The sequence below is a fragment of the Micrasema longulum genome, unplaced genomic scaffold (genome assembly GCF_059751315.1).
Source record: "Micrasema longulum isolate JH-2025_06_02 unplaced genomic scaffold, ASM5975131v1 h1tg002383l, whole genome shotgun sequence".
Taxonomy (NCBI): Eukaryota; Metazoa; Arthropoda; class Insecta; order Trichoptera; family Brachycentridae; genus Micrasema; species Micrasema longulum.
The window spans coordinates 1-129,490 of NW_028279533.1; the positions used below are offsets into that span (position 1 = coordinate 1).

General features: G+C 34.0%; 7 protein-coding genes and 1 long non-coding RNA gene across 9 annotated transcripts; 4 read left to right on the forward strand and 4 right to left on the reverse strand.

Moving 5' to 3' along the window:
* Positions 1-27,409: 27,409 nt before the first annotated feature.
* Cdc50 (cell cycle control protein 50A) lies at positions 27,410-42,765 on the reverse strand. The gene is made up of 9 exons (XM_088240216.1): positions 42,565-42,765; positions 42,282-42,415; positions 40,120-40,322; positions 37,692-37,831; positions 37,130-37,255; positions 32,351-32,436; positions 31,102-31,237; positions 29,520-29,685; positions 27,410-28,665 (listed from the first exon to the last, which is right to left on the reverse strand). Exons 1-9 carry the CDS (start codon positions 42,617-42,619, stop codon positions 28,620-28,622), a joined length of 1,092 nt encoding a protein of 363 aa, XP_088096342.1. The 5' UTR covers positions 42,620-42,765; the 3' UTR covers positions 27,410-28,619.
* A 3,173-nt stretch (positions 42,766-45,938) lies between these two features.
* Positions 45,939-47,152, forward strand: Uch (Ubiquitin carboxyl-terminal hydrolase). Its single transcript, XM_088240220.1, has one exon. The coding sequence runs from the start codon at positions 46,102-46,104 to the stop codon at positions 46,792-46,794; it is 693 nt and encodes a 230-aa protein (XP_088096346.1). The 5' UTR covers positions 45,939-46,101; the 3' UTR covers positions 46,795-47,152.
* A 2,549-nt stretch (positions 47,153-49,701) lies between these two features.
* Positions 49,702-60,831, forward strand: LOC148272307 (5'-AMP-activated protein kinase catalytic subunit alpha-2-like). 2 transcript variants are annotated; one of them, XM_088240218.1, is made up of 6 exons: positions 49,702-50,358; positions 53,015-53,323; positions 54,425-54,620; positions 55,912-56,050; positions 57,730-57,849; positions 59,505-60,831. In XM_088240218.1, exons 1-6 carry the CDS (start codon positions 49,804-49,806, stop codon positions 59,746-59,748), a joined length of 1,563 nt encoding a protein of 520 aa, XP_088096344.1. In that variant the 5' UTR covers positions 49,702-49,803; the 3' UTR covers positions 59,749-60,831. The 2 variants fall into 2 exon arrangements, with proteins under 2 accessions (XP_088096344.1, XP_088096345.1); XM_088240219.1 differs by having other exon boundaries at positions 49,711-50,358; positions 53,015-53,314.
* A 998-nt stretch (positions 60,832-61,829) lies between these two features.
* On the reverse strand, positions 61,830-86,998 carry LOC148272308 (putative ATP-dependent RNA helicase kurz). The gene is made up of 17 exons (XM_088240217.1): positions 86,806-86,998; positions 85,243-85,425; positions 84,931-85,135; positions 83,483-83,971; positions 80,446-80,661; positions 77,835-78,076; positions 76,660-76,806; positions 75,740-76,196; positions 74,899-75,115; positions 72,943-73,171; positions 71,557-71,706; positions 70,518-70,658; positions 69,551-69,644; positions 66,856-67,098; positions 65,246-65,470; positions 63,838-64,182; positions 61,830-62,190 (listed from the first exon to the last, which is right to left on the reverse strand). Exons 1-17 carry the CDS (start codon positions 86,878-86,880, stop codon positions 62,108-62,110), a joined length of 3,741 nt encoding a protein of 1,246 aa, XP_088096343.1. The 5' UTR covers positions 86,881-86,998; the 3' UTR covers positions 61,830-62,107.
* A 1,089-nt stretch (positions 86,999-88,087) lies between these two features.
* Positions 88,088-99,626, forward strand: LOC148272309 (uncharacterized). Its single transcript, XM_088240223.1, has 7 exons — positions 88,088-88,365; positions 92,337-92,820; positions 94,582-94,734; positions 95,906-96,110; positions 97,572-97,658; positions 98,295-98,444; positions 99,261-99,626. The coding sequence occupies exons 1-7, from the start codon at positions 88,231-88,233 to the stop codon at positions 99,484-99,486; spliced, it is 1,440 nt and encodes a 479-aa protein (XP_088096349.1). The 5' UTR covers positions 88,088-88,230; the 3' UTR covers positions 99,487-99,626.
* Positions 99,627-104,031: 4,405 nt separating this feature from the next.
* Positions 104,032-117,455, reverse strand: LOC148272310 (uncharacterized). Its single transcript, XM_088240215.1, has 6 exons — positions 116,989-117,455; positions 114,946-115,567; positions 110,976-111,174; positions 109,294-109,380; positions 107,307-107,456; positions 104,032-105,075 (listed from the first exon to the last, which is right to left on the reverse strand). The coding sequence occupies exons 1-6, from the start codon at positions 117,124-117,126 to the stop codon at positions 104,931-104,933; spliced, it is 1,341 nt and encodes a 446-aa protein (XP_088096341.1). The 5' UTR covers positions 117,127-117,455; the 3' UTR covers positions 104,032-104,930.
* A 3,864-nt stretch (positions 117,456-121,319) lies between these two features.
* Pfdn1 (prefoldin subunit 1) lies at positions 121,320-122,144 on the reverse strand. Its single transcript, XM_088240214.1, has one exon. It carries the CDS (start codon positions 121,969-121,971, stop codon positions 121,597-121,599), a length of 375 nt encoding a protein of 124 aa, XP_088096340.1. The 5' UTR covers positions 121,972-122,144; the 3' UTR covers positions 121,320-121,596.
* Positions 122,145-126,087: 3,943 nt separating this feature from the next.
* LOC148272312 (uncharacterized) lies at positions 126,088-128,025 on the forward strand. Its single transcript, XR_015824876.1, has 3 exons — positions 126,088-126,136; positions 127,817-127,875; positions 127,945-128,025. It is a non-coding gene; the product is annotated as an uncharacterized LOC148272312 (long non-coding RNA).
* Positions 128,026-129,490: the final 1,465 nt, after the last annotated feature.

Consider the following 129,490-nt stretch of genomic DNA (forward strand, 5'->3'; position numbering starts at 1 on the left):
TGTCGATTGTTTGAATTTAGATTAATAGCAATAAAATTTGGTCGTAATTAGGTACGTGTCAGTTATTTCATAATGTATAACACAAACCTTGTTTGTTTATTGTAAATTACAGAAAATATTTCTACTCAGATGAAGAACCTCTTTAGAAAGAGAATATGAAAGCCTATGACTGGTGAATTGACTGGTTTAAATCATCGCTTTGCACTGGATGTAACATTTGACATTCTACTTAATTAATTTCTTTTAAGTGGTTTTTTTTTATTTTTATTTATTTATTTACACTCTTTATCAAAATACAATTACATGTTCACTTTGCCCAGCTAACAAGGGTACATACCCCGTTCCAAGCTAGGCAATTACATTTTAATATATTATAATAGTTAACAAATTAATATAGAGCACAGACAAACAAAATATAAACTTATTCGGATACACATTTTGATTCATATACATACAGACATACACATATATACACACATATATATAAATATACACATATATACACATGTACATACACACACGTACATACACCCATGCGCATACACATACATACATTCATAAAAACATAGACAATTTATTTATGCGAAACTTCATGGTTGTCATCTATAAATATATTTTTTTTAAATTATTTCTTATTTTTTATATTTTATTTTTGACATCCAGTAAGGTTCTCCAATCCGTGGCATGCATCAACTTTTCTGACTCCCTACGACCAATGTCATGAAAGAGCGAGGTCAACACCTTCCGTAACTTGACAACACTCCCGTCTTTCCACGATTCTGGCAAAAGGTTATGGACCTTTTTGCCTACGTTATAGTGTTGTCTCGATGCCAGAACAGTGTTGACCCCTTCACTTAGTATCAGATCCCTATTAGAGTATCTTGTATTATGGTTGTGGTTGACGCTCGGGTAAATGTCTCTATTTATGTGTGTAACCACTACCGTTCTCAATATATACTGTTGAATAATATTCAGTACTCTGAATTCTTTGAAGAGCAAGTCACTTGGATAACGAAATGTTTTTTTTTAAATGACTCGGATTAAAGATTTCTGTGTAATTGCTACAGGTTATATAATATTAAATTTTGTGTACATTAATTAATATGTACATCTATTTAAATTACTATGAACTGAATTTTTCGCAACATAAGGAAAACATTTTTGAGAAGGGAATACGGAAGTCTAGACATTTACAGGGCGTATGACCTGTCGTTGGCTAGCTCCCTCCGTATATTCGTAAATCTTAATGTAACATCTGTAAAACAACTTTATGTAAAAACTCTGTTATAGTAAAATGGACATGCATACAATTTGGAAATTGCCTTCCTAAGAAAAATCCCTAAAAGAGGCGATGCGGTTGAATAACACGATTGCTCTACCTACCGACATAACCATTGGTAGGTTGGTTCTGCATCGTGGTAGGTAGAACAACCTATGTAGCCTTTGTCGAGGATAAACGAGTTACCAATTTAGTATTTGCATGTTGGTGTAGTGAGTGTCCTGACGAAAAGACGAGTACGTCTCAAAACCGGTAGACATAAAAAATAGGTAAGTGGTTATATGCTAATATTTACGAACAATAATAAGATATCTTATTATTTTATGCATATTTACATATTTATATGCAACTTTAGAACAGGTGTTTTTGTTTATTGAAGCTGCTGGGATTATTTTCTTGTAATTTTACATGTCAATTTATTTATTTATTTATTATCATATTATATTACATACAAAAAATTACAATTTATACCAGTTGCTTTGACTACCCAACTAGGGTTATTTACCCCGTTCTAAGACAGTAAAAAAAACAGTAAGCAATAAATAGAAACAGTTATAAAGATAGTGAACAAAGTTAAAAACAAAGTAAAAAATAGAATAAAAACATGGTAAAAATTTAGTAAAAACATAGTAAAAATGTAGTTAAAAATGAAGCAAAAACATAGTAAAAATAAAGTAATAATAATTATAAATATTATTAAATACAACTTATACAGCGCCATTTTCGTAATATAATACGTCAAGGGCGCTTTACAAAGTGGTTATATGAAGATTTACATTTAATTTTAACTTTTTAATTTAAGAAAAATAATGTACTTTGTCACCACATGCTAAGAATTTATTCAAATGATTAAAAGAACAAGTGGGTTTTAAGTTTCTTCCGAAACATCACTTCACTCTCACAGTTTCGGACGTCTGCTGGGAGAGCATTCCATGGCGTAGGGCCTGCGACCGCAAATGCGCGTACGCCGAATTTAGTGCGGTGTTTGCGTAGAGGTATAATAACTTTTCCTTTCGACGTTGACGTAGCTGATCTAAGCGTAAGACGTCTGTCAGCTAGTTCATCTGGAATGCAGAGTTACCTAAGATATTCTGGAGCAGAGTTGTGCAGTGACTTATACATAAGCCAACAGAGTTGGTATTCCACCATCTGTGGTAAACGTAGCCAGTGCAATTCCCAAAGTAGTGGAGTATTATACGAAGTGTAAACATAGTAAAAAATGTAGTGAAAAAATAGTAAAAAACGTTATGAATATAAATATATATATAAATATTTTAAAACTCAGTAAAATACGAAGTAAAAACAGAATACATAGTAAGAAACGTATTTAAAGTCATAGTAAAAAAATAAATGTATGTGTATGGCAAAAAGCATATTAAAAAACATAGCAAAATACCAAGTAGAAAGAGAAAAAAAAACATAGTAAAAATTATTTTTTAAAATGTGTAAGTAAAACATTTTATTTTTTTTAATAAAAAATATAAAAACCAATTAAAAAGTCATGAGGATCTTAAAAAAATAAATCAGTTAAAAACTAAATTATTTATTAATTTATTTTATTTTTGTATTGGAAGTATGTACTTTAATTTTTGAGTCAATAAATGTCGTGTTCCAGCACGGAACTGAACTGAAAAGTTTGCAGAATACAGAAGTTAAAATCTTACATACAAATAATAAAGGGTTAAAAGTAAATAATATGGAAACATTTCACATTAGGAAAGCTTTAAAAAATAATGTTCCTTTGATCAATAATCAAACAAACTTCCAATATAGTCTTTTATACGATGTTCCACTGTAATGGTCACCCTATAAAACCTATTAATCTTACCCCCTCCCTCCATCCCCTCTAGTTTTTTAATTAATTCTCAAACAACAGATTATTTTTTTTATAATTTGATCAGTGCATGTTTGTCCTAATCAGTGCATGTACTTATTAAAATGCATGTCGTGTTGGTTTTATATTTGTGTGCAAAAACTATGGTGAAGGTGTATAGTGGGTTTTGCATGTTAGTTTAATTGGTTTTCTGACGAAGAGACGGGTACGTCTCGAAACCGGTAGACATAGAAAAGTCGGTTAGTGGTTATTTACAAATATTTTTTAACTTTTATGAAAGGTTTGGTTTGCTTTTCGTTTTGTAGGATTTTGAATTTGTGAACAATTCCGATGCTACGTCGCCATAGACGAACGGATCGTCATATTTTTTATAGTGATTGTTAGAGGACCGGCGATCGACACAAGCTACTTTCTATCTCGAAAAAAAAAAATTATCGGAAAAATTATTATCGATAAACGTAAAGATTCATTAATAACCTAACTAAGTTAATGATAATGATAAAATTATAAATAAACTTATCAATGAAACTTCTTGGTTTAGTTTTACTTTTTATTATTTTGACCAACGAGCGCTTTCGCCTAAGTAGGCATCTTCAAGACTAAGTTCTAACGAAGTTCTCTTTAATACAATGCTAGCCAAGCTGCGGGTGAAAAAGCTAATCTGTGTAATAAAAGTCAAAATTTAATTGTAGCAACAGAAACGAACAAAATATCTTCCCGATATTTAGGATCGTGATTCTTTCTTTATCGACTTTTAAATATATACAAGGGGACGATATAAAGTTTAACGATAGATTCAAGGATTTCACATTACCCAAAAAGTAGTACTGTCACTTTACATACACGTTTCATTCTTTAATTAAGGTCAAAATTGTACTAATGTTTAATACACGGTGTTTCAGGGCCTGACCGCGAAACTTCAGAGGAACATTCCTCATGGTAAGCTTTAAAGAAAATCCTTATCATTTTTTTCCAAAAAGTCATTTAAATTATTTTTTTTTTAATTATCTCAAATTGGAGTAAATCTTTCATTTCTCAGACTAGCATCCTTTCCGCAAACCCCTACTCCTCCCCGAAAAAAAACTATTAAAACGTATTTGACCAACGAAGCGATGCGCACCAGACGCGGACAAGGAAAGCGGCTGGGTAGGAGAGGGGTAAGGGTTTGTGGAGGGACTGCTTGTCCGATAATTTAAGGATTGTCTACATTCAAAATGTCATCTCAATCTCAAAGATTACAATTTATTTTTTATTTTTTAAAAACGACTTTTTGTAAAAATTTTATTGGGATTTTTTTAAAGCTTACCATGAGGAATATTCCTCTGAAGTTTTGCGGTCTGGCCCTGAAAAACCGTGTATATGAGAAGGAAATAACAGTTGGTCGTTTTCAGCTATATGCTAATTAAATCGGCCCATTCGCTTTGCGATCTTATTCCCAGTTAACAGGTAACTATTTGCACCTGCTATAAATGCATTATTTGTGAGTAAAATATTGGATTGACAACAATCTGTGGCCACTGACAGGGGTGTTTTTTTTGTTGCGATAGAATTTTTATTGGTGCAATGCTGCCGTCATAGGAAAGAAGGAGGTTTCAACGTGAAACAAAAAATGAAGAGAATGTATTTCACTCATTCATTATTCCATGTCCGCTCCCTAGTTGGAGCATATGGTGTCCACAAAGATCCTCCGAGCATCTCTGTCGGCTGCCAGCTCCTGTGCAACCTTCCACGTCAGTTCTGACATGAATTCCGACAAACAGTCAGCAGTGGACGTCCAGGACGTCGAGAACCTGATGCCTCGTAAAGTAGGCAAGCGTGATTAAGGCTCTCAGGAGGCATGCGCAGCACATGGCCAAGCCAACCGTATCGCCTCCGCTTGATGACAGTTGTCACCGGAGTTTGCTGCGTCCGTTCTCTTATTACTTAATTCCTCACAAAGTCAAACCACCGCACACTCAATTTTCTTCTGAGATACATCGGTGTCATCGGTGGAGAGAATCGTCTCAAAACTCAGAATTTCGCTGCTTTAAGCCCTAGTGAGGTGCCACGATTCGCATCCGTAGAGAAGAACAGGTGTTATGCATGCGTTATATAGGCAGCATTTAGTTTTCACTGAGTAAATATCCGATCTCCAGACAGCCTTCATAATATTGAATGTGGCGCCTGCTTTTCTAGCCGCACTCCCAGCTCTTTTTAAAGGTTCCATTTTCCGTAACATATACTCCCAGGTATTTGAATTATTGTAATTAGCGTAAACCTTTTTATTTGATTTATTTATTTATTCAGATATTTAGAACATTACAGAAAAAAGACCCGATTCATTCTAAATACAATAATAGATCACAAATTACAGTAGATAGTTATGTTATTAAAATAATATAACAAAATGAAAAAAGCAAAATTAAAAGTTAGAAAGTGCTTTCCTAAGGGAAGGCCCGCTATCGTGAAATATGTCGGCATCCGAGGCGATGCGATTAAGTAGCAAGATTACTCTACTAACCGGCATAACCATTGGCAGGTTGGTTCTGCATCGTGGTAGGCAAAACAATCGATGCTGTCTTTGTCGAAGATGGTTATAAGGTACGAACAGACCTACATCCATCAGAATTTCTGAGTTGTGTATGCGACCACCAATCACCTGGAAAAATTGAACACCCAAATGAACGTCCCTCCTCCTCCATAATGACTGATAGCCTAGCATCCCCAGTAAAAAGTCGGTTAGGAAGAGCCAAGAATAATATCCACACTCTTTCAGGTACAGATAGCGCAGAAATCTTTTCTGCACTCTCTCCACCATTAAAGAGTATCGAGCCTCATGTGGCGACCAAATAATGGAACTAAACTCCAAGCGACTTCTTACCAAGGAATTATACAATGTCCTCATAATCTGAGTGTCAGAAAAGACATTGGCATTTCTAAGAACAAAACCAAGCATTTTAAGGGAGTCATTACATAGATTAACTATATGAAGATTAAAAGATAACTGAGCATCAAACAACACCCCGAGATCTCTGGACGTTAAAGCCCTTTCAAGCCTCACTCCGTCTATGAGATAACGATAGTATATTGTTTTTGGCGCTCTTGTGTATGCCATTACAAAACATTTGGAGACATTGAAGAATAATTGGTTTTGTTTGCTCCATTGAATTTTATTTTGAATGTCACACTGAAGTTTAATACAATCCGAAGAAGTAAGTATTTAACAAAACATTTTTAGATCGTCAGCGAATAAGAGAAAATTACAAAATTTTATGACTTTACCAATATCATTTATGAAGATTAGAAATAACATTGGTCCCAAACCTTATTTTAAAACGCACGAGAAAAGAACAAAAACATAACATAAACTATACATTTGTGTTTATTATTCTTAAAAAACACAAAAAAACAAAGTTATTTCTCTGTAATATATTACATAACTAGCGAACCCGACAGACGTTGTCCTGCCCAAACGTTAGCTTGCCTGCTATTACCTTGGAAAAAGACTTTTCATTGATCAGTAGGTACCTAGGTTCATGTTTGTGATTAAATTCCAAAACTAAAAATTGTTGATATTCTGATATTGGATTTAAGTAGGTACTTGTTTATGGTTGAATTCCAAAACGTAAAATAAATATTTTTTTCAAATATGGCATTCTTTTTGCAAACGTCAAACTCCGGTCTTCTCACCAACAGAGGGGTGTACTTATTTAAGAATACGATTTTTAAAAATGTATTGAATTTAATATTATTTCAGTCTTACCAAAAATCCAGTAAAAATAAATAAATGGGTAGAAATTATAAGGAATTTAAGGAAAGAATCTGATTGAGATCCACAAAAAACAAATGCTGTTTGTAAACATTCAAAAACAAACTTTTTTTATACACGAAAAACAACATCTTTTTTTAAATGCATTCTCCTCGAATGCAACCCTAGTAGATCGATGAATAAAACATTTATGCTGCTTATTTCTCATTTACTTATTAGATTGAAGATTTTACGAAGATATCTACGAACACGCATAGCGCAAAGATCTTTATTTCTCTGAAAACCGCTCGTAAATCGGTTAAGCCGTTTAGGAGAAGTTTGGTGACATCACACGTACACAGGAATTATATATATAAAGATAATGTTCCACAAAGTTAGTGTTTCAAATATTTTTTTTTAATATGTAAATATAATAACAACTATTATATAATATCAAATAAAAGCATTTGTAGTATTATCGAAAGCCGATGAAATCCACCCACGAATGACCAAGTCCATTTAATTAGTTATTTTATGTTATAGGGGGAGTCTCTTTAAAATGACAGAAAATATAAATAGGTATAATTTTTTTCAAAATCAACCTGTCGATTAAATTAAGTGCTGGCGCGTTCACAAAACTCACACAAACGCATTTTGAATGTACAGGTTGTTGATTTAAAAAAGGTAATAATAATCTTCTTCTCCTCGAATTACGAGTATGTATGTATGTCACCGCCAAATAATGAAATCAGACACTCAATTAGACGGCTAGGCTGCTCAATAAACCCGGCATTCAATTGAATGGCTAACAAACGCATAATCAAAATGTTGAAAGCAACGTTTAACGGAAGGGTTAAACGTAGCTTAGCCTTTTCATTCTTTCAAAAAATTAATACAACAATAATAATTGTTAAACTTTAATCGGTTTGTATTTTTTTGTGTCAACCTCAGAACGATTAAAAATTTTAATGAATCGTAAATAAAGGAAAAATTGCTCGGTGGTGTAAATTTTTTGTCACTTTAATGCGTAGATATGCGCATCGAATATATTTTTTTATATATTTATTCTGCTTGTGTAAGAAGATGTTTTTTGTTTATATATTGCTGTGCTATATTTAGTTATCAAAGTGCTAAACTTGCTTTGTTTCTTTGTTGTTCTCAATATGTGTTATTTTTTAAACGTTAATATTATTTATGTCCCGAATTGAGTTGTTGTAACTCCTGGGAATGTAATTCAACGTAAAATAGTTGTAAAATACTTTGTGTTATATGATTTATAAATCAAAATAAAATAAAAAATATATATTATGAGATAATCGGTTTTTGAGGTGTGCAAAGGGTCTAACTAAATTAATTTTTAAATATTTTCACATAGATTAACTATCTAAGTTTAATGTTTTATTATTTGAAAACATTCATTTATTTCATTTATGAACCCTAATAAAACCATAAAATGTGGATCTCAAAATTGGAGATTTAGTTTATCTCACTGTTGCTTTAGGCTGGCGGTATGTGTACCGTGACGTACGCTTCCTCTTGTGACACATCGACGTACCTACCTAAAACTTGAAGACGGGAGATCGGTAGTGTATCTTCGTAATCACGAGGAGAATTCATCTTTAACTATACCGTCATGGTGCAGGTGTGTCGTCCTTAGTTCCCCATAACAATCGCGGACCTGGTGTTTCTCGTTGCGTACTCTATTATTTATTTATTGTTTTTAAAACCAACACAGTCACAGTTATAAACAATACATAAAGAATAACAACAAATACCAAGACCAATTACGGGTTTCAGATAGGAACAAAAATATAAAAAAACAAAACGTACAGTTCGCTAGGGGTGAAAGGAAGTGGGATGGGAAATATACATATACATACAGAAACACATCCATATACATACAGAAACACATCAACATATATACATATATATGCATACATATACACATATGAACATGCCTGTATATATACACATACATACACACATGAACATATACGCATTCACTAATGCACATACAAACGCGTACATATATGTAATTAATAATAAAATAATTACCCAGATTCTGTTGTTGAAGAGATGTTGAAAAAAGATGATTGAGTCTACTATTACACCTGGGTATTACAATGAAAGCATCCACCCCTTTCCCGAAACTGTTAATAAAGACTTGTATCTTTCTTCAGTTTTGCATATCAATATAATTATTTTTTTTGAACTAATTAAGCGAAAACGAAACTTTAAAAGCTTTCATTGTACCCCTCACTGCAGTATTGTCAATTCGTGATCAATCAAATACACGTGGTCAGCACAATCACCTTTTTCTAATTTCCCAGTATGACAGTGGAGGAATACAGTGTTAGTTCCAAATTGAGACCGCCGCCGCACGCTCCAGATCCCGCCTCGAAAAGGAAGAAGAACGTAGTAATACAAACAAATCAAACAACGACACAAAACCCAAATACATATAGGAAACATAAGAATAATTTGCCCTATACAACATGAACTCAAGCAACAAAAGAAAAACAATGCGTATCAATACCAAATCACAGAGGAGCATCAAATTATCAAGACACCACTGGCAAAATCCTAACACAGATCCTAACATGATCCCTATCGAACTCAGGTGAAATTCCCTTCTCGTCATAATACTGAATTCCTCACAAAAAACATTATTCTAATACCAACACTAGAAACAATCCTATGCAAAGACCTTAATCGTCCTAACTTTATCTCAGATCTTAGAGCAGACGAATCGGGTCATAGAGCATGGTCGGCGCTTGGTTCTCTCGAGTTAGTCTACTATTTAGATTTGTAATTTACCACTTCCCTTCTATGGGACAAGAACAACACAGACGGACAAGAGTTCAGTTCAGACAACCGATGCTTTATGCAAGAATGTATCCTTTTATCTTAAACTGATTTAGTACTCATGGTAGGCCTTTACCCAGTTCCTCCCATTTTTCCACCCATTCGCTTACAAAATAAAAAAATGCTGGGTATTCTAAATTTCATTAGTGATAATAGATCAGCAGAATCAACATATGATCAAGATGCGCTGCAGTTGGAGCATCAATGCTGTGCTTTATGCACCACTCCGTAGAGCGGCGCATTTGTTTTCTGTTTTTAAAATCTGTTTTTTGTAACCTGCTCCTTAAGAAAGATAGGCAGTACCTAAGATACGGCGTGTAAAATAAGGATTGTACGTAGGCAAAAGCCGACTGAGATTCTTAAACTGGTTCAACAGGATTTGTACTTTAAAAACTCCTTAAAGCAATGCATTGCAACAATATTCCGAGAATGTAAACTGCATACGAACAGCGCCATTATGGTGGCTACAACAGTCGGAGAATATATTATTAAATGTAACCAGGTGCTCCGCCCTTGGTTCAACTAGTTATAAGATACAAGTAGGTAATAGTGATAGAAATAACTTTGTGCCATTTTACTTCATTTCATTGTACCGGGTATTAACTAGCATTAAGCATTTGATCCGGGCAGATTGTCGAAATCCGGCGCTCTTCAAACACTAGATTCGGGAATCGTGCTTTTGCCGTTGTCGGCTCCCTCTGTTAAGGCTCCGATTACAGTGAAAAGTTAACATAGCTATCTTCAAATGTCCATAAAAAAAAAACGATAATTGTTAACGAAAATAAGTATCTTTGAATGAACATTTAAAGTATCTTCGTCGATAACCTATAATTGAATATGTTTAACATTTCCCTCACTAAGCATCCAAAAATTAGACATGATCCGAACGGGGGGACCAAACGACCCCAGCGCCTACTTGTATATGGCGTCAGGAGAATAAAACGTTGGAAGTGTTTATGACAGTGCAATAATTTATTAATGTTTTCGCGTATATTTTACTCATTCGTGTATCTTCTTCATTTTTGTTAGTTTGTCAAATGCTTATGTACATAAAGTGAAATTGACCCTTGTATTATTTACGCCTTTTTTTTGTTTTACTATTAAAAAAAAAACAACTATTTCAAAATTTAAAAACAAAAACAGGAAAATGCTTATTTCTATTAATTTAACGATTGCAAAAAATATACGGCAAATAGCTTTAATAATACTTGAGTTATCGAATTAAAATCGGTATATGGGGGATTCGAATCCCCCTTTCGGTCCGGCTAGGTTAAAAGAATAAATGTAGGTATGCATATTATTCTTCAATTGTATCTACAAAGTAAAATTATTTTTTCTGTATGAAAAGCCAGAATATGCATACATTTTTTTATTTTAAGCATGTTTAACAAATTACAACAGGGATGGATAATACCTTAGAAAAGGAATATGGAAGTCTAGGCATTTACAGGACTTATGACCTGTCATTAGCTGGTTTAAGTGGCCACTTTACACACTGTGTAACATTCACCATTTTGCTTATGTTTGAACATCCACATTTCCTCTTTGTTGATTTTAGAGAAGTTAAAGAGCTGAAACCTTTATTGTTGCGAAGATATTCATCTGACTGAATACTAGGCAACGCCTGAAAACAATTTTCCAATTTTTAAACTTCTTCCTGGACCAGTTGGTTTTACTACAATATTTGAGTTTGTCCAAATGTTTGTAGACAAAAGACTGGATTTCACCCCCTCGGGAGTCATTAAGATTAACAAATTACAGCTAGACTTCCATATTCCCTTTCTAAGGTATTCTCCATCCCTGTTGTAATTTGTTATCTTAATGACTCCCGAGGAGATGAAATCCAGTCTTTCGTCTACCAACATTTGGACAAACTCAAATATTGCTAAGCATGTTCCATTATAGGTTACCGACGAAGATACTTTAAATGTGCATGCAAATATTTTTCGTACACAAATTTCGGTTTTTCTTTATTAGACAGTAGAAGATAGCTCTGTTAACTTTCCACTGTAAACGAGGCCCTGGAACCAATTGCTTTCAAACTTACAAATTAATCATCGACAGTCAGTTCAGATTCCAACTAAAATCTCACTTCTTTAGATTATCATACCCTCAATTTTAAATCAGAAAATATAATATGTCACGTTTGCTTAGTTTGAATGTAAGTTTACGTATACGTTAAGCGCCCTTGAGGTGATTTTTCACAAATATGGCACTATATAAATCAGCCAAAGACTAGTAAATAATTGCTTTGCGCGCAGCGATGTAACATCGTGTTACCACAAGCAAAAGACGTAATATTCTAAAGTTCAGACATTTGAAAAAGTAAAAAACATGTAGACATCATTTCCTATCCACACTTCTTTGATATACCAAATAGAGACATAATGTTTAATAATTCCTTTTCCATAATTTATAATTTTTGTTTCTGACCCAAAATAATATTTGTCATGATATACTCGTATAGGCGGCCTCCGTGGTGTAGTGGTCAAGACGCTTGACTCACGCACGGAAGGTTCCGGGTTCGATTCCCGGTGAGAACACAAAATTTAAAATGTGATTTATCTCAAGCCTGGTTGTTCTGTAATGTAATTCACCACTGTAATTGGGCCTCCTGGCCTGTTGTGGTGCAAAAAAAAAAAAAAAATGAAATGAAAATGAAAAAGGTCAGTGTCAACTAATTACTCTTCCCAACTCGACACAGGACTTTTAGTCCCATGGAGTTGGGACTTATGTCTCAAAAAATGTGTAATCAACTACTTATAAGTAAATAAATAAATAGAATAAAAATAAACATATAATTTAGCCCGGTTATATATAGCAAAATAAATTTAAAAACATAAAAAGTTTTTGCAAGATTTAGGAGACGGTTTTGAATAACTTTACGCGGTATCAGAGTTTTTTACAGCTCTGGGGTGACGCTCTGGGGTATGTTTCTATGTATAGTTTATTTTGACATCAATATGCAATCAATTTCTTTTCATGTTCCCAACCGTGTCACCAGAAGTCAAAATCTCCTTTTTTTTTAATCTTCTAAGAGCAACTTTGGTTTTTATGCCCCAATGTCCAGAATGTGTAGATTATAATGTGTAGATTATATATTAGTGTATTATAGTCAATTCATCACACGACTTAGAATTCTTTGGGATAGATCTTCCGGCTTTTCGTAGATCTCTTCGCGACTAAACAGTGTGGGTTGAAGTTGTATTGGCATGGTTTAGCTCAAAGTTTTAGGTCTTTCGTTTTTTTTAAATATATTGTATACAATTATTATTATATTGTTTTGCCCTTGTTTGTCTTCGCTAAATAGTTTTATGTTCTTTTTGTTCAGTTTCAGGCATTTATGTTTCTTCATGTAACTGTTGTAATTGGCTTAGGTCGGATATATATAATAAATAAATAACTATTTTTTCGTTTTTAGTGTAAGTTTGCTTCTATCTTTATATATATAATTCCTCTATACGTGTGATGTCACTGAACTCCTGCTAAACGGCTTAACTGATTTACGTGCGGTTTTCAGAGAAATATATATCTTTGCGATGCGCGTGTTCGTATATATAAAAATCTTCAATCTAATATGTAAAAAGGAAATAAGGGCTATAAATGTTTTATTCATCGATCCACCAGGGTTGCATTCGAGGAGAATGCATTTACAAAAAGATGTTGTTTTTTGTGTATAAAAAAAGTTTGTTTTTGAATGTTTACAAACAGCATTTGTTTTTTGTGGATCTTAATCAGATTCTTTCCTTAAATTCCTTATAATTTCTACCCATTTATTTATTTTTACTGGATTTTTGGTAATACTGAAATAATATTAAATTCAATACATTTTTAAAAATCGTATTCTTAAATAAGTACACCCCTCTGTTGGTGAGAAGACGGGAGTTTGAAGTTTGCAAAAAGAATGCCATGTTTGAAAAAATATTTATTTTACGTTTTGGAGTTCAACCATAAACAAGTACCTAGGTACCTTCTTAAATTCAATATTTGAATATTAATAATTTTTAGTTTTGGAATTTAATCACAAACAAGTACCTGGGTACCTACTTATCAATCAAAGGTCTTTTTCCAAGCTAATAGCATGCAAGCCAACGTTCGGAAAGGCAACGTCTGTCGGATCCGCTAGTAGCCTAATATATTAAATCTTGTATCGTATGTAGACTAGTGTGACATCACAGTCCCACCCAAGAGTTAACATAAGTTGTGTCCCTTTTTTTCAAATGAAGAGAACCAGAGGATACAAAAAAGAATTAGTAATAACCGACCGAAGTTTTGGCAAATTGGCCGAAACTTGGCCGAAACTTTCGCTCGGTTTGAAACCTGCGGTCGGGATGTATCGAATTACGTTCGGACTAACTGATTTTGTGATTTGTTAACTATGTTTAGTAGTTCAAGATCTTTCATATTTGAATTTTTGCAATTCCTTTCTAGTTAATAAGTTAATTCCTTTCTAGTTAATGTTCCTATAGCATACGTTGAAGAACTGTTACATTTAAGTTATATGTATAACTTAACAACGAAAAAAAAACGAAAAAATGAACAAAATTTACTGGTTTGATTTATGCCTTTTATTTCATTGTGTATTTTATTTAAAACTTATTTTAGTGAACTCGTATGGTTTAACAATAAAAACGCCTAATTTTGGGCGTTTTTTAACTCGATTTCAATCAAAGCCATGTAAAAATTATAGTATTATATATCTGTACCTTAAAGGTGAAAGGCTGGAAGTCACATTTTTTTCTAAATTGAGTTATGAATGTCATTTTGTTCATATATTCAGAGCTTTAGCTATTTAAACATTGGAGTATACCACCAGCTTGTTCTAAAACATCAGTAGTGGAGTAATAATACTCTGCTGGTATTAAAGCAGTGAGACATCTCTTTGCTTTTCCCAGGTAGGGCCGGTTTTAGCACTACCAGCGCCCTGGGCGGGATTTCTACGGCGCCCCCTATCTTCCACCCCTTTAAACTCATACGAAAAAAGACAAGGTTTATAACGAAAAAAACATTTATTTAAAAAATACTAATAAAATTTTACTTTTCTTGCCTTTCTATTAACGAACTCTTTTATTTATATATTTAAGGTTATGTTTTCCGCAATTTCGTTTTCGATTGACAAAGATGCCAAGTTTGTCAATCTAGATTGAGATATTGTCAATCGTAGATAATTTTTTATCAGTTTAAGTTTAGAAAAACTGCTTTCCCAACTAGCAACCGTTCCAGGTAGGTATAGTGATCAAAATTCGCAACGCTATCCATAAATTTGGATACAGTTCTTGTAAGTTACGATCTTTGATCAAATTCAAAACAATGACTGGATTAACCACATTCTGATCAGGCAAAAATGATTTCAGACTAACGAGTTCATCACACAACATACAACCATCTATATCGGATTAAGAATCTACCTTTTCATTTGGAAATTACTATAGAGTTTGAGAAGGTCTGGTTTTTCTGGAATCTTTTTTATATTGAACAGAAAAGACCAAGATTTCTAGTGAATAAAGGTAGTGTACAAAAGGCTGTAGAAAAATTCAACTTCAAATTTCTTTTTTGGAGAAGTTATAGGCTCATCGTGGGCCACTATAACGAGTTTGTCGCTAGATTTGGATAGAAGGATCTAGGTGTCTTCCATGATAGTAAATTACTTTTTGACGCCCATGTTGACAGCATCATAAAAAAGTCTTCGCGTGCGCTTGGCTTTGTTATGCGTAGCTCTACGTCGTTCACTATGGCAAAGACACTTAAAATCCTTTACTGTACATTAGTGCGAAGCAACTTAGAATATGCATCACAAATATGGAATCCTATGTACAATGTGCAGATATCACGCATTGAAAATATTCAAAAAAAATTCGTAAAGTTCATGTGTTTCCGGTTGAAACTTGAGTTTAAATCTGACCAGTATATTCATATATGTAAAAAACATCATCTACTGCCTCTGCAAAAACGTCGCGAAATAGCGGATATAATTTATTTACTTAAAATTGCTTCTGGTTCAATTGACTGTCCTGAACTACTTTGCAAACTTTCTATCAATGTTCCTTCCAAAGTTTTAAGAAATAACCCTCTTCTTCACATACCTCTTGTTTCATCTAATTATAGGCAAAATTCGTATTTATGGCGAACTTTTAATAATTTTAATGTAATAAATAAATCATTTAACATAGATTTATTTGAAAATAATCTTAATAACGTGCGGCGTTTGCTTTCGAAATAACTCGTAGTATTTTTTTTCTTTTCTTTTAAATTTACATTTAATTACTATTCATTTTATGTTCGAGAATCTTTTTTAACTTACTGTGATGCTACTTGTGAAAACCTGTAATTGGCTTATTTGTTATTTGTTTTGTTATATAAATATGATATAATTATAGCTGTTGGTTATCCAAATAAATAAAAATAAAAAAAATAAAAAATAAAATTTGGGAAATTTACGAGTAAGTTGGACTCGCTCGATAAGCGAGAGGATAAAATGGGGCGCCTGCAGCGCCCCTTTATATCTGGCGCCATGGGCCGTCGCCCAACCGCGCGCTACCCTAACGCCGCTACTGTTCCCAGGGATGCCATTATTAATCTTTTCTACCCCGTAGAGTGATTAATTTAGTTTTATTTAATTCAGTCTTTAACTTAACCAAACTTGGTGTCGAGGACTCATGGATCAAATGTCTGAGGTTTAAATCCCCGTTCTAACACAACTCGATCCCTATTTTCTTATAGAGAGTTATTTACAACTCGTTGAAAATGGCCCCGAAATTAAAATGATTGGGTAAATCGAGAGAACGCAAATAATTATTAATAAAAAATGTGGATTTTATTTGCGTGCGACTACAATTTGCTTCCTACATAACCACAATGATTAAACGTCAAATAAATACGAACGCGCGAAACCAAACATGATGATTTTATTTATGTATTTACACTATTTATCAAAATACAATTCCATGTTTACTTTGCCCAGCCAACAAGGGTACATACCCCGTTCCAAGCTGGGCAATTACATTTGAATATATTATAATAGTTAACAAATTAATATAGAGCACAGACAAACAAAATATAAACTTATTCGTATACACATTTTGATACATATACATACAGACATACACATATATACACACATATATTTATATATATATACACATATATACACAATACATGTACATACACACACACGTACACACATCCATGCGCATACACATACATACATTCATAAAAACATAGACAATTTATTTATGTGAAACTTCATGGTTGTCATCTATAAATATATATATTTTTTTTAATATTCCTTATTTTTTATATTTTATTTTCGACATCCAGTAAGAATCTCCAACCCGTGGCATGCATCAACTTTTCTGACTCCCTACGACCAATGTCATGAAAGAGCGAGGTCAACCCCTTCCGTAACTTGACAACACTTCCGTCTTTCCACGATTCTGGCAAAAGGTCTCGATGCCAGAACAGTGTTGGCCCCTTCACTTAGTATCAGATCCCTATTATAGTTGTGGTTAACGCTAGGGTAAATGTCTCTATTCAAGTGTGTAACCACTACCGTTCTCAATATATACTGTTGAATTCAGTACTCTGAATTCTTTGAAGAGCCAGTCACTTGGATAACGAAATGTTTTTTTTAAAACGAAATGATTGTCAACAATGTTTGTTGTATGTCCAAATGTTTGCAGACAGGCTGATTCTGATGGCTGATCGAAATTTGTTACAACAGAGTAGAAAAACGCTTTTGAGAAGGGAATATAGAAGTCTAGGCATTTACAGAGCTTATGACCTGTCATTGACTGGTTTAAGTGACCGCTTTACACACTGTGTAACATTCACCATTCTACCTATGTAAAACAGCCAATGACAGGTCATAAGCCCTGTAAATGCTTAGACTTCCATATTCCCTTCTCAAAAGTGTTTTCCCTCTCTGTTGCAATTTTCATTTAGAACATCATTGTGACCATAAGCAGTAACCCAAAATAATTAATTAGGTTGAATTGACCAAGCGGTATTAGTTTTTTAAGCAGTTTTATACTTTGTTTGACTTTAATCATGAGTGTGGCCATATGCGAAGCAAAGTGTAGTCGCATGCAAAAAATAAAAATCTCCAAATCAACAACTTCTAGGGGGTAAAGAAAATTCAGAATACCACCCTAGATGGTTTATTCACAGTGCAATAAATGCGACTTGTAAAATTTGTTTTATAACTAATATTTTTCAATTAATGCACCAGCATGTTCCAGCAATTTCATGTGCCAGCAGTTCGTACGAACTATGCCCAGAACTTTCCAATAATACGTTTAGCTCGTGAATATAATTTAAACTTTCCTTCATTGCTCCGTTTGATTGTCACAAATTAACATTTATAATGCGCGTTTTAAAACAAACTTTTTTTTCTTATACGTTTCTATAATAAAATCTTATTTTATCTCTAATTCTTCATGTTTATTTTATATATTTTGATAATTTTGACACTTGTGCAATAATAATTACACACATGTCCACCCTCATTCCAAAACAACACCCACTCACCTTCCCTCTCACACACTTACACTAACACAAATACACTAGCATGTATTGTATGAGTATTTAATGTATTTCTGTGGATATCTGTCATTGTTTATTTATTATATTTTTTTACATGTATTACTGTTGATATCCTAATAAATAAAATAAAATAAGATGCATTTTGATATCATCCTATCTTTTCACAATCTTTTTGATTGCATACAATATTTCTTTACTGCAAATTGTATAAAAATGTAAAAGGGTATGTTGGAAAATAAATCAAGAATGAACCAATAGGCGTAAATAAATAAACAAATCATTTTAAAAATATTTATTTAAACATTTAAATAACAAAATGTATTCATACATATTTTATTAATCACATAATAATATAACCAAGCAAACGGGTGTGTCACATCCCTTACAACTGAAATAATATATTTATTTTAGAATAAAATAAAATTAAGCAATCGTACATAAATATTTAGTTACTGTTTCGCTAAGGTTTTAAAAATAATATTGTCAAGTAAATGCAAAAATTACGATTTCGCTGTTCCCGCATGAAACGAGTTTACGAAGAACATATTTAAAATGCTGTATCTTCAATTGACAAGAATTGTTTTGAAATCCAGTGGAGACAAGTTCGTCTCATAGTGCTGGTGAGCGCGATCACCTAATACGCTTGAGGTCTCAGGTTCGACTCCCGCCAGAGTCGACATAAAACATTTGCTCCAAAGGAAGTTCTGCACTGCTATAATATATCATTTCTCTGCGTCCGGGCGGATTAAGAATACAGTTCCGTGTGTGAAATAGAACCAGAATCCTGGACGGGTCCTTTCCGCAATATGTCCACCTCTTAAGGCCCTGGGATCGATTTCTGGGAAGGTCGACATGAAACATTGATTAGTAAGGTGGTACTATGTATTTCATGTTCCCCACTGGCACTTGAAGCGTAAGACTGATCACCTTACCATCGTGCCCAATGCACCATTCGGTGTGGACAAGTATGACGATGAAGATACACAATGTTAACGAGAATTTCAGATATGCAGTGGTTTGACTTGGTGAGGAATGAAAAATAAACAGACGCAGCAAACTCCTGTGGCAGCTGTCGATACAATTGGCTGGGCCATATACCATGGATGCCTCCTGAGAGCCTTAATCACGCTTGCTTACTTTACAAGGCATCAGGTAAAGCCTTAAAATATTTTAAATGATTTAAAAATTACATGCTGGATAAATTTTTATATAAAATGTCATGTAATAGTCAAAGTTTATATTAGTTCTTAAGATGTTATAAGAATACATAAATAACGAATTCTAAGACTGATCTTCGACTCACCTTAGAAAAAAAATTAAACTACATTTGAAAAATAGTTCATACCTATTTAAATATTATGAAAATAACTCCATGGTTTAAGAAAAACAATATAGTTTAAAGTACTGGTTGGGCGCAGTGCGCCTTATCAACAGATGTTATGTTGAGCAAACTCAACACAGGGCTCTTGGCCTTATAGAGTTCGGGATACGTGATTTTTTTGTAATATGTATCTTATGGTCACATCGTCCTCATCGATTACTTGCAAAAAAAAAGAAGTAATAACCGGCGAGTACTACACATAATTACTTGATCGATTGATGGTAAAAATCACCGAAGTCCGGCATCATTTGCAACATAAAAAATTCCTCTTCCATCACGATAATGCTCCGGCACATTCATCCATGAAAGCAAGGCTAAATTGAATGAATGGCTTCCTAATCCACCTTATTCTCCGGATATGGCCCCGTGCAACTTCTACTTTTCCCATTAAAAAAGATGGCTTCGTGAAAAGCGATTTGCATCGAATACGTATGTTCAATTGGAAACGAAGGGCTATTTTGAAAAGTTACCGGAATCTTATTATGCGAAGGAATCAAAAGGCTGAAAAATCACTAGAATTGTTATATCGAACTAAAATGGGACTATGTTGAAGAATGAAATTATTTTTTCCCAAAAACTTGTGTTGTTTATTGTTACTCACTTATTTTATCGGCCCACCTAGTACATAATGATTTTAATAGCAAAACAAATTAAACTTAGAACCTAATAAAATTATTTTCTCTATAAAATAGTTAACTCTATCATATCACATTTAGATATATTATAAGCATTTAGTATTTTTGACAATAAGCTCAATATTACAAATTACAATCTAAATATGAAAACAAAAATAAATAAAAATGAATTTACAAAAAAACATTTTACTTCCTCATTAACTAAAAAGCCCTATACATAAAGGGAATACAATATGTCTTGCAGCTACAAAGAGCAAAGACGATTAAAATTGTAACATATTTATGTTTAAAAATTATTTCATTACATAAAAATTGTAAGGATTTATGTTATAATTTTACGATGTTGCTTTTACAAAGTCAAATATAAAAAGCCTTTTTTTATTCATAACATATCGTCTATGTAAGTTGAATACCGCGGACGAACCATTTTCGACGATGAACTAACGATTTTGTAAAAAAAATAATTAAATGCAGTTTATTTTGTGTTGTTGATTTAAATCAGAAAAAATATTTTTACTATCCTGTGCGTCTATGTTTATTGCAGCAGTTAAACTGGCAATTATGTATGGCTTATTTGGAAGGCGAGAGTTCACATTTTGCCAAATCTCCCCCTCCAATCCCAGATCTATAAAGAGCCTGTAAAAGGCGAGAGTTTACATTTTGATAAATCTCCCCCTCCAAGCCCAGATCCGTAAAGTATAGGGCTATTAGGTAGGGGGCGAGCTCTTTAATATCCTCAGGTTTAACCGGTGGTCCCCCGAGGATGAGGCTCCTTTTATGATATAAAGCATCACATTCACATAGAATGTGCATAGGTGTTTCCTCATCTGCACTGCAGAACCTACACCTAGAAGTTTCGGAAAGGTTCATTCTAGCGCGGTGTTTTAGGTCAAAGGCAAACCTTTGCGAGAATCCTTTTATCAGTTCGTAAGCAGCCTATTGATCAATTTAAAAAATTCAAGTAAACCAATCAATGCGGCTTGTCCAATTCAATTGTAAATGCTAAAAAAACATATTTAGATTTTTTGGCTCATATGCGATATTGAACTTACATGGACGATTCGGAATTATGTTTTTGCACTAAGATGCGGTTGATAATAATTACGTTGTTTCTCTTTTTAAATCGAGGAAAATTATTTAATTTTCTCAAAGGAAAACACATTATTTATAAATTTTTAACTTTGTTGCCTGGACAGACATTCCTAAAGAATTTCATTGTCTTCATTGAGATACTGTAGGTAACTACAAATAATTTAAGTTTTAAACAGGTCAGTAAGACTATAATAAGTCTGACAATGTCTGGAAAGCAATGAAACCGTTAACTGATAATCATATAAAACTAATTTTTATACAATTCAACGTATTTTTTTTTAAGAAACTAGAAACATTCATTTTAATTTCTTATATTACTACCAAATAATTAATAAAAATACATAATTAATAATATATTATAAGTTGTAAGTACTGAAATATGTTACACAAACTATGTGAAAAATTAATTTGATAAATAATTATATCGTCAGTAAAAAACGCTAAATGACCGATGCCCCATAAGGCGAATTTTTCAGGAGTCAATTAATTTTTTTTAAATTAAAAATGAGTGTGACGATATGGAGCGTTTTAATAAATGGGTATTTGAATATAGTTTTCCTGTCACTCTTTCGCAGAAGTACGTCAGAAGACGGTAGATAAAACTAGGTAAGATTAGGGGTTTTTGAATGGTCCTAGCTCTTATAAAAGACAATTTATCAATAATAAAAAAACAACGGGGCACATCAATGGAGGATATGTGTGTAAAAAAATACCGCTCTATTCCCATAATCCAGAGGGTCCTACGGGAATACATTTGTATGAAGAAAAGTCAAACCGTGCATTCTTGTGACAATTCATAAAATTAAGTTCTATTTTGTGTGATATAAATCCATAGATTTTATGAACGTCGTACAAGAGTGTTTTTTAAGTATGTAAATGTGGAAATTTACATTCAATATTGGTGGGTCTGAGAAAAGTTATTAATACAACATTTTGGCTATAGTGGCGCGTCAGGCACTTAACCTTTTTACTGACGATATTTAAGGCAAAAAGCTAGATAATCACTACTACATACTGCGTAAGCTTTTAATTGAATAGTATTTTAGAAATTATTAACTAAAACATCAAATGGCTGAGGGTCGGATGAATTGAAAAAGTTTAAAAAACGAAGTCAAAAAATTGTTACATTTTTGTCAATATGAACAAGCAGCTTGGGTTAAAAGACAAAACAACTTATTGTGCCCATTTTAAGGAACTGTAAAATTTATTTAACTTTTTTAAGAAAACACTGTAAAACTCATTCTTTACCCTGGCGTTTAACAAATACACATTGCCTTACCAGCCGCATCTCATTTTTAGTGAGTATTGCAATGCCATTCGTAATAAGGAAGTTCAGTGGTTTTTTTTTCCAATATAGTATCGAGCAAAAATATTTTAATGTACCGTATTATCAGTGCTATGATTTTTAAAGTTTTGAGATTTTTAAATTACTCCGCCTGCGACGTCACAAGTTTTCTACGGCGAGTTGTCCTGATTGGTGGGTTGGCTTCCCGGTGACCGGAAATGTATCACAACACTCTGTCACCGGTTGATTTCAGAGAACTAGCGACGTCGTTCGAAGCAGTTCATTTAAATTATTTTTTAATGCATTTTTGAAAAACTTCTCGGTCATTTAAATGCTCTAATTTTTGCCGCACATAAGAAAACATTTTTATGTGCAATTTCCCATTGCACTGAACTTCCTCATTGCAATTAAAGATATAGCAAATCACAATACGCATGATAACAGTAGTGTGAGAAATTTATTTACTTGTCTGAGTAACGAAGCATTGCCATAGATACAACATATTTCTTATGTGCTTAAAAATTGTTAAAAAAGTATTTTAAAGTATGTTTAATATGACATTACTAATTATTTACATAACACGCTCACAGACGCTTTTTAATTGGATCCACTCATATGGACACATCATATTTTTGATATATTTTACTTCCGATTGAACCGTAGTTAATGATTTGAAATAAATCTTATTTGACTTTCGTTGCTGCGGTTTTTTTATAGGGACACAATATCTCCTCCTACCATACGATTACTACAGTTTCCCATAGACTATGGGCCACTTTTCACTACCATGTTTTTTAGACTGACCATCATTTCCTAAATAACCAGCATAACCGCGAACATGTTAATAAATAATTGCAAGTGTATTTATAAATGAACGGATATTGTGGATATTGTCGGTGAGACTGCAATACCGTATAACAATCAATTTAATGTTTAAGAAGGGGAACCCAAAAACCATTCTGTTAATATAGTATTTACGATTTTAACCAACCAGAAATACCGCTGGAGTATCAGAAAAACTATCATGATTTTGAGTAAAAATAGCAATAATTTAAAACTAACAGATCCTTAGTCATAATTAATTTATTGCAGAAAAAAAATTTTGTAAAAAAAAAAAAAACAGGTACGCGGTATTGCAATCTCACTGACTATGTGAGGGTATTAAAAGCAAACTTAGAAATCTCCATTGGGGGAGTTACTGAGATACTTGCGAAAAACTTTGAAATAAGAATTGTGAGATTTCTAATTGAACGTAATTATGCAGAAAGCAGCCAGTCCACAATTTCGGAAAAATGAGATATTGATGTTATCGGGTATAGTAAAGTCGATTCTGTGTTCTGCTAAAAACAGCCAGACCGCTTTCATATAAAAAAAACTGTATTATTCACCTCCGGAAAAAGGTGTCGATCACAAAAACAGCATTTCTCAATTTGCAGAAAACACCCACAAAACTAGAAAAATCGTATTTACTTTTTAAAATCTTTTAAACTGGTCAAATACACAATAAGATTCTTGTTTGTAATATTTAAAAAAACTTATGTATGTTTATCGTTTGTTTAAGTCAAAAACATTCAAACTTTTGTGTAGATTTTATAATTCACTCCTTTCACAAAATGGCTATTATCTCAGTTTCACTTTTCTATGGCTGGCTGCTTTCTGTATAACTACGTTCAATTATGCTTCACCAACTCAATGGAGAATGCTAAGTTTGCGGTGTCAAGTAGTATAATTGAAATCTGTTTTTGCAAGATTTAGAGACGGTTTTGAATTACGCTATTATTTGGGTGGGTAGGTTTTTATGTATAGTTTATTTTGGCATCAATTACTCATTTTCCGTTTTTGGTGGAGATATCTAAATTTGCTTCTAATACCCTTGTGTGTCTGTTCTGTTCTTCAAAGTTGTTATGAAATTAAAGAATTTTCTCATAACAAACAAAATCACATCTTATCACAATAAGATCCATTAGAGAATGAAGGCTATCACCTAGAAACTAAAATGCTTTAAATTACAAAATGGCTATGTATTGTAACAGGGCTATTAACGTGACAATGACGTGGACGTGCAATACGTCGAGTGACAAGAAATAAAACTGAAATGTACAATCGAAGGCGATTTGTATCCAGCCAAAACGTTATGACTGATCTTCGGGTCAGCCGGAATGAATGAAAAAATACACCATTCAATGTGGCATATGCTTCTTCAACCAAATTGTCGATTGGCTCTTTTACAATACAGACCCGTTTTGTAATTTGGCAAGTCGACATGTATTCCGGCTAAAATGGCGATTCGGCTGCGACATGTCTAATCAATTATACAACATTGGTCTTAAGGTATTTTAAATTTAATGCTTTTAAATGTCAAAGTGATTTCATTTTGCAATGAAAACAGTGAATTCAAAATCCTAGATTTTTAAATTGTTTTTAGATATTAATTTGATCATTTGGTCGTTTCATCTTTTTTATTACAAAAGAATTCATAAAAATATAACATTAGGAATGAAAGAAAAGCGTATTATATATTAATAAAGCTATATCTTAAATGTTTACACTATGAAATTAGTAAATTATTTCACTAAACTACAGAATTCGAATACTGAAAATATTTAAAATGTTACAACAATTGATAAATATTTTCAAAGAAAATGGTAACTTTTTATATGCATCTAATTTAACATGAGAAATAAGGCATTTCACAGTACTTAAATATATAAAACGATGGAATATTAAAAAAATAATGAAATGAAGCCTCATTTGGCAGCCATCTTAAGTTATTATTTGCATAAAAACCATGTCACATATTTGATTTGTGTTTGTTACATGTTTGGCCATTGAGAAAAAAACGACAAATTTAATTCAATACTTATCTATATGCAAGCCTGTATCCTGATACTCAAGTGTCTAGTCAAATAAGGAAATATAAAGACGACAACTTTTCAAGCAAAAACAACTGTCCCATAAAATCGAAATGAGTTATTTTTACATTTCGGATTTGTTGGTACTAAAAAATAAATGAATTATTTTCTATAACATTATTTCTAAAAACATTTGTACGGCGTCCTCTGCTGGCCAACTTTTTTATCTGTGGAGCTTGTATATAGATTGGTATTGGTTTAACCTACAAATTAGTACTAAACTATTTCATTGCCTTAGTTGAAAAAAGAACTAAGAAAAAATATCATTGTTTTTAGAAAAAGACTAATGACTAAAAAATATATTGTATATCCGATAAAATAAAGTCATAATTAAAAAAAACTGATTTTTAGTTAAGTGTACAGAATAAATTATTTAAAAAACTGTTATTTGCTAAAAAAATTCCATAATTAAAACTTTATAATTTACCCACTTGATGGCTGTATGGCGCACTAAATCTAAGTAATAATTCGCTACCCACTAAAGAGACGCCCTTTCGCACTACTGCAAACAAAAGCGTTCCAAATTTTTGGTTTATCAACAAACGTGTAATGGACAGTTTCGGTTTGGGCTTGCAATTCTCGACCGAGTACCTACGGCCAGTTGCATCGCTGTAAACTGTAGCTAACTTTGTGATTGATAATCATAGAATGGTTTCTATCCGTACGAGCGACTCTATAAGCAGGTGGCATATTATTACACTAAACACTAAAATTGATTTAAACACCGCCTCTCGCAAGCAGTGTCATATTTGAACTATTTTATTAATGACAATCGTGATTTTCTTTTAAAAATGTTAATACAAATTTTTAGAACAAAAATTTCAAATATATATGTATGAAAAGAAAAACAAAAATCAATGAAAAATACACCGTTTGAAGACATGTATTTAAATTTAGTTTTTCAGGTCTCCGGAAATTATTTTTTGAGTTATGACTCTGTTTTAGTATGGTTTATTATTTAGCTGGGTTAATGAAACTATAAATAAAATATTAATTACCGGATAACCTACAAATTTCAAAAGAAAATGTTGTGAAATAAATTGTTATAAAAGAGATAATTGGTATTTTTCACTCGTGCTTTTCCCCACTAAGACTGAATTCAATATTAAATTATTTATTGGTGCCATGTGTAAATTAATTAAATAAACAAACGCTAATTTATTAATGGTTTATTTTTAATATAAACCATTTGTTAATATCTGACATATTATGTTTCCTCAAAACCATTAAAATGCATAAGTTTATTTTGCAATTTGGCAAACTGGAATTCGTAACATTGGTGATAAAAAAATCCTTTATTTTAAGTACTTTGGTGTATCAATATATCTATAATCTGTTTTGAAAATTTTTGTACTTACAAAATACTATTTTCACATCAATGCGATATTGAATGGAGAAATCATACTATACATGTGAATGTCTATTTTACTAATTTTACTAAAAAAAATTGCACCACAAAAGGCCAGGAGGCCCAATTACAAGCACAGAACACCCGGGCTTGAGAAAAATCACTTCTTTTATTTGTGTTCTCACCGAGAACTAAACCTGTTACCTTTCCCTGCGTGAGACTTGTATTTCAAATCAAATCATTTGTTTTGCCAAATAGCCACAATATAAAAAAAATATCTAATTATGTGGTTAGTAAGTGTTGTATTCCCAATTAAAGAAATAATTAAATATCTGGTTTAAAATTTCATGCTTCCTAATAATTCGAGTCTACGTTTAAAATGGCTTAAAGCCAAATATTTCCTCCAAGTAAATACTCCAGTGTAAGTGAAAATATACATTCAAACCATATTATATTGATATTCAACAATAAACAGTAGTCTTGTTAAATGATTTTTTATGTTTCGTTAAATTTGTTAAAATACAGGCATACTTTCCAAAAATGACTGGCTATATTAAATTTATTTGTAATGTTAATGTGTGAGATCTTTGGTGATGTGTAAAAGTAATCCTCAAAACACAATATAAAATATATTTCAGTTGAAAGATGGCTGAATATGTAAATTTTTTAGGGATATTGACTTTTTTTTTTCAAATATGACCTTATTTTCAAATATGACCCAGAATTTGTAAAAAAAAGCAACTTTAGCTCAACTATTCATCAATATTTATTTTATTCCCTTCAAAGTTATTACCATTAGAGTCAATACATATATGCCAACGTTTCTTCGAATCGAATTGAATAGCTTTCAGCTTCTTATGTGAATTTTCTTTTATCACCTCGGTGTTTATTTTTTATTACAAATTCCGGGTTATATTTAAAAGTAACAGTATATCAACGGTGGCCAATCAGTCAATCGTAGCTATTAGGGCTGTCAATCGCGACAAGCCAAAGAAAAAATGTCAAGGTTACGGAAAAACAAAGACTTTTTAACTATTTAGTTATATCGCATAAGTAACAAAATGGATTTTTTGATTGAATGTATGGTAAAGTTGAAAAATACAGTACTCAGTGTGAAATAACCCAGTACCTACCCTTGAGGAGTATTTGCGATATTTCATAGTCTCTGTACTGGATCCTGAAGCGTATGACAAATCAGTGTTCGCCTTACTTTCAGATGATCAAAATATGTTGAATTTGTTATTCCAATGCATTGCTCTATGCACTATTGGATGCAAATAGAGGTATGATGACTGGTAGATCGCATCGACATTGGACTGCGGGATCTGATCTAGTCGGCCCACCCTGATATACAACGCTGGATTGTGCAGCATTTTATGTAAACACTCTATGGTGGAAAAAAAATCCTTGATAAACAAATGTTCAATGCATCTTCTGACACTAGGAACTAGACTTGTAAATTAAATTCCTGATTTTTCAGAGCCCATCAAACCTTTTAATTGCTCTCTTCAAAATTTATGAAAAGTGACATAAAATTATGTGTTGCGATCTTTCAACAGATTTGACAGTAATAAATGTCAAAATTTGCAGACCCCAAGACGGCCATTTTGTTTCCAGTGGCCAGGCGTTAAGTCTGGGCGGTGTTGATTTTAGCAATACACACAATTTTGTCAACGACCAGTAACATGACAGATAGAAGTAATTATTGAAGACATTTGGTTTAAGAGTAGGGAGTTCTTGGGTTGACGTTTATCATCTCGGTGGTACTGGAACAAATTATAAAAAATTCAATTAGTCCAAATAATATAAGGGCAAAGATTAAACCTTTATACACTAAGTAACAATAATAATGAAAGGATAACGGCATGACAGTATTACATGACAGTATGGTAGTATGACAGTACAGCAATATGACATTGTATGTGCATGACAGCGTAACTATAACATAAGGCATGACAAAGTGACAATATAACAGAGTGTCTGGTATGATGGTGTGACAATATAACAGTGTTACAATGTGACGATATAACGATATAATATTGTGACCGTATGATGGTATTACAGCATGACAGTATAAGAATGTGGTTGTATGACAATTTGACAGAATAAGAAAGTTACAGTGTCACAGATGACAGTATAACAGTGTGATAGGATGATAGTATAACAGTGTTACAGTATGATAGAACAACAGTGTGACAGTATGACATTGCGACGGTATAACTGTAAAAACTATAACGCAATTTCTAAAATCAAATCGTCCCTTATGTAAAATAATTTGTAATAACCTGTTAGTATAATTTTTTGTAATAACTTTTAGAATATTAACAGAATTGAATTTTGCTAACCAATTAAAAAAAAAATTGAAAACATTTTTTTTTCTTTATTTATGCATGTTGCGTTCACATATAATTGATGAACAATATCTAAACATAACAAATTGTGATTATTATACCAATGTCTTATGTATTGTTTGTGAACCATGAAAAAATAAAATAAATAACAGTGTGATGGTATAACAGTGTGACGGTATAACAGTATGGCTGTATAACAGTGTTACGGTATAACAGTGTGACAGTATAACAGTGTGGAGTGACAGTATGTCCACAATAGCAAAACTCACCTTTTACTGCACTTCACGTGAATAATCAGCAAGGCTATTCCAAGAACAAGGCAAATACACCCGACCACAATATAGGCTACTCCCAAGAATGGATTCTTTCCGCCCAGAAGAGAAGTTGTGGATATAATCAATGACTTAGTTCCATCAAACGCAGTTACACTGTATGCTGAAACAAAATGTTCTTGTTATGTTATGTTTATAAGTTGTAAAAATACACATTTTATAAACTAGTGTGACATATCCTTCTACGTCAGTGGTTACCAACTTGGGGTTAATTACCCCCTTAGACAGCGGTTTCCAACCTTCAAGCTGGTATGCCTCCCTAAAAGGAAAAAAAACTGTACCCAAGCATGTATTTCTTTATCTAAAAGGGATTGAATACTCATGGTAGTCCTTTTTTTTTATTTAAATTTTTTGTTTTTTTTACAATATACATAAGAGGTGTATCGGACATCGCCGCTCGTATGGCAAAAAAGGCGGAATGCGGCGGCAAGTGCCGATCATTTTAAAAAATCATCAAATCTAGCGGCCCTTGTTGGGGCTCATAGACGGAGGTGGATTCTGCACGAGAAAAAATGTTCGACTGAGCGCCGAGAAATCATTAGACCCCGATAGCAGCTGAAGCTTTGCAAATCGTCACTAGGGCTACACGTGGCGCTTCAATCAGAGCGGCCGGCACCAGTGTTTTTTCGTGCTTATTTTGGCTAGTAGTCTCGATTTCGTAATCTAATAAGCTGCCCCTTTAATGAAGACGGTTAATTGTGTCACTTGCGGGGGCAGACGCTAGAATATCGAGACTTTAACCATAAATATGTATAGGATTATGAGGTACTAGGCCTCACTAAATTCCACTAAAACGTGTGTCACCTTTTTAACCAGTATGTAGGATCTTTTCCCGTGTTATTTATGTATTAATTGGGACACGGGGATGATGCCTACATACTTCATTTTTATGTAAAATGTATACCGAGGGTATTATTTGACTTTAAAGTACTGATGTAAAAATAAAATATAAAAATGTCCAGCCAATGAGAGAGCATTCTACGAGTTAATCCGGGGCAGCCCAACCCCCTCTCGCTCTCCCCTACGGCTTAGGTATGCTGTCCCGCACCCTGTCCGACAGCGACACGGTGCAAATAATTTAATAGAACCTGTGTGGCATAAAAACCAAAGTTGCTCGTAGAAGATTTTATAAATAGCAGATTTTGACTTCTGGTGACACGGTTGGGAACATAAAAAGAAATTGATTGCAACAGAGATGGGACATCACTTAAAGCATTAAGTATTTTGAAAATGCATATAAGGTCCATCTCAGTTCTACGTAGCCTTATGAATATTTCATTTATTCGTGATCGAAAATCTCTCGTGTAATAACTACACAGCACCGTAACGCGCGGATGTCTTTGGCACAGTAAAGGAAGAGGTTAACATTAATTTGTTAACGGACGTGGCGATAAGGATATGATATCATAATGATGATTCTCTGAAATTCTTTAAAAAACAATATTCAACATAAAAACATTGAAACTGTTAACAGCCTTATGAAATTAAAAAGATTAATATTAGTTGAAAATGAACCTACAGTAATTGACATGAAGGGTATATCGTCCACTAACCAACCCCGCTGTAAACATAGGTTGGGTATGATCTACTCTCCTGTACAGCTTACGGAATGTTGGCAATGCTGCTGTTCTCATCCACACAATGAGATCTTCATTCTGCAAAAGATAAGATTACATACTCATTAGAGACATCAATATTTGAGTCCCAGTCATTAAAGGGAAAAGGGTTCGAACTGCCAGTAGGATCGCAGTGAGTCACATCTTGCTGAAGGGTGTAATTCTATAAAACCCTGTGAACGCCCAGTTGCATTCCACCGGTAACACTACTGACTAGTCCATCTCGCTAGCGTCTACATCGCGAACCCTGGGCAATGGGATCACACTCATAACTGTGTGATCACAGTAGATAACGAGAGGATGAAAGGCGAGTTTCTGGCGCCTCTAAACCAGAACCAACCAGCTAATGGAAGGTAACACTGACAGAAAAATCCACCAAAGAAGGCAGCGGGAAAACACTCTGGTCATATTTTCCCAGGAATCACTATGGCGAGTGCATCTAATAATCTGTTGTCCTGGCTGTGGAATATAAGAGTAGCGCAGGACCGAGATGTTTTAACTATAGTGATTGCCAACGTCAGGAGGACCTGACAAGGCACCGCAAGAAGAAGAAGTCATCAAAGAACCACTTTAACAATGGCATGTGTCCTATTGTGGAGGTGTGCAGTGGGATTTGCTTGTTAATGTAAATAGTGTCCTGAGACATAGATACAGTTTAGATAATATGGATATGGATTGAGATTTCAACTGTAGCGTCAGTATAAAATCAACAGTTCACCGCGTTTGCCTTTGGAACACTGAGCTATTGAATTTGTATCTGTTCTCTCCGCCAAATGGCGTGCGTGGAGTTTCTCGCGGCTGGCCAACTGCGCCAATTGGTGGAGCCAGCAGTGAACCTGTTAAATATTTTTTTTATAAAAATAAATATTTATTCTCAATGAGTTGTAAATAACTCACTATTAGAAAATGGAAATCATGTTGGGGTAGTGTAGGGTATATAAGTTAAGTATGTAAGTTTATTTCAATAGAAAATAAACATTTGCATTCCTATGATTTAACCCAAATACTTCAATTCTGGGGCCGTAAATAACTCACAAAAAAATGGAGATCAAGTTGGGGTAGTTCGGACCTCGGGCCTCTGATCCGTGAGTTCGCAACACTAGCCACCGACAAACCCATTCAAGTTAAAAACAGCATGTGATAATATCTTACTTGGAATCCATTATTTTCCTGATTATGAGGATCCAACTGCCATATTTCTTTCTTCCAAGAAGTGGGTTTGCTAAAGTTTTCAAACGCTAAAATGAGAAAAACAATAATTTTACAATAATAAAAAAATAAAAAATCCCAGAAAAAATTGGAATCCTATTGAATAAATTTACTGACTTCAAAACTGCAATGAGAAGGCTCAGCCCTATGGGAAATTGGATACAAAAAATGATTTCTTATGCGCGGTAAAAATTAGACCATAAAATTGAAGGGGAAAGTCTCTTGAAAATGCATGAAAAATATTTTAGCAAATATAATAATAAAAATTTTTTTTTTTAAACACTGAACTTCCTCATTGTGAGAATATTATCAGATGTCAGATCCATTGCGATCGGTTCTATATACATATGCTGAACATAATAATATTTTATTTCCATTGCTAGATAAGCCAAGACTTCTATGAAATTAAACTCTTCTCTAATAGGAGGTGACCTAAACGCCAAAAATGTGTGGTGGGGAAGTGCAGGAGAAGTCCAGAAGTTGCAGACTTCCTTTCCAAAATAGATTTGTAGATATTAAATGAACATATCGAGGCTTTACTGACAGAATGCACTAAATCATTAAAACAAGTTGAGGGATAATTGCATTTAAAGCTGTTCCGGACGCGTAAAATCGAATAAATTAAAATAATACATTAATTAGAAAGGATCCCCGGTAAATGTATAGAACTGATGGCTGGGCTCTCAATAAAGATAAAATGGTCACTTTCGAGCCTGGCCTCAGTATTACCGGGGAAAAATAGCTAGGTTAAAATGAATAAAATGTACAAAAATATATTATGTAAATGTCATGTTGCGCGCGTCGCGGCTGCCGACGAAATGGCCCGTACGGGCATCGAGCGCCCGTATTTACGCCACCTGCGGCCGGCGGCATGTAGCGAGTGGCGGGGAAAGATTACCCCCACCACTCCGAGGCAGCCGGCGCGGGTGGGATGGCCGACTCACGGAGCCCGACGCGCACCGCTTTATAAGGCGGTCAATTGGAGATATTAAATCAGTTGAGTTCCTAACTCTGAACAGTTCACACGTGTTTTATTCCGTTCTCCGTCCTGTTCGCCTTCCTGCACTTCGCTCTTCGCTCCGCTCTGCCTGCTGACTGCCTTCGCCTCTCTGCACCACTTGGACCGGGTGGAAAGTCCTTTTCAGGGCTATTGAGGTTGACTTGCGGTCGGCGCAGCTGTGCTCCTACCTTCCGACTTTGTCTTTGGCTCTGTCTGGGAGGGCGGCTTCCCACTTACGCCGGGAAGCTTGACTGCGGCAGACGCGGGTGACGAACCGGCGAAACTTTCATCGTGGTAACGCGTACGTTACATTTGGTCCTTCGGAGCTAAGGATCGTCGCCAGTGGTCTCCAGTCTACAACACACCTACAGCATGCCGGTCAACAGATCGCCTGTGTCGACGCGTTCGGGAACGCGTCGAGACGCCGGCACGGAGCACGAAGAGGAGCTTCAGGAGCCCCAACCGGGGTCTGTACGAGCACATCAGGAGGAGCCCCAGCCAGGGCCTTCACACGACTGCCAGGAGGAGCCTCATCAAGGACTTCTGGAGGAACAAAAGGACTCGGACGAGGGATCCGCACCCTCGGAGCGGTCCATCTCATCGGCGACATTTCGCCGACAGATGGAGGAACGCGAGGCGCATCACGAGAGGCAGGTGAGCAGCCTCAACGAGATCATCGCCGCGCTGAAGGCCGCCAACGCGAGAGAGGACGCCAGACGAGACATGGCAACCCCCCTCACGCCCACCATCGAGAGGGACCTCACATCGCACGGGACGTCGGAACCGGCTCACAAGCCGCTGCCGCTGACGTCAGACGCGTCTAGGACCGACGCAGCCCTCAGTACGAGGGAGGCTGCCGCCGCACGCCACGCCGCACGCTACGCCGCTGATCCGGAGGATACCGGAGCGGCGTACATCCAGCAGCCGAGCCACTACGACAGCAGCCGGGCGAGAGACGGGGCCGCTTGGAAGCGCCCTGTCACCGACGCGGAAGCAGCCTTCAGCACAAGGGAGGCCGCCGCCGCACGCCACACCACACGCTACGCCGCTGATCCGGAGGACACCGGAGCGGCGTACATCCATCCACCGAGCCACTACGACAGCGGCCGGGTGAGAGACGGGGCCGCATGGAAGCGCCCTGTCGCCGACACGGAAGCAGCCTTCAGAGCAAGGGAGGCCGCCACCGCACGCTACGCCGCTGATCCGGAGGACACCGGAGCGGCGTACACACTTCCGCCGAGCCACTACGACAGCGGCCGGGTGAGAGACGGGGTGCCACGGAGGCACCCGGTCGCAGAGGCGGACTCCAGGACGAAGGAGGCCGCCAACACACGCTACGCCGCTGATCCGGAGGACACCGGAGCGGCGTACACATTTCCGCCGAGCCACTACGACAGCGGCCGGGTGAGAGACGGGGTGCCACGGAGGCACCCGGTCGCAGAGACGGACTCCAGGATGAAGGAGCCCGCCAACACACGCTACGCCGCTGAGCCGGCCTACGCCGGAGCGACAAACGCACATTTACAAGGCCGCTACAATGAGCGGCATCGGGACAATGAGGCGCCACCCGCACACAGCCGAAGGGAGGACGCCGACGTACGCTACGCCGCCGGGCCAGGCGAGCCCGTAGCGGCACGTACTATACCACTGGGGGCTACGAGTTTCGTGACCCGGTGAGCGCGTGGGTACAAGAGGGGCTACCCACGGAATACATGCCGCCGGGTGCCACCGGCGAGCCTGTGACGAAATACAGACAGCCGCCGGAGTGGCACACGTTCATGGCGAGGCAAACCGGCGCTAGGGATCTACCGCAATTCTCCGGCGACCCGCTAGAATGGCGAATATTTAAGGCGCAATTTGATCAATCGACACAGATGTGCTCCCTTACAAACGCGGAGAACATTCTCCGTCTGCAACGAGCCCTCACAGGACGGGCCAAGGCCACAGTGTCGTCTTTGCTGGTAGATCCCCGAAATGTGCCGGACATTGTGAAGATGTTAGAGGCTCGTGAGATCTGTAAAACGAGCCCTCCACGCAACCCTCAACGAGCAGGCTCCAAGAGAGGAGACCCTCAAAACCATATTGGCTGAAGCAGAGTACACCGTGAACAATCACCCGCTCACGCATGTGTCAACCAAGCCCAACGACGAAGCACCGCTGACCCCGAACCACTTCTTGCTCGGGTCAGCCAATACACAGCCAACTCTGGCATATTATAACAAAAAGGAAGAAGGGGCCTGCCTTCATAAGCAATGGAGGATCGCCCAGAAAATGGCCGACATGTTTTGGCGCCGATGGCTGAGGGAGTATCTTCCCACCTTGGCGCACAGGAAGAAATGGCGCGAGCCCGCGCCTCCAATACAGGTCGGGGACCTCGCGCTCATCATGGACCCAAATCTGCCGCGGAATTCTTGGCCTCGCGGCAGAGTCACCCGTGCAGAACCAGCGGCTGACGGACAAGTACGAGTCGTCGAGGTGCGGACCACCAACGGCACCTACACCAGACCAGCGGTGAAGATCGCCGTACTAATGAAGGAAGAGGAACAACGCGCCCAGCAGGAAAATAGTACAGACTAGCTGCACGGGGGGAGTGTTCCGGACGCGTAAAATCGAATAAATTAAAATAATACATTAATTAGAAAGGATCCCCGGTAAATGTATAGAACTGATGGCTGGGCTCTCAATAAAGATAAAATGGTCACTTTCGAGCCTGGCCTCAGTATTACCGGGGAAAAATAGCTAGGTTAAAATGAATAAAATGTACAAAAATATATTATGTAAATGTCATGTTGCGCGCGTCGCGGCTGCCGACGAAATGGCCCGTACGGGCATCGAGCGCCCGTATTTACGCCACCTGCGGCCGGCGGCATGTAGCGAGTGGCGGGGAAAGATTACCCCCACCACTCCGAGGCAGCCGGCGCGGGTGGGATGGCCGACTCACGGAGCCCGACGCGCACCGCTTTATAAGGCGGTCAATTGGAGATATTAAATCAGTTGAGTTCCTAACTCTGAACAGTTCACACGTGTTTTATTCCGTTCTCCGTCCTGTTCGCCTTCCTGCACTTCGCTCTTCGCTCCGCTCTGCCTGCTGACTGCCTTCGCCTCTCTGCACCACTTGGACCGGGTGGAAAGTCCTTTTCAGGGCTATTGAGGTTGACTTGCGGTCGGCGCAGCTGTGCTCCTACCTTCCGACTTTGTCTTTGGCTCTGTCTGGGAGGGCGGCTTCCCACTTACGCCGGGAAGCTTGACTGCGGCAGACGCGGGTGACGAACCGGCGAAACTTTCATCGTGGTAACGCGTACGTTACAAAAGCTTTTTAATTCTTTCAACGCATTATTTCTCCTACAATTTTTTTTTTCAATAATATATAAAAAACATTTTTAAATATAGGTGCAAGATGCTGATTGCAAATTTTATGCTATGCCTAGAATAAGAATTACTCTTTCAAAGCTTTTAAAAAAAAAAAAAATTGTGGGAGAAATAATGCGTTGAAAGAATAAAAAAGCTTCAAATGCGGAAACCAATAAATACCAAAACTAGTATATTTACAATACAAAAAAAACAAATTGGGTAAAATTTTCGAAAACAATAAAATCTAAACTCAAGGAGCACAGAACAGCCGAGCAGTATTTTTCCATAGTTTGCACCCCTATTGATCTAGATGAAAAAAATTGGAAAATTAATAGACATCTTATCTATTCACATGTTCAAATTACACATACCTTTATCCAATGACACAGAAGACGTGGGATTCCTAAATTTGATGTGCTTATCAGAAGGCCAGGCGATTCCTGTGTTCAAAAGTGGCACTAATCGCTCAGTCTCATTGGAGAATATTCCCAGTTCATCTAAAATAAATAAAAAATTGTAAAACCCCTTAATAATATTAGGTGTTCACGTAAGTTCAAAAGATAATTTTTAATAATCTTTACAAGAAATTGTGTTTGCTTTTGTTACATATAAATATGCGAAGTATAAAAAAATTGAGTTTGAACATTTTAACACCAAGTACATAATTTTTATTTTTGGCTTAATTTAATAGTCTATTAACAAATTAACTTTTTCACAATATTTTCTTTTGACATTAGTAGTATGGGCGGTAATGAATATTTAAAAACCTAACCTAACCTAACTGAATAAATACTGAATGAATGAAGTTACTGTCTCTTGTCAAATTAGTTTCTCATTCAGAAGTTTCACATGATAGTAACCATCGAGTCTAAACAGTACAGGATTCTGCTTCTACTTTACTCACATGCGGGACAAATCAATTATTTTACTTACCACTAAATAATGAGTTGGCTATAGCCCCACACGGCGCGATGGGCTTTCTGTGATTGTTAGCATCGGGCTCCGAGTAAGCGAAGGGCTCACAGTCCGTGGAAGGAGTCAGAGAGAGCTGTCCGAGCAGCTGGCTGTCATCTCTAAAACATTGAGAAATGTAAGTAAAGATCATATTTGTGTTTACACATAAATTTGTATAAAACAATTTAATTAAGAGGCAGTTTGATTACTACTAAGATGCTTCACTACACTAATTATATTATAAAATATTGAAAGAAAAAGAGAATAATAAAATGAGAAAGTAAAAAAATAATAAAGGCCTGTGGAAAAAACTAGTCAACTAGTCCCAATTCTTCTTTACTTTGACACGAGTCTTCATCAAGTAATGCCTCCAATTCTGCATCTTCGAAAGTCTTCTCTCTTCCACTGCTATGACTGTCTTTGACGTGAAAATCACAGTTTTTGAAGCATTCGCCCTCATCATAAGTATTTGAGAGCATTCGATGAGCCTCAGCTGCAGATTTCTTCATATTGAAGAACAAAATTAAAACCTCCCTCAAATTATGAGAATTTGGCTCGTAAACTGACAGTTTCAATGGAGAATAACTTTATGATGCAGACTCAAATCGACTATTGTTTCTATGAGGTTATGTTGACAGACGCCCAAGTTTATTGCATGACATGTATGATCTATTTATTTTGACCACTAAAGCCATCTACAGAAAAATGCCGGAATTAAAGTTGTACACCTAATATGTATGGTTATTAAACCTAGTAACTCTGTACGGTCAACTAATCCTGCAATAATATTATTGTAAAGCAGTAGTGGCCCGCACCTGGAGTTGTGTAGAGAAAAAAATAAGAATAAAGGTTTTAACATAGGCATGGTTAGGTTATTTCTTTAACTCTTCCGTTTGTTAATTTTTGTGAAGTAAAATATTTGATTACCGAGATACATAGCTTCTAACTATCATGAAAGTGCATTATTAACCATGATCGCGTGGAATTAGAACTGTCAGTAGGGTGGCAGTGAGTAACATCTTACTGGAGGGTGTGATTCTATAAAACCCTGCGAACGCCCAGTTGCATTCCACCGGCAACACTACTGACTAGTCCAACTCGTTAATGTCCACGTCCCAAACCCTGGGCAATGGGATCACACTTATAACCGTGTGATCACAGCAGATAACGAGAAGATGAAAGGTAAGTTTCTGACACCTCCAAACCAGAACCAACCAGATAAGGGAAGGTAGCCCTTAATAGCCCGACATAAAAATCTACCAGAAATCACTCCGGTCATATTTTCCCAAGAATCACGATTGCAAACCATAATAGGAAAATATCACATACTACGAATACCGATAAAAATATGTGAAATGGATTTGGAAAAATTATTGTATTTTCAAAATCAATATGGATATTATGGAAAAACATTCTTATTCATAATTTTAAAAATTAATTTGTTAAAAAATATGCCTTCACTAAAACGCGCCATGTTCGTATACAATGTTTGGCATTTTTTCTTACTATTTGTATGGGCCGTTATTGTCGCATGGTTTTTGCGAGGGATTTTGGCGTTGTAAATTATATATTTGCTGTGCATCTGGGTACTATACAGGATTCATAATAACCTTTTCTTCCAGACATAATACACAAATATAGTTGTAAAATCAATAATATATGTAAATAAATGCAGATGAAATAATATACGACGGTCACTTCATACGACGTTTGTACTGGAATGACAAAACGTCAAAATTTAATGTGAATCATGACTTCAAAATTATAAATTCAAAAATTATTTTTTATGTTACTAATAAGTACCAGATATTTTATTTTTTTTACTCGAAAGTATTTCATACCCTTAGTAATTAAAAATTGTAAAAAAAACCTGATATCTCCCTATTGAAAAATGAATAATATATTATTGATTTATTTGGTGTTTATTTTGTAGAACTCCATATTTAAACTTATAATATAAGAAATCAAACACTGATTTGAGTCTACTGAACACATTATTTTATTTTTACAAATACAAAAACAAAAATTTTTGTGACAATTGTTTCGCCTTGTTAGGGCATTTTCAAACTAATGAGAAGATTAGATGGATGAATGTCCTTATATAGTTATATAATTCAAGGTACTCGAGTAAAAAAAAACAATCTTTTGATAGCATGTACATTAATCATAATTGAGGGAAAAACCAATAGTTAAAGGCAAGACTAAGAGTTTAATAGGTAATGGGGAATTTAGGTATTTATATTTGAATTTTGGAAAAAATATAACAAAGTATTTATTGACATACATGTATGTATTGTGAGATAATTAATGAAGCTTTATAGTGTTTTTATATTTGTAAAAATAAAATAAAGTGTTCAGTAGACTCAAATCAGTGTTTGATTTTTTTGTATTATAAATAATATATTACCTTGACTTGACGTAACGACGGTGGTTCTGATAATAGTTTGAGAGTCCATAGTAAATATATACATCTCTCTTGAATTCCTGCGTCAAGTTGAATGATATTCTGCATTTGCATTCTTGCGACGCATTTTGTGAGATCACTTCCGCACATGTTAAGTTGAACTCTGTAGAGTTACAGTGTGTGTAATCAATTACATGCTCTTTTACCTGCAAAAATAATAACAATCCAACTATTATTGCTTCATGCCTTTTATCAGGTATACAATGAATATAAGATTGTCTACATGTTCGTAGACAAGTACTGGATAATAAGCCCTGTTCTTATTCTTAAAGATAGGGGTCAGTGCTGAAAATGTATTATTTATGCTTTATTAAGTTAGTTCGTAACATCTTAAGAACTAATATAAACTTTTAATAACATTACTGTTTTTTTATAAAAATTTTTCAAGAACATATTTTTTCAAATTGTTTTATTTTTTATTTTTACAATAAACATAAGTGATAAAACAGAGTATTCAAAAAATAAAGCATAATTACATAGCAATGAAATACATATTAATAGTAAACAAAAAATCCCACAAAGACATGGCCTGTTCGTGGGTATACAAGAAAATGTTAATGAATTTTTGCTCCTATAATAAATAATGGACAGTTATAATATTTTGTGTAACATAAGAAAGAAAAAATAAAATATTCTGTAAAAGATTATATAATTTTTTTATAGTAATTTTAAATGTTTAAATGCTTTCTATTTATTTTATTTCTTCGGGCAACTCATTGTAAAGCTTCAATCCACTGTACAGCTTTAATCCCTTGTACAATGAGTTTTGAAACTCTGTTTTTCTCCTCATTGATAATCTTATCTTTTTTTATCCCTAGTTTCATATGTATGACATTGTTAGTTAAATTTGATTATATTTTTTGTTTGATTTATCCCCTTAATTATTTTATGTATAAAAATTGCTACATTATATTTTATATGTTGCTTTACTGTGAGCAAGCAAATATTCTTGTGGATTATTTCTACATTAGAGTACATATTTCTTTTGGGTATTATCCTCATCGCCATATTTTGAAGAATTTGTGTATTTTTAATTTCCCCTTCATTAGATAAAAAAAGAATGGAAGAACAGTAATTCTGCCTTCCATTTCCAGTTCGAACTTCCACTTAACCAGCCAATAACAGGTCATAAGTCCTGGAAATGCCTAGACTTTATTAGCCCCTTTAACACCCCAGTAGGGAGGTGAAAAAGCCATTGAAAAAAGAAGAACTAATATAAACTATATTAGAATTTATATCAAAATTCATACATAGAGAACGTACATATTTCTACAAATTGATTTGTAATATTTCAAGGCTTTCTGTTTCTTTTATTTTTTCAGGTTACTCGTGTCTTTATGTTAAGTAGTATTTTGTGTTTGTGGGGGGGGGTATGGAGTGAGTTACTGTGTAGCTCCGAAACCAGTCGGTAATTAAATAAATAATACTCAGTTAAAAACAAAGTGTCTCCATTTAAATTTTAATGAGGATCTTCAGCCCTGCGGGAAATTTGGTATAATAAATGTTTTCTTGCACGAGGTAAAAATTGGAGCATTAAATTGTACAGCAAAGTTTCCTGAAAATGTATGAAAAATAAAACATTTTAATAAAACTACTTTGAACAACGTCACTGGTTCATATGAATCAACCAATAATAATTGAGCTATGGGAAATTTTAGGTTTGCTTGCCATTGCATTGATGGACCAATGGCAAAACTGATCGAGAATAAGCGGAAGAGAACCTCTGACGTCACACGCAGTTATTTCAAAAATCGAAGCGCTGGTAATACAATTAAAGAAAAAAAAATTGGCTCAGTTTAATAGTTTATTACAAATAATAAAAAAAACACTGAACTTCTACATTATAAAACGTTTTTTGTTTTGTAAAAAAATTATGATTGTAAAATTCGCAACATTGCGATAATAGACAAGAAACAAGTACGCAAAAAGAGTAAAATAAATAAATATAGGTATTTTAAAGGTGCGTTTCGGATGATTAATAGTTATAGGCTTGCCTGTCCACTAACACACAAGACAAAAGACAGTGAAGACCTCGCCTACAAAAATAGTTCTTAGACTATTGATTTTTCCGGGAAGAAATAAAGGTGTGTATAAAAAGAACCTACCTCGTCTGAAAAGTACAGTAATCCAATCCCAACCGGAATAAAAGCAATCCCGATGACGAAAAACGTAGGCAAAACCGTTCCAGCTGTTAATATTGGTTGCCAGGCGGGTAATCTCTGCTGTTTAAATGCTGAATCTAAAAACCCAAAAATAAACGTTACGATAGCCAAATAACTATTAAAACAGTTGACCTTCTTTATTTTCCGCAAGGTGTGATCGATACTGTACGAAATGTCACTTTAGTAAACAAGGATCGAAATAGGGTATGAAAGTGCACAATGTTACCTGAGGGGCGTTTTGATTTAAGAGACGCGTCCACTACATCGTTTGGCGATGCCATAGCGACGAACTGTTAAAAATGTACAAGGTAAATGAAAATAATATAGATGAGACAATATCAATCATTCAACGAATTGCGAAGAATGCAGAAATTTGACGCAGAGATAATATATCTTATAATATCTGACGTTAAGGTAAGCATAGACCACAAATACTAATTACTGAATACTGCCATAGACACCATTAAAATTACAGATGATAATATTCTAATGGGAAGGTGTTAGAATATCCAGTTAGAATTTGACAGGGATACTAAAATTAAATCGTCAAAACGAATGAAAGGTTTTACCTAAATCTTAAATAATTCCAACGTGAAAATTTATAAAATAATATTTGTTTTGTAAATAAAATTAACCAATCACCTTTTAATTGAATGATAAATGGCATACCTAGATACAAAAGGTACTTTCAGTCTACAATGAATACAAAATAGTTATCACGTGTTTTTAAACTAATAAAAGAAGCATTCACATTTTATTTAATCCTCTAATCAAAAATAATAAATATAATAACTAGTACTTCTTCTTGCCCTTCCTTGATCCAGAACTAAAGTGCGTTTCTCATTTATTTTTTCAACGATGATAGGAGAATCTCTGATGTAGAAAATATAGACGTTTAGGCGTTTATAGGGTTTTTGACCTATTGTTTTTATTTGTGAAGTGTTTCCCTTTTTTAAAGGGGAAAAACCCTTTGGACGCCCGAAAGTGAAACATTATTTACGAATTTTTTTAAAGGTGATAAAAGTAACGCATTATTTAATTATTTCATAACAGCTCTGGAACGTAAAAAATATTTTTAATGTTTTTTATAAAACAACATTGTGTCGTTGTAATTTACTCCTTCAAGAGTTTTTGCAAGACATCGAAAAGTGCTGCATTTGTCTTTTTTTATGTTGACCAAAAACAAATATACGATTGGGAGATTAAAAAGTAATCTACCTAGGTGTAAAGAAACAGACTTATGGAATTTTTCAAAATTGTTTTTCAATGTAATCTCTCTCTAGAGCAATACATTTACTCCACTTTGCAGGGAACGCGTTAATACCGTCGGAAAAAAAATCAACTCTTGGTCTCGAAAAAACGTCGAAACTGCGCACTTGACTTCATCATCCCCTGAAAATCTCCGTCCCCTTAGGTGTTTTTTCAAATGTCGAAAGAGATACAAATCACAGGGCCAGTATTGTAGGGTGAGTGATTTAATTTTATAACCCCATTTCAGTCACAGCAGCCCGAGCAATGCGGGACTTGTGTACTGGGGCATTATCATGAAGAAGTAGCAACCCGTGACTTGACTTCCCCCGTCACTTCTCCAGTATTACCACCTTCAGTTTTTTCAAAACACCAGCGTAGTAGGCCCCTGTGAATGTCTTCTTTGGGGTAGGTAATCAATCAATAGCGAACCTTCATTATCCCAGAATATGGTCACCATAGTCTTCCCGGCGGACGGTTGAGTCCAAAATTTCTTGGGCGGCGGAGAACCCTTATGTTTCCACTGCATTGACTCTTGTTTTGTTTCCGGATCTCAATGGTGAATCCAAGTTTTCTTACCCGTCACTATTTGAGACAAAAAAGCTTCACCGCCTTCATCAAATGGGTCGAAATTTTCTTTTTGAAAACTGAACCCATCGTTCCTTCTGGAAAGGCGTCAGCATTCTTAGAACCCACCTCGCGCTGACCTTAATCATCAGTAAATTTTCATGTAAGATTCTTAGAAATGATGATTTTGAAACTCCACATTTATGAGCTAATTGAAAAGCTTTTGAGCGTCAGTCTTGCAGCACCTTTTTTTGCCACTATTTCGGGCGATGTTGCTTTAACCAGCCTTCCAGCGCGCGGGTCATCCTCAATGGACTCACGACCCCACTTAAACTGCTTAGCCCAATATTTTACTGTGCAATAAGAAAGTGAAGAGTCACCGTATGCTGCGATCATACGCTCATTTATTTGTTTTGGTTCATTCCCTTCCTTTACTAAAAATTCGATGACGGCACGATGCTTTTAACTCGTTTTATCCACCGCACCTTGATACACTCAGCGACCAATTATTCCAAGATCTTTTACGCGACTGAATTAAACTGAAGTGGCCTTACACGACAAAACATGTCGCAGCTTTCAACAACCTGCTCAACCCCGCACTACGTATCTATCACAGCTAGGTTATTACTTTTGAAGGTCCCCTCGTATATACATATATATATATATATATATATAAATATATATTTCTTGATTACTGCGATATATGCAGCTGAAGGATAAACCAATAAAATTACGCAAAAATATTAGATACGTAGTCTGTTTATCAGCTGTTCAAATTTTTAATAATTATTTTGAAAATTTTCAGCCCAAAAAATTAATTAATTTACGCGATATCTTTAAAACTTAAGGTACATCCTTTCGATATTATTTTAGACAGATCTTCCTTAAAATTTCAGCCAGATTGATGAATAGCATTTTGAGCTACATACAGGACGAGTGGTTTTTGAAAACGCTCTTTTAAGATAGTCGTGTTTATAGTTTCAATGCCATAAAACTATTAATTGTAGTTATTTACCATCTATCAGCGATCAAAGACGCATATAATAAGCCTTCAGCTTTCTTGAAAAACTAGTTATCTTTCACCTGCTGCTGTTTTTGGGCTGTACGAGCTGCTTTTGTCGCAGAAAGACTTATCCAATACGCTACTTGCGCTTCAGTAAGTGCCAACAATGATTTTATTTTACTTATTCATAATTCTCAAAATAGAGGTGTAGCCTTTATTAAATATCCCAGCGGTAATGTAGGCTGAGATCAAAATGATTTTAAGTTCAGAATGCAGGTGATTTGGCCATAATCGCCAAACTGTCGCTTAAAAACTTTCATTAAAATTTTTCACAAGCATATTTCAAGTGAATCATTCCTGGATAAAACTTAATGAATTAGCTGTTTAATCTTGTAGCTAAGTAATGGAGTAAGATGTATTCAAGTTTTTTTTTTTTTAGTGCGATAGCTTTTTGCCACTTGCTCTAGCTTTTGGCTCCAGTCGGGCTATTTTCATGGTACGGCTATTCTTTTGTTGAAAACATACTATTAAAAATATGCATAAATTTTATTATTTTTATTTTCAACAGTATTTACGTATCTCTGAATAATCATAATAATTATTGTAACATCTCCTTTATTTTTTATTTCCTGATAATGATCCGAACATTTGGCAGTCCAGACGACTGGAGTTCGGATAAACGGAGTTATACTGTAAATGAATATTGAACTTTGAAAGATTATACTATTCTTCCTAATAAGTTAACCGTAACATTAAAAACCTTCCCGCTTTTACTGACCTATGATAAGCTGTCAAACTACGACAGTGCTGCCATAATGACAAGCAAAAATTAAAAACCTATTCACTATTCGTCGTCTGCTTGAAAATTGAAAATTTTCACACGGCTTCGAGAGAAGAGGGTCGGCTTTCGCTTGTTTTTCTGAAACTACGATACGAAGCATCACGATGACCACCGCAAATTGGCTACCGTTGGAATCCAATCCAGATGTTATGAACAAGTATTTAGAAAAGATCGGGGTTCCAGAAAAATGGACAATCATCGACGTTTTAGGATTAGACTCCGAATCTCTAAGCTGGGTGCCCAAGCCGGTCCTCGCCGTTCTGCTTCTGTTCCCGTGCTCTGAACAGTACGAAGCTCACAAGAAAGACGAGGAAGCCAAGCTGAAAGAAGAGGGCCAGGTGATTTCACAAAACGTTTTCTATATGAAGCAGACTGTGCAGAATGCCTGCGGAACCGTTGCGTTGCTCCATAGCATTGCCAATAATACCGAAAATATACGTCTGTTCGACGGTTGGCTTAAGCAGTTCTTGGAGGACGCAAAAGAATTAGACCCGACGGCCAGAGGATCTCTTTTGGAAAACTGTGAAGGTGTCGTTTCTGCCCACTTCGAGCTCGCCAAGGAAGGGCAATCTAATACTCCCGGTGAAAATGATCCCGTTTTCCACCATTTCATCGCGTTTGTGCATAAGGATGGACATCTGTACGAGTTAGACGGACGCAAGTCATTCCCTGTCAACCATGGACCGACCACCCCTGGAACTCTTCTGGAAGACTCTGCAAAAGTTTGCCGTTCCTTTATGGAACGTGATCCTAATGACGTCAACTTCACGGTTGTTGCCCTAGCTGCCGCGGAATAATCTCCCTTAGAACTGCCGAACCGTGTGACTGAAATATATCTGCTACACTTAATGAGCCTTGTTTACTCGCTATTTGTGATTTTGAGTACTATTTTGTTTGCGAACATGTTTGAAATTCCTTGTCACTGAGTTTTCGTATAACACAATTACTGCTCGGGCTTATTGTCGATGTTTGCCATAGTTTCATACAATGATATTATTAGTTAGCTTATTGTTTAGTTTTCAAGAAGATTACTCACCTTAAATTTCAGCTTAGAACTAAGAACATATTTATGGCATTGTGATATTGATAAATTGTCATACTTAAAAACTTATATTTTTTACATTTTCTATCGTCAATAAAGTCGCTTTATTATAATCTTGTCTGCACCTCTTATTTTCCCATTATTTTTTAGGTCTTTAGGTAGTAGTTTTAAAACTTTAATAGGAACACTACTCAACATTTTGCAATTGCAATTTATCGTCACTGAACAATTATGCAGGTGTAATTTGTGGATCTCATTGGGTTGTCCATTTGATAAATTGAACACCTTTATTTAATAGACGGGAAAAAGATTCCATAGTCAGCATAGGAACCTAGAATGCACGAACTTCCAGATGTAGGTTCTGCAGTGCAAATGATGAATCACCTATTCACATTCTATGTGAATGTAATGGTTTATATCACAAAAGAAGTCGCATTCCGCTACCTAAGCCCGATACTAGATCTGGGCTTGGAGGGGGAGATTTAGCATTATGAGATCACTCGCCCTCCACTTAGTAGCCAGGTTCTTGAAAGACCTGAGCTTGAAGGGCGACAACTAATTTACGGGGACCCGTCACAAAAGATCAAGATCTATACAGGTCGCTGTGACGTCAGGAGCTTATATGGCACTGACTCCAATTCTTCGAAATAAGAATAAGAGCAAAGGAACTCTATGACTCTTTTTTTATGTTAAATATAAACTTTGTTTAAAATCACTAAACATATTTTATTTTAAATATGTTTTGAAACCATAAAAGCATAAAAATTCATTGGGTGATTTTAAACAAAAATAATTTTTATTTATGTTTTAACCATTATTAGTTCATTTTTGAAAAAAGGTGGAATTTATCTTTAGAAACAAAAAAAATAAAAAGTCAGAAAACTTCAGCATAATGTTTGTATAATACATACACAAAGTGTAAGGATTATTCACAAAAATGTATTTTCTAGTAATCAAAATGAAACTTATGCTACGTCTTACTAGAAATCTATTTTTTTGATAGTAGGATTCAGGTAGGGGTGGCTGAAAACTCTGTAATTGGATTAAAATTAATCAATATATCTCAAAGAAACCTGACCTTCTTTAGACTGTAAGTATGTATATGAATCATTCCCATTTATTGATTAATTTTAATGAGATTTATTTTTTACTTCAAATATAATATAAACCTAAGGAATTCCATTAACTAATCAATAATGATTTTCTTTTGCCAATATATGATCATAATAATATACAAATTAGGTAATATATATTATAAAAGTTATTCCTACATATTTCTAAAGTATAATAAGTCAACTATAATAAGAAATGATGTATGCAAAGAAAGTTAGGAAGGATGGCCCCACCAGATTATTTCTAAATTACCTATACTTAATTTAATTAATCTGTGTACAATGCTGCGGGACCAGACCTCTGTCTCGCTTGTGAAAAAATACAATAACTGGCAATAAACAGTTGGCTATCACCAATTCTTAGATGCTAAAAATGAAATAATAAATATGTTTTTAATTTTTATTTATTTATTTTAATTTGTTTATTTTTCCATACATACAGGTTGTTCATTAAACCCCGTCACATCTGAAACCACAATGATCAGTATAAGCAAGAAGACATATTGGCACATTAAAATAATTTTTTAGAATGAATAAAATTAAGGAGGAGTTGGGAGTCTGGTTCTACTCCGCGCTCCTCACTTCTCCCCTGCAGAGGTAAGCAACCATTTGATTTTTAAAAAATTTATTTTTTTAAATTTTCTTTGTTCTAAATATATTATTTAATATGTTATATGTCTTCTGACATGATCATCGTGGTTTCGGATGTGACAAGGTTTAAAGAACACCCTGTATATTTACATAGAATTTTAATTACAAAAATACACTTTTAAAAAATACAAATTAAAATTAAGTTATAACCTAAATTGGAAAAAATGCCTACAAAGACTTCAGCGTCTGAGCGCAGGTCATTCCTTTTTTTAATTATTAATAAGTTTATAGCATATAAATATGGTATGACATGACCATGAAAAGAAAAGAAAACTAACATATGCTGATATTATGAAAATAGGATTTATTTGCAGTACCGGTATGCATTTTATTTTCAATTTTAATTCTTTTAAAAAAAAAAGGTGTTTATCTGTTCCCTCCATGCTAATCCAAGACCTCACACCTACTTTAAACTGTACCGGTGATTTAATATGTTTTATAATTCCTTAGTTAGAAGATTGAAGGGACTTGGACTAACATGTAAAAAGTGCCTTTTTCTGAATGAATTATAGGGACAGGCATTTCTTATAATTTAACTTGATGGCTTAGTGCCTATCTGATAGGTATCACAATGTTTTTACGGCATTAAAAAAATCATTAGAATTACGGCATTGAAGATCATGGTTTTTTTTTTTTGACAAATAACAATTGTAGATATTTTTTACAATAAAAACAATTATTTTTACATTTAAATTTTGTTTATTCATCATGCTACAAAATTTTACAAAGTGGTTTACTATTATTTGTTTTGGTATTAAATATTTACAAGGTGCGATCAGGTGTAATGCAAACATTGTATTTCGATTGCTTTTCTTTTTATTTTTTAATTTTCCTTTCGGAAAATTGGGTACCTACCTTCATTCCATAGGTTTTTTCCGTACTTATGTTTTTGCTTATTTGTTGGCTGCACTGGTCATGTGATTTTTCGTCGAAGTCGTATGTTTACAATTTTTCTTCGACATATAAATAATAAAAATAATTAACTATTTCAGCGGATAAAAATGGCAGAAAAAAGTGTACCGGGCGTTCCTCCGATCGTCAAAATCGGACATTACACTCTGGGCGCGACTTTGGGCGTCGGAACCTTTGGAAAAGTTAAAATCGGCGAGCACCAATTGACAAAACACAAGGTTGCTGTCAAAATTTTGAACAGACAGAAAATAAAATCTCTCGATGTGGTCGGGAAAATCAGGCGTGAAATACAGAATTTGAAGCTCTTCAGGCACCCTCATATTATCAAATTGTACCAGGTTATATCGACTCCGACGGATATATTTATGATTATGGAATATGTCAGCGGCGGGGAGCTATTTGATTATATTGTCAAGAATGGGAAGCTACAGGAACAAGACGCGCGGAGATTTTTCCAGCAAATAATATCCGGTGTGGATTATTGCCATCGGCATATGATCGTGCACAGAGACTTGAAGCCGGAAAATTTATTATTAGATCATAACATGCATGTCAAAATAGCTGACTTCGGTCTCTCAAACATGATGATGGACGGCGAATTCCTTAGAACTTCTTGCGGTTCGCCAAACTATGCCGCTCCTGAGGTACTTATAAATAAATTTTATTTAATTGAAATATATTGAAACATTTAAGTTTGTGTTCTTTAGGAACAACTCGTGTTGAACCTAAATGTTTAACAATGTTTCAAACAACATTGTACTTACTTAAATTAAAAAATGGACAATTATGTATGATTATCATTTTTAGTGTAACTCGTTCGCCGCTATTCTGGTTCAGCCATCAAAATCATGTCTCTTATTTAGGAAATGACGGCTAAGGCCGTCCAATTCAAAAGACATTGGTAGTGAAAAGATAGTATTGGAATATGTGAAACTGAAGTAACTATATGGCAAGGGCGAATCGTCCAAATAAGTGATTATGCACAGCTTCCCATTATATTTGATTTTCTATAATAATGTTTGATAGTTACTATGTTTATGGGAAAATAAATAAAATTGTTATTTATTTTAAATCACCACCACCGTTTATATCTGCCTACAAAAAATATTATAAAGTGCTCCCAGCGCCCAGCCCGTTCTCAGTAAACGATGAAACTAACCGATTACCTCAGCTTATTCCTCCATACGAAAAAGTACAGTATATTTTACACTTTAAACTTAGTCGCGTTTTTTCACTACTAAAACAAGTTTGCAGTATTTCAAATATTATTCGAAGATTCTCTATTAGGAAACTAGTAATTTGAACATTATTTCTGAAGGACTATTTTTCTTTGATAGAATACCGTTGACATATTACGTATCACATAGGACATGTGGCGTTCGAAGTGGCCATTTTTGGCATTATTCATTTTAAAAGGAATCGGCCAGTGCTCACAAGTGTTGTATCAAAATAGTGTAGAATAAAGCAACATATATCGCGAAGTTAATAATATTTGTGTTTGAGTTGATTTTCATGGAACTGTGGAAAAAATAGCCATTTATAATTATATTACTTATATATTATGTACTTACATGTCAGTACAAATTAATGAACATTTTTTGTAGATTACTTATCATAAAAATCACCGCTCGCCACTGCTATATGGTAGGAGGAAATATTTTGTCTATCAAAAATAGTTTACATCGAAAGTGTCTCAACACAATTTTCCTAATTTTTACTTCAAACCATCAACTACGATCCAATTATAGTGGCTTTATAACCCTAAAAAAATATATAGGGCTTAGCCAGTCACCTGCAACACACACATTGTATTGCCTTACCAATCACATCCCATAGTTAGCAAATATTGCATTGCCCTCAACAATTCCAAATAAAGAGATAGCAAAACACGATCCACTTGCAAAAATTCACCTGAGAAAGATATAAACATAATATTATTTCTGTGCAACTCGTCAGTTATCTTTATAAATATAATTCTTCTGTACGTGTGATGTCACTGCACTTCTCCTAAACGGCTTAACCGATTTACGTGCGGTTTTCAGCGAAATTTAAATCTTTGTGCTGCGTGTTCGAAGATATTCAAATTTTCAATCGAATCTGTGAAAAAAAATATAGAAGCATAAATCTTTGTTTCATCGACCTATTAGAATTCATATACAAAAAAAATGGAAGGATGTTGTTTCTTTGTGTTTAAAAAAAGTTTGTTTTTGAATGTTTACAAAAAACATTCGCTTTTTATGGACCCCTATCAGATTCTTTCCTTACATTTCTTATAATTACTTCCCACTTACTTCTTTTAACTGACATGAAAAACATTTATGAAAATCAAATTTATGAAAATCGAATTCATGAATAAAGTGCACCCCTGTTGGTAAGAGCTAATTTTGGCATTTGTAAAAAGAATTCCATATTTGAAAATGAATTATTTTTAGTTTTGGAATTTAATCCTTAACAAGTACCTAGGTACCTACTTATCAATGAAAAGTATTTTTCCAAGGATTACCTTGCTATTAAGCAGGCAAGTCAATGTTCGGGCAGGACAACGTCTGTCGGGTCCGCTATTTTTTTTATATATATGTAATATTACAATGAGGGAGTTCAGTGGTTTTCAAAAAAAAAAAATTTCTTAATGGAATATTCTTTTTTGTAATTTATGGCCTTTTCACCTCCCAACGGGGGTGTTCTAGCCAGTGTAGAGTTTTCATTTATTTAGATATTTACACATGTGTTAGTAATATATACAAATGAGTGTGTTGGTATTTAATATAGACCATCAAACTCAGCAAAAAAATTATATATTTTGTGTATTGTATTATCATTGCCTTTTTTTTGTATGTAAGTTTTGTTATTTTTAAATTACACCATCCACGACGTCACAAGTTCAAATTGTTGATTTTTTCTAACATTTAAAAAGAGGTCCCCATACCCTTCAAAACACGTTAAACATGGCTAACCAGAAATCTATCATAATACATAATTTATTGGCTATTCTGAACCTGGGATGTTTCAAAGAAGTTCAGTTTTATTTATTTTTTCATGCGTAATAAAATAGTGTAATCATATGTTTTATTGCAAAGGATCTTCACCCACAAGCCATATAAATTAGCTTGGTGAGTCCTAAAATAATAAAAAAAATGTGGATATATTTTATGTAAATAATAGACTTTCATGATGTTCAGACATGACACTACACAGAATTATGCCATTTACTCTTGCCTGATTACTTTGGCTAATGATTATTTTTTCATACAAGTTTAAAGATAAAGCATTTATCTAAAATAGTATTGTGTCTGGTTTTAGGTTATATCCGGAAAACTCTATGCTGGCCCGGAAGTAGACGTGTGGTCATGTGGTGTCATTCTCTATGCCTTATTATGCGGAACATTGCCGTTTGATGATGAACACGTCCCCACACTGTTTAGAAAAATCAAATCCGGAATATTCCCCATACCAGACTATTTGAACAAAAGTGTTGTCAGCCTCCTATGCCAAATGCTGCAAGTCGACCCGATGAAGAGGTCATCCATAGACGATGTAAAGAAACATGACTGGTTCCAAAAGGACCTACCCGAGTACCTTTTCCCCTCGCCAGTAGAACAGGTATACAATGTATCTATCGCGGCAATTGTCTTTGGTGCTCTTTTTCTTATTTACCTAACAATTAATTAAGATACAATCTGTCAAAAAATAGTAGAAAATAATTGACTACTATTTTATTAAGATAATTAAAAATAGCAATACTAGAATAGAACATCATTATCTTTTAGTGACCAATCACAAAACAAGTCACTTTTAATTTGGCGTTGCCAGTTTAAAATAATTAGTAGTTTTGATTATAACTGATTTCTGCTCTTTTTTGACAAAATATTATAATTTTATTTTATAAGATCTGTATTAAATTAATTTTAAGACAGTGTAAGAAGATTGTTTGACATATTACAACATAGATGGAGAATATGAAAATCATAATATAAAAATGCTTCAATAAAATAGTTTTACATTATGCTTCAATAAGATCGTTTTACATAATGCTTCAGTAAACGTTTGACATAATGCTTCTAAATGCAATTGACTAATATTTCAATGTGAATAATCATGAAATTGAAATTATAATTGAATAATTTGGCTGCAGAATTATTTTTGTATTATTTGAGATAATTGTGTTTGTATTATTTATTTATAAATTCATCGCATAATATACACATTTAAATATATTTATTTCCAAGAAATCTTTATAACATTAGAGCATTTGAATTATTTTTGAATATTACCTTCTAATAACATCACAAAAAAGATGGGAATAATGTGAATATGTTAGTCTAGGCATTTACAGCGCTTATGACTTGTCATTGGCTTGTTAAAGTGCCCACTTTACACATGGTGTAAAATTCACCATTCTGCCTATATTTGAATATTAATATTTATTTGATTCTTCCATCTGTTGATTTTTGTGAAGTCAAAGGGCTGAAACCTTTATAGATATAATCATTATGATAAATTAAGTACATAAAAATATAACAACCTCTTAAATTTTTAACACAATTATATTATTTTCACAACTTCCATTTTTTAATAGTGAGTTATTTTTAGAACTTGTTGAAAATGGCCACAAAAATTAACAATTTGGTGAAATTGTAAGAAAGCAAATATTTCTATCTTTAAAAACAGAAAAGGGAATATGCCGGAACTCACTTTTGAACAATCTTTTAGGACAGCAGTATTATAGACACTGAGGCCATAGAAGAAGTATGCACGAAGTTCGGTGTGAAGGATTGCGAAGTTCACAGCGCACTTCTGAGTGGGGATCCACATGACCAGCTGGGAATAGCGTATCATCTGATAATAGACAATAAGAGAATGGCTGACGAAGCGGCAAAGGCTGAACTAAAAGACTTTTACTGTGCAGGTATTATTGTTTTTAATATTTATATATTTACTATATTTTTTCACAACGCTACGACGCTTAGGAGCAGACGCTTAGGAGCAGCCGCTTAGAAGTGTAGCGCTTCTTGCAACTACCGTCCTATAGTAAAAAAAGATAATAAATTTTAAAACTTTTGTTAAAACTGAGAACCTAAAAATCATGTTGTAAATTGAAACTCAATGTTACAAAAACATCTCCCCCTCCAAGCCCAGATCCGTAAAGTATCGGGCCATTAGGTAGGGGGCGAGCTCTAGCCGACTTCACCCTTGACTAGTTTTTGATTTAAGAAGATATTTGTGTTATGTTATTTTAGTTGGGCTATTGTGATCTATGTGTGTTTGGTGCAGTGGCAAGCCGTGATTTATTTTATGGGTAATCTACAAAAAATGTTCATTAATTTGTACCTACACTTAAGCACATAATATGTAAGTAAAATAATTATAAATGACTGTTTTTTCTGTGGTTCTGTGAAAATCAACTCAAACAACAATTATTATTAACCACGCTACATATGTACGTAGCTTTATTCCATACTATTTTGATACAATATTTGTACAAAAGTTTATTAAAAAATACCACAGTAACATTCAGCAGATATTTTTATTATGATTTAAATGTCAACACCTAGCACTGGCCGATTCCTTTTAAAATTAATAATGCCATAAACGGTCACTGCAAACGCCACATGTGAAAAATAGTCCTTCGGAAATAATGTTCGAAATACTAGTTTCCTAATAGAGAATCTTCAAATAATATTTGTAATCACAAGCTTGTTTTAGTACTAAAAAAACGCAACTAGGTTAGAAGACGTAAAATATAGTGTACTTTTTTGTATGGAGAAATAAGCTGAGGTAATCAGCTAGTTTCATAGTTCACTGAGAACGGGCTGGGCACATTTTATAAATATTTTTTAAGTAGAAGATATAAACGGTCGTGGTGATATATAATAAATAAGTTATTTGATTTATTTTCCCATAAACATGGTTACTATAAACATTATTATCGAAAGTCAAATATAATGGTAATTAATTAGATGATTCGCCCCTGGTTTGGTGATATAGAAATAGTTGTATTCATTTCAATAAAAAGTTTCATTAATAGCATGCAATAATGTGATTTGTTTATTACATTTGCAAATTTTTTGTATGAATTATTGTTAGTGTCAAATATTCTCAAAGTCTCGAGACTTTGTCTCCGAGTATCGTCTGTCTCGAGACTGGAAGCCCTTGCTCGGACACAGGATCTATTTTTCACTAGCCGTATCTTATTTCAGGGGGTCCTATAGCGACAGTACATAGCCCAGTTGACTCGGGACATAAGCCCCATCCCGAACGCATCGCGCCCCTGAGGGAAAAGGTCATACAATCCACATACAGCTACGATAGAGGCCAAAAGGGCACACCAGTAAAGAGGTTAGGATCTTTGTCTTATTTTCTACGGTCACATTCAAGGAACTGCCATTCTTGAATAGAATCATCAATGTAAAATCCATGTGTGGTTTTGAAGATGCTTGAAATAAATCACAGGAGTACTTATACTGGTTTATTACTGGCCACCAATGAGGAAGTTCAGTGCTACGGGAAATTTAATACAAAAAATGCTTTCTTACAAGTGTAAAAATTAGAGCATTTAATTGTACGGTGAATTTTCTTGAAAATATATGAAAAAATTCATTAAAATATGTTTTTATTAAAACAAACTACGTACTTTAAAACGTCTAAAGTTCTAGTAATAGCCGATCAATTATGTGTTTTGATATATTTCCAGGAAGCCATGTTTAGTGTGTTTTTATGAAACAAAGCGATGATAATACGATGCATAAAAAAAAAAAAAAATTGGCTTAGTTTGACAGTGTATTAACAAATATTTTTTTTTTTTTTTAAATCACCGAACTTCCTCATTGTAGGGTTCTTTTCCAAAACTGATAATTTCCCTTTAGGAATTAATATTTCTTATTATAGACTGCATAAATTAAAAAGATATATAAAATTAAGATGTATTTTCAAATTATTAGATTTTTTAAAGTATTTTTAAATCTGAAAAAATTTGACAGGTCACATTTTGACACCATCAAATTTTTTTAATATTGATGTTTTTTGTTGATATTTCTTGATAAAACTCCATAGTTAATGATTATGATAAAATTATAAATAAACTTATCAATGAAACTTCTTGGTTTAGTTTTACTTTTTATTATTTTGACCAACGAGCGCTTTCGCCTAAGTAGGCATCTTCAAGACTGGTGAATTGTTTACAACATTTACAGTTTTTATACTAATCTTAACATATTTTGGAGATAAGATTTGATCTTAGAGTAGCCGTCTCGCATCGAGGGTTCTGGTTTTATTTCACACAGCGCAGATAAGATCAAATCTCATCTCCAAAATATGTTAAGAATAGTATAAAAACTGTAAATGTTGTAAACAATTCACCAGTCTTGAAGATGCCTACTTGGGCGAAAGTGCTCATTGGTCAAAATAATAAAAAGTAAAACTAAACCAAGAAGTTTTATTGATAAGTTTATTTATAATTTTATCATAATCATTACCAAATTTTTTGTTTAGAATTTTTCTCAAAACTAACTTCCTGGATTGCTGAATTTCGAACTGAATTCCTGGAAATGACTAATAATTACAGATTTATATTTATTTTTATCAAGACCTCGAAACCTACTTTAAACTGTACCAGTGATTTAATGTTTTGTAATTCCTTAGTTAGAAGATTGAAGGATCTTGGACCAACGTGTAAGGAGTGCCTCTGTGCGAACTTAGTTCTGCATCCTGGAACTGACAGTACACTATCGGATATATTGCTAATACGATTTAAATTATTACTAAACAATTCCCTATTTAAGTTAACATATTTCAGGCACTGAAATATATATAATTTTCTAAAACTAAGGAGTCCACTCCCTACGTATAATTCATTACTATGAAATAGTCTATGTTTTTTGTAAATTATCTTAATTATTCTGTGCAATTTCTATTGAGCGATTATGCACATCCAAGACTCCTCCCCATCCTATTATACCATATGAACTGTCTTTGATACTACTCTACTCATTTATTGTACTTTTAATTATTCTTTTCAGAGCAAAGTGGCATCTTGGTATACGGTCACAGAGTAAACCCATCGATATTATGCTAGAAGTTTACAAGGCAATGTTGGCTTTAGAATATGAATGGAAAGTCATAAACCCGTACCATGTTCGGTGAGTATTTATTTTTCTCTAATGAAGAATTGAAGGAATACAGATGTTCAAATATAGGCGAATGGTGAATGTTACACAGTGTGTAAAAGTGGCCACTTAAACCGGCCAATGACAGGTCATAAGCCCTGTAGGTGCCTAGAATTCTATATTTCCTTCTCTATCTTGTTCATCATTTGTTGTAGTATGTTAAAAATTGTGATTTTTTATTTGGTTTATTTGGTCAAAAATTTTGTCAATTCATTAAATAATTACTATTATAATAATTATTATTATTATGGATAACTGATATAGCGCCATTTTAATAATATAATACCTCAAGGGAGCCTTTACAAAGTGATTATAAAAAGATATAAATTTAATTTAAGAAAAATAATGTACTTTTTCACCACATGCTAAGAATTTATTCAAATGATTTAGAGAACAAGTGGGTTTTAAGTTTCTTTCGAAACATCACTTCACTCTCACAGTTTCAGACTTCTGCTGGAAGAGCATTCCATGCCGTAGGGCCTGCAACCGCAAATGCATGTTCGCCGAATTTAGTTCGCTGAGGTATAATAACTCTTCCTTTCGACGTAGATGTAGCTGATCTAAGCGTAAGACGTCTGTCAGCTAGTTCATCTGGAATGCAGAGTTCCCTTAGATATTCTAGAGCAGAGTTGTGCAGTGACTTATACATAAGCCAACAGAGTTTGTATTCCACCCTCTGTGGAAAACGTAGCCAGTGCAATTCCTGAAGTAGTGGAGTGATATGACTGAACTTAGAGATTCCAAAAATAAGTCTCGCTGCGGCATTCAGTACAGACTGTAGGCGAGTCTTTTTATTCATTGGTAGACCTGCGTAGATACCATTACAATAATTGACTCTAGACACTACAAACGCATTTATTAATTGACGGGCGGCATCAACTGGCAAATTTTTGCGTATGCATTTAATCTGTCTCAGCTTATATCTGTCAGAACTTATCGTTCTACTAATTTGAACGACAAGAGAAAGGTTAGAATTAAAGATAACTCCCAGTAGTTTAACGGTGGGTAAAGCGGTACTCCTTACATCGGGTAGTGCCGTATCCTGAATCAAATTCTATCGTCTGGCTGAAGCCATCCATAGTTGTTCCGTTTTAGGTGGATTAAGTTTTAGTCTATTTTCAGCCATCCAGTTTCCTATTTTCTCAATGCATCCATTAATCAAAATCAACAAGCACATTTCTCTCGCTCTGTTTAGGTTTATGTCTTATGTTTATTATTAGCAAGCTTAGAAATCTCCACCAAAAACAGAAAATTTGTTATTGATGCCAAAATAAACTATACGTAAAAACCTACCTACCTAAATAATAGCATAATTTAAAACTGTCTCTAAATCTTGCAAAACCAGATTTCAATTATACTACTTGACACCACAAACTTAGCATTCTCAATTGAGTTGGTGAAGTATAATTACAAATCTCATAATTATTTTTTTGAAGTTTTTTGCAAATATCTCAGCAACTCCTTCAATGGAGATTTCTAAGTTTGCTTCCAATACCCTCGTATAATGTACGAGTGTATATTATTATCTATGTAAAAGCACTATGATGGGTGTTAATAAGTTAATATTTTATTTCGCAATGGAAACGACCATATGGAATCTCCATTCAACCGGGTAAATTCTTTTGCAGTGTGCGGAATAGAAACAAGACAACCGGCAAGTATGTGAAGATGTCTCTGCAGCTGTACCAAGTGGATTACAAGTCCTACCTGCTGGACTTCAAGTCCCTGTCGGGAGAGGAGCCCGAGGGCGGGGAGGACATGTGCCCCAGCCCCGTGTCCTCGCCCCCCCCTAACATCGGCACCAACGTCGGCCACCACACCATGGAATTCTTCGAGATGTGTTCGGCACTCATCGTACAACTAGCCCGATAAATTGCTTTCTGTGCTGTGTGAAATAAAACCAGAACCCTCGATGCGAGTCTTTCACTCGACAGCTACTTTGGTAAAAATCCTGAATAAGGAAATCGAGCGGGGACAAGTCCGCCTCATAGTATAGTAGTTGGCGCTTTTACCTACCATGCTTGAAGTCCAAGGTTCGATGCCTCGCAGAGTGGACTATTAGTTTTAAAAGTGGTTCTACACTGCAATATTCCATTATTCCCAATCATGATGATCACCTTACCTTTCATATAATTAAAAATGATCCGGATACATCGCAATTTGAGTAGCAATGCAGTATACCCACACAGTGCATACACCCCTGGGGTGGTATTCTGAATCTTCTCTACCCCCTAGAGTGGTGAATTTGTTTTTTTTAATATGACTACAATTTGCTCATATAATAGCCACACTAATGATTAGTCAAATGATGTCTAACTACTGTTTAAAAAATGGAAAAAAACTAATACGGTTTGATCAATTCAACCTAACTAAAGTGTTTTGGGTCGCAATAAAAATGAAAATTGTCATGTTTTTATCTTACATAATTTGACATTTAATCATCAGTGTGGACATATATGAAGCAAAGTGTAATTGCATGCAAAAAAAATCCCTTAGTAGAAATCTTCGCTGCCCCTGCGAGAATAGCAACCCTGAACTGGTATTGGAAAACGCACTACAAACTGTTCTCTATGCGCGCGCTATACTGTTCAGAATTCCACTCTGGGTTCACTTATTTTACTTCCCACGTATATATATCCAGTTATTTACCTGGGTTGTGGTTGGACTTTGGCTTCCCCATTCTCTTCTTTCATAAAATGTCCTCTCAGTTGTGTATTCCGAATAAATGTGAAAATTTAGCAGTTTGCAGTGCAACATTTTATAAATTTTAAGGTCACCTCGAGCTCTTCACTGTTCAGTGTGCTTCAGATCAAGTCTCCAAAGTTATCATATGGATTTATATATAAAGCACTCCTCCGAAGCATATCTTTATAAAACATTTGTCGGTATTTTTTATTCACTATTAGTCCTGTGGTTTCATTTTATTCATGACTACTAAAATAGATGGTTGAAAAATTACTAAGATAAAAAATGCCTGCAGTGAACTGGTTCAATTCAAACAATACCTATAATCCCCGGTCTACGTTCAAGGCACACATAAGGAATCGGTAGTGTGTTGTGACGCTGTCCGGTTGAGTTAACATAAAATACTAGATGGTGTATTGAGGTGCCAATTTTTATCAAAACTCAACCCGGGCAGCGTCAAAACACATTACCGCATTCCTTCCATTCGCCTCGAACGTAGATTCCGTCTATGGTTTATTTTGTATAATAGATTATTAACGTTGCGGTTAGAATATAGTTATTTATTTATTCATTTTAAATGATTAGTTTATTAGTTTTTATTGTTTACATCACTGAATATAAAATTATACTGGCAGGTTTTGGGTCAACCGACCTATGCCGGCTTCGGGTCAATCGACCCATCTACTTGGCATATAACTAACTTGAAATTGTGTAAAATATGTTATTCCAAAATATGACAGCATTTTAAAATTTGGTCACTATCCCCAAGATAAACACATGTTCTTAGGAAATGTACAAATGTATGTATTTTTGCAGCATATGACTTTTTGTCTGTCAGTAAGATGTATCTTATTGAAAGTATAAGTCAAAATTATTATATTGTATATTTAGTATTTTTTATTAATATTGCCATATTTGTAAATATCGAAGCTGTTATATGAATACTTTGTAGTGTTGGGTCGCCATTTTGTGGAGTTTGTATAATAGATATTGTAAATATTTAGATAGTTATTAAATCTTTTATAATATATTTCGTTGAAAAGACGCTTGTTATTTGAATGTAAATTTAAAATTAAATTTGTTTATATCTTACAAATTGTTTTTATTCTTAAATGTGTAATATTATTTCATTATTTATGTTGTAATCAATGAATTTATGTTTCATTTTGAGTAAGATCGCAAAATTGATTTTTTTATCAAGCTTAGAGGTATTCTGTAGGATATGTAATTGGTCCTAGCAGGTTTATAGTGCAAAAAACCAAACAAAATTTAGATACATAATAATTATTGTTTTACTAAAAATAAATACTGCTTATTAAAATAATCTAAAAATTTCATAACTGATCAATTGATCGGTTCCAACCAGTCATAAAAAATACACCATTTTTTCAAACAATTACAATATTATTTCTAAGTATAAATAATTCAATCCAGGATCTCTCACTCACAGAGGCCAATTTAATTATAAGACCAATGTAAATATGTCATCGTTAACTTAAAGAAAATCTTTATAATATGAATATGTACAAAAATACACTGTCAATGACTAATTGTCTAGTGGGGGCCAAAATATGGATATTTCATCATGGGCAGACTCTGGGAGCCACGATTTATAGGCGTCTAATAGATCTGTAAACAAAAACAGGTATATATTACATTGTAGCAGAATTCCTTTACAAAAAAATATATTTAAAAGTGAATGAATTTGACAATATTTGAAACAAAATTAGTTTCAAAGTTTATGACAAATTGTGAGGTATTTCATGTAACAATTAGGAAGTTCATTGTTTTTTATTATTTTTTATTTGTTGGGACTATTAAACTAAGTGTTTTTTAAAATTTGATATATATATTATGTATACATAATATCTGTACCTCAGAGGCAGACGGATGCAAATACAAACATCAAATGTTCAACAATAGCCGCAAGAATCTACTTTCTCTAAGTGATTACTAATAATTCAGAACATTAATTTGTATTTTCAGTATCTTACATACATTGGTTCTTTCATTATACGACTTATATTTTTTTTAAATCAAAAGACATAATAATAAACTGGATACGAAAAACGAAATGTCATTTCATCAAATTTTGGATTTGCATCCGTCTGCCTCTGAGGTACAGATATTATTAGCGCTATGATTTTTTAAAGTTTTGTATTTCTGAAATAACTCCGCGTGTGACATCAGAGGTTCTCTTCCGCTTATTCTTGATCAGATCTGCCCATTGGTCCATTGATGGCAATCAAACCGGAAATCTTCCACAACTCTCTTATCATTGGTTGATTCATATGAACCAGTGGCGTCGTTTAAAGTATTTAGTTTTTTTTTAAACATTTTTTATTATTTTTTTTTTACATTATCAAGAAATTTTGCTACAATTTAATGCCCTAATTTTTACCACACACAAGAAAACATTTTTTGTATCCAATTTCCCTGTACATAAAGGTATTAGGCAACCTAGATGTATTTAATTTGAGTAAAACAATTCAAGTCAAATGACATACCCCAAAGGGAAAATAAATATCGGTGAAAATTCCAATGACTTGTATAAAAATTAATTTATGGGTATTAAAACCTTGATAATGAAAAATAACTAAAGCAGATATTTTGGTATTATCTAAATAGATTATGTTCTGTCAAGTTAAATGTCACTACACCATGGGGCTCACCCGGAAACCAGTTCCCATTGTCGCTTGATCTACTATATAGATAGTCCATAGGGTCTTAAGGACAGTGCCGAAGGTGAATCATACATTTCCTGTTTGTAAAACAAAAAAATATCAAAACATCCAAAACACTGATTACCTACCACGGATGTTAAATTGCTGACAGTCAGCAAAATACAATATGAACTCAATTCGGCACTCGGAAGAAGATAGAAAAATAAAGACGGTTACTATAAATTCCGTCATTTCCAACTGGAATAGAGGCTTCCTTCATTCTACAAGCAAAATCTTACAACACTATGTTTTAAGGCAAATCCAGCATATAAAACATTGTGGCTACAATGTTGGCATAATCAAAAATGTTTATTTAATAATATCTTGATCTATTGATTGATTTGGTGTTTATTTTGTAGAACTCCATATTTAAACTTATAATATTAGAAATTAAACACTGATTTGAGTCTACTGAACACTTTATTTTAGTAGACTCAAATCAGTGTTTGATTATTATATATTATAAGTTTTTATATCTTGATCTCTCGAAACAAAGATCTAGTGACTTTTATTCTGTGACCGCTACAAAGAATGTTATGTAAAACTGACTTACAGATAGGGTTTTTCTTCCACTCTTCAATCAGCATCTTCTTGCTATGGATCTGGCTGGCGACCAGACTCCTGTAAAGAGCCTCGGTCCTCGGCTGCAGTTTGGCCCAGCTCTTCACCATGGTGAGGGGAGGAGAGATCAGGCTCCTGGTGTACTTCTTGAGCTTGCGGACGACGAGCCCATCCAGTAGGAATACGGCGAACCATCGGTGGATGTCAGGAATGTTGGGGAAGTCAACTTCCACTGTGGGGATTTGCCAACCGCTGCGGCCGAAGGTGGCGTTTACATGGCAGAGGAGTTTGTCCCTCTGTGAGTCGTATCTCGGAGGCGGGTCTAAGAGTGGCTCACCTGTTTAAGTAAAATAAATGATAGGAAAGAGGTACTTCGTTTAAACACACTGCATTGTGCCAATACTGCGCAATGCAGTTTTGGATATATGGGTATATTTGTATGAAAACATCATCATAACTTAACTAATGTTGGTAAAAATACTCAGATGATGATTTGAGTCGTAATTAATCAGATATATTATAAATAAACTAATTTCACACTATAGTTTTTGGTGACATACTGTAGCTTAACAAAGGTGTATTTATAATTATCATGTACATTACAGCACACCTGCCATTTACAGTGTACATATAATGAGATGTTTTTGACAACTAAACCAATACGATACATAGTTGAAAAAGAAGACTATAAAACTGGTAATCCTAGCATGGAAAAGATCCACCTCTCTTGGTAGGCTGATCGACAGACCAATCACCCTCTCTACAGGCATCATTGACTGTGTTAGAATTGCTGATTTTTTTATTGAATTATACAAGTTGTATATCGCCAGTTGACAGATAAAACTCATTAAGTACAGATTTATGGTAAAATGACTTTATATCACTAAGTTATGTATTTTTCAACAATCTCTTGTGAAACTCTAGTGAGTGAAATTACATAATCATAAACAGCTGTTTTGGATCGGATAATAGATTTAGTGATTTTTTCATGCAATAGATTATCGAAAAATATAGAATTTGGTGGCATGAAGTCACTCCATCATAAATCTGTATTTAATGAGTTTTACCTGTCAACCAACGATATATTATCGAGGGCAATCCATCACCGGGTATGTAACATCACCGCCTAGTGATCCAGATATGCCATTCGGCGGTAAATGCAAAATTCAAACATTGTTAATGAAAACAAAAAAAGTTTTTGTTATTGTTATACATTCTATACTAATGTATAGAACTACATAATATTTCAAACACAACATCTTAGAACAGCCTGAGCCATGTCAGATGGAGACAATTCAACGAGAGATTCCCTGGTAAATTGGAAGATATTGCTTAATGCAATATGGGCAAGTCTGCCAATGTATAATACAATGTACACATATGTAAATAAATTCACGAACCTAGATTACATAGCTTGGGCACGTAAACGGGCAGCCACTCGGGTTCTATGGAGGTGATTCCTCGCATGATCATCTTAGCGCTCTCCCCTTCCCCGGCTTCATACAGTTCCTGGTACACCACCCACTCCGGAGCCTCCTTGCGCAGAACGGATCCCGAGTGCATGAACACGGGTTCCTCCATATCCATACAGTGGTACGCGTATTTCATTTTCAGTTTATCTTCATCTGGAAATACGAGGCATTCAATATTCAGAGGTTTTTTTTGAGAACTCTGCCATTTTAGAGAATATCTATTTTTATCAACAGTATTTTGAGTTTGTCCAAATTTTTGTCGACAAGGACTGGATTCAACTCCCTGGGGAGATGTTTATATTAACATATTACAACAGAGATGAGGACCATTAGAGAATTTATTGATGATAAATCCACCTGGTTCATAAAGAAGTATGGAAATTGAAAAAATAAGATTTTCAGGCGTTGCCTAGTATGTAGGTAAATTAATTCAATTAGATGAATCTCACCCGCATAAATAAAGGTTTCAGCGCTTTAAATTCACAAACATTAACAGATGAAAGAATTGAAGGAATATAGATATTCAAATATGGGCAGAATGGTGAATGTTACACAGTGTGTAAAGTGTCCACTTAAACCAGCCATTGACAGGTCATTAGCCCTGTAGATACCTAGACTTCTATATATCCTTCTCTTAAATTTTCTTCATCTCTGTTGTAATATGTTAATCTATTTTTATGTTGGTCATGTTCGACAGCGTCAGCACAGACTGTTTTACCTACCGGCTTTCAGAACCAACCTGCCTCAGTCAGGCAGCTGAACATTATTACTTTGGAGATTGACATCTTTCACATCAGTGAAACTATGTTTAAAAGGCAAATGCTTTTGCTATTGGAGAGTATTATACCTTGTCGGCCTTGTGGTGTAATGGTCAGCGCATTTACCTACCAAGCAAAAGGAAATATTTATTTCAAAGGGTTGTCTTCACACCAGAATATTTCATAGTCCCTGGACTGGTACCTGAAGCGTAAGACTGATCATCTTACCTTTATGTAACAAAAATGATCAAGATACACTGCGATTGGCGTACCAATGCAGTGCCCAATGCACCATTAGGTGCAGAAAGGGAATGATGATATCTTAATAATGGCAAACCCATTGCTCAAGGGTTCCTGGTTTGATATAGTGTCCCAATATAACGCCTAAAATATTTTGTTCTTTGTGATGTTATGTTGGTAAAATAAATCAATTTGAATTCAATTTGAATATTTTAATTGGAAGGTAAGGCTATCAGTGCTACGCTTCAAGTGCCAGTCCAGGAACAATGTAATATTGTGGTGTTAGATCACCTTTAGAACAAACTTTCCATGTCCAACCTGCCAAGAATCATACCCAGTAACCCGAGCACGGTAGGCGAACAAGCCAACCACTACACTGCGGGGTGGACTTCAGGATTTTTGACATAAGTACTCGGCATCGAGTGAAAAACACTCATCCAGAGTTCTGATTCACACACAAAACTGTAATCTTATCTGCCCGGACACGGAATGACAAAACGGCTTTCGACGGGTAATTGAATTTATCAAGTTTAGACTAACTTTTCTTTATATCCGCGAGCTGCACCTTCCTGGCTACGCAGTCTCCCAGGCCGGCCAGCAGGAGCTGGCGCAGGGGCCGCGCCAGGGGGCCCGGGGGCGCCGAGGGCGCAGGAGGCGTGCTCCCCCTCCCCCCGCCGCCCGCCAGCTGCGCGCGCAGCAGCCGCACCTCCCGCAGGGCTCGCTGCCGCACTCCCTGCACGGCACACCACGCATCCATGTCCTGCCCAGACATGGCCGCAAATTCTAACAATATTTACAAAAGTATCAATAAGCCCATGTGCAGTAGCCTTCATAATTCGGACTCGCAGTCAATCGATCAACAGAATATGCAAGACTTACCATGTTTGAATAATAACACTCGTTAAAATAGAAATATTGATGGAACTATTTAAGAGTTTCTCACAAATTCGTTGATTTTTGCTTCTGCAAGCATGTTCACTAGTATTTTATTTTTATTTTATTTTATTTTATTTATTTCGAATACAAACAGATGTACAGGTTAAATGAATATTTAAAAAAATATATATATAAAATGTAAACATAGTAGGGCCTGCCATCCAATTATATGTATTCACTAAATAATACTGTAATAAAGCGACGACGGCTTGAAGTTTAAACTATATAAATAATAAATATACTATATATTAAAATAAGATAAATATGGACAAAACAAGGAGATAGTGGAAAGGAAAAGAAGGAAATTGATAAGGAGTGGTAAAGGATGATTGAAGGAAAGTGAGAGTGGAAAATTGCATTTGATTTATTGATTAAACGAATTATGAATGAAGAGCATGAATCAAGCCTATTAATTCTCTTCTGTACATATTGTATGGAGTGTTAAATATATCAAGACTGCCATGAGGTGGATAGTATACAAATAAACGATTTATAAATAACCATGAAAATGTATCTTTTGGACAAAAAGAATAAACAATATTATATATAAAAAAATGTAGAATGCCTTGTCCATATTGTCTACTATTTAAATTATTATTATTGTGGATGACTTATATAGCGCCATTTTCATAATAAAGGGCGCTCAATCTCAAGGGCACTTTACAAAGTGATTGTATAAAGAAATAAATTTAACTTTAACTTTTTTAATTTGTGATTTAAGAAAAACAATTTACTTTGTTATCACATGCTACGGATTTATTCAAATAATTTATGGAACAAGTGTGTTTTATGATTTTTCCGAAACATCACTTCACTCTCACAGTTTCACACTTTTCTAAATAAACCTGCAACATAAGTCAGGTTTCACAAGTCACTTTTTGATTTTATTAAACTCATTTATTTAGGTATTACATATTTTATTTTTACGAAATACTCCCATATAATATATTGTGATACAATGGTTTTAATTAAAAGTCGATAAAATAACATCACGTACCACTTGTCACAAGGGCTGTAAGAACAGTTTTTATCAGGCGTTTTTTAAGTACATATATGTTTTTTCTGAAACTTCACTCTCATAGTTTCGCACCTCTGCTGGGAGAGCATTCCATGGTGTAGGGCCTGTGACCGCAAATACCCGTTTGCCGAAATTTAGTGGGCTGTTTGCGTAGAGGTACAATAACTTTTTCTCTCGACATAATGACATCCCGCAGGAACAACAAGCTTCTTCTTTCTCCTGGCTGTATGTCCCATTTACTTGAGGTCAGCCGTCCTCAGTCTACACGTCGGACTAGGAAATTTGTTGTTATTTGAGACAATAATCCATCTAGCTAACTGGAGCTTAGGATGCCATCGTTGACTAGTGTTCCTCCGCTGCCATCTGCAACACAACGTCCTGCCCGACGTCACTGTCTCCCAACAGCTTCTATCCGAAGTATATGCACTTCATCACGGCCGTTGAGGTCTTCACCCGTAGCCCCGGGCAAGGGATCGCATTATACCCCGCAATTCAAACTTTGCCACATAAACACTCCAGTCTACTGAAGCGAAAGGTGCCCACCCTCGCGACGTGGGCGCGCTGAATGAGAATTACTCCAGTGAGAACTGAGAAGGAGACTCAGTTCTCAGGAGCCAGGTTAGTGGTCTCGTTAAGGTACGAACAAACCATCATCCGAGACCAAGGGACAACAAGTGAATGCACAAACAAAATGGTATATTTTGTGGTTCTCTAGAACAGAGCCACATTTACCATTTCAAATAGAATGATTGATTATCTAACTCTAGCATGAAGTGATTTGGATTTTTTTTTTGTTTGAATGGTAATCATCCGATTAAGCTGGATGCTTTTGCCAGTTTCAGGTTAAGTGTTTATGTACATAGGTATCATATGAACAATTTATCACGATTACAAAATATCTATCATTATTACAAACAATAAATTAATAGCGATTCTATTTAATCCAATAAAAATGACAATCACAAAAATAACATAATGTGATGAAAATGGGACTCACAGTTTTCTTTGCACTGTCATTGATGGTGATAAATCCAATGATGGACAAAAAAAATTTTTAAATCTGTAAATCAATATTTTGCTCTCTGGATTTTCATCCTGTACGTAAGCTGGGTGTACTTTTTTACTACAGTAAGTCGTTCAAATGAAAATGTGACAGAATAAATAAACAGTGAACAATTGTTTGTACCTCAGCATGTTTTTACCCATCTGGATAATAAAGGCCTCTAACTGTGTTCAAATTTGATTGACATATTTTATGATGATTATAATAGGGAATTTTACCTGCAGCACCGACTATGCTTAGTAAAGCTCCTGGATCTCCAAGTAACAACTCCTCACCAACAGCGGTCCACTTTTTCTTCTTCCCAGTTAAAACCTATGAAAACACTCACTATTACATATTATATTGAAATGTAAAAAAAAAGAGTAATCATAAGTTGGGTATTTAGCCATTAAGAATAGGCACTTAGGCTAGCGAGCACGTGTGAGTTAGGTATTTTATATGATTCATAAAAACCTCTTTATTTGTAGGTTGATGTAGCAATAATACCTAAGGCGACGCGACATCTGTTCAGCTCCAATGTTTATCTCAGAATATTTTTTTAATGACTAGTTTGCATTTGACAGAAAATATTTTTTTTCATTCAGTTCACTCCATACACATTTATATGAAAATCGCACACGGCAAGAACAATTAAATTAAAGAATATTTAAGTTAAAGACAGAACAAATACACATTTCTTTTTACTGGCTTTATAGTGTTCTTCATATTATTGAGCTTTGTACTAAGGAATTTTTTTAAAGTAAATATGCTAGTATATTCGAAATTATATAACTCCAAATTACTAAATAATTAAAATAGTGTAAGTTATTCTCCAAGCACAAGAGCTAGTCTCTATTTTGGAAAGTAACAACTTTAACATAAAAAAATATATAAAAAAGGAGATTGTATAGTAAAAAAAAATATGTATCAATTATGTAATTATATTAATCAATATTTTTTTTTTAAAAAAGACTATTAATTTTAATTTTGTCTACAGCCAAGGTATTTTTTTAGCGTTTTCACACATATTAATAGCGTTTTCACACACATATTAGGTATAATGTTATCTGTGTTCACGTATCACTTTGCTTCTTTTTTTTTAGCGCACATATTTTCAAAATATTTTCATAATTAACTGTATGCCTCGTTTGCCTATTTCGCGCCCTTAATTTAAATAACGTACTTTTATCTCATCAGCAGACTCACCTCTTGTACACTCAGGGCAGCGACAATACAGATAGTGTATTCAAACAGATTATGCTGATGGCTCAGGGCTAAAATCTTCCCGTAGCGCGGCAGCACTGGATAGGCAGCGATAGCCTTTCCCAGCGGTGTTACTTTTAAAATCTATAAAAAAAATATTATAAAACTAAAAACTATTTTAAAACATAATATATTACTCGTATATATTGTTGAAATAACCAGTAAGTCAGACCAACAGTTTTTTTCGGGAATGCAATGAGACAAATGGAGAAAAACATTATTTTTGTGTCTTTCTTGTAAAACCAACATTAAAAAAATTAAATCTTTACAAAACTCAGCTGTTAAATTAATTAACAGCTAGAATTGATAAGGAAGAGGTACCCGAACTTTTTACAAAGCAAGGGTGCCTGTTCGTAAATGCTATTCCATGGCTCAAATTTGTAACTAGATATTGATTTGATAGTAACTACCAGAAAAGGTATATACATACACATAATACAAGGCTAGCACAACGTGAAGGCTTGTCAGTACCGAGGTTTGTAAACAAGTATGGCCAAAGAACACTTCATCATACAATTACTAAAATTTTCAATAAGATTTCTAAGCAGATATTAAAAGAAAATATTGACAAAACTTTAAAGACAACAATAATTGAATGGCTATTATTATGTAACAAGGCTTTATATAGATTAATATTTTATGTTAACAGTCATCTATTTAAATTTTTGTAAAAAAAAAATTGTGTAAAAAATATGTATGCTTTTAGTTCTTAATAATGTTTACATAACTTTTTAAATTTATATAATTTCTCTAACGTTTTTCTTTGTAAAGGAAAAATAAGAAACCTGCTGACAAGCCAATTTCGCAGTTTGGGTTTCATTATTTTTCCTTTTATATTTTCTGTTCATGTTTACCCTCTTAAATAGAAATAAATACAAAAAAAAAAAAAAAAAAGTTTGAGAGTCCGTGCAATCAATTTATGTATATTTAAATATATATTTATAGCTCTTGTATTGAGTAATATCAATAATGCATAACTTACGTCTTCGTTAGATGTTCCATTACTTAATTTTCGGTTATGTTTAGGTGTTATGATTTTTGTTCTTTCCAATGCTCCTAATATTTCTAGCCTCATCTCTGCTGTTTTCAGCTGCAAAATCTCTGGAGCAGTGGGGAACGGGAAATTCACAACCTGAAAATAAACACGTTTTGTTAGAAATGTGAAATGGCTTAAAAAAAATAAAACAGCGAGAGAATAAACTTCTAAATGGCTTAAAATAAAACAGCGAGACTAAACTTCTAAATGGTATATGGTACGGTATTCTCTACAGGTACGGGGGATACGTTCCTGATGAAATCGTACTCAATGGGGGTCACCCATATGTGAACAAAAAAATTTTGACAGTGAAAATGCACTTTATTTACTATCTCAAAGACATTGAATGTGGAAAGAAAGGGCATTTTAAGTTCGTTTACGGTCAATTGTTTTTGAGCGGGAACTGATTTCAAGCCCATTTCTAGGCAAATGCTAGTATTATTATTGCAATTTATTTCTTTTAAATCTTCCTTGGACATTGACTCATCGTGGGCTTTAAATAGGCAATAATTGGGCCTTTGTTTTGTACTACTAATATCTTTAATATTATTTTCCAGATTTATGTATTTTCCCAAATTTTTTTAAATACATTTTTCCAGTCGAAGAAGATTTAGATGATCTTTCATTCCAAGAGAATTTTCTTCTTCTGTGTAAATTAATGTCCTTGTTGTTTTTTTTTCCTTAAATAAGGGAGTTTTATTGAAGATTTAAAAAAATCGTACAACAACAAATTTGGGAGGGGGTAATGAACGTAGATTATCTGAACTATATTAAGTTCTAATTTTCCACTTTACATCCTTGAAAAATTCCAATGCTTATTACTTATAAGATATTAGATAGTTTTTAAAATGTAATTTAAAGGAATAACCCGCGAGGCCTCAAGTCTATGAAATGTTAGTAAATATTGTATATAACCAACTTTTCTATTTCTAGCCGTCTCTTCGTCAGGACACTAATTACACTAATATCCCACTATATATCTTCACCATAGTAATAGTTGCACAAAAATACAAAACCAACATGCTGATAGGACACAAGCTTTCAGTAGCTAACACTAACATGCACTAATTATATATTTATAAAAAATGTTTCTCCATCAATCTCATTGGAGAAATAGTTTAAAAAGAGTGAGGAGAGGAAGGAAGGAACGTGAACTTACTAGGTATGGGGTGACTATTACAATATAAAATTTTACGCAGGACTTTGGTTGAAGGTTTGATTTGATTATTGATTAAAGGGATATTACTTTTCAAAGACTTTCTAATTTGAAATATTTCCATATTATTTATTAACATTGAATAAAATGCTTGACCACAAAAGTATTAACAATACCTTGTCTATTCCCATGCACTTCATCTGCAGCAGGAGGTCGTCCACCGGGCGGGCCCTGATTTCCGGGTCGCGGTCAGGCGGCATGTCGTGCTGGAGCACGGCGCTGGAGTACAGGCGGTAGCAGTGCCCGGCGCCCACGCGCCCCGCACGCCCCGCTCGCTGCCGCGCCGCCGCGTGCGACGCCCACACCACGCGCATCGCACTCGCGCCCGTCATCTTATCGTAAACCCTGGAGTATAGGCATTTGGAAAAATTTGGTACAAATTCCTTTTTTTTTTTCCAGAGTTCAAAACACAATTACCATTTATATATGTGTATCTGTGCCTTGGATCTAAAAAGGCCAATGTCAGATTTTTTTTCTTGCCAACATTTTGTAGAGCATATTTGCAGTAATGTTTTTTTTAATTAATATTTCCAAGACTAAATGTATGGTTATTCGGAAAAAGCCACAAACTTTCCCAATGACTTTAAAACTTGGAGCGCAGTTTATTGAGCAAGTTCCTCAATACAAATATTTAGGATGCTGGCTGAATGATAAATGGGATCACTCGCAAGAGATCAAAGTCAGAATAGAGGTGGCGCGAGACTGCTTTTTCAGGATGCGTGACCTTCTTTGCAGTAGAGACTTTAATTTAGAACTCCGAATGCGCATTACTCGATGTTACGTCTTCTCAGTACTTTTTTACGGCGTCGAAACGTGGACACTCACCCAAAACACTTCAAAAAAGATCAAAGCCTTTGAAATGCGGTGCTACAGGAGGATATTAAAAATCTCCTGGGTGGATAGAGTCCGAAACGATGATGTTCTTCGACGGATGGAAAACGATAAAGAGGTACTGAAGACCATAAAGAAAAGAAAACTTGAGAACTTTGGGCATGTGATGAGAGGCGAAAAATATAAAATTTTACAAGTCATTCTACAGGGAAGGATTGAAGGAAGACGCAGTGCAGGTAGAAGGCGCATCTCTTGGCTTAAGAACTTGCACGACTGGTTCCATTGCAGCACTCAGTCCTTGTTCAGGGCAGCTGCCAATAAAGTAAGAATCGCAATGATGATTTCCAACCTCCATCGGGGAGAGGAACCATAAGAAGAAGAAGAATATTTGTTTAAAAAATGTCAACGTAATGTGTAACGTCACAAAATTGCTGAAAAATTACTCTTGTAATATTTTGGCCCTTTTACATCCAAGGCACAGATATCTGTAGATCTATAGTAAGGTATACAAATTTAAAAACTTAAAATTAGAGAACACTAAATAAACTCAAATTTACAAAATCCATACTAATATTATAAATGTGTGAATGTGTGTTTGTCAAAAAACATGTTGATGTTTTTTTCGTGTCGCAACGGAGTGACCGATCGACGTGATTTTTGCATAGGGATAGCCGGAGAACTGACAAGTGTCACATCCTAATTTTTATTCCAAAAGAACATCTCACTCTCTCCGGAATTTTTTTTATTAACAGATAGTCGGATTTTTTGTATAGAAATAGTGGGAGGACCGGCAATCGATGCAGGCTACTTTTTTATTTCATTCCAATGGGAAAATTTTAGCTGTTAACGGCAAATATAATTTCTCCCTAATACCAGGTGAGTGAAGCCGCAGGTAGAAGCTATAGTTTTTTTATAAAGCATGTGTGTTAGAAAATAAGTAACTTTATCTATACGACTAGGAAAAATTTTCACTTTCGGCAAAACGCTAATTTCCTCAGGAATTACTTCAATGTAGTTACGGCTTTTCTTCATATTACGGCATTCTAAATATTATTTTTTTAATTTAAATTATTTATTGACAATTCTTGATGGAATTCCATTGTAATGAAGTAATACTTATGTTTACATATAAGATACTAATTAAAAATACTATAATACAAGTATTTTCAATTAGTAACTTATATGTAAATCTAAGTTATTACATAATTATTTTTTTGGTTTAAATAAAAATATTTACCGACCTGATTTTCTGCTTTCCGGAGTCCACCACGTATTTGATGTCAGGGATGGTCAGGGAGGTCTCTGCCACGTTGGTGCTGACCACACACAGGCGGCAACCGTCCGGAGGGGGCTGGAACACCCGAGCCTGCTCTGCCGGGGGCAGCATGGAGTACAGGGGGAGGACCCACATGGGGCTGGATGAGGACGAAGCTCCGGCCAAGGCTAATGCATCCCACTCTGGAAAAAAATAACTTGGCCTTCATTTTTCAACTCTCCAAAGTTCTTTTTTTAGTAGATGGGAGGCTTAAGGCTGAAGACACAAACTAGCAGGCCGCCGACACTAGGTATTTTACACAGTCCCATATCCCATCTTAAATAATTTTAAGTTTTACAATTCGAACCGTAGCATTTATTTCTCATGGGATTTAAAATATATCAATTTGAGATTCCAATCATTGTATACCTTAAATATTTACAGTACAAGTTCAATCATCAGTAATATTTCTTCTATTGGAATAATGGTTATTAATTCATCTAATATCTGATCCTCAATTTACACTCTCAAATGTGGTTTTTCTGCTCCATGAAAAATGCACAGCCTCAAAACAGAGCCTCGAGAAACTTTCCTAGTGCGTAGGTAGAAAAATTCAGTCGGATGAATTTCACCAGCATCAATAAAGGTTTTAGCTCTTTAACTTCACAAAAATCAACAGTTAAAAGAAGCGCATAAATGTGAATGTTTTAACATAGACAGCATAACGAATGGTACACGGAATGTAGAGTAGCCACTTCTTTATCTTGGTCTTTTTCTATGTGAATTGGCCCAACAATATTTATTATTACTAAAATTATCTTCATTACCATTTTCATCTTCACTGTTCTCCATAATGTCCTCTTCTTCAGCCTGATCCAAAAGATCATCTCGAACTTCTTCATCCTGCACTTCGAAGTCATCCAGATCAATCTTGGGCAACACCAATGCTTCTGACTTCTTTTTATCTCGAGCCAATTTCTTGGCCCTTTTGAGAGCCTGTCTCATTTCCTCTTCATCGTCTTCAGAATCTTCATCTGATAGCATTTTATCCTTAATCTCAGAATTGAAGGTTGTCGCTTCTTCATTATTGTCTGTTATGTCTATAATGGGCGAGTTTTTATCAACTGTTTTAGAAGTTCGCTCACTTTCTTTTGTTTTTGTTTTTCTTTTACTTTTTGGTTTAGACTTTTCTGGATCGTCTTCTGTATTTTTCGATGAGTCCAATTTTTTTTTGTATTTTTTTAATGCAAAAGCACTTCTCAATTTTTTTACTAAAGTATTCACCTAAAAACAGATAAGAATTTTATGACAATAATTTATTCGGCCTTAACATACATACATATAAAAAAAATATACAAGATGAAAATGTAAAATTTAAAGAAATACAACACATATTCTATCTACAATATACGGGCTCAAAATACAAGGTTCTACAAATTATAATAGAGGGAAAAGTTGAAGGAAAAAGATGCCTGCCTGCCTGCCTGCCTGCCATGCAATTCGCACTGGTCTTTGAGCCATTAATTTCGGTTAGAAAATTATTCAAAATAGAGGCTTAGCGGGTTATTCCTTTAAAAAAAACTTTTTTTTAAAAAGAGAATGTACAGAAAGAGAAGAATATAGACTAAGAGTAGACTAGACTATAAGTTGACTTGGTAATTAAGTTTTTTTTTTTTTTTTAATATTATTTTATTAACGTATGAATTTTAAAATTCATTGTTAAAAGAAACTCATTTTTTTGCATTACCTCTTGCTGTCCGGTAACAAAAATTAAAATGCCTCCTTCTGGTAACTTGGTGTGAATCTTAATTGCTTTGGAAAATGCAGATTTTAAATAATCATCTTCAGTTTTCTTGTTAAAATGAATGGTTACTGGGTACTGCCTAGCTTCAATCTAAAAAATAATTAAATAAACAATTTTGTAATTTGCAATCAAAATAAACCCACATTGAAACCAAATTTAATTTTTAACATAAATACAGAATAACCAATGAAAGACTGTTTAGACTGGCCCCCAATAAAAATGGAAATATTTACAAATGTTTGTCAATGTAGTCAACTTTTTATTATAGAAAATAAAAGATGAGTGATACTTTAATCCACAAATTTGAAGTATCCAGTGACCGGTTTCATCGCTTTCGCGACATCTTCGAGACTGGTATCTTTATTAAGAAATTCAATGTATTTATACAAAACAGAGATAAGGATAGAAAATTCAAAATAATATGAGAGTTAATTAAATTAAATTATTTTTGTCTTTTATTTTCTATAATAAATTACAATGAACTTCCATCGAGAATTTTCACTTACAAATTTAAATTTAGTTAACTTTTGTTGGGATAAGTTTCATGCAAGATTAACCCAATTTGATATGTTTTAGTTAATTAGTTATTTAGAATTATGTAGGTCATGATTATTACATATAGGCGATGAAGATTACTCACATAAACATTACAATAGTAAGAATAATTTATAATTAAGAGCTTTAGAGATTAAATGGCTGTTGGTGTGAAAAAGAGAGTGACTTGTCTTTGGTTCTTTGTTTTATAGAATTTTGAGGGCACCCTCTGTTTGCCGGTATTGCATTTCATGCGATGTTCAGGCACATGACTCTGCAGTAGGCTGCATGTGCCGATGATCAGTTAAGATTTCTTGAATTTTCCATGCAAAAAATTCAATACAAAAAAGGCAACTAAATATTTAGTATAAATATTGGAATTTTAAGATATACCAAACAAATACAAAATAACATTGGTAAACCCCTTACTTTTCCAATGATAACGGGGACCAAACCTTCTTTCAAAGAATCTGGCATCTCATTGAATATGTTCAACCACATATGAAACATGCCTTTTGGTAGATAGATAGCAAATTTGTCAGAGGCAGTTTGAAATCATCGAATACACAAAAATAAATTAATACCTTAATCACGGGAGGCGGGAATTTAAACAGGCGAGTATTCTCCGTAAAATCCTCAATCCGAAGAGTGGCTGACATGATAACCAGTCTCAGGGGGTCACCTCTCTTACAGCGTAGAGGCACAATGCGGGAGAGAAGGCCGATCAGAATATCTGTGAACACACTTCTCTCGTGGGCCTCGTCTATTATTATCACAGAATACTTTGATAGAATGAAGTCCGACTCAATTTCTTTCAATAATACACCTGTAAACAGAGAACGTCATTACGATAAAGAAATTTGTAACAATTTCAATGATCAATCAGTAATTATTTCGTAACACTTCTTGAGATAGTAAACAATGTAAATTTTTTGTTATTATTATAACTATGTATTATTATATGTTATGGACAGGCAGCCTTCGCTGGTGTGTCGCTTAATGTCTGCGTTCTTCTTCCTTTGTTGTCGTTTTGAGGCATTCTACTTGACATGATCAGATTAGTTTGCAGGAATGAGACAATTTGTTTATGTTTATGTTTATTTATTTTATTTATTTCTTTATTTATTTAATTTTACAATTGTAGCCGACCCGTTACAGGGGGGGGTTGGCGGCTTCGTCTCCCTGGCTCCAATCAATCAGTCCATCCGGCGTAAACGGGAGGCCTGAGAGCCCGGCGCACCGAGAAAGCACTGACCGCTAAGTCAACCTCAGTAGCCCTGAAAAGAGCTTTCCAATGGGTCCTGTTGGTGCAAAGAGGCGAGCGCAGTCAGGGCAGTCAAGGTGGAAGCCAGCATCGAAGCACGAAGTCTAGCGGGAAGCGGAGAGCGCAGAGGCGTAGAATGAAACACACGCATTAAGATAGTTCCGTGCGTAGTTAGTACCTACGTATGTAGTTGCAAACAACTCCGTACTTCTAGTGACTCGATTCTGTATTTTGAAGTTAAAAAGATTCAGGAGTTCACAACAATCGAGCTCTGAATTTAAAATAAAAAAAAGGTCATTTATTTTTCCAAGATCTTCTAATAAAATTACATTTAAAGTGTTTTATAGCTCGGTTATCGTAGGGAATATTTCATTTAAAATTTACGAATCTCAAATACTTTCTTTGAATTCTCTCTATGTTCCTAATGTGAAATTTATACTGAGGAGACCACACAGTGGAATTATATTGTGTCTAAGGTTAAAAAGTTGAACCCCGTACAATGAGGAAGTTCAGTGTTTTTTTTATTATTTGTTAATAGACTATTAAACTAGGCTAAAAAAATTTTTTTTTAATTTTTATATATCGTATTATTAGCGCTTTGATTTTTTACAGTTTTGTATTTCTGAAATAAGTTCGCATGTGACGTCAGAGGTTCTCTTCCGCTTATTCTCGATCAGTTCTGCCCATCGGTCCATTTTTGGTAACATTCAACTTTGCCGTACAATTAGATGCTCCAATTTTTACCGCGAACAAGAAAACATTTATGTAATTTATTATATAAATACAAGACGAGTAATACTTTCATCCACAAATTTGGAATATCCAGTGACCAGTTTCATCACTTTTGCGACATCTTCGAGACTGGTATCTTTATTAAGGAGTTTAATGTATTTATACAAAACAGAGGTAATGATAGAGAATTCATATTATATGAAAGTAAATTAAATAAAATTATTTTTATCTGAAGGATCATTATCAAAAATTTTTCGGGTTAACTAATGAGTTGATATAATGCTATTTTAATGAGTTTAAGTATTTTATTTTTAGTGTTGGGACACTAAGGATGGGTCCTTTGTGAGTATGATTTTTGTCAATTATGATTTGCTTATATGCAATTATGTAGTTATGATATGCATTCTCCATTACTTATACCCATTGTAATATATTTTTACTAATGACTTTTTACCCTTTGTTTTTCAGAAATCATAATTGACAAAAATCACACTCATAAAAGATGGGACACTAAAAATAAAATACTTAAACTCATTAAAATATCATTATATCAACTCATTAGTTAACCCGAATTTTTTTTGATAATGATCCTTAAGATAAAAATAACTTTATTAAATTTACTTTCATATAATTTTGAATTCTCTATCCTTACCTCTGTTTTGTATAAATACATTGAACTCCTTAATAAAGATACCAGTCTCGAAGATGTCACGAAAGCGATAAAACCGGTTACTGGATATTCCAAATTTGTGGATTAAAGTATCACTCTTCTTTTATTTATATAATAAATTACAATGAACTTCCATCAAGAATTTTCACTTACAAACTTAAACATTTATTGTGTCCTATATCCCGTAGGGCTAAAGTTCCTCATTGTAATTTGTATCCCAAACACTAAAAGTCGGAAAACATGGCTACCCTGGAAACGGGATATCTGTTGCCGGTTGCAATCATGATCTCCCATGGTTGCTACAACAACATAACAACGCATTAATTTTTTGCTTATCGCAAATTGTAGTCACATAAATCTGTGACATTACAAAGCAGTTCATTTTCATTAAAACCGTATTTATTTTTATATTTTAAATTAATTTTTACATTTTATATATATATTTTTCCATAGCACTGAACTTTCTTATTTCAGTGCTTCTCTGAAACAATTTGGACATGAAAAAATATTTTTTTAATAATTAACTCACCATCTGTCATGAATTTTATTTTTGTGTCCTCGGTAACATTTCCCTCAAATCTCATGAGGTAGGATACCTCCCTGGATGAAAGTCCCATCTCAGTTGCTACCCTCTCCGCCATAGCCACGGCTGCTACTCGCCGGGGTTCTGTGACACCGATCATTTTACCTCGAGTGTATCCGGCTTCGTATAAGAATTGGGGAACCTGAGTGGTTTTGCCACTTCCTGTAAAAAAAAACAAACCATAAAGTCAAGTCCAGTATTTGAAAAAGTCGGGAACAGAGTGCGCGGAAACTTGTCGGCCTCGTGGTTTAATGGTCAACGCGTTTGCCTGCCATGCAAGAGGTCTCGGATTCGATTCCCGACATGGTTAATACAAAAAACTTATTTCTGTTTTAGTGCTGCAGAACAGCGTTTATTTGATATTTTTAAAATGCATATTAAAATATTTTACCCACTAAGTCTAAAGAATTTTCAATGGGACACATTTTTTTATATTATACATATTTATTTATTACAGTTTAACAGACACTATTAAGTATTTAAAAGATATTTCTTCAGTTCTTTTTTATTCAATTGAAGATCTTTCATATTAATGATGGTTTGTGGGAGATCATTGAACAACCTTGGAATAACGCAATTTAATGTTCGTTCTCCAAAGTAATTTGTAATTCGGGGAACGGCCAGGGAACCCTTAGTTTTAAATCTAGTGTTGTGAGTGTGGTAAACTCTTTTTTTTATAATCCGGATCTACAATCAATTTGTAGTCACAAAGTTGTTTTAACAGAAGGACATTACAAAATTTAAAATATACACCTTCGCCTATACGTTTTGTCTCATGGATTACGCTATTCGGTATTCAAAAGGGTGTTTTCACACTAGAATATCTCATAGCCCCTGGACTGGTAAATGAAGCGTAAGACTGATCATCTTACCTTAATGTAACAAAAATGAGCAAGATATGCTACGATTGGTGTGCATTGGCAGTGCCCTATGCACCATTTGGTGCGGAAAGGGAATGATGATGATGATGAAATCAACTTCGGCAAATAAATATTTGTCCCAGGAGACAATGAAGTATGGAAAAATAGGCTGAAAATAATGTGAATGAGACGCTTTACATCACAGAAGAAGCCGCATCCTCGGGGGACCACTAGTCAAACCTGAGGATGTTAGAGAGCTCGCCCCCTACCTCATAGCCTGATACCTCAAGGATCAGGGCTTAGAGGGGGAGATTCAGCAACATGAGAACACTTCTCAGCGTTTGCTCTTGTGAAGAGGAAACCACTTAAAACTCAGAAGAAGAAGCTGGATTGTTGACAGTCATCAACAGGCCTTCTGTTCCACTTGAAGAGTGTTTGGCATTTTGTTTCCTGCTTTGGTTTATTTTACCAATGCCCTGAACTAACTTGACCATGTAGATCCTACCTCTATTCTACAGTCAACTTAAGTAGAGATTTTCGACGTTTGCACGCTCATGAAGTTCTGCAAATATTGACAGTTAAGTGTAGGTAACAAATGCCGTACTTTATTGTTGAGTCGCCGCTCAAATCGATTAATGGCGGCCTCCGTGGTGTAGTGGTCAAGACGCTTGACTCACGCACGGGAGGTTCCGGGTTCGATTCCCCGGTGAGAACACAAAAATTAAAATGTGATTTTTCTCAAGCCTGGGTGCTCTGTGATGTAATTCACCACTGTAATTAGGCCTCCTGGCCTGTTTTGGTGCAAAAAAATGTAAATTAACGATCTAAATTCGATTGGATAAATCCCTTCACAACAATAAAGGTTTCAGCTCTTTAACTTTACTAAAATCAACAGCTGGAAGAATTAAAAGAATTATAGATGTTCAAACATAGGCAAAATTGTGAATGTTACGGTGTGTAAAGTGGCCACTTAAACCAGCCAATGACAGGTCATTAGCCCTGTAAATGCCTAGACTTCCAAATTTCCTTCTCTAAAATGTTCTCCATCCCTGTTGTAATTTATTCTTAAAAGCAGAAAAAATCCATTTTAAGAAATATAAACCTTGTACCATAGAATTAAGAATAGTCCAGAAACTGCATACGCGCATCAAACAGGAAGCGACTAAACTACTCTTAAAAGAGTAGTTTTACGTTTTGACCCATTAGTTTCTTTCTAGACGTCGCTCAGTACGCAACTCCCAATTTGAATTCAACTATGCCGTGTTGTGTCTTTTTAAAGTGTAGAAATACTGCTAGGATCTTAAAGAAACAGGATGCGATGTGTAATTAGCAAATTAATGTGTAAGTAGCAAATGCATTACTTAACAATAGATTTATTTTCGAATTCGTAAGATTGTCAAATAAAACAAGATGGACATTTCGTTAGTGTTGCCAGGGTGGTAAAATTTTTTACCCTACTTTGCTCATCTAAAGAGAGAACTAATGAAAATTGTACCTCGGATTAAACAACACCGTGGCGGACATTTGACCAACATTATCTTTAAAACATCGAATATTATTTAACATGATATAAAAATATCCGTTTTATGTAAAATAAAATTTGTTTTATATTTTAAGTTCAAAGTTCATTAATTCAATTACGCTAATCAAATGACCCTTTACTTATCTACTCTGTTGTGTCAATCAATGTTTCCGCTTGTACAATAAATTTTTAGAGAAATTAACAAATTACTTTTTTTACCTTACATTTGTGTTTTGATTATATTTTTTCTCATCTGGCAACATTACGCGGCGACTTCACGAATGCGCGCGGCGAAAGTGGGGGAACTTTTGGATACATTCCGATGTATTCGAATATGATTCTATGCTCTTTCTGGACTATTCTTAATTCTATGCCTTGTACATACATAATAAGCGAGGTTAATAATAGATGCAACATTCATCTAAAAAATTATATTTTTAATCGTGGGAACACTCGCCCTTCACTCAGTAGCCAGGGAAAGAGCTAAATTACGGGGACCCGTCACAATAGATCTTCACAGATCGCAGCGATGTCAGGAGCTTATATAGTACTGTCCCGCCTTTCTCAGAATAAGAATAAGTGAAAACTTTGTCACACAAACCTGTTTCTCCTGCGATAAGAACAAACGCGTTTTCGTTGATACATTCCACTACGGCTTGTTCTTCGGGTAAAATAGGCAGTTTAAGACGTGCTGCTTGTATTTTAGGATCGCGATCAACTGCCACAAACACAGTCTCCCTTTTCCCCAAAACAATCGACTTATTGTTAACCTCCACATTATCTACAGGCTCATTACTTTTCCTATCCAATCTCTTCTTTTTATTTTTCTTTGCTAATTTTTCTAAGTTCCTTTTTAATTCTTCTTCATCCAAAATTTCAGTATGAGATTCATCATTTTGAGAATTTGCGGCATCAACAATATCATTATTCTCTTTAATATTATTTTGAACAATGGTCTTATTTTCTGTTAATTCTTCTTCTTCCGAATCAGACGATGATATTTCAAGATCGACAACACTGTAATCTTTCTTTTCTTTCTTCCTTTTTCCGCCAGCTTCTAAAGACAAAAGTTGCTTTCGTTTTCTTGATCCTTGAAAAGAAAAATAACACATTTTATTTTATTTTAAATATTTTGCAAAGGCAACAGAATGCAACACAACAAATATATCAAAACAACAGCTAGAGAGAATTATGCGTAGGTATAAAATGTCATATTAGTTGTATTCCAATTGGAGCCTAAATTTGTTACTAGGTATGTCAAAACAGGGTGTGTGTGTGTGTAAAAGAGAGAGAGAGAGAGAGGGTGGGTGGGAGCGTGTGAATGTGTGTGTGAGTGAGAGTATTATAAAAAAAATGTGAGGATAATTGCAGTTTAAATTTTTTTTTTTCAGAATATTATTTTCAAAGGAATTTTCAGAGTCTATTAAGATGTCGATGTTGAAAGTATCTTTATGATTGTACAAGGTCAGGGCACGATTAATGGGTGAATTTATTGCTGCATTTGTATTGTATTTCGATATGTGAAAAAGTTTTGTGTGTCTAATCCGCCTAGGTGGGATCTAGTAATAGTTCTACATTATATCTGGGTGGGATATTGAAATGAATCGAAGAGAGTGGGTCTGGGCAGTCAATTTGGTCATGAAGTATTTTATGCATAAATTAAAGGTTCGCATCATTTGTCATTTGTTTGAGGAAAAACAAAAACATGTTTTTTAATTTAAATTTTCTTTGATTTTCATTTAAATAGGCAAGTACCTACTGCTAAAAAAATTATTCAAAACTATGGTTAAACATCAACGAAGTGTTATAATAACAAGCAGGTGAAGGGATACAAAATATGTATTATCGAGATTTATAAACATTTTCATGACTGTTTCAGTTAATATGATTTTTTGGTTACATATGAAAGGTACAGGGAGAGAGGGAGGAAAGTCACTATTTGTAAAATGCATATGTATGTATATTAGAAAATTTGACATTTAAAAAATGAAATATAAATAATATACTAGTTTAAGGAGCTACTGCTTTAAAAAAATATAAATAACTTACCTGCTATTGATTTTATCTTCACGTTATCTTTAACATTTATTGATGGAGCTGTCAATTGAACATCATTGTAATCACGATCTTCTACATTGGCTTGCCGTAAGTTTTTCTTAAGCCCCTTTGATTGTACAGCAGATATTGATGTCATTTGGTTCAATTCTTCTGCATTTATTTGAACTTTTGCCAACGCTTCCAATAAAGATGCTCTCTAATATATTTAAATAAAATTAGTACACATTACAGAACATTCATTTAAAAAAAAAAAACAAGTACCTACTCCTAATTCTTAAAAACGTTTGAAAATAGAATACGTACATTCTCCTTCTTTTGTTTTTTTTCAACAATTTTTTCCAGTTTCTTTCTCTGCTGTTTTGAAAGAATACGGACATTTTTTGAGGAATCTTCCTTCACTTTTGTGTGTCGTTTGGACGAAGGTAATACTATAGCATTACTGCCATCTTCAGCGCCATACTCTTTAGGTGCAAGATCAACACTTATCTAAAATTTAACATATAAAAAATATACATCACACCGAGAACAAATTACACTGGAAACTGTTCCTACACAGTTGAGCAAAAACTCTTCAATCGTTTAAAAACATAATTTTTAAAATAAGAACCAAAGAAATAAAATCCAAATGGGATAACTTAGGACTGATACCGCTGGGCATCGGGATTGGATTGTATTTATTACCTAATTGGTGTGTTCGCCAACAACATTGGAAAAGTATCATACATTTAAAATTGCTTGCAAAAAATCTAAGCTTTGTGAAATCAGCAAGTACTAGCTCAGCACCACATTACAGTTTACAACTTATTTTGTAGTTTATGAATGACATCCTTGTTTCGGGGGTTTTCACAATGTTTTTTGGTTTGTCCGTTTTATGGTCAATGGATAGTAAATATTACGAGTGGGTGATGTCAGATGAAAACTAACCCTTGAACTATAAACATGTCTACTAATAAGAGGAAGCGTCTCTCAATTCGTGCAAAAGTGGCAATTATTTGTGAAATAGAATGTGGCGTAAGAAAGGTTGAAGTGTGTAAAAACTATTCACCTTGTTCACATTGTGCAAAATTACAAATGTTTATTTATCTGCATTTGAAATTTAGAAAGTGGTATGTTTGTAAGCATTAAATTATCCGTATATTTATTTGCTTGCTAGGTAAAAATATGCAATGATGGTTTGATTTAAAAAAACTTTCTCTTGTATAACGAGTAATGATTATATCGAGAAAATTCAGTCAGTCCCATTTTCTTCATAATAATCCAATTACGCATTGTTAAATCAATCTTACAACAAAAAAAAAAAATTTTGGACTGTTATTTTGAAACCGTGAAAAACAAGGTTCCGGCGTATTGTTTCTCTTTTGAAAATCATATATAAATGCACATAGGGCTTTTAAATTAATTTATTATAACAGACCTACAAAAACAATAGGTACAGAAATATAAATACATGTACGAAAGAAAATAAAAAATACTTTAAAAAGGGTTAAAATTATTAATCAAATCTATTCTACCTATATTAAGCTATATGTATTATAATAATAGGTTTTTAAGAAGTATGGTGATAGCTCCAGATAAACTCCCCAAGAAACCCGAAAGAAAAAGTCGAGGGAAAATGGGAATTTAAAAAATAATGAGTTTACAGGCTTCACAGAATTTACGCTTTTTTTAAGGTCTTCAGCAAATAATAAAACGTTTACATCTATAAACACTGTGATAATTTAATTAATTGATAAAAACAACGGAATCGGTCCTAAGTGAGAGCCCCGAGGAACAACACTGATTAAAACATTATTAAGATATTATTGATGTAGACATTCAATTAATAAACCAAGGCACAACAATTTGGTAAATGAAAGACGTAAATACCTTTTGTGTCTCTGAATCATCGATTTTCGTTTCAAAAGACTGTCTAGCTTTCCAGTTGTATCCTTTTTTCCCCATTTTTGCAGATTTTTAGTGATTACTTTTTTTGACATTTATTATAGGTTACTTCAGACATTCAAAATACATGCTGCCGCTTATAGCTCTGACACTGGCTGTCACATTTCTCATTTCAATTGTCGATTGTCAATTGTCAAATAATCACATTTTCTATGGAAAACGTGTCCAAAAGCGGGGGGGTAACTTACAACAAAAAATTTAATGTGTACAATTAATTTAATAAATGACTAAACCTTAATTGTTTGATCATAAGTTATCGAAAAAACTCAATTATAATAATAAGAACATGTTTCAAATAAATTTGTTATCTTTTAATTAACGATTATTGATTTCAATTTTCAACTGCATGTTACAAAACATTTTCAAAATAAAATTGCATAAAGCAAATAGAAATTGATATGCTTTCATCAAATACTTGGCATGATCAGATACATCAAAATCTTAAGTCTTATCATGTAGAAAGTAAATGCAACCGAAGGGCATATATGACAAAATATATAAACGCGTAAGAATATAGGAATGTATTTTTTTTTGACGGACTTATGCATTCCATTCCAACGATGGTAAATACAATTTCTTATAATAAATACAGGCACTAATAAAATAAAATACAACTAAATAAAATTAAAGCTAGACGTGTGTGGACGATGTCAGTACAGACGTGTGTGGTGGTTCGCCCTCTATGTCTACTTTTACGAGGAAATGGCTTAATGGTAGTAATAGAAGTAGTATTAATTAAACAATAATATGGATAATTCCATAAAAACCTTTTTAAATACGCTCCTATTCAATCCAAAATAATTGATACACCCGAAATACATTTCCTTAAAAAGCGAAAACAATTTAAAGATTCTTAATTTTTTTTATTTTTGATTTTGGAAGCCATTTTCAACAAGTTGTAAATAGCTTATTATTAGAAAATGGGAATCAAGTGAGATTCGAACCGTGGATTTTTGCTCCGTAAGTCCAAGACACGAGCCACCAGACCACAACTCGATTAAAATAATTCCGAAGCTCCACATCTCGGTCCGAGGAGAAATATAATGTTCAAAAATCGTAATAATATTGTATCTTTCATTTTAGCATTTTACTATAGAAATAGCATTTTACGTTCTAAATGAATACATTTCGCTTGCTAATGAAATGAAGATAAAATAGCAGCACCAATATTTATTAAGAAGTCATAGAAAATATCTGAAATGTCGCCAAGTGTCACCTGTAAAATGTCTACTGTCAAATAGTCTTAAGTTTTGTAAATATTTTACAGTAAATTGTGTTTATTGTATTGTCAATCATCATATTCCACGCTTTGAGGAAGTAATATGTAATACAAATATTGTATGCTGCATAATGGATCTAGATATAGAAAATATATGCCGCGTTTGTTTAGGAAAAGGTAGTTTAAAGCCGATATTTATAACGAAAGGAACCTTCGATGGAGTCGTTTCATGCGCCGAAATGATGAAAAATTGTGCTACGGTGACGGTAAGTATTTTAAATTGTACATTCAAAAAATGCCGATACAGGGTTGGTATGTTTTTTTTTATGTAAATAATTTTTTACAGCAAATAACAACACTAAAAGAAACTTAACTCACGTTGAAGAGAATTGAATTATTTAAATGGTTTTGTTTTCATAAAAACATTCTGTCTTCAAAATTAATCCAACATACCGAGTTGTCGTTTTATCGGTTTCTAACCAGAATCCAGCTAGATACACACATAATATTTGAAGTATGTCTTAATTCATCCTACTCTAAAGTTCAGGGAGATCGATAGATCTATCGACAGATATGAATAACCACTTTAAGAAGAGAATGTGTTTGTGTAGGCATTTATAGGGCTGATGACCAATTTTGGACTTCTTAAATTGGCTGTACTTTACACACTTTAGTTATTATTATTAATACACTAGCAGCTATTAAGCTGACGCGTGTATATCAAGTGCACATGGTTATTAAACATTATACATTACTGTGTGCATCAGAGGCGGTTCCTGCGGTATGTGCATAAGTGCAGTGCACTGCCAAGTAAAAATATGTGGAAATAAATGATTAATTTTATTGAAAGTAAAACTATGTCATAAGTAGGTAGAAAGAAACAGGGATTCGGTGCAATATTATACACGTAAACATCATAATATTCAATACAAGCGCCAAAAGATCTAGCGAGATCGACTCTAGTGGACGATTTTCACATCTTGTCTACGCATGCGCAATCGTCCCTATGCATGTTCTGTTTTGCACAATTCTTTACCCTGAATTTGTATGAAATATGTCATTTCTCCTAAGATCGTCATTTGAGCGAGATAGACAACGCTTTATACCGGTGAATCGTGCGTTAGAGGGAGAAGGTCATATACATACTCCGGGCATTGCCAACGCATGCGCAGATTTGAAGTTTGAAGTTCGTTTGCAATGTCACTTTGAACATGCGTAATGACATGATATTAGTACGAATTTAGTTGATTTAGTATCCTATAATGTGCGTATAATGTTAGGCGAATTTGGCGTTCCTGGTTCCGATGCGCGGGCTGTCATCTGTCATACTATTGCCCGTTTATCACGTCAGACCTGTCATATTGTTATAATATTATTGAAATTAATATGTTTACAAAATGTAAAGAAATGCACTGCCCATATTTTCGGTCAGGAGCCGCCAGTGGTGTGCATCTAGTTAACATTAACTGAACTAGCACCAATCACTTTCTCAGGAAGGCCATTCCATTTCTCCACAACTCGGTTTGTCAGGAAGTTCTTCCTGGGGTTGGATGAGAAGCAGGTAGTGTTTAGTTTCAATTAATGACTTCTGAGATGGTGGTTTTCATTCATAGTGAACATTGATTTCAACTTTGGTACATTATATTGCTCAGTTAAGATTTTGAATGTTTCAATTGAGTCACCACGCTGCCTCCGCTCTTTCAGTGAACTTAACCCAAGCTCCCTTAAGCGGTCCTCATATGATTTATTATTTAGAGAAACTACCATTTTAGTTGCTCTTCTCTAGGCTTTCTCCAACAACTCTATGTATTTTTTAAAATAGGGACAAATCTTGGGTGATGTGAGCGAATGTTTTCCTTGTAACACTGTGTAACATTAACGTCTGTGTGTTCTGTAGATGCTTTGATTTACATATGAGTCATAGAGTTTTAAAACTCGCTATGAAGGCGTATTCTACTTTAAAGAAAATTATTTTACAAATCTAATTTCTTCCAGAGCAGGTTTTGTAACTCTACGGCTCAATTATATTAAAATATACATATTGTCGCCTTACTGCCGGAAGTCATTGAGTGTAATTTTTGACAAAACTGGGTCACAATCTACCTATTTCATCATGCTCTATCAAGTAATGAAGTCGGTGTGTAGGGTTGTGACCCTAGGTGTGGGGTTGCCAACTCAATCCACTGAAAATCCGGGAGGTAAAATTAAAAACAACTAAAATGAAATATTAGTAGATTGGGATTAATGGATAAATGCAACATCTTTTCAATTCTTTCCCACATTCATTTTTACCAAAAAAGGCGGATGGAAAATACGGTTCTGTGTGTGAAATAAAACCAGAAAGTATACCTTTGTTTTATTATTGTATTTATCACATTGTATATTATTGTTAATAAAGATTCATTATTATTCTCCTGAATAAGGAAATCGGGTGGAGATAAGTCCGCCTCGTTCTGTAGTCGTTGGTGCGTTCACCTATTATTCTCGAGGTCATGGGTTCGATTTCTGGCACGGTGGACTGTTTAAACTGCAATGGTTCACTGTCCCAGGACTGGCACCTGAAGCGTAAGACTGATCACCTTACCTTAGTTAGATGATTGAAATACGCTGAATTTTTACGCTCAGTTTACAAATGCAGTCTTCATATGCACCACGGGGTGCGCGGAAAGGGGAATGATGATGATGACATTCATGGTAATCATACAGTAGCTCAATCACATATAACTATCGATGTGATAACTATTTCTCACCACAATTGTTTATCGTATTCCCGATCACAATGGAACATCCGTGAACACCTAATATTAAATGTCAAAATATTTACTTTTCACGATGTATAATCCTGCTGTCATATACAGTGGTGCCTCGCATAACGAACGCCTCGCACAGCGAACGCTGCACACAACGAACTTCCTTTTCGTTCATTTCACGATTCATACAACGAACTTCGCTTCACACAACGAACTTCGCTTCACACAACGAAGTCGCCCACTTCACACGATCACTGCCGATTTATTGCATCCTTCCGCGCAGGCAGTCGTTAGTCACTGAGCAGTACGCTTAACTTACGCACGTGTCGCAGCAATCGTTGAAGAGGATGTAGAGGAGCTTATTGAGGAACACAAAGAAGAGCTGACAACTGAAGAGCTCCAAACACTTCTGGCCCAACAACAGGACAATGCTCAAAGGGAAGCGTCATCTGATAACGAGGAGCAACAATCAAACAATCAACCAATTCCAACTGCTGACATCAAGAACATCCTGGTCAAATGGAAAGCAGTTCAGGAGTTTACCAATGCCCACTATCCGGATTCCGCTGAAGCAAACAGGATTAACGACCTGTACTCCGATACTCTTGTCCGTTATTTCCGGCAGATGTTGAAGAAAAGAGAGAAACAAACGACTTTGGACAGGTTTTTCACTGCACCATCGGCCAAAAAGCGGAAAATGGATGAAGATGTGCAAGATTCGATTATTTCTTAAAATTAAAAAATGTGTGTTTTTTTCATTATGTTTTTAGATGTATCTAAATAAAAATAATAACAAAAAATTTATCTTTTTTTTATGTCATCTTACCATATTTTATGCTACAGAACGAATTATTTTTTTTAACATGTATAGTTATGGGAAAACGCGTTTCACATAACGAACTTTTCGCATAACGAACTTGCTCCTGGAACGAATTAAGTTCGTTGTGTGAGGCACCACTGTATTTGAATTTCGCTGGTGTAAATATGGAAAATATTCCTAAACTGCTATTTTTATTTATTTATTTATTATTTATCGTGCTATTTATTGCATTTAGCCGGCGATTGGCAAGCCAAATGTTAAGAAAAGCAGTCGCCATAGTAATTGTAATTTAATTTTCACTTTTTTGTGTTAGATTTTTATTATTATTTTTTTTTGTTTTTTTACAATAAACATAATTACACATGGGTTGACTTATGACTGCGATAACTTAAGCATGTTCATTTTTGTTCATTGTGATCGCTCAAATGCTTAGAATTTTTTTAAGCATGTCGATAGTTATTTGTGATTGAGCTACTGGAATAGATTCCGGGTGATTTTATCTGCATGCATGCTGGGAGTCGAGAGATAAGCTTATTCCCGGGAGAATCCCGGAATTCCGAGAGAGTTGGCAACCCTAGTCACACCTTGCTTATAGCTCTGTAAACGAGGTGTGATTCAACATACTGAAAAATATGCATTGGTATTCATTTGAAAAAAAACATTTTAGATATCTGAAGATGATAAATTACCCCATCACATATGTTCAGAGTGTCTGATAAGTTTAAAAATCGCTTACAAATTCAGAAGGAAATGTGAATCTTCTTACGAATATTTAAAAACATTTATAAATCGCGAAGATGAAACGTCCATAGAATTAGACCCGAGTTCCTTCGACGCCAAGCAAGTCAATGAAGGCCTGGCCGAATTATTTGAAATGAAATTAATCGAAGATGCCGAATGCAACCAGCAAATGGGCCCCTTCACCGGAGAGTTCTGCGATGTCAAAGACATAAAACAAGAGACTAAACAGGAAGAGGATTCGTGTATGGAACCCATTACCGAAATAAATGAAGGCGGCAGGGTTACCAACAGCAAGAAGTTGAAAACTAAAACAGCTAAACGAAAAAAGAAAACGAATCGCCGCCCTAATAAAATATGCATAAATCAGAAGAAATATGGGTACTTTATTACTAGGGGAAGGGATGATGTGGGTAAGTTAATGCAAAATTATTACAATTTTTAAAAGAGACAAAATTGTCACATAGTAATTTTTGAATTGGCCGACAATGTAACATAATTATTTCTAAAAAGGATGCAATGGTGACATAATACTATTTAATATAAAGTAATTTCTAAGAGGAACAAAATAATTGTCCCTGTAAAATTTATAATTACTTATATGCACACGCTGAATTGGTTGGTGAATCAATGTATGACAGGATTACGAATGATAAAATCAGGCGAGAGTGTAAATCTGAGTCAAGTATAATTGATAAGATTAAGAAAGGGTCTCTGAGATGGTTTGGTCGTGTAGAACAAATGGACGCCGAAAGAATGGTAAAACAAGTATATATGGCGAAAATGAACAGTAACGTGAGACGAGGACGACCAAGGGAGACGTGGCATGATCAGATGAACCAAAATCTTAAGTCTGGTCATGTCAAAAGCAGGCAGAACCGAAGGGCATGTATGATAAGATTTATGAATTTGGAAGAAGCTAGGAATATATGCCAGGATAGACGTGTGTGGCGGTCTATTCTCTCTGCCTTCCCCTATGGAGAAATGGCGTGGTGGTAGTAGTAGAATTGGTAAACCAACCGGACCTTTGTTACATGAAGGTAAGATGATACGTAGTCCATAGATTATGAAATATTTTTGGACAGGATTTACACATAATTATTTATGGATACTTCAACAGAGATAAATAAGCTTTTTGAGAAGGTAATATGGAAGTCCAGGCATTTATAGGATTTTTGACCTGTCATTGGTTGGTTCAATCAAATGACAGATCATAAATCAAGGTCATAAGCCTTATAAATGTTAAGATTGTCCATCTATGTTGTTTATCAAACATTTATATACGAGGTGTGTTCAGAAAATAATGGGAATTTTTAAATTTTGCAGATTTGGGGAGTCCAATTGTCAATTTCATGTTTTGTCACCTATTATAACACATTTCAGTAATTCTGTAATGTCGTTGACTTAATTTAGTGACACCTGAGCAACTTCCATTTGCCGCTGTTTTTGTTCAAAATTCAAAAATTTTGGAACATATTTCGCTGCCACGCGTTTCATACCCAAAACATTCTAATAATTTTCATGGCATGAGCCAATAGATATGCCAACATCATCAGCGACTTCTCTGATTGTGATTCGGCGATCGTTCATAACCATTTTGTTAATTTTTTCCACGTTTTCATTGGTTATGTGCTGTACTTATTATTATAATTATTGATGTGCTGGGGCATCCGGGCCGTTCGTCATCTTCAACGTCTTCACGGCCATCTTGGAAACACTTATACCACTCGTAAACTCTTGTTTTACACATAGCAGACTCACCATAGGCCTTTGCTAACATTTCACACACTTTATTTAATTTTTCACACAAAATTTGATACAAATTATTTGATTTATTTTTTTTAACAAACGAAAATCGCTGAGCTCATAAAAACACGTCTAACCTTAGCAACTGCCACAGACAAAGTAAACAATGAATACAGGTGAAAAATTTAGCATACTTCAGGGAAATGTATACCAACATAATGAAAAAAAAAATTGACAGTCGGACTCTCCAAACCCGCGAAGTTTAAAAATTCCTGTTATTTTCTGAACACACCTCGTATATAAACAACTGTGAAAATGGTAGTCAATTTGCCGTGGAGCAAGGTTTGAACCTTGGACTTCTGATCTGTGAGTCCACGACACTACCGCGGAACCACAATCCGGTTCATATATATAATTTGTTTTTGCAGATCTGGATCCGGAGTATTTAGAGGCTCTCTATCGGATTTACAAACATCGCTGTGAGCATTGTCCGCGTGTATATGCCGTGTCCACATATTTCACTGTTCATGTCAATAGTCATCTTGGCATACGACCGTACCACTGTGAAATCTGCAACAAAAGTATGGTTTATTTGAACTTCTGTACCCCAATAAGTACCAGGGTTTTTTTTGTGTAAAATCACAATTATAATTAATTTGCTGACCAATTTTTTATTAAACTAAAAAGAAATATTTACTTTCTTATGATTTACCTAAATATTAAAATATTTTTGGGTTATTTTCAACAAGTTGTAAATAACTCACTATTAGAAAATGGGAATCAAGTTGTGGTAGAGCGGGTTTCGAACCTCGGACCTCTGATCCGTGAGTTGGCAACACTAGCCACAAGACCACAACCGGTTCATAATAAACGATATATAAATGTATAAAATTTATATTTGAATTGCTAACTTTAGGGTTATTCATTATAATAAAATAAATATAAAACTTTGTTTTTTACCACTTATTTTTTATTTTATCTGCTGACTGGTTTTAAAGCTACACAAGCTTCTTTATCGAGGTATGATTAACTAATTAATTCTATACTATATTATTTTAACAGTGATTTCTAAATATTACATCGAACATATCGACCATCTCACTTCACACTTTTTATCTTTACAAGAACATGACAAAAAGACTTAACTTATTAGCTCCATATGTTCGATGTAATTTTTACTTATCACTGTTAAAATAAAATAGGATAGAAATAATTACTTGATTATACCTTGATAAAGAAGCTTATGTAACTTTGAAACTAGTCTTTAGAAAAAATAAATGGGTAAAAACAGAGTTGTTTTATATTTATTTAATGATTTATAAACATTTGGGAAAATTCTGTAATCTTTCAAGAAACACTGAACACATGTTAGCAAATGGTTAGATACTCTTAATATACCTAGTGAAAATCTTTGGTGAGATTTAAAATTGTCTATCTCCGAGCTGTTGAAAAATACTGTTCTGTGTGTGAAATAGAATCTGAACCCTGGATGAGTGTTTTCTACTTGATGGCTGCTCTCAGGTTAAAATCCTGACAAAGAAAATCGAGTGGAGGTATGTCGGCCTCATGTAATGGTGGGTGCATTTGCCTGTAGTAAAAATAGCATAACCAAGAAATTACAAAACAATCCACTTATAACAATTTGGTATAGCCGGCATAAAAATCAGTCAAAATTGCTAGTTTTTTTTTGTTTTCTGCCCTTATTTCAGTTTCTACAATGCATGTGAATAAAAATGATCATTTTCCTTTCAGATTATCCAGAGGAGCGTTCCCATTTGAAATACCACAGACAACGCGATGTAAAAGGATCCTATAAATGCGAAATGTGCGAAAAATCTTACAATTCTGAATCGTCTCTTCGATCCCATATAAAGATACACACGGGAGAAGTAAAATGGCACCCATGTTCTTTCTGCCCCCTTAAATATGACCAGCTTAGCAAACTTAAACGTCATGTGTAAGTAAACCAATTTTCGTCATATTCGTTTCATGTGTACTTTCTTTTGTAATTTTTTTTAAACTTATTAAGGCTGTAGTCTGGTAAAACAAACACAAAATTAGGAAATCATACGATTTTGCCATTTTAAAACAAATGTTTTTATTTAATCGCGCAATAATAAAAAAATTAAAAAACTAATCGTTTTCGGTAATTCTGGTCTGAAGATCATAAAAAAGTCAGTAAGATATTGTTTTAAATTGAATATTACAACCAGAATTATCTTCTTTTTTTCAAACAAAGAGAATACAACTTTTTAAAAAAAGGTTTTAACTAAAGTATTTCATTAAGTTTTTTTTTAAGTATTACCGAAGGCATAATTTTAAGTAGAAATAAAGGAAAATGTCACAAAAATGTATGTGATTTAAAATGCTTGCATTTCTTTTCAAAAACGAAAAATTTAAATTTGGTCGCGGCCACTTTCATGTTCAATTTATTATTTTCAAATTATTACAACATATTTTAGTTCAATACTTAGTCTTTATTGAGATCCCAGATACCTAAGTTTAGTCTAAATTTGAATGGCGTAATCTGCCGGTCTAAAAGTAATTATATTTTAGTTACATAAAACATTTAATTATATTTTTTAGTAAAAATACCTTTAAAAATTATTGTTTTTATCTAATTTATTTGATTTAATTTTTTTTTATTGCACGATTGAAAAAAAACATTTATTTTAAAATGGAAAAATCGTATGATTTCTTAATTTTGCGTTCTTTTTACCAGACTACAGCCTTAAATATGTTAAATAAAAAAGTAATACTGTCACCCGAGGGTTCAGTATTATTTTTTTACATTACATTTGTCTTGTATTTATAAATATAATTTAGCTGCCTGCAGTCACAAGTCTTTCAATAATTATTATGTGACGAATAAGTTCCTTTAAAAATATCACTACACAACAATTTTGTCCCTTTAATAAACTATAATGTTGTAGGGTAATAACTACAACTAGGTAACTTCAAAATTAGCATTTTTTACATTTTTATATCTTCCCCCATGAGTGCTACAAATAGACAAGTCCTGTATTCGAATCATCAAAATATTATTTTAATGCATACGACTTGTCCATTTGTAGCATTCATGGAAGTGTGCAATGATGTATTTTAATGGTTAACTAAAAAAAATCCTGATTTTGAAGTTACCAGATGTAGTAATTACCCTACGATGTGACAATGTTGTCCCTTTTAAAACCGTCGTGTGATAATGTTGTCCTTTTCCAAATCTTTTGAAAAAAAAACGTTTTAAAAGCAGCTGACAATTTACGCCTCTTTTATAAACAACTATTTGTGAATATTATGTGATAACATTGTCACTTTCCAAATCTGTAGTGACAATTTTGTCCCTTTTAAAAACTATACAATAATTTTATCCCCTTTAAAAACCATGTATTTTTTGTGCCTTAAACTTTTTTTTTTACAGGGTGGTTCACACAAGAGAGAAAAACATAGTTTGCAAGTTTTGTCAAAAAACCTTTCGTTTTGATAGAAACCTTAGAATTCATACTCTGTAAGTATATAAATTATTATATAAAAAAAACCTTTTTTTTTGGGATACAGGGACAAGAAAGTATTTTCTGTTTTGTGGTGTGAAATAATTTGTTTTTTGTACAAATAATAAACTTAAATTAATTACATATTTTTCATTTAGTTCGCTGATCTTTGCCATCTTTCTTGTAACTTCATAATTCTGCGCTCGTAGCAGCAAAAAAATGAACCAAGTGCGATTTCGTGAAAGTTTAACCATTCAAAGAGTTTTGCAAACTTTGAAATAAATGGTAATCAGATGGCGCTAGGTCAAGGTTATAATGGGGGATACGGATGTTTATTGTCAACAACTAATGAAACTGGATGAAGCAATCAAAGAAAATGGTCAGAATTGGTAAATCGCGTAGGAATTGTTTTCCGCCATGACAATGCCAGGCCTCACACGTCTTTGGTAACTATTGGGAAATTATTTGAAATTGGTTAGGAAGTGATGTCACATCCCTGATACATGCAACACGCGAGCATAGCATATATAGGCTCCGGATTCGAGGCACAACTTCATAACCTGAGTTTGTTTTATAAATTTAATTTTTAAGCGATGTTAAAGACATTATTAATATCAATATGATTAAATTTTGTAATTTTATTCTCTTCTTAGAACCGTGCATTCTGATGCTCGCCCCCACAAGTGTGACGTTTGTGATAAAGGATATGTCACAGCGTATGACCTCTCCGTCCACAAACAGAAGCACTTAGGAATCACTAATTATCACTGCCAAATCTGTTCTCTCGGCTTCTATAGCTCAAGGTAAGCACTGTCAAAACTCTCAACTAGTTATTTGTGGAAAATTTCAGTGATTAGCAAATATTATGCATTTGTCCCATCCAAAACTACTTCTGTAACTGAAACATATCACAATACAAATGGATAAAACAACCCATATTCGAGGTGCCATGATTTGCACCCTTGAAAATTAGGTTACTTATGCTTAAAAAAGTAATGAATGCTTATTAACTCTTTAAGTTTTCAATTTTAAAAAAATATTTCTCACATCCTTTCTTTAAAAAATTTCACATTCACAATTTTATGTCAAACAGCAAACGCATTTTTATTGCAGGGATTTCTTTCAATTAAGATTGACTATAAACTATAAGTAGTGGCATAAATATCATCTTTGCGCCGGCATTATATGTTAAGTGGACTTTCTTTTTTAAAAGTATTTTTAATTTTTTTTTATTTTAAAATTACGTAATTCCTTTTTATTATCAATAAAAAAATATGAAAAAAAATCCTCAAAAGGAGCATTGATTTATTAATCTCCTAAAAAATGTTACTTAACAGATATTGCCAGTGGAACGACGATATTTAATATTAAATACATATTTGATAATATGTTGATACATAGTAAAAGGAAGAATTAAAATAAAATGAAGTTCTTTTTACGGACAGAATGTAAAACTAATAAACAAATAACACTGTTTTTAGATGAATTTTTTTTTTTTTTAAATAAATATAATAGTAATAACTTTTTTTTACACACTGAATTTAGAATTTATGAAAAAGCTTTTCAAAACAATTTTAGCTATATTTTTATTTACTTCACTTTTTTTCATTTCTTTGCAGTGAGCTTCGAAGTCATGTTAATGTGGTCCACTCGAAGAAAGAAGTAATATCGTGTCTCGATTGCGGGGCGTGTTTTGTTAGGACTTATGATCTGAACAAACACATCATCTTGCACCATCCGGATAGAGCGATGGAAGACGGTTTGGATATCAGTCAAATTAAATTAAGAAAAATAACCAACACCAGAAGGAAGAACCTCAACGCATCTTCGGTATCCGATAACTGAAATATTGAACCGTATTTCAAAATAGGATCCAATGTATTTTTATTATTATTACTAGAAGAGCAGGCAGTTAGCAGTTAGGCAGGCTTATTTGTGGCTCAGCCTAGCTTATAATTTTATTATTTCGATGGCAACTACGTAAACTATTGTATGTTATAAATATCATATTTGCAGGCAACGAAATAAAATAGTTTAAAAGCCATTATTTTAGATGCAGTGAAACCTTTCTAAAACAGAACAATTCTCCCCGTATTAATAAATATACTATTAGAAATACGATAATGCTCTCCATGCAAAAAAAATACTCTAATAACAATTCTGACATTTGTTTGTACAAAATTATACACCAACAATATTTTGAGTTTGTCCAAATTTTTGTAGACAAGGACTGGATTCAACTCCCTGGGGAGCTGTTTATATTAACATATTACAACAGAGATGAAGAACATTTAAGAGAAGGTAATATAGGCATCTACAGGGCTTATGACCTGTCAATGGCTGGTTTAAGTGACCACTTTACACACTGTGTAACATTTACCATTCTGCCCATATTTGAACATCTATATTCCTTCAATTCTTTCATCTGTTGATGTTTGTGAAGTTAAAGAGCTAAAACCTTTATTTATGCGGGTGATATTCATCTAATTGAATTATTTCACCTACACACTAGGAAACGCCTGAAAATGTTATTTTTTCAATTTCTATACTTCTTCGTGGACCAGGTGGATTTATCAACAATATTTTGAGTTCGTCCAGAATGGTGAATGTTACACAGTGTGTAAAGTGGCCACTTAAACCAGCCATTGACAGGTCATAAGCCCTGTAGATGCTTAGACTTCTATATTACCTTCTCTTAAATGTTCTTCATATCTGTTGTAATATGTTAAAATTATACATGTATAAACATATTACAACAGAGACGGAGAACATTTAATGAAGGCATTTACAAGACCTGTCTGTTTATTTAAATATTTTTTTTTAAAGAAACATTTTTGTGATTTACCCAAATATTTAATAACATAATAAAAATATGGGGCCATTTTCAACGAGTTGTAAATAACTCACTATTTGACTCACTATAACAGGAGTTAGGGTACAGCGGGGTGCGAACCTCGGACCTTTGATCCGTGAATCTGCGATACTAGCCTCATTCGCCATTCTACAACATCCACATTTCTTCGATTCTGCCATCTGTAGATTTTCATGATGTTAAAGAGCTAAAACCTTTGTTGGTGTGATCCATCTGACTGAATGATATTGTATTGTCTACATACTAGGAGGGGCAACAGCTGAAAATATTTTTCAATTGTTATACTTCTTATTTTACCAGTTGGTTTAATCAACAATGATTCTATTCCTTGAAACATTGTTGATCAAATTATACATTATTATTATTATTCGTGATACCTAATTGTTTTTCACTAGAAAATTGTCTAAAGACAGTCTGCCGAAGATTCAAAACTTTTAAAATGCGGCACAGCATTATCATCAAATAAATTGATGATAATGCTGTGCCTATTGGCGGTCTCTGTGGTGTAGTGGTCAAGACGCTTGACTTACGCACGGAAGGTTCCGGGTTCGATTCCCGGTGAGAACACAATAAAATGTGATTTTTCTCAAGCTTGGGTGTTCTGTAATGTAATTCACCACTGTAATTGGGCCTCCTGGCCTGTTGTGGTGCAAAAATAAATAAATAAACAGCTTGCATACCAACTACCTTATCAACAGTTTCCATCCTTTCAGGATTTCTCTTATTGCGCCAAAAGGTGTTAACTTTTCCACCCCTGACAAACTCTCCTCCACAGATTCTTGCTGTGAAATACATCCCAACTTCATGAGCTTTTCTGTGGTCAACTCTTAGCTATGCTCTTTACCCAAAAACACAATATTGACAACACGCTCAACAGGCACAGTCTCAAACCCTTCGTTGCCTTCAACAACACTGCTGGCCAAGGTTCCATATACCGGGGCTTCTCGGTATTCTCCTCGTCATGGTTATTTTTTAACAATTTGTTTTGCTCGTAATGTGCATTACTCGTTATGAGACGCGCTCATTAAGCTAAGTTTCACTGTAATCATGTCCAGAGCAGGGGGATGACAATCTCCATCTTAAAATCTGTCTAGAATAATAATTTTAGTACATTTAGGCTATTATTTAAATAAATTATTTATGTTTGTGTATATTAACATTTTTAACTAATATTATATTATTGCACATTTATGGTGTTGGTATTTATAAATATTATATAAAAATGTTTTTGTTATGACTAAACACAATCATCTTTGTAGAGCAAAAAAATATTGAGTTACATATTTACTTTTTATACTGCAAAATGTATAAAAACATAAAAATAATGAGGATATACAAGAATACCATTAAATTAATGACATTTGTAATAATTAACACAACTAAAATTAACAACAAATTAAACATTTAAACGTAAATTGAAATAAGCACTATCACAAAAAACCCACCAAAAACCTGGCCTATTTAACGGAAAAGAGATACTTATAGTTAAATACATATAAATAATAGGTAGATAAAACTTTTAGTCTAAAAAATCATAACAAAATATAACATAAAGTTATCCCAAAGAAACATTAATATATTCATGAAACAAATCACGATATTATGATTCAAATGCATAACTTGTCTATTTGTAGCATCCATGGAGGAGGACACGAAGGAGTGTTTTTAGCGGTCAACTCAATAATTCTGATTTTGAATTTTTGTGCAAGTAATTACCCCACTATATTATGATAGAAAAAAAAAACTTAATATCATAGAGTAAAACCTCAATAATATAGACAAAATCTTTTATATGTAAAGAAGGGAAGAGAGAGAACAGAATTGAGAGAGAGATGTTATAGTTGAATTTGATTCATGATCACATGAAAGAAGACAACTTGTTATTGAAGAAATTAAGACTGGGATATTTATTGGCAGACCTAAGAATTCTAGGCAATTCTCTGCATTAAAAGCATATAAATTATTTTCGTCATTAACAATAACAAACATATTTAAGATCTTTGTTTAATATGAACATCCACTTATTAACACACATAGACGCGCCGCGCCCTAGGGGTATTATTGTACATTTGTACACTATAAGGCTGACAAAATACACATAAGAATATAATGTACAAATGTGTATGAATTCATAAACGTCTGTTATTTATTATATTGTATTATTTGTGTACATTTATGCCTGCAAAATTGAGATGCTGTTTTATGTTAGTTACTTATATAATTTATTTTGTCAAATGTTTAAAGAGTCTATTAAATAAACTATGTTTTTATTACAGATGTGTTTTCTTTATCAACCAATAACGTATAATTAATGGGATTTTTATCAGGGAGTAATGGTCTTCCGTCAGAAAAGTTGATGCATGCCACGGATTGGAGAACCTTACTGGATGTCAAAAATAAAATATAAAAAATAAGGAATAATTAAAAAAAATATATTTATACATGACAACCACGAAGTTTCGCATAAATAAATTGTCTATGTTTTTATGAATGTATGTATGTGTATGCGCATGGGTGTATGTACGTATGTGTGTATTTACATGTGTATATATGTGTATATTTATATATATGTGTGTATATATGTGTATGTCTGTATGTATATGAATCAAAATGTGTATCCGAATAAGTTTATATTTTGTTTGTCTGTGCTCTATATTAATTTGTTAACTATTATAATATATTAAAATGTAATTGCCTAGCTTGGAACGGGGTATGTACCCTTGTTAGCTGGGCAAAGTGTTGATTGTGAGCAGAACATCAATTTGCAAGACGGCTGTCATAGCAGTACAAATAGTATGGCATATTTTTTCTCATGTAGCGGTAAACATTTTTGTGTCTGAAAATTACTACAAACATTATTTCAAAAATGACTTTCGATTGATTTTGTAAAAAAAATCGTGAACATTTACACTAAACCTTGAAACGCAAATTTTCTAGCATGATTTTTAAACATCTCTCTCTCCTTCAAATGATTATTTCCGACTTCCAATGACTTCGGATGACTTCTCTTGTCTTCCAAATATACCTACTAATAATTATTGTAGGTTGTGTATTTCCATTGCAGTTTTATAAAAATAAGTTGATAAAATTAGGTGATCACGGCTGCTAGATTACGGATCCGCTTTCTTCAAATTGAGATCTCTGGTCACCATTTGGATGGCTGTCTTTTTAGGCCCACCGCATCACTGCATATCACGGCCGCTAGATATCGGCACTGTTTTCTTAGGAAACCATAGCTTAGGTGTTTTTTTACCTTGCACTGTCAGATCTGTTCATGTGGTCGGTTCTAAGCTAATTATAGATATAAAAGACGAGACACTTAAATACGCAAATTTGGATTAAGCAGTGACTATTTTTGTCGCTTATTTAACATCTTCAAGACTAGTATCTATACTATAAAAAAGAATAAATGAAAAAATATTTAAATTTCTGTCTTGGCGGTGCTCCTAAAAATGTAATTAAAAGTGTAGTTTTTGTGCTATCGACCATTAAAAAGTGAATAAAACAAAAATACTATAAACAACAAAACTTTTATTCATAAACAATAACCATTTCTACATTTATAACAATAAGATTTTCTAAAAACAAAACAAAAAAAAAATTAACAAGGGTCTAGAAAGATTCTATAGGATTTATGTAATGCTATTTATTTAGAACTCATTATACCTTAACTATACTTTATACGAAAATATATATTTATGTAAATAATAAAAAACATTGTTATTAAATTCAGACGCTCTCCGATGACACTCCAGCTGCCCAAATGGATGTTTGTTTTTAACAATAACCATCGCCAACCCACGAAACGATGCGATAGATCCAGCATCCCTAATCTCTTTTGGCAACTCATTAAACATCTTAAGTCCTTTATGGTACAGATTGTTCTGAGTTGCCTGGATTCTTGTTTTTGGAAGACTGAAACATCACTTCTCTCGTAGGATAGCAATGTATTTTGTTATTACGCTGAACATTACCAAACATAACATGTATTTTAATTTAAATATTAATACTAATGTACGTATTTATTTATGACCTGTCATCGGCTGGTTTATTACCATTCTACCCATGATTTAACATCCATATTCTATAAAATCCAAACGAATTGTCTAACACATCATAATACACAGTATTTTAATAAAGGCACACATGGCAAAAATTAATTCACAACTTGAATATGCGAATATAACTTCCATTTTTATGATTGTTAACAAGTATTAGGTATTAACGTAAGTTGCGTCCAGCGGCTGCCACAGACAAATTAAACAATGAATACAGCCGAAAATTTAAGCATACTGCAGGGGCATTTACACCAACATAATAAAAAAATTGACAGTCGGACTCTCCAAACCCGCACAATTAAAAAATTCCCATTATTTTCTGAACAGACCTCGTTTATAGTTTATTTTCCCAAACTCTATCACAATAGAGTTTTATTTTGATGCAATCCATGAGCTGTATTTTCATGCCTATTTCTATGATCAGTTCTCCCAAACTTGACACCGCAAACTCGGCACGCGTGTGGTTTTTCTTTTGTATGCATTTTATGATGGCAATCTCGAGCTCTGTGAAATAATAAAACAAACTGTTGTAATAAATTTTCCATAGCTCACTTTTACTGTCTCGAGGGCCGGTTTTATAAACATCCATAAGTAATCTCGATACCACTTTTAACAAACATACAAACAACAAAACAAATAAACCAAAGGTCATTGACCTACCAGCAATCTTATATACATATTTTCATACTTTAAATAGTGGAGTTTGGAATATTGCTTAGTAACAACATATTGCCAGGATTGATTCTAGATACACGAAGTTGACTAAATATGTATATGAAAATGCTACCATGGATGTAAAAGTAAACGACGATCTAAAGACGGAGAAAATCAAGATCAAAAAGGGTGTAAGACAGGGTAACACGATATTTCCAAACTTTTTACATTAGTCTTAAAAGACGTTTTCAAGATGCTAAATTGGAATAACAAAGGCATAAAAATAGATGGCAAGTATCTAAATCACCTCCGTTTTGCAGACAATATAGTAATAATAAGTGAAGAGGTAAATGAACTGGAATCTATGGTAAAAGAATTACACAAAGCTTCTAGAAAGATCGGTCTGGAAATGAATATAGACATTTTGAGTCCAATACCTAGCAATATATGCACTGAAAGTAAAACTATCAGTGCTGTTGACGAGTACATTTACCTTGGGCACAAAATCAAATTGAGAAAATTTAATCAAACTGCGGAACTGTCTAGACGAATCAGGTTAAGTTGGGCTGCGTTTGGAAAGCTGAAACACGTTTTCAGAAATAAGGAAATCCCAAATAATCTAAAGGCCTAAGTCTACAACTCTTGTGTTCTGCCGGTGGCAACATACGGTCTTGTAATCATGTCACTCACTGCTAAAAGTGTTCACAAAATTAAGTGCACTCAGCGGACTATGGAAAGACAAATGTTAGGCGTCTTCTTAAGAGACCGAATAAGGAATGAGGAGATAAGACGCCGTACAAAGGTGACCGATATAGCAGAAAGAGTGGGAAGACAAAAATGGCAGTAGGCAGGTCATGTGGCGAGACAAGAAGTCGATAGGTGGACCCCCATAATACTAAACTGGAGACCCTACGAAAGTAAAAGGAAAGTAGGGAGACCACAAACGAGATGGAATGACGACGTCGTCGAACTCGTGGGCCATGGAAAACTGAGTGCCCAGGACAGAAAAACATGAAAAAATTTGGAAGAGGCCTCTATATCCAGCAGTGGAGAGAAACGGGCTAATAAAAAGAAGAAGAAAAACAACATAGAAATTACAACTAGAATTTGAATTTTGATCAAAATACTTACCATTGACCGTCAGTTAACAAAGTTGGTTTATAAAACACATCACTGTCATTGATCGGGTTGTGGTCCTGTGGCTGTTTGATAGATGTTTGTTTGAAAGAAGTATGATAGATTGTTTATAAAACTGGCCTTAAGAGGAATAATCAAATTATCCATCTCGCCTTTTCAAAAAACTTTTTGTTCACCGGGATCAATAACTATATTTTCAAAACCATATATACAATGTACTTATTAATTATACACTTATCAACACAATGAGGAAGTTCTGTTGCTGAAATTGGATATGAAATAATGATTTCTTACACGAGGCAAAAAAAAATTAGCGTTTAATTGTACGGTGAAGTTTTTCAAAAATGTATGAAAAACAATAATTATGTCAAGAGTTCTTGGGAATCAACCAATCAATTAGAGAGTTATTATGTTTTGTGATAGATTTCCAGTTTCTGGGCATCGATTTTTTCCAACGTTTTGTGTATTTAGTCGCGTCAGGGCCCTACTTTTAAATGTAAGGACAACTTACCGGCGACAACCTATGACCTCATGGGTGGAGTAATATTAAAATAACAAAACTTATCACAGCAATAAAAACACGACATAGTTTGATAGTCTATTAACAAATTAAAAAACACCACAGATCTTTCTCATTATGGAATAAGTGTATTTAATAGTAAAAACACTAAACAAAGTAAAATAATCTGCCCAAAATGACATTGCTAGCTCACATGTTGTTTGTTTACCAAAGGTTTTGTGTTTATTCCTCCAAGTTGACAACATTCTATTTCAGTATGAAGTGCTGTTTTTAAAGTGATATAAAAAACCCCCTCGGCCGGTCCTCGAGTCAGGCCAGCATCACACAATTCTGAAATGAACTGCTGACGAACTGAACATCTAAGATGTCGAGAATTTGATAGTTGACAAACTGTATTACTTTTATGCAATATTTCAATACTCACGACTTGGTGACAAAACATTTATCACAATATTCACACTGATGTTTCTTTATCCCTAAATGTCGCCTTTCGTGTATCCTGAGACATTCTCCAGTCACAAATCGCTTTTCGCATCTTGTGCATTGATACTGTCGATCATTTGTATGTTTATACCTGTAAATAAATTGTTAAATATAATTTATGAACAGCATAAATAGTAACAGACTGAGGTGTGATCCTTGATGTTCACCATAGGTACAGTTTTAAAAAAAAGAACCAGATTTAGACTTTTTTACAGAGTGTTTTCTCAGAAAGATAACCATTTGAATAGGAATCCATTTTGTTCACAACATACTTCCCAAATAGACAAATGCCAGTTCTTGGGGGCTCACTTATGAGGATGCGAGGTCCGACTTTTCTTCATACAAACTTATCCCCGCATTTTCTCTCCAGTTTATGTAGCGATGATTTTTTTACACATAAAAAACAGTTTAAAGAAATATAGAACATATTTCAGCACTTTAGGTAAAAACCTGTGTTGAGCAGAAACATATAATATAATAATTAAATATGATTTAATACTAAACTTATTCATTTATTAAAATATGCATCACAATCAACATAGCTGGGAACACAAATTTACAGCTTTTATTGTTACCATCCTCACATCTTTATTTTATTTATTTTATTACGAAAATGGCGCTATATAAGTTATCCACAATAAATAAGTTATCCACAATAAATCCACAAGTTCCAGGTTCAATTCCTGATGAGAAAACTATATATAAAAATAATAATAATGGTTTATTAAAAAACGTGACAATTCCTTTATCTACTACATTTTAATGTAATAGATTTCTCTGGATCGCGTCTACACATAAAAACCTATTTTATTATTTTTTTATTGAATCCAGATCATGGTTTTATGTCACAAAATAAATACGAACACTTGAATTCGAACATTATGACTTTCATTTAGAACATTATTGCGACCTTAAGCATTACTCAAAAAACTTAATATATTGGTTTTTCAGTTTTATAATGTTGAAATATAAAATGTCAATTATTAAATTGTTTTTTTATGTAATTTGTCGTTTAATCAATAGGGTGGCAATATGAAGCAAAAAATTGTACACAAAAGGGCACTGGAAACATACAAAACAATGACATAACATTAACCAAAAATGCTGACATACTATAATAGCAGACAACACTACCACATTAAAAAAGCGTCATATTTCTTATATAACCCTAACAGGTTTTTAAGGATATTGTTTTTAAATATTTTTTAATTTTATTTATTTATTCATATAAAAATACACATTACAAAAAAAACGTATCCTGAACTCTTTGAGGCCAAGAAAGTGGAAGCATGCATATTATTAAAGAATGCGAAAAATAAAAATTATAACATAAATAAATTTTAATAAATATCTGGACACGCTTAAATAGTATATAATAGATTTTTTTTTTTAAAAGCGTAGTCGTATGCAAAAAATAAAAATCCCGATGCACATTTACAGTACAAATCTTCTCTACCCCGTGAGACGATTCAGAATAGCATCCCTGGTAGCGTGGGAGTGTTCCTTTTGGGATGTAGCGGAATAATTTACAATATTAAAAATTATTAGTATTTTTGTTTATTTACATATTTTTTTTGCACCACAACAGGCCAGGAGGCCCAATTCCAGTGGTGAATTACATCACGGAACACCCAGGCTTGAGAAAAATTACATTGTAATTTTTGTGTTCTCACCGGGAATCGGACCCAGAACCTTCCGTGTGTGAGTCAAGCGTCTTGACTACTACACTACGGAGGCCGACTATAATTGCTATGAATATACTGCTGTATATTTGAAACCCTGAATTCCTCAGACAACTTGATGCTGGGGTACCTGAAGGGCTTTTTAATAGTCAATTTTTGAGCAGACTTAAGAGGTTTTAGTTTAATGGACGGTAAATAATCGCAGAATAAAGCAGTACTGTTATTTTATTTGACCATATTACTTACTTTATGTGCATTAAAAGATTCTTCTGTGAGTAAAATTGTTTTGAGCAAAACTGGCAAACGTAATCCTTCAAGCCAATGTGAATTTTCCTGAAAATAAAAAAAAAAAATGGTTTCTAGCTTTCACACGAGAAAGTTTAGATCTACACAAAATCGTATTTAAAACAATACGAACATTTAATAATATGACAAATTTTTCTAAAATTTATTTTAACCAGTCAATACATATTTTTGAATGTAAAGAAAATAAAACAAAGTACTACTGCTTCCGTCACGCCATTTCTCCGCACGGATAGGTGGAGGAATGAACGCCACCCACGTGTATCCTGACATACATTCCTAGCGTCATTCACATCCGTGCCTTCTTGTCGTACCAGACATGAGATTTTAGTTTATTTGATTACGTAACGTCTTTCTTAATAACCCCATCCTTCAATACCATTAATTTTTGCCATAAATATCTGTTCTTTTCATAATCTTATCTTGTTTCAGACTTGCACTTTCACCTGATTGTATGAGAGATCGCATTTCTACCACATTCACTCTGCTTTTATCTTTCCTCTACCAGTTCCATGTTCCACTTTCATGCACAAGTATTAAGACTGAAGCTTCATTATCCACTGACACCCTAGCTACGATTGAGATACAGTCTAACTTTGTTATAACGATCACGGAAATAGCGAGATTTCGGATGTAATGAGAATAAATTAATTGATAATTTAGTTTGTGGTATTCTCCATACATTTATTTACTTTTATAACGAGTTACTTCTCGGACATACCGAACAAAAATATTGTCAACAGTTGAGCAAAAACGCTTCAATTGTTTCAAAACATTATTATAAGGACCTAAGTAATAAAATCCAAATGGGGGACTAACTTAGTACCGATGCTGCTGAGCATCAGGATCGGTTGACGTTTATGACACTATGCAAGAGTCTAAGTATCTAATTGGTATTTTCGCTGGCAACATTGACAAAGTATCACACATATGAATGAAATTGCCAGTAAAAAATCCAAGCTTTGTGAACTTAGTAAGTACGGGCTCGGCATCTTATTAAAATTTACAACTTTATTTGTACTTCTGAATGACATCCTTGTTTTGGATGATTTTAAAATGTTTTTTTTATTCTTATGTTCTATGGTTGATGCATAATGCTAGGGGATGATGTCAGATAAGTTAAAACATAACCCTTGAATTGTAAACATGACTGCTGACAAGCAGAAGTGTTTTAATTTGTGAAAAAGTGACAATTATTTGTAAAATAGAATATTGCGAGAAAAATGTTGAAGTGTGTAAAAAGTTTTTCTATCCTTATCCACAATGTCAACATTGTAAAAAAATACAAATGTTTATTTACCTGCAATTGAAATTTAGAAAGTGGTATGATTGTAAGCATTTATTATAATTTTCAATAGTGACAATATGCAATGGCGATTGGATTTAAAAACCTTCCTCTGATAAAACGAGTATTGCTTATAACGCGCAAATTTAGTCGGTCCTGTCTTCCTCGTAATAACCAAGTTTGACTGTATTTTTATTAGCAATTACTGTGCTTGGTTTAATTTTGTTGCCCGCATTCACTCAAAATATGAATACATAACTACGTACTAAACGATAATAGGAAAAGGGAATGAAAAGGAAAAGAAAAAAGAGCAAGTTTTGATCCAAGCTCAATTTTTTACTTGTGCCATGTTAGTCTGTCCAGTCTTTGGAAGCTTTTCCCGCAATCGTCACAAACGTGAGGTTTCTTTCTCGTATGTGTCATATTATGCAGAGTCAAGGAGCTCTTATACTCGTAAGTCTTGTCGCACTTGTCGCATTTATATTTACTTATTCTAGGCCGTATATGTGTCTGCATATGCACCCACTCCCTGGCATAATCTGAAAAGAAAAAAACAATTCATTGCATCTAATCTAGAAAACATACATAAACAAGAAATATCCAGGATTGGTAGAAACCAACATTTGATAACACTGTCTTGACCATTTATAACTCAACTTCTCATCTTCTTCGAAAAATATGTACTGATATAGAATTAAGAATAGTCCAGAAACCGCATACACGCATCAAACAGAAGGCGACTAAACTACTCCTAAAAGAGTAGTTTTACATTTGACCATTAGTTTCTTTGTAGACGTTGCTCAGTACGCAACTCCCGATTTTAATTCAACTATTCTGAGTTGTGTCGTTTTAAAGTGTAGAAATACTGCTGGGATCAAAAAGAAACAGGATGGGATTACATTTATGTGTAAGTAGCAAATGCATTACTTAAAAATAAAATTATTTTTCCATCTGTCAGATTGTCAAAGAAAACAAAATGGACATTTAGTTAGTGCTGCCAGGGTAGTAAATTTTTTTATACTACTTTTCTCATCTAATGAGAGAACTAACGAAAATTAGACCTCTCGGATTAAACAATGCCGTGGTGGACATTTGACCGGCATTATTTTTAAAACATTAAATATTATTTAACATGACATAAAAATATCCGTTTTATGTAAAATAAAATTAGTTTAATTTTTTAATTTCAAAGTTCATTCATTAAATTACTCTTATTAAATGACCCTTTACTTTTCTACTCTATTGTGTTAATCAATGTTTCCACATGTACAATAAAATTTTAGGAAAATTAACAAATTGCTTTTTTTTAAATATAAAATATCTTACATTTTTTGTGTTATAATTATATTTTTCACGATCTGGCATATTACGCGACGACTACACGCATGCGCGCGGCGAAAGTGGGAGGTTTTTTGGACACAGTCCGATGTATTCAAATATGATTCTACGCTCCTTCTGGACTATTCTTAATTCTATGTATACTGAATAGCATGTACAAATATTTCAAATATTACTTTCTACCAACCAAAATCATCTTGTAATCATCTGTTTATGAGAAAATGTACTTAAATTGCATTGTATGGTGTGTACGTACATTGATTAAAATTGAAATATGGTGTTTATTTTGGATTTTGTAAGCACTGAAATAGTTTGTAATAATAGAACTGTCACATAATAATATTCAGGATTAAATTGTTTTGTAAATGTACATTAGCTAACAAGATCAAAAAAGAGACAACCATTCCTAGCACCTAAAATGACAACATCGTTTGGTCAGAGGAGTCACATGTACCTTGCTCCCAAAATTTAAAACACTACCTCTGGATTTAAAATTAAATACAAATAAACACAAATTCAAATTATTGGTTAAAAAATTGCTTTTGGATTTGGGTTCCGAGAACTGCCTTAAGATAGTCACCAAACCAAAGCTGCAGTCTATTTGAACTCGTGTCTGCTACAGTAAAACCTCGTTTTTACGTTCCTCGATTTTATGTTTTCTCGCTTTTTACACCAAAATGTTCATTTGAACAAAAACAACATATTGACTTGTACAAATCATGATACACAGTTGACAAACGTTTAGAAATAATTAAGTTTTAATATCATTAAATTGCGATGTTTAAAACATGACAATAGAAATATTTAAAGTTATAAAAAAGGCGGTTTAAAAAGTTGCCATAAAAGTGGAAATTTTGTAGCGATCTATATACTTCTTCTTCGTTTTTTCATGGCCTTTTTCACATCTCAACTCGGGTGTTCTGGCCAGTGTCGGGTATTTTTGTTTTTTTTTTTTTACATATATATACACATGTGTTAGTAATATAATATGTACAAGTTAGTATGTTAGTATTTAATATAATATATACATATAATAATAAAACATATTTACAGCTTTACACCATTTACAACTAGATATTTACATAGGATTTTAAATACACATTTATTGAGTGGGGACAGGAGAGTTAGAATATGAATAGATAATGGGATATTAATATCAGAGAGGTCGGATAGGAAATCAGGATAACAATCATTTATGGGGCATCCAAAAAAAATATGGTTTAAATCTTCCTCATCTAGCTGACATTCGCAAATGGCAGAGTCCCGGACATGGATTCTGAACAGGTGAGAACCATTGCAGCAGTGCCCAATGCGCATTCTGCATATGGAGGATGTCTCAAACGCGATCTATATAAGAGTTGTTTTTAGTGATGCCATAGAAAAAAGTGATACAGTATAAATAAAATTTCACAACTTTTAGGGGAAAAATTATTTTATGTTCATCATTATCATCATCAGTCGTCTCTTGTCCAATGTTGAACATAGGCCACCCCCTTTAGTCTCCATATTTCCCTATCCTGAGCCAACCGCATCCAACCGCAACTCGTCTTATGTCATCAGACCACTTTGTCTGAGGCCTGCTGACACTTCTTCTACCCGTTCTGGGTCGCCATTCCAGGACTTTTTTGGTCCATCTAGAGTCTGTGATTCTGGCTATATGACCAGCCCAGCTCCATTTTATGTAATTGTATGCAAATTAAACATTCTATTTTCGTTTTTTTTATTTACATATAAAATAATTTTAACATGCTGTTTTTAAATCAAATAAAAAAACAGATTACATAATATTGTTTGAAAAATTTAAAAATATTTTTAGTGAAATCATTAGGTAAAAAAATATGGATAATTTCCACTTATCACCGTTTTTAGCATTTTTCTGGAAGTATATGTACACTACAGTGTAAAAAATGATTTTATTTTTATGTAATTCCTATTTTTTCCATACATTATTCATTTCTTCACTTTAGCGTTATCCTCAGTTTTCCACTTTTTTTCTTGTTCCCTTGATAAACGTAAAGATGGGGTTTTACGTATTTATAATATATATTTACTTCCATACAGTGTTATTTATTAAATTATATAGATTTATTATATACTAGAAAATAATATAAAAATAATGAATGCCTCGACACGGGTTGAGGTGTTCATATATAAAAGAAAAAATAAAAAGTTTTATGTGAAATAAATAAATTTGCTAACACTATCTTCCTTTGAATAGAATAGGTATGTACCATGCATTCCAGATGAACTAGCTGATAGACGTCTTACACTTAGATCAGCTACATTTACGGCGATGGGAAAAGATATTTTATTATACCTATACGTAACCACTGAATTCGGTGAATGAGCATTTGCGGTTGCAGGACCTCTGACCTATAACATGGAATGCTCTCACAGCAGAAGTGCCAAACTGTGAGAATGAGGTGATGTTTTGGAAGAAACTTAAAACCCACCTGTTCTATAAATCATTTAAATATGTAGATCGATGATGACAAAATTAAGTGTTTTACTATGTTTTACTTATATGTTTTAATGATATTTTAAGTCAAATTAAAATCAATATTCACAGAATCACTTTATAAAGCGCCCTTGAGGTACAATAATGGCACTATATAAGTTATCCATAATAATAGTAATGGGGAGTGACATCTTACAGTGATGTCCTTTCTAAATTCTCTTAGTAAATATTACTAAAATTACAAAATAAATAGTGTTTTCAATGAACAAAAATATAACAAAAAAGAATTGTGAATGTAATTTTGAACTTCTTCCTGAATTATGTTTTATTCCTGACTGTACATTTTGTTGACTTTACTCATTTCATTTAAGAAAAATACTCCTCTGCAAGTATATTTAATGATCTTGCCCTGTAAGTAAATAAATATCTAAATATTTTGTATGTATTTTAAATACATAAAAGAAAAGTAAAGGGATTTTTATACCGTTTAGTATATAAATAAATATGTACTTACATTTCTGGCATATTTGACAAAAGAAGCTCTTAATTCCAAGATGTCTCTCCAAGTGACGAATAAATGAGCGTTTACTATTGATGGCCTTAGGGCACTGGTTACATTGATAATTCCCTTGTTCAGTTTTCATGCTCTTGACGTCCAGACCGAGCAGATGTTCAGTCACTTGTGATTTCTTAATTTTCTTTACTGTAGGAATGTCAGCGACTTTGTCAACTATCTTTCTGGATTGTCGTTTAGGCCTTTTGCAAACTGGCTCTGCATCAACACTATATTTGACATCAACCTTAACATGAATCGGCTCGACATAATCAAAATCATCGGCATTTTCTAGGAAGCCTAGTTGTGAAAGTACTTGGTATTCATCTTCCGAGGTTTCTTCTTTCAACTCTTCTTTGATTTCTTCTAACCCACTGTCAGGAATAAGTACATCTATATTTCTATCTTCAGTGCCATCTTCTCTCTTAATCACATCATCTTTGCTTTCGGATATTTTAGATTTATGAGCCTCTAGCAAAATGCCGTGAGATTTTTCACACTGCTGTTTAAATGAAAATGCCGTTTTTAAATTCGAAATACACTTGGAGCAGATTTTTTCCGGAAGGCCGTCATTTTTATTCACCTGAAATTAAAAAATAAATGTTGTGGGATATTTTAAACAATATTAAACTGTGTTGTTAACCAGAGTTACTTTGGCCTCATTAAGAAATTAAAGTTGCATCTACTATCCTGAAAAACAAGGACCACATTATATAAAACACTGATTAAACTAGTTTCAACAAACGCTTCGGAGACTTGGACATTTCCTAAACATGACAAATGAGATTAGACTGCTTCGAGATGAGTAGCCTTCGAAGCAGTCTAATCTCATTTGTAATGCTTCTAGTAGCCTTCAATTATTATATTTTGTAAATGTACGCGCGCAGATAGGCCATGCCATTGTAAGAATTATTTTATTTATTTATTTATTTTATTTTATTAGGGAAATCAACAGTTCTACATACATATTTTTAGTAAACAAACAGATATAGTGTATAAACTCAGAACTAATAACAGATTTCCACATAGTATACAAAGTTAGTAAAGAAAATATATATTACATATCAAATAAATACATATCAAATAAATACATACAATTTATACATATAAAAATGTTATTTTCAAGTACTCAATAATCAAAGATTTTTTAAATATTAATTTTAAGAACATTAAGTTACTGTAAATTGGGCGGGATAAGGACAAAAATGCTTGAAGAGAGGATAAGGAGGGGGGGGGGAGATGTACATATTTATTATTATAATGTCTACTAAGTTACATAATAAATTTTTAGTGTAAATTTTAAATCTGACAGAGTGATGTTTGTATAATCTATATTTTTAAATTTTGTATTGTACATTGAAAAAGTCCTACGAAAAAAAGCATTTTTAACATACAATGTTTTACTTATTAGTACATGAAACAGGTGGTACCGTCTACAAATCCTGGCTGGCACATGTATTGTTATTAAACCAAGCAGCTCTGTACAGTCAACCATTCCTGTCACAATTTTGTAAAGCAGTAGTTGGTCCGCACACACTCTGCGGTATTGTGGAGAAATGATTCCATGGAAGGTGGAGGCAGTGAGAGTAGATACATAAGAAATACCAGTTTTGTATTTAAGGTACTTTATAAATTTGTTTTGAATATTTTCTATTCTACTTATATATATGGCATACTGGGGATTCCATATCTGAGAGGCGTATTCCAAATGGCTTCTGACAAATGTATAATATAATGAAATAAGGGCCTTTGGATTATCAAAGTGTTTACTCATTCGAATTATGAAACCTAACATTTAAAACATTTATTGTAAAAGACAAAAAATGTAATATGAAATATTTTTTGTGTTGATTTGAATGGACTGTACATCGCTTGGGGACTATCGGTTTTAGGTTTGATGCTTTGATAACTAACAACATGTTTGACATTTTATTACTATGAATGAATATAAATAGCAGCGACTAGATTACCAAATACTACAATAAATTTTAAATTTCGTTGTACCGTTACTGAAGCACAAGAAGCCACCATCACAGAACATTCTACTTTTAAGGAGTCGATTTTGCGAGCAGTCGAAAATAATGACTTTAAAACGCCGTTTTTTAAACATATTCTGCAGATTGTTTCGAAATTTAGATTCATCTCGAAGCTTAATATTTTACGGAGAATTCAACATTATAAAAAAAGTTTTGATATTTAATCGTAAAAATGTATTTTAATTTTCGATGGCAAACAGGTATCCAGTATTTTGACAGTTTTAACCGAATTTGACGTGAAGAATTCGAACATAGAGATGTGACAGGTGAAGAGATGAACATTATTTTTCTATGATTATTTTCTTTTTTTTTTCGTTTTTTATGGCCTTTTCACCTCTCAACTCGGGTGTTCTGGCCAGTGTCGAGTTTGTTTACATATTTACACATGACGTGCTCGTAATATGATATATTCAAGTTAGTTAGTTAGTCAACATTATTTTATTGTATGTGTAGTACTTAGAATGTTGTAGTACTTAAAGTGGCCACTTAACCCAGCCAATGACAGGTCATAAGCCTTGTAAACGCTCGAATATCCATAATCCTGAATTTGAAAAAAATTCTACCTCATCTCTGTAGGGATATAAATAAAAAATAGTTAGTTAGTATTTAATATAATATATACATATAATAATATAACATATTTACAGCTTAACACCATTAATAACTAGATATTTACGTAGAATTTTAAATACATATTTATTGGGTGGGAACAGGAGAGTTAGAATATGAATAGGGAATCAGATATTAATATCAGAGAGGTCGGATAGAAAATCAGGATAACAATCGTTTATGGAGCATCCAAAAAAAACATGATTTAAATCATCCTCATCAAGCTGACTTTCGCAAGTATAATTCCATTACTTACATGATTTTTACACATAGTCTTATACACGGGTTTATTGGGACAGGAGAGTTATTATATGTATTATTGGGAGTGGAATGTTAACATTGGAGAGGTCTGATAGGAGTTCAGGATAACAATCGTTTATTGGGCACCCAAAAAAAGTGGTTTGTGTCTTTCTCCTCAAGCTGACTTTCACACATGGCAGAATTCTGGACATGGATTTTAAGCAAGTGAGAACCATTAAAAAATATATTTACCCTTTGCTTGATAAGACGAAAAATGAATTGTTGATTTTGTCCTTGGGCCCCTGGACTTACACCCGGTGCCATTTTGCCTTCAGCCAATGCAGTAATATAGCCAAAGAACCATTGGTGTACCAATGAAAGATTATAGAATTGTAATAATGTAGAATTCCATATTCAACTAGGATCATAATAAGTTCATTGTCATCATTCCCTTTCTACACCTAATAATTCTACTGTTTTGGTAAACCAATAGTAGCGTATCTTGTTAATTTTTATTTCAATTGTATTCTAGTTCTAATTTAAATTTACCTACCACTAAGTTAATCATATATCATTATCAAAATAATAAATTATCTGCACCTAATGGTGCATAGGGCCCTTCATTGGTACTCCATATATGGTGTATCTCTATGAAATGTCAATCAATGTTAAAATTGCTATGTAGCAATAAACCCTTCTTGTACATTGTACGAAAGTTTTGAATAAATATCAAATATGCAAATTTTTCAACTAATATGTATTTTAATTTATATATATCTCTTTCCATCAATATGTATCATTATAGTTTTTTTTTTTTTAATGTATTTTCTGTGTTTTTCCTTCTTAATTTCTCTCTCCTTCCAAACACACAATCTGATTCCACATTCCTCATCATTTAACATGTATAACATAATGTACTGTTTTATTTTATTTAAGTTAATATGTGCAAGCCCTATATCCTAATAACAGTGGTAATTTTTAATTAATTAGTTTTTTTTAATTTTATGTATGTACCTATCTTTTGGTATAATCTTTTAATATATTGAAATTTTTTTAGTACAAAATTTTAACCAATCTCTTCTTTTTGACCAATCTGTTTTTTGGTTAGCTGGAAGATATTGCTTTTAGCAATAAGTTTCGCCAAAGTACTTATTCTCTGTAATTTAAGTTTTAAATAAATAAATAAATAATTTGTAATTTCTTTTAAAGCCACTTGAGAAAATGTGTCAAAAATAAAATATAATACATTATGCTCTCTTCTTTCTTATATCCTTTTCCCATTCAAATTCAAATCCTTTTTTATTGAACAAAAATAACAAAACAAAGTGTATGAGGCTTTAAATTGAGACAATATATCAGGCCAGGAACCCTTAAGCAATGGCTTGATATTATAAAGGCATAAAAGTCTCCAATAGCAATAGTATTTGCCTCTTTTTTTTTTTTTTGCACCACAACAGGCCAGGAGGCCCAATTACAGTGGTGAATTACATCACAGAACACCCAGGCTTGAGAAAAATCACATTTAAATTTTTGTGTTCTCACCGGGAATCGAACCCGGAACCTTCCGTGCGAGTCAAGCGTCTTGACCACTACACCACGGAGGTCGCCAACACTGTTAAACACTGATGTGAAAGATGTCGAACTACAGTGATCATGTTTAGCTGCCTGCCAGCTCTTCCTATTGGCATAATCAGAGGCAAGTTGGTTCTGAAAGTCAAGAGGTAAAACAGTCTATGCTGACGCTCTCGGAGATATCCATCAGGAACATAACAATGTATACTTTACAATATGGCAGAGTTCTCGATATAACCTCTTATCAGCCTGAAAAAATGGGTCACTATAAACCCATTCTTCTGAGTTGCAAACTGTTGGTACCCAGCCATGCCTGGGAGGAATGCAAAGGAATAGAGCCACTGATAATTGATAACCTTACCCCCTCTTGTAGAGATACCTCAGAATTATTTTCTGAACCCTCTCCACCATAAGGAAATATTTCACCTCGTGTGGACTCCATACCACCGATAATATCATATTTCATGCAACCCCTTTCCCTTTTATAGTACATATAATTTCTCTAACATATTGCTATTTTATTTATCTATGAAACAAGATTTTGCGATTATGCAATTTCCAAAACATCATAACTTTTTAACCAAATGAGAAAATTTCAACAAATTACAACAGGGATGGAGAATACCTTAAATAAAGACATATGTGATAAACAATTTATAAATTAAATATATTTGCAATGTTATTATTAGAACACACATAACAATATGTATGATATGTGTGCCCTATTTTAAGATTTAAATAAAATTAAAAAAATACAAATAAAAAAAATAAAGGAATATGGAAGTCTAGGCATTTAGAGGGCTTATGACCTATTATTGACTGGTTTAAGTGGCCACTTTACACACTGTGTAACATTCACCGTTTTTGCCTATGTTTGAATATCCATATTTCTTCAATTCTTCCATTTGTTGATTTTCGTGAAGTTAGAGAATTTAAATATTAAGTCAAATAAATAAATAAAGATTTAAGTGTTTGTCTAAAAACATTTGGACAAACTCTAATATTGTAGAGATAATTTCAACCTATAAAGAATTTTCGATGTAAAATAATGAATATTTTGATAATTGTAGTACACATTAAAATACCGCATCTAGGACTACTGATATTTTTTGTATTAAAACAAAGTGGACCTCAGATTTTTATTTCAACTTGAAATAAGCATTTTTATGACGAAAGTGGACTTCGGCGCTTTTTTCAAGAAAACGGCAAAAAGTGGACTCCGTGTTTCATCATCTAAGGTACAAATATTATAAATAGATATATTGTTTTACAAACATATTTTGTTTCATTTTAATTGGGACCTTGTAAAGGTCACTGAAATATTTCATTATTCCTAGACTGGTACCTGAAGTGTAAGACTTATCACTTTAAATTCTATGTGAAAAAATGATCCCGATACCATGGAATTAGAGTGCAGTGCCTTATGAACCAATGGGCGGGGGTAAATAAATTATAATTGTCTTGTCATTAGTCGTATTTAAATAATATTAAAAACAAAAACTATTACGTCCATCACTATCATTCCTCTTTCCGTACGCAGCGATGCGAGGTATACTGCACTCTTAAAACAAATGCAGCGTATTTTAATCATGTGTTACAACATGGAGGTAGGGTGATTAGTCTCACCCTTCAGGTGCCAGTTTATGGACAGTGAAATACTGCAGTAACAACCTTTAAAGTAAATATTTCACATCCACCTTGCCAGGAATCAAACCCAGGACACCAGGAATGGTAGGTGAACACGCCAATCACTTCACAACGTGGTGGACTTACATCTAACTAATTTCCTTATTCAGGATTATTATCCGAGAGCAGACATCTAGTTAACAACACATACATTATATTGGGCCTAGAGCAACATTGAATAAAATTAGAAAATAGTTTATATTTTCATATTTTAATTAGAAAATTTGAATAAATATTAGTATTGAATTTTATGCAATAGGATGAAGCATTATAAATTTTTAACATTTTTTATCATTAGAGAATTAAGAATTGTTCATAAAAACGCATCAAGATACATGAAATAAAAACATAGAAATGTGAGTAATAACTTAAACTAAAATAATCTAAATGTTTTAGCAAGAACTTGTGAAAAAATAAAATCTAAGTAAATCACAAACAAAGTTTAGTATGGAGTTAATTTTTTCTGCAATTATGTAGGTTGATCTTTTCGGAGCTGCACCATTTCCCGGAGATTATCTTCACTTTCTTTTAAGTTGCGCTCCAAGTAGATTTTGCTGTTTTCCAAATCACTGATTTTCTTTTCGGCCACAGTTTGTCGAGTTTTCAAATTTGTCTTAACATCGGGTAGGTCTGTTAGAATGAACATTCTGCCTACAGATTCATAAGTTTTGGTGGACGGTTTCAAGGAATTGATTTCTTGCTGGGTAATTTCAACGTGCATTCTGACTCTATTGAGCCCTTGCATCTGGGCATCGATGAGTTGAATTTTCTGGCTCGTTTCCACCATTTTTGCTTGCAGTTGAACAAATGCTTTGCGAAGTTCCAAATCCACTGCTTTGGCCATGGTAATAGACCCAATTACTTCTTTTTACGGAAAATTAATATACAGGTGCAAGGCGAATTCAGAAGAACCACAGATCGGAAGAATTGACAGAATTAAACAATTGGTAACCTAACCTCACTAACTGTGGTCCAGAGACAATGTATAGTCTGTGGATAATGTAGAAATATTACTAGTCTGTGGTCTTGTCACTTTAAAAAATGTAAATTTGAAAAAAAATGTTCGTAATAAATACGAGGTGTGGCCATAATTACAAAACCCATGAGGCCGGATTTGATTATTTCATTCTGAGTAATAATTCACTAGAGAAGCCCTTTAGCTCTATTGCATAGAACAAAAACGTTTCAAATTTTTGGTTTGGTTTGTAGTTTAACAACGACAATACGGCCCGTTGTTTTGCTTTAGCTAACTTCGTGGTCAAAATCATACAATGGGTTTTCTCTGTACGTGCGACTCTATTAGTCAGTGGCGTGTTATTGCCTACTTTAGGATTTCGTTAGTACCTAATAGTTAAAAACCTAAAGTAATAAGAAAGCATTCCTTTCTTCGTACTAAAAAGATTCCGTTTTTAAAATTGTTACTATTACTTTCGTTTTCTAACTAAAAAACTTTACCTAACTAACAAAAAAATATGTTCATAAAAATGTAAAGGAAAGTTTATAAAAGAAAATACCAATAAAAAAATACTATTATTATATCGGAAACTTGCAAAAATATGATAATGTGCATTAAAATTAAATGACGGTGGAATAGAAAACAAATCTACTCTAAATACGATATGTTTATTACGAATTATGTAAATGAAATAGGTAAGTACTTTATTTCTATTTAATTTTCCCCCATTGACTTTGTACTGGCTACACTTTTTTCAATTTCAGATTTCAGCGGCATAATTGACCGAAAGCGGTAAAATTTGCTTCGTTGTTTTCTCGAATAAAGTTTTACTTGGTAAATAGTATTTTACATTGCATAAGATGGCAAAAAACGTTAACATCAGTGGATATTTTTCAAAACTGGAATGGAAACTGTTAACCGAAGAATATCAACAGGTAGCAAAACGAATGTTCGTGGCGTACACCAAAGGTGAGATAAAATTTACAGTATGGATATTGTAAATTATAATTATGATTTATTTATTTATTTGGTAGTTATATTATATAAATTTGTGTTTTTTCATTCGATATCCACCTATGCTCATTTTGGAATCGTTAATAATTGAAGCATTTTGCCATAAACAAATTCCTCCATATTAATTTCGGAAAATGTAAAGAAAAGTTACAGTTTGTGATGAAAAATAAAATGGCGTAGCAATAAAAGTTTACATTTTGCAATCCGAATTGCGTAAATCTCTACGTGAATACCATCATCATCGTTGCTCTATTCATACTCAGTGGTGCATAGGGCATTGCATTGGTACCCCAATATTGCAGTGTGAAATCAACTTTTAAGCCAATATTTGATGTAAACCTCACCAATAATTGAATCCTGGACCTCAAGCTTTATAGGCAAACGCGCCAACCACTTCACTATGGGTTGTACTTATCTTTACTGGATTTAATTTTTCTAGATTGCTTTTTTTTTTAATAGAAATAACTGCATGTTTTTTTTATCACATCAATCATCATCATCATTACCTTTTTCTCGACTAATCTAAAGGTGCGTAGGGCACTGCATTCTACAAAAATTATATCTGAGATCCGCTATTTCCGTATTTGTCATAACCAAGTTCGAAATTAAAGTAGTGTAGTTTCAAAATTAAATTTAAAATCAAAGTTAAAAAGTTGTGTTAAAAGTATCAAGTCAGTATTTACATAAGTGTAAATAATAATAAAATGAAAAAAACTTGCAAAAAGTAATTAAAAATTAATAATTTAAATAAATAAGAATTATATACTTGCTCAAATGCTAAAAATCATTTCCGAAAAAGAAAAAAAAATGTATACCTATATACATATATCTATACTTAGGTATAAAGTAAGGGAGCAAAATAACGTGGGACGGTCGGTCTAAGAGTGAAGTCGACAGCCGTATTCATCAAGCTAGACTTGCATTTAATAAAAGGTCAAAAATAATTTAATCAAATAATATAGACCTAAAACTAAGAATACTCCTAATCAAGACCTATGTATGGAGTATCTTGATGTATGGCTGTGAGACATGGTGCCTATCCGAAAGAGATAAACGGAGACTAGAGGCTTTTGAGATGTGGTCCTATAGAATACTACTAGGAATTTCCCGGAGAGACCACATTACAAAAGAGGAGGTTCTCCAAAGAATCGAAGGTGGAAAGCACCTGCTCAGGACCTTGTCCGAAAGGCGAGCGAGATGGATCGGCCATGTAATACGTCAAGAAGGCCTCCTGCATGTCATATTGGAGGGGATGACCGAGGGGACAAATTCTAGGGGACGCCTACGCCGAGAGTTCCTGGAGGACCTATTAGAGGACGTGCGCTGCTCATCATATGTTGACTTTAAAAGAGCCGCACAAGACAGGGAGGAATGAAGGAGAAGAATGAATGTAATTGCTGCCAGCCAATCCCAGGATTGAGACCAGAGAAGAAGAAGGTATAAAGTTATCCATTCACTACGCCACACTGGTATACATTTCAAGTACAAATTTTGACAAATATTTCATTACCAATAAGTCGACTAAAGGGAATATATTTTCACAGGTAAACTGCCAATGCCACTGTTTGTCAAAAGATATGAAGAAGAGAAGGCCAACTATCTTGCCAAGGAAGAAGGTAATAAATAATATATCATATTTTGAGTACGTCTAAATTTTTGTAGACAGGTTCATTGTATAAAAATTATGATGATGTCATTTTTGCAAAGAAAACATGGAAATTTTGGCTTACAAACTGGAGAATGTTATTTATTTTTATTTATTTATTTATTCAAATGCCTTTTAGGCTTTTACATGTTTTACATACATATATATAAATAAAGACAGACATGTATTTTACAAAGAAGTAGCAATAATCTAGGAGTACAAATGGATGAAAATCTCTGCTGGCGAGCTCATACTAATGAATTAAGCCACAAAATATTTTTCAGTCTACACTCACTTAGAAGGTTGCAAAAATTCTTACCCATTAGTACTAAATGCACCCTTGTACAAGCATTACTACTACCCATTCTAGATTACGCTGTTTCCATGACTGATTTAAGCTGTGAGCAACTCGATAAATTTGAACGACTTCAGAATACATGCATAAGGTACATTTTTGGTCTAAGGAAATATGACCACATTTCTGATTATCGTAGGCAACTGAAATGGCTCAAAATTAGACAGCGGAGAGACTATCACGCCCTCTCACTTCTGTTCAATGTACTTCATAGTCCTAACGCTCCTATATACCTGGCTTACTAACAGTGCATAAAGTGGCCAATTAAACCAACCTTAATAAGCCTTAATAAGCCTTGTAAATACCTAGACTTCCATTTTCCTTTCTCTAAAATACTCTCCAATTACGTTGTAATCTTTCTACCTCTTCGATGGCGCTACAGCCTAAATTGAGCCTAGGCTTCCTTCAACTTTTGCCTACAACTCTGCCCTGTCCTCAGCAGCCATTTTCCAATTTGCAACTTGTAGAAGCTGTGTTGCATCTTTTTTAAGACATCCTCCCACCTCAGTCTGGGTCTTCCAATCCCACTTTTACCCTATGGATGTCGACAAAATTCTTGTAGGTACTCATGCATCAGGCATTCTTTGTATGTGTCCAGCCCATCTCGATCTGGCCAGCTTTATGCGTGTTGAGATACTATGTTGCCTAATGCGCCACTCTTCTCCATCTTTCACGGGACCACGGATTCGGCGAAGAACTCTCTTCAAATATGTCCAGCATCTCAGCGGACCTTACTGCCAGCGTCAGTACCTCGCATTCGTACACCGATACAGTCCTAATAATGGTCTTGTACACAGTGATCTTTGTTTTCCTATGGACGCTTCTGGATTTTACACAGGCAGCAAGGAGAAATATGTGAAGAAAGCCTAAGTACGCGGCGAACTGGTCGTAATATGTCAATCTAAATTTGAAAAACTAAAATGAAACAAGGTTATAAATTTCTTATACAAGTTTTCTTTTCTCAGCTCGAACAAATAAAACTCCTGAGTTTATTAGAACAACAGAAGATGAAAATGAAAAAGGAACTGGCTAGAAGGAAGGTATGTATATAATGTTCTAATTATTGTAACAGTTTTAATTATTTTATTGCATATTATTTTTTGAAGTACAATAACAATTTGAACTATGATTTTCTATTGGGCTTGATAGGTTTTAATCTGTTACATGTTCATGTCTGAATCAGGGTGTCTTTAAAATCGTGAAATGTCTAAAAGGGTTGTTGGTATGGAACGCCCAGTGATGGTGATGCCTCAGATCTCAATTTATTTATTCATATATATGTACATTACAAAATAGGATATTTTAATTCATACATATAGAAATAAAAACAATAATAAAAAGTCAATAGAATTAGGTATATATAAAAATAACACGTAACAATATCTTTAGAATAATATTATGTTAAAAAAATAAGAGGTTCTCGTAACAAAAAACTCCCTCAGAGACGTGAACAATGTCAAAGTCCATAGTAATATTGTTCAACATAGAGATAACCTTTCCAACAGGCATTGGCAGGTTGGTCCTGTATATTGGAATGTGAAACAGTCTATGTTGACGCTGTTTAAGGTAAATATCCGGAGCATAAAAGCTAATGCTCCGCATAATTTCGGGGTTTTTAATAATACCGCTTAACAATCGAAATAATATTTTGGATGTTTGTAGCACTAACTTTGTGGTTCATTGTTATATTATTTAACAGATTAGAAAAATCGGGGGTATATAAACTAACTTGCCACGATTATGGAGCATTTTATATAGGAAAAAAATCACGGTCATTTAAAATTAGAATAAAAGAACACATGTCGATGTCACAAAAGAAGAGATGTCTCAACAATAACAATTTTTCGGAATTTGCTGAACATATTTTATCTAATAACCATTAATTTAATTTTGAAGATGGAATTCACATATTACATTTTAATAATAAAACTCAACAATTAAATAATTTGGAAATCCTCGAAATCAAAATAGCCGTCAAAAACAATTTAAACAATATAAATAATCAATTAAATTTTAGTCAAAGCCCTATTTCTAATATTTTCCCTGTAAAATCTAACCCTTCCTTAAACACAATTACCCCCTCCTCTATCCTTTTCGACACCCACTGTTCACTGTTTCTTTTATGTATGTATATTTAGTCATTATATAATAATAGTTTCGAATACTCAAGTTGCCCCCTGAAGAGGGCAACTTGAGTGTTCGAAACTAGTCGGTTGTGATAATAAATAAGTGGTTCAAAAAACAAAGTGATTTTATTTATTCTTTTAAAATACAATCGAAAGAAATTCGTAGTTTCAAATTCCTTCAAATTCCTTCTGGTCATCAAACAGTTGCAACCAAGCTTACCCTGGGGATCTGTCCGGTCGGACTTGGTTCTCCCTGTCTACCAACAAGCTAATGATCTGACATACCCCATCGCCGTCTTAGAAATTTTGTAAAACAGTCGGTAAATCATATATTGTCCGAGGAGCCCAATGTCTCTGGGTACGAAAGTTTGCGTAATTGCTAAACCTATGCAGAATGGTGAATGTAACGCAGAGTGTAAAGCGGTCACTTAAACCAGCCAATGGCAGTTCATAATACCTGTAAGTGACTTGACTTCCGTACTCTCAAAAAGGTTTCCCCTCCCTGTTGCAATAAATTTTTATCCCAATAACTCGTGGTAATCCTTTCCCATAAAGATTTGGACATACTCAAAATACTATTAAACTCTATTTCAGGCCCAGAAAGATCCAATGGAGGAATGTCTCGTTGGATTTTCTCAACTAGAAATAGACGAGTGAGTATTGTTTTTTTTTTAAATATTTCTTTTGCCCGTTACAAATAAATAAGAATATTTTTTCACCAGATCCCAGAAGGTACACAATGCCATGAAGCAAATAGTAAGGTCTCTGGAAGAAGAAATAGATACTGATCAAGATGATGAACCGGGTAAGAAAAACATCATTTTTATTTACAGAATGTACTGTCCATTTAGATACAAAAAAATACATCAATGTTTGAGTATGTCCAAATGCTTGCAGACTGGCTGGATTTCCTCCCTAGGGAGTTATTCATATTTAAATTTATTGCAACAGAGAAGGAAAACATTATTGAGAAGGGAATATGGAAGTCTAGGCATTTACAGGGCTTAAACAGGTTTAAACATCCACATTTCCTCAGCTCTTCCATCTGTTGAATTTTGTGAAGTAAAAAAGAATCTCACCCGCGTGATAAAGGTTTCAGGTCCTTTACTTCACAAAAGTCAACAGATGGAAGAGTTGAGGAAATGTGGATGTTTAAACTTGGGCAGAATGGTGAATGTTACACAGTGCGTAAAGTGGCCACTCAAACCAGCCAATGACAGGTCATAAGCCCTGTAAATGCCTAGACTTCCATATTCCCATCTCAATAATGTTTTCCCTCTCTGTTGCAATAAATTTAAACAAAAACGTACATTTGGTTTTTTATGTGCAAGTATAAACTTTATTCTGGTATCAATTACTTGTTTTTAAGTTTTGTTAGAAATTTCTAAGCTTGCTTCTAGTTCCCTCATAAGAATGCAAATATTGTGGTTGTGAATAATTTTTACTTGGAGTACTAAAATCTCCATCCTTTTTTTGATATGAGAGAATAATGGGTATATTTTTGGTCTTAAGAAACATGACCACATTTCTAATTATCGTAGGTAACTGAATTGGCTCTTGATCACTCCCTCTCACTTCTGTTCACTGTACTTCATAGTCCTAACGCTCCTATATACATATATCAACGCTTTTCAGTTCATGGTTTACCTCTTCATCCCCTATTCACAATTCCTCATTCTTTTCTAACTCATATGGTGTCCATGCAGCTCGACTGTGGTATGAACTCCCATCCACTATCAAAGATGTTACTACAGTATCTCTGTTTAAATCGCGTCTGTTGAAACATTTCCATTCTCTTCCTTAATTTATTTCTTTATTCCCCTTTACCTTTGAGTAATAGTATTGTTTTAAGGTAATTTATATACAAATACAGTTATTTCTATTTTTGAATATTTGTTCCGGACGTGTATAATAAAATATGTATATGTAATCAAATAACTAGATAGAATCCCCGGTATATGTACGACTGAGTGCTAGGCTCTCAATATAGATAAAGTATTCACTTTCGAGCCTGGCCTCAGTATTACCGGGGCAAAATATAGCCACAGAACATCATAAATAAAATTAAAAACAAAATTGTAATCATCATGTTGTGCGCGTCGCGGCTGCTGACGAAATAGCCCGTACGGGCTAGGCGCTAGGCGCCCGTATTTACACCACCTGCGGCCGGCGGCATGTGGCGAGTGGCGGGGGTGAGCTACCCCCACCACTCCCAGACAGCTGGAGCGGGTGGGACAGCTGACTCACGGGGCCCGACGCGCATCGCTA

Coding starts and splice junctions, on each gene's coding strand:
- LOC148272308 (XM_088240217.1), bottom strand. CDS start 86,880: ATGGGGAAAAAAGGATACAACTGGAAAGCTAGACAGTCTTTTGAAACG. Junction 83,972..84,930: donor GAAGATAAAATCAATAGCAG/GTAAGTTATTTA, acceptor TTTCTTTTCAAG/GATCAAGAAAACGAAAGCAA. Junction 71,707..72,942: donor AGTGCATGGGAATAGACAAG/GTATTGTTAATA, acceptor GTTTATTTTCAG/GTTGTGAATTTCCCGTTCCC.
- LOC148272309 (XM_088240223.1), top strand. CDS start 88,231: ATGGATCTAGATATAGAAAATATATGCCGCGTTTGTTTAGGAAAAGGT. Junction 94,735..95,905: donor CTGTGAAATCTGCAACAAAA/GTATGGTTTATT, acceptor TTTTCCTTTCAG/ATTATCCAGAGGAGCGTTCC. Junction 97,659..98,294: donor AACCTTAGAATTCATACTCT/GTAAGTATATAA, acceptor TTCTCTTCTTAG/AACCGTGCATTCTGATGCTC.
- Pfdn1 (XM_088240214.1), bottom strand. CDS start 121,971: ATGGCCAAAGCAGTGGATTTGGAACTTCGCAAAGCATTTGTTCAACTG.
- Uch (XM_088240220.1), top strand. CDS start 46,102: ATGACCACCGCAAATTGGCTACCGTTGGAATCCAATCCAGATGTTATG.
- LOC148272307 (XM_088240218.1), top strand. CDS start 49,804: ATGGCAGAAAAAAGTGTACCGGGCGTTCCTCCGATCGTCAAAATCGGA. Junction 54,621..55,911: donor AAAAGACTTTTACTGTGCAG/GTATTATTGTTT, acceptor ATCTTATTTCAG/GGGGTCCTATAGCGACAGTA. Junction 57,850..59,504: donor ATAAACCCGTACCATGTTCG/GTGAGTATTTAT, acceptor ATTCTTTTGCAG/TGTGCGGAATAGAAACAAGA.
- Cdc50 (XM_088240216.1), bottom strand. CDS start 42,619: ATGGCATCGCCAAACGATGTAGTGGACGCGTCTCTTAAATCAAAACGC. Junction 40,323..42,281: donor TACTGTACTTTTCAGACGAG/GTAGGTTCTTTT, acceptor TTATTTTTGCAG/GTAAAAGAGCATGTAATTGA. Junction 37,832..40,119: donor CGTCGTTACGTCAAGTCAAG/GTAATATATTAT, acceptor TCAATGTTTTAG/AGATGACAGCCAGCTGCTCG.
- LOC148272310 (XM_088240215.1), bottom strand. CDS start 117,126: ATGAATCTAAATTTCGAAACAATCTGCAGAATATGTTTAAAAAACGGC. Junction 115,568..116,988: donor CTTCTTGTGCTTCAGTAACG/GTACAACGAAAT, acceptor TTTTAATTTCAG/GTGAATAAAAATGACGGCCT. Junction 107,457..109,293: donor AATCTTTTAATGCACATAAA/GTAAGTAATATG, acceptor ATTTATTTACAG/GTATAAACATACAAATGATC.